The sequence below is a fragment of the Scyliorhinus torazame genome, chromosome 1 (assembly GCF_047496885.1).
Source record: "Scyliorhinus torazame isolate Kashiwa2021f chromosome 1, sScyTor2.1, whole genome shotgun sequence".
NCBI lineage: Eukaryota > Metazoa > Chordata > Chondrichthyes > Carcharhiniformes > Scyliorhinidae > Scyliorhinus > Scyliorhinus torazame.
The window spans coordinates 131,337,066-131,481,244 of record NC_092707.1 but is presented as its reverse complement, the minus strand read 5'-3'; the positions used below and the strand labels follow the sequence as shown (position 1 = coordinate 131,481,244).

Genomic DNA, 144,179 nt, shown 5'->3' with positions numbered 1-144,179 from the left:
ATTGGTGGGGAAACGGGTGTCGTTCGAGGCTAGGAATATAGTGGTTGATAACGGGGGTAGTTACGTGATGGTGAGTGGTAGATTGCAGGGAAAGGAGGTCCTGCTGGTAAATGTATATGCCCCGAACTGAGATGACGCGGGATTTATGAAGCGGATGCTGGGACGTATCCCGGACCTGGAGGTGGGAAGCCTGGTAATGGGGGGGGGGATTTCAATACTGTGCTGGATCCAGGGCTAGACCGGTCTAGATCCAGGACCGGAAGAAGGCCGGCAGCGGCCAAGGTGCTTAGGGGGTTCATGGAGCAAATGGGGGGAGTGGATCCGTGGGGATTTGCTAGGCCGTTGGCCAAAGAGTTCTCCTTTTTCTCTCATGTCCACAAGGTATACTCCCGAATAGATTTCTTTGTTTTGAGCAGGGCACTGATCTCGAAGGTGGCAGGAACGGAGTACTCGGCCATAGCCGTTTCAGACCATGCCCCGCACTGGGTGGATCTGGAATTAGGAGAGGAGAGGGAGCAGCGCCCACTCTGGCGACTGGATGTGGGACTATTGGCGGATGAGGGGGTCTGTGGAAGGGTGCGGGGATGTATTGAGAGGTACCTGGAGGCCAATGACGATGATGAGGTCCAGGTGGGGGGAGTATGGAAGCGCTGAAGGTGGTGGTTAGGGGAGAGTTGATCTCCATTAGAGCCTTCAAGGAGAAACAAGAGGGCAAAGAAAGAGAGAGATTAGTGGGGGAGATTTTGAGGGTGGATAAAAGATATGCGGAGGCCCCGGACGAAGGACTATATAGAGAGAGGCGAAGACTTCAGACGGAGTTTGACCTGCTGACCACAGGAAAGGCAGAGGCACAGTGGAGGAAGGCACAGGGGATGAGATACAAATATGGGAAAAAGGCGAGCCGGCTGCTGGCCCACCAACTTCGCAAGAGGATAGCGGCGAGGGAAATTGTGGGAGTTAGGGATGAAACGGGAACTATGGAACGTAGAGCAGGGAAGGTAAATGAGGTGTTTAAGACCTTTTATGAGAGGCTATATAAATCCCAACCCCCGGAGGGAAAAGAGGGAATGCAACAGTTTCTGGACCAACTAAGGTTCCCTAGGGTGGAGGAGCAGGAGGTGGCAGGTCTGGGAGCGCCAATTGAGGTGGATGAGGTGACTAAAGGGCTGGGGAACATGCAGGCAGCGAAGGCCCCGGGACCAGATGGGTTCCCGGTGGAATTTTACAGGAAATATGTGGACTTGTTGGCCCCGCTGCTGGCGAGAACCTTTAACGAGGCCAGAGAAGGGGGGACTCTACCCCCGACAATGTCAGAGGCGACGATATCACTAATCCTGAAGCGGGATAAAGATCCGCTGCAATGCGGGTCATATAGGCCTATCTCACTCCTGAATGTAGACGCCAAGCTGCTGGCAAAAGTGCTGGCGATGAGGATCGAGGATTGTGTCCCGGGGGTGGTGCATGAAGACCAGACAGGGTTTGTAAAGGGGGGACAACTGAATGTCAATGTGCGACGGCTGTTGGGGGTGATAATGATGCCCTCAGCGGAGGGGGAGGCAGAGATAGTGGTGGCGATGGATGCAGCGAAGGCATTCGATAGGGTAGAGTGGGAGTATCTATGGGAGGTGTTGAGGAGGTTTGTGTTCGGGGAGGGGTTTGTCAGTTGGGTCAGACTCTTATATGGGGCCCCAGTGGCAAGTGTAGTCACAAACCGGCAAAGATCGGAGTATTTTCGGTTACATAGGGGAACAAGGCAGGGGTACCCCCTGTCCCCATTACTGTTCGCGTTGGCAATTGAACCACTGGCCATAGCGTTGAGAGACTCTAAGAAATGGAGGGGGGTGGTTAGAGGGGGAGAGGAACACCGAGTGTCACTCTACGCAGATGACCTACTGCTATATGTGGCAGATCCTGTAGAGGGGATGACAGAGGTTATGCAGATATTGAGGGAGTTTGGAGATTTTTCGGGATACAGGCTAAATATGGGGAAGAATGAGCTTTTCGTAATACACCCTGGGGACCAGGGAAGAGGAATAGGCGCCCTGCCGTTAAGGAGAGTGGAAAGGAGCTTCCGATATTTGGGGATTCAGGTAGCCAGGAGCTGGGGAACTCTACACAAACTTAATCTGACGTGGCTGGTGGAGCAGATGGAGGAGGATTTCAAGAGGTGGGATATGCTGCCACTCTCACTGGCGGGCAGAGTGCAGGCGGTAAAAATTATGGTTCTCCCAAGGTTTATTTTCGTGTTTCAATATCTCCCCATTCTGATCACGAAGGCCTTTTTCAAGAAAATAGACAGGAACTTTGGTAGTTCACTATTTTATTTCAATAATGTTATTTATTGGTTATTGTGCTATTTTTATGTTGATTTGTAAAGTGGAAAAATTCTGTTTGAAAACTTTAATAAAATATATATATTTTTTAAAAGAGAGTGGTGGTGAGCAGCTGCCTTGAACCGCTGCAGTCCGTTTGGTGTAGGTGCACCCACAGTGTTGTTAAAGAGGGTGTTCCAAGATTTGGACACGCCAGTGATAAATTTTGACCTAATGAACATTTCAAGCTGATTCGTGTATGTAATAAATACAGGTTTGTAATCCCCCTTGACTCAAACACATCACAGGAGTTAACTAACTAGATAAAGGGGAGAACTGTAGCCATATTGTGTTCTCTCTCTCTCTTCCCGTTGCAATAATATTGAATGAAACTAAGCTTTCGTATTGAAGTTTAACATTTTCTTTGATTGGAGTTTGCAGTGTAAAATATCAGTGCTAACTGCTTGTTTTCTAACAAGCTGAGGTAGGGTATGACAAGTTATTTATCAACTTATTTAGAGCTATCGGGTGGAGTGGGGATGCTTATGGGAGTCCTGGGACGGTTTGGGGTTGGGCAGGGATTTATGGACTGGGTCCGGTTCCTTTTTATCAGGCACCGGTGGCAAATGTGCGCACGAATTGGGTGAGTTTGTAGTATTTTAGGCGGTACCCAGGGACGAGGCAGGGGATGCCCATTCACTCCACTGTTGTTTGCCCTGGCCATAGAGCCTTTGGCAGTGGTGCTGCGAGAATAGGTCTGGCAGGGGATAGTCCAAGGGGGGGTCGAGGCATAGGGTCTCGCTCTATGCGGACGATTTGCTCTTATATATATCAGACCCATTGGGGGGGGGTTGGAGGGACTATGAGGACACTAGAGGAATTCGGCCGGTTCTCGGAGTATAAATTGAATATGGGCAAAAGTGAGGTTTTTGCGGTCCAGGCAAAGGGACAGGAGTGGAGATTGGGGGAGATGCCATTCAAGGTGGTGGGAGGGAGCTTTCGGTACTTGGGCATCCAGGTGGCACTGGAATGGGGTCAGCTCCACAAATTGAATCTGGGTAGGGTAGTGCAGCAGATGAAGGGGAACTTCCGGAGGTGGGACACGCTCCCGCTGTCTCTGGTGGGACGGGTACAGACTGTGAAAATGACAGTCCTCCCGAGGTTGCTGTTTGTTTTTCAGTGTCTCCCAATTTTTATCGGCAAGGCGTTTTTTAGGAGGATGAATGCGGTAATTTGGGGCTTTATTTGTGCCGGTAAAACCCCGCGGGTGAAGAAAGTGGTGCTGGAGCGGGGGCGTGGGAAGGGGGGGCGTGGGAAGGGGGGGCTGGCTCTTCCGAACTTTATTAACTATTGCAGGGCGGTGAATATATCGACGGTCAGGAATTGGATAGTGGAGGAGGGGTCTGTGTGGGAGTGGGTGGAGGCGGCATCCTGTAAGGGCACGAGATCAAGGGCATTGTTAATGGCACCTCTGCCGTTCTCGCCGGCTCGGGACTCCACAAGCCCTGTAGTAGTGGCAGCCCTGAGGGTGTGGGGACAGTGGCGGCAGCACAGACGTTTGGAGGGGGCTTCAGTGTGGGCATCGATATGCGATAACCATCGATTTCCTCCGGGGGGGGCTGGACAGGGGCTTTCAGAGGTGGCGGGGATCGAGAGATTTGGGGATCTATAAATTGATGGTTGTTTTCTGAGTTTGGAGGAGCTGGAGGAGGAGTTTGAGTTGCCGGGGGGAACGGGTTCCGGTACCTGCAAGTGAGGGACTTTGTACGGAGGCAGGTCTCGAGCTTTCCACGCCTCCCGTAAAGGGGGTTGCAGGATAAGTTGATGTCGAGAACAGGAGTTGGGGAGGGGAAGGTCTCGGAGATCTATAAGGAGCTGATGGAGTGGGAGGGAGCCCCAATAGGGGAGGTGAAGAGAAAGTGGGATGAAGAGCTGGGTCGAGGGGAGGGGGTTGGGGGGGGGGGGGGGTGTTGGAGGCTGGCTTATGGGAGAAGGCCCTGCGGAGATGTATGCGTCCTCATCGTGTGCCAGGTTAGTGACATGGCGGGGCTTCTCAGGCTTGAGAAAATTAAATTTGCCTTGAGGGGTTCATTACAGGGGTTCGCTCAGAGATGGCAGCGTTGGGCTGGTTTAGCTCAGTGCGCTAGACAGCTGGTTTGTAATGCAGAGCAAGGCCAGCCTACCCGAACAGGCGCTGGAATGTGGTGACACGGGGCTTCTCCCAGTAACTTCATACTTGTGACAATAAAATGTTATTATTATTATTCATTGACTTCTTTGAGAAAAATTAGACTGTCAGCAGTGGGAGTGGGGTGGTGGGGAAGGGATGGGGGAGGGGGGGAAAGGGGAGCTTGGAAGTAACGAATAAGGGTAGGAAAACCAATCGCGGGAGGGCTGGGCAGGGCTGGCGGTGTGTTTTTATAAGCCATGTTGGTTGGGGTTTGTGTTTGGAGGGAATGATGGTTATTTCGTTGTCGGTTCTGTTGGATGCTATTGTTGAAAAGTGTTAAAATTATAAATGCCTCAATAAAATATTTTCTAAAAAAAAGAGCTGTGAATCTGTAGCAGATTAAACCAGTATATAATTCCACATACGTGAAATAGATTATGCAATCTCCCATGACGACCCCACTATTCGGGCAAATCTCTGCTCTCAGGTCAGCGTCCCTGCTCATCATTGCCCCAGTGCATCGCAACATTTCACAATAAACAAAGTTAAGTGCAAAATTTCACAATAAACACAGTTAAGTGCTGAATGCAAATGTTTGTAATCACATTTAACTTCTTAGGGACTAGTTTTATTATAGCTAACATTCAGGGGGTACCTGGAGACTGTGAGGTGGAGTTGACTGAATACTGTCCCCTTATTTAAGAAAAGATATACCGACATTGGAGGCAGTCCAGAGAAGGTTCACTCGGTAGATCCCGGGTATGGAGGGCTTTCCTTATGAGGAGAGGTTGAGTAGATTGGGCCTGTGCTCATTGGAGTTTCGAAGAATGAGAGGTGATCTTATTGAGCCATATAGGATTCTCAGGGTAGTTGCTTTCCCCCATATGGGTGAGTCTAGGATCAGAGGGCATAATCTCAGTCTTTTTAAGACAGAGATGAAGAGGGACTTCTTCTCTTAGACGGTCGTGAATTTGTGGAATTCTTTACCATAGACAGCAGGAGAGGCTGGGTCGTTAAGTATGTTTAAGGCTGAGATAGACAGGTTTTTTAAAAAATATATATTTTATTCAAGATTTTTGGCCAAACATAACAGTACGTAGTGTTTCTTTTACACAACAATAAAGCAATATAAATAACAGTGGCCAGTTTTAAACAAATAAATAAATAATATATAAACAAAAACAAAACTGAATGGCAACTGCCTTGTCCAAAATAAATACTCTCCAAAAATACAATCCAACAATCCAATATACAATTACCTATAGCAACTACCTATACATATTATACATATACAATAACATCTCTGAGAGTCCGTTCGATTCCCCCCCCCCCCCCCCCCCGGGTTGCTGCTGTTGTCTACTTCTTTTCCATTCCCTCTATCTTTCTGTGAGGTAATCGACGAACGGTTGCCACCGCCTGGTGAACCCCTGAGCCGAACCCCTTAACACAAACTTAATCCGTTCTAACTTTATAAACCCTGCCATGTCGTTTATCCAGGTCGCCACACCCGGGGGTTTGGCTTCCTTCCACATTAACAATATCCTGCGCCGGGCTACTAGGGACGCAAAGGCCAACACGTCAGCCTCTCTCGCCTCCTGCACTCCCGGCTCTTCTGCAACCCCAAATATAGCCAACCCCCAGCTTGGTTCGACCCGGACCCCCACCACCTTCGAAAGCACCCTTGCCACCCCTACCCAGAACCCCTGTAGTGCCGGGCATGACCAGAACATGTGGGTGTGATTCGCTGGGCCTCTCGAGCATCTCGCACACCTATCCTCTACCCCCAAAAATTTACTAAGCCGTGCTCCAGTCATATGCGCCCTGTGTAACACCTTAAATTGTATCAGGCTTAGCCTGGCACACGAGGACGATGAGTTTACCCTATGTAGGGCATCAGCCCACAGCCCCTCCTCAATCTCCTCCCCCAGTTCTTCTTCCTATTTCCCTTTCAGCTCATCTACCATGATCTCCCCCTCGTCCCTCATTTCCCTGTATATGTCCGACACCTTACCATCCCCCACCCATGTCTCTGAGATCACTCTATCCTGCACCTCCTGCGTCGGGAGCTGCGGGAATCCCCTCACCTGTTGCCTCGCAAAAGCCCTCAATTGCATGTACCGAAATGCATTCCCTTGGGGCAACCCATTTTTTTCCGTCAGCGCTCACAAACTCGCAAACGTCCCATCTACAAACAGATCTCTCAGTTGTACTACCCCAGCTCTTTGCCATGCTCCAAATCCCCCATCCATTCTCCCCGGAACGAACCTATGATTGTTTCTTATTGGGGACCGCACCAAAGCTCCCGTCCTTCCCCTATGCCGTCTCCACTGCCCCTAAATTTTCAATGTAGCCACCACCACCGGGCTTGTGGTGCATTTCTTTCGTGAGAACGGCAACAGTGCCGTCACCATTGCTTGTAGGCTAGTCCCCCTGCAGGACGCCCTCTCCAATCTCTTCCACGCCGCTCCCTCCCCTTCTCCCATCCACTTACACACCATTGAAACATTAGCGGCCCAGTAGTACTCACTTAGGTTCGGTAGTGCCAGCCCCCCCCTGTCCCTACTACGCTGCAAGAATCCCCTCCTCACTCTCGGGGTCTTCCCAGCCCACACAAAACTCATAATACTCTTCTCGATTCTTTTGAAAAAAGCCTTCGTGATCACCACCGGGAGGCACTGAAACACAAAAAGTAATCTCGGGAGGACCACCATTTTAACCGCCTGCACCCTACCTGCCAATGACAGGGACACCATGTCCCATCTCTTAAAGTCCTCCTCCATCTGTTCCACCAACCGCGTTAAATTAAGCCTGTGTAATGTACCCCAATTCTTGGCTATCTGGATCCCCAAGTACCGGAAGTCCCTTGTTACCTTCCTCAACGGTAAATCCTCTATCTCTCTGCTCTGCTCCCCTGGATGCACCACTATCAACTCACTTTTCCCCATGTTCAGTTTATACCCTGAAAAATCCCCAAACTCCCCAAGTATCCGCATTATCTCTGGCATCCCCTCCGCCGGGTCCGCCACATATAACAACAAATCATCCGCATACAGAGATACCCGGTGTTCTTCTCCCCCCCTGAGTACCCCCCTCCACTTCCTGGAACCTCTCAGTGCCATGGCCAGGGGTTCAATCGCCAGTGCAAACAATAACGGGGACAGAGGACATCCCTGCCTCGTCCCTCTATGGAGCCGAAAATAGTCAGACCTCCGTCCATTCGTGACCACGCTCGCCATCGGGGCCCTATACAGCAACTGTACCCACCTGATATACCCATCCCCAAAACCAAATCTCCTCAGCACCTCCCACAAATAATCCCACTCCGCTCTATCAAATGCTTTCTCGGCATCCATCGCCACCACTATCTCCGCTTCCCCCTCTGGTGGGGGCATCATCGTTACCCCTAGCAGCCTCCGTATATTTGTATTCAGCTGTCTCCCCTTCACAAACCCAGTTTGGTCCTCATGGACCACCCCCGGGACACAATCCTCTATCCTCATTGCCATTACCTTGGCCAGAATCTTAGCGTCCACATTCAGGAGGGAAATGGGCCTGTGGGACCCGCATTGCAGCGGGTCTTTTTCCTTCTTTAGGAGGAGCGATATCGTTGCCTCTGACATAGTCGGGGGCAGCTGCCCCCTTTCCCTCGCCTCATTAAAGGTTCTCATCAGTAGCGGGGCCAGCAAGTCCATATATTTCCTATAGAATTCAACTGGGAATCCGTCTGGTCCCGGGGCCTTCCCCGCCTGCATACTCCCAATCCCTTTCACCACTTCCTCCGTCTCAATCTGTGTTCCCAGTCCCACCCTCTCCTGCTCCTCCACCTTAGGAAATTCTAGCTGATCCAGAAAGCCCATCATTCTCTCCTTCCCAACCGGGGGCTGAGCTTCATATAATCTTTCGTAAAATGCCTTGAACACTCCATTCACTCTCTCCGCTCCCCGCTCCATCTCTCCCTCCTCATCTCTCACCCCCCCCTATCTCCCTCGCTGCTCCCCTTTTCCTCAGTTGGTGGGCCAGCAACCTGCTCGCCTTCTCCCCGTATTCGTACTGTACACCCTGTGCCTTCCTCCATTGTGCCTCTGCATTACCCGTAGTCAACAAGTCAGATTCTACATGTAGCCTTTGCCTTTCCCTGTGCAGTCCCTCCTCCGGTGCCTCCGCATATTGTCTGTCCACCCTCAGAAGTTCTTTCAACAACCGCTCCCTTTCCCTACCCTCCTGCTTTCCTTTATGTGCCCTAATAGATATCAGCTCCCCTCTAACCACTGCCTTCAGCGCCTCCCAGACCACTCCCACCTGTACCTCCCCATTATCATTGAGTTCCAAGTACCTTTCAATACACCCCCTCACCCTTAAACACACCCCCTCATCTGCCAATAATCCCATGTCCATTCTCCAGGGTGGACGCTGTTGTTTTTCTTCCCCTATCTCCAGGTCCACCCAATGTGGAGCATGATCCGAAATGGCTATAGCCGTGTACTCCGTCCCCGTCACCTTTGGGATCAGTGCCCTTCCCAAAACAAAAAAATCTATTCGTGAATAAACTTTGTGGACATAGGAGAAAAACGAAAACTCCTTACTCCTAGGTCTACTAAATCTCCAGGGGCCTACTCCTCCCATCTGCTCCATAAAGTCCTTAAGCACCCTAGCTGCAGCCGGCCTCCTTCCGGTCCTGGACCTCGATCTGTCCAGCCCTGGGTCCAGCACCATATTAAAATCTCCACCCATTACCAACTTCCCCACTTCTAGGTCCGGGATTCGTCCTAACATACGCCTCATAAAGTTGGCATCATCCCAGTTCGGGGCATACACGTTCACTAATACCACTGCCTCCCCTTGCAATTTGCCACTCACCATCACGTATCTGCCCCCACTATCCGCCACTATAGTTTTTGCCTCAAACATTACCCGCTTCCCCACTAGTATGGCCACCCCCCTGTTTTTTGCGTCTAGCCCCGAATGAAACACCTGCCCCACCCATCCTTTGCGTAGTCTGACCTGGTCTATCAGCTTCAGATGCGTCTCCTGAAGCATAACCACATCTGCCTTAAGTTTCTTTAGGTGTGCGAGTACCCGTGCCCTCTTAATCGGCCCGTTCAGCCCTCTCACATTCCACGTGATCAACCGGGTTGGGGGGCTCTTTACCCCCCCCCCCCCCCCCCCCTTGACGACTAGCCATCTCCTTTTTCAATCCAGCGCCTCACCCGGTTCCCACGTAGCCGTATCTCCCCAAGCGGCGCCCCCCCGGCCCGACCACCCCCCCCCCCCATACCAGCTCCCCCCTCTCCCCAGCAGCAGCAACCCAGTTACCCCCCCCCCCCCCGCTAGATCCCAAACTAGCGTAATTGCACCCCCCATGTTGCTCCCAGAAGTCAGCAAACTCTGGCCGACCTCGGCTTCCCCCCGTGACCTCGGCTCACACTGTGCGAGGCCCCCTCCTTCCTGCTTCCCTGTTCCCGCCGTGATTACCATAGCGCGGGAACAAAGCCCGCGCTTCCCCTTTGGCCCCGCCCCCAATGGCCGGCGCCCTCAGCTCCTCATCCTCCCTCCCCCACGACATGGGGAAGAGAGAAAAGTTACAGGGTCGCAGGATTAACAACTTGGGAAGTCATCTCTTCCCTCTTTTCCCCCCCTTCATCCCACATATTCACCCCCCCACTTTGTCCCAAACGTTCTTTTTATGGCCCGCTCACTCCAGTTTCTCCTCGACAATAAATGTCCACGCCTCATCTGCCGTTTCAAAGTAGTGGTGTTTCCCTTGATGTGTGACCCACAGTCTTGCCGGTTGCAGCATTCCAAATTTAATCTTCCGTTTGTGCAGCATCGCCTTGGCCCGATTAAAGCTTGCCCTCCTTCTCGCCACCTCCGCACTCCAATCTTGATATACGCGGATCACCGCGTTCTCCCACCTATTGCTCCGAGTTTTCTTTGCCCATCTGAGGACCATCTCTCTGTCCTTATATCGGAGAAATCTCACCACTATGGCTCGAGGAATTTCTCCAGCCCTCGGTCTTCGCGCCATAACTCGATAGGCTCCCTCCACCTCCAGCGGACCCGTCGGGGCCTCCGATCCCATTAACGAGCGCAGCATCGTGCTCACATATGCCCCGACGTCCGCCCCTTCTACACCTTCAGGAAGACCAAGAATCCTTAAATTCTTCCTCCTCGCATTATTCTCCAGCACCTCCAGCCTTTCCACACACCTTTTGTGTTGTGCCTCGTGCATCTCCGTTTTCACCACCAGGCCCTGTATGTCGTCCTCATTCTCAGCAGCCTTTGCCTTCACGACCCGAAGCTCCTGTTACTGGGTCTTTTGCTCCTCCTTGAGCCCCTCAATCGCTTGTAATATCGGGGCCAACAGCTCCTTCTTCATCTCCTTTTTGAGTTCTTCCACGCAATGCCGCAGGAACTCTTGTTGGTCAGGGCCCCATGTTAAACTGCCTCCTTCCGACGCCATCTTGCTTTGTGCCTGCCTTCCTGGCCGCTGCTCTAGAGGATCCACCGAATCCGGCCACTTTCGTCTCTTTTTTCCATCCGTGTCCAGGGGGGATTCCCTTCTGGTTTACCGCACAGTGTTTTTAGCCGTTAAAATTGCCGTTGGGCCTCCTTTCAAGAGCCCAAAAGTCCGTTCCACCGGGAGCTGCCGAAACGTGCGACCTAGCTGGTCATCGCCGCACCCGGAAGTGATAGACAGGTTTTTAATCAGTCAGGTAATCAAGGATTATGGGGATAAGGCAGGAAAGTGGAGTTTAAAAAAAAAAAAATCTTTATTGTCACAAGTAGGCTTACATTGACACTGCAATGAAGTTACTGTGAAAATTCCATAGTCGCCACATTCCGGCGGCTGTTTGGTACACAGAGAGAATTCAGAATGTTCAATTCACCGAACAGCACGTCTTTCGAGGCTTGTGGGAGGAAACCGGAGCACCCGGAAGAAACCCATGCAGACACGGGGAGAACGTGCAGACTCCGCACAGACATTGACCCAAGCTGGGAATCGAACCTGGGACCCTGGCGCTGTGAAGCAACAGTGCCAACCATTGTGCTACCGTGCTGAGGATTCTATCAGATCAGTCATGATCTCATTGAATGATGGAGCAGACATGATGGGGCGATGGCCTACTACAGCTCCGATGTCTTATGGTCTTAAGCCTGACCCCAGTCATTGCCTTGGATAAGGGAAAAGAGCACAACTTACAGATACCCAGATGCTAGTTGTAATGTGATATTAGACATGAACTAATGAGACAGCTTCTAACAAGAAAAGAAAAGATGGAAGTTTAATAGGTCTGCAAGCATCCGTTAAGACTACCGGCAAAGTCTTTAAACTTGGTTTTGCATAATGGAGTAATTATGCCTTAACATGGTTCCCCAGTCCGATTGCCAGCCTGACTCCCAAATTAGTCGGTGACTTCACATCAAGGCATATTCCAAACCATTTCAAAACACTCACCAGTTCAAGTGACTGTGAAAGGAACCTTCTGTATTAAATATGCAGCGTACATTCATTGGTTTGTGTGGCATTCACTAAAAATCTGTGTGAATGAAAACTCCCAGCATTTTCCTGGAATCGCTCAAGTGGTGACAGAAGGCGTGAAACAAATAGTGAGCGCTTGCTGATTCATGTTTATAAACAAGCTGACAATCATTTATCTCCTAAATGATCATCTGAAGCAGCCATAAAATCCTGTTTCACAAATCAGCTGATGGGGAGAGCAAATGTTTATTCACTTTGTTGTTGGAGGTTGTGTGCCAATTCAACAGTCACTCCACTTTAAACACATACTATTGGCTTTGGAACATCCTGTAGTTGTGAAAGGTGTTACATGAATGTGTTGATGATTCGGGAGGCAGAGGTGGTCATAGATAGTAGCTTCAGGGATGTAGTTACTCCGAAGAATCTAGATGGGTGAGAGGGGCTGGGAGGAAGCAGTCAGTGCAGGGATCCTCTGTGGTCGTTCCCCTTAGTAACAAGTATACCGCTTTGGATACTGTTGAGGGGGACGGCCTACCAGTGGTAAGCCACGGTGACCGGATCCCCAGCACCGAGACCGTCCCTGTGGCTCAGAAGGGAAGGGGGGAGAGCAGGGGAGCAATAGTTATTGGGGACTCGATAGTTAGAGGGACAGATAGACGGTTCTGTGGCAACAAAAGAGACTCACGGATGGTATGGTGCCTCCCGGGTGCCAGGGTCCGTGACATCTCGGACCGTGTTTTCAGAATCCTTAAGGCGGAGGGGGAACAGTCACAAGTCGTGGTACACATCGGTACCAACGACATAGGTAAGAGAAGGGACGGGGATTAAAAACAGGAATTTAGGGAGCTAGAGTGGAAGCTGAGAGCCAGGCCAAACCATGTTGTCATCTCTGGTTTGTTGCTGGTGCCACGTGCTAGCGAGTTGAAGAACAGGGAGAGAGTGCAGATAAACACGTGGCTGCAGGGATTGTGTAGGAGGGAGGGTTTCAGTTACGTGGGTAATTGGAGCACATTCTGCGGAACGTGGGACGTGTACAGACAGGACGGTTTGCACCTGAACCAGAGGGCCACCAATATCCTGGGAGGGAAATTTGCTACGACTCTTCGGAGGTGGGGGGAGGGCGGGGGGGGTTAAACTAATTTGTCAGGGGGATGGGAAAACGAGCTGTAGTCCAGAAGCCAGTGTTGAGAGTAGTGAGGTACTGAGGAGGGTATCAAGGTCACAGGAGTGTACCAGCAGACAGAAAGATGGGTTGAAGTGTGTCTACTTCAATGCAAGGAACATCCGGAATAAGGTAGGTGAACTTGGAGCGTGGATTGGTACTTGGGACTACGATGTTGTGGCCATTATGGAGACATGGTTAGAACAGGGACAGGAATGGTTGTTGGAAGTTCCGGGGTATAGATGTTTCAGTAAGAGTAGGGAAGGTGGTAAAAGAGGTGGAGGAGTAGCATTGTTAATCATGGATAGTTTAACGGCTGCAGGAAGGCAGTTCGAAGGGGATCTGCCTACTGAGGTAATATGGGCTGAAGTTAGAAATAGGAAAGGAGCGGCCACGTTGTTAGGAGTTTTCTATAGGTCCCAAAATAGTAATAGAGATGTGGAGGGAGAAATTGCAAAACAGATTATGGATAGGTGTGGAGGTCTCAGGGTCTGTCATCGGTGACTTTAACTTTCCAAATATTGATTGGAACCTCTGTAGGTCGAACAGTTCGGATGGGGCAGTTTTTGTACAGTGTGTGCAGGAGGGTTTCCTGACACAATATGTGGATAGGCCGACAAGTGTGGGGGCCACATTGGATTTGGTACTGGGTAATGAACCGGGCCAAATGTTAGATTTGTTTGCGGGAGAGCACTTTGGAGATAGTGACCACAATTCGGTGTCTTTCACTAATGCAATGGAGAGGGATAGGGCCATACGGCAGGGCAAAGTTTATAATGGGGGATGGGTAATTATGATGCGATTAGGCAAAAATTAGGGAGACAGAAACTGTCAGGGAAAGGCACAAATTAAAAGTGGAGCTTGTTCAAGGAACAAATATTGCGTGTCCTTGATAGGCATGTCCCTGTCAGGCAGGGAGGAAATGGCTGTGTGAGGGAACCATGGTTCACAAAAGAGGTTGAGTGTCTTGTCAAGAGGAAAAAGGAAGCGTATGTAAGGATGAGAAAACAAGGTTCAGTTGGGTCGCTTGAGGGTTACAAGGTAGCAAGGAATGAGCTTTAAAAAAAGGGCTTAGGAGAGCTAGGAGGGGGCATGAGAGGTCCTTGGCGGGTCGGATCAAGGAAAACCACAACGTTTTTTACTCTTATGTGAGAAATAAAAGAATGACCAGGGTGAGGTTAGGGTCGGTCAAGGACAGTAGTGGGAACTTGTGCATGGAGTCAGAAGAAATAGGAGGAGTTGAATGAATACTTTTCTTCAGTGTTCACCAAGGAGAGGGGCCATGTTTTTGAGGATGAGAGTGTGATACAGGCGGGTAGGCTGGAGGAGGTAGATGTTCTGAGGAAGAATGTATTAGCAATTTTGAAAAACCTTAGGGTCAACAAGTCCCCTGGGGCAGATGGGATATATCCAAGGATTCTTTGGAGGCAAGGGATGAGATTGCAGAGCCTTTGGCTTTAATCTTTGGGTCCTCACTGACCACGGGGATAGTGCCAGAGGACTGGAGAGTGGCGAATGTTGTTCCTCTGTTCAAGAAACGGAATAGGAATGACCCTGGTAATTATAGGCCGGTTAGTTTTACTTCGGTGGTCGGTAATTTAATGGCAAAGGTCCTGAAGGATAGGATTTATGATCATTTGGAAAGATGCAGCTTAATCCAGGACAGTCAACACGGATTTGTGAAGGGTAAGTCTTGCCTCACAAATTTGATTGAATTCTTTGAGGAGGTAACTAAGTGTGTAGATGAAGGTAGGGCAGTTGATGTCGTATACATGGATTTTAGTAAGGCGTTTGATAAGGTTCCCCATGGTCGGCTTATGAAGAAAGTAAGGAGGTATGGGATAGAGGGAAATTTGGCCAATTGGATAAGTAACTGGCTATCACATTGAAGACAGCGGGTGGTGGTGGATGGAAATTTTTCAGACTGGAGACCAGTTACCACAGGGATCAGTGCTGGGTCCTTTGCTATTTGTGACTTTTATCAATGATTTGGAGGAGGGGGCTAAAGAGTGGGTCAGTAAATTTGCTGATGACACCAAGATTGGTGGAGTAGTGGATGAGGTGGAGGGCTGTTGTAGGCTGCAAAGAGACATTGATAGGATGCAGAGCTGGGCTGAAAAATGGCAGATGGAGTTTAACCCTGATAAGTGCGAGGTGATCATTTTGGTAGAAAAAATTTGAATGCGGATTACAGGGTCAATGGCAGGGTTCTGAGGAATGTGGAGGAACAGAGAGATCTTGGGGTTCATGTCCACAGATCTCTGAACATTGCCACTCAAGTGGATAGAGCCGCGAAGAAGGCCTATAGTGTGTTAGTGTTTATTAACAGGGTTATGCTGCAACTGTACATGATCCTGGTGAGACCACATTTGGAGTATTGTGTGCAGTTCTGGTCACCTCACTATAGGAAAGATGTGGAAGCATTGGAAAGGGTGCAAAGGAGATTTACCAGGATGCTGCCTGGTTTGCAGGCTAGGTCTTATGAGAAAAGGTTGAGGGAGCTAGGGCTTTTCTCTGTGGAGCAGAGGAGGATGAGAGGCGACTTAATAGAGGTTTATAAGGTGATTAGGGGGATAGATAAAGTGGACTTTCAGAGACTATTTCCTCGGGTGGATGTAGCTGTTACAAGGGGGCATAACTATAAGGTTCAGGGTGGGAGATATAGGAGGGATGTCCGAGGTAGGTTCTTTACTTAGAGAGTGGTTGGAGTGTGGAATTGACTGCATGCTGTGATAGTGGAGTCGGACACTTTAGGAACTTTCAAGCGGTTATTGGATAGGCACATGGAGCACACCAGAATGACAGGGGGTGGGATAGCTTGATCTTGGTTTTGGACAATGCTCGGCACAACATCGAGGGCCGAAGGGCCTCTTCTGTGCTGTACTGTTCTATGTTCTATGAGTTAGGAAGGATGATCGGAGAGTCACGAGGAACATGAACACCCGACACAGACCAGTTGGTCCGATTAACCCATTTCTGAGCTGTAAATCTCATGCAAGTCCTTCCTTCCTTCCCCGTGGGAGGAGGACAGGAGCTCAGGGAGGGTAAGCAGCTGGCAGAAAGTGTACTACGAACATATAAACAAGGAGCAGGAGTAGGCCATTTGGCCCCTCGAGCCTGATCCGCCATTTAATAAGGTCATAGCTGATCTGATAGTAACCTCAAATCTGCATCCCAACTACCCCCTTGCTTACCAAGAATCTATCCACCTCTGTCTTAAAGATATTCAAAGACTCTGCTTCCCCCACCTTTTCAAGGAGAGTTACAGAGACTCACGGCCCTCTGTGTGAAAGATATTCATCTCATTGCCATTTCAAATGGCCCGCCCTTTATGTTCAAACAGTACTGGTGAGTGCATGGGGTTCAAGACGGGAGCTGTAGCCTTAGTATTAGAAGCGATTTGGTGGAGGACAGATTGGTTGTGAGGAAATACTCCATCAATTGCTCCTAATAGCAGCAAGTGCATTTTATTCATTGGTTTGTCTTCTGAAGGAAAGGTCTAATGAGCACTACAGCTCCACACGTGTTCAATTTTTAAAACTTCAGTAGTATATACACAAGGGGTTTACAAAGCACAGGTGTTACATTCATACTTCATCCCTATTTAGATCGCACCCCTGGTGGTTAGGAAGTTAACAATAAAACAGATGGACATATTTATTAAATCCAGCAGCTTCATTACTGATGCAAGGGCGCCATCTGCTGGTGATTCTGGTGTTTAACGAAAGAGGATCATCCTTAAAGAGGCAGGGGAGCGAGGTATTTGAATTTTTTAATTTTTCGAAATAATTGCTGATTTTCTTTTGCCAATTTATGCTCATTTCTGTTGGTGTCCAGCTGCAGCAGGATTGGGCTCATCAATCTAACAGCATTTCACTGTTGTGTATAATATCCTCTATGTATTAGTGTTGACACACTCTGCTTTCTTACTCAGCTGTTCCAACAGTAATAAATTCCCATAAGGCATCAAACCCTTGTGGTGTTGGGTACCGCAAGCACAGTGTACCTGTAGCTTAGTACAACTGCACACATTTAACAAAGGCTTTTCCATTTCATATATTGAGACAAAGAGTACAGCTGATTTGCAAACAACAAAGACTGACTGGGGTAGTACTGTCTATCTCATTGGGTAACAAACTAGTTTCATCATTCCTAATTAATTCCTTTAAAAAAAAATAATACTCAATGTCCTCAGAAATATGCTGCCTGGATGGGGTTCCCAATCCTCCAGGATTGGCCCAGAGTCTCCAGGAATTGAAGATCAATCTTCAGGACTCTGCTGTATGAAACCCTGGAGAAAAATCATAGGGGCATTAAAAAAGAAAGGATTTTCTTGTCATTTCACTTTACCAGAGACAAAAGTATTGACAAAAGGCTGTTTGGCTGACTGCCAAGCCTCACCCAATTGGGTAGTGAGTCTTTATGCTTTACGATTGGCGGAAGATGGGCCATGGGTCTCAAAGATGATGTGTTGGCTGAACAGCTGGAGTGTGTGAGCAAGTCATGTGATGAAACCTCCAGGCTTACATTTATTCACAGCCTGAAACACCCCCTTTGTGTCACACGCGTAATTGATAGGAGTCTGTTGCATGATTCTGATACAGGGGGCAACCTCGGTCTCAATTTTAAATAAGGACAAGGCAGGGCATGGCTTTGGAAAATTGAAAAGTAAATGGCAAAAGTAATTCCTGTAACAAAATTCAGAACTGGGCAGTGCAATATCAGGAGAGAAACGATAAACCAAGCATGAAGACTTTAGTAGCAGTGAAGTGTCTCTCTGACAAAGCATGCCAATACAATGGGTGATCAGCCAACTGCTACTTTCTAGTTGCTCTCATTTCTGTTTTATTAAATAACTCACATCATTGCTTGTAACATAACCTCTACGTCTGACAAAATAACCCAAGCTTCACCCAAAGTGGGCGGCACGGTAGCACAGTGGTTAGCATTGTTGCTTCACAGCTCCAGGGTCCCAGGTTCGATTCCCAGCTTGGATCACTGTTTGTGTGGAATCTGCACATTCTCCCCGTATCTGCGTAGGTTTCCTCCGGGTGCTCCGGTTTCCTTCCACAGTCCAAAGATGTGCAGGCTAGGTGGATTGGCTATGCTAAATTGCCCTTAGTGTCCACAAAAGGTGGGGTGGGGTTATGGGGAAAGGGTGGAGGCGTGGGCTTAAGTGGGGTGCTCTTTCCAAGGGCCGGTGCAGACTCGATGGGCTGAATGGCCTCCTTCTGCACTGTAACTTCTATGATTCTATGAAAGTAACAATCACACCATAAGAAACTTTAATAAGGTTTTTTTGTGACATCTCAGCTCAGAAAGTTCAGCTATGGGGAAAAATTGCATAGACTTGGTTTGCATTTCCATCAATACAGAGGATCGAGAGGTGATTTGATTGAGGTATTTAAAATGTTCAAAGGATTCGGTATTTCTAGGGAAACTATTTCCTCTGGTGGGGAATCAAGAACAAGGGGGCATAATCTTAAAATTAGTCAGGCCATTCAGGCACCTTTTTGTGCAATGTGCAGCAGAAACTTGGAACCGTGTCCCGCATGGATAGCCTGTGGATGCTGTCAGACAATTGGAGATTTTAAGACTGGAGGTCAATAGATTTCTGGTTCGGTAAGAGAATCAAAGGAAATGGAGCTATAGTGGGTAAATGGAGCTTTTATTTAAATTTAGAGTACCCAATTATTTTTTTCCAACTAAGGGGCAATTTAGCGTGGCCAATCCACCTAACCTGCACATCTTTGGGTTGTGGGGGTGAAACCCACGCAGACACGGGGAGAATGTGCAAAACTCCACACAGACAGCGACCCGGGGCTGGGATCGAACCTGGGTCCTCAGTGCCGTGAGACAGTGGGTAAACGGAGTTAAGATTTTTAAAATAAAACTAGACCACCCAATTTTTTATTTTCCAATTAAGGGGCAATTTAGCATGGCTAATCCACCTAGCTTGCACATCTTTGTGATGTGGGGGTGAGACCCATGCCAGCACGGGGAGAATGTGCAAGCTCCACACAGTGACCCAGAGCTGGGATAAAACCCGGGTCCACAGCGCCATGAGGCAGCAATGCTAACCACGGCACACTGTATTATCCCGTAAACGGAGTTAAGATGCATATCAGCCATGATGTAACTGAACTGCAGAACAGCCTCAAGGGGCTGAAAGGCTTCCTCCTGTTCCTATGTAATTCCATCCTGCTAAAGTGATAAAATGTACATAGAATTGGGTATATTTGCTGTACTTTTTAAAGCAAAAAATATATGCATCTGGCATCTTCCATAAGCGAGATACAGTAGGACATTGACATAATTTAAAAATCTGACAAAACAGCAACAATATCCTGACCTCACCTCTGACGCCAAGATGCATCAGTATTACTTGCATGTCTGATCACCTTGGAACAGCAAACTACGTTGTATAGCTATAATAATTATTAGGCTACTGGTGTGAGTGATAAACTTGCACTTGGCCAACACACTTGGGCCCGAATTACGAGCAATTATTTAACAGCATTTTAAAAAATTCTTAACATACTTGTGCTGTTCCTGTAATGTGCAGCCTATCTGTAACACCAGTCTAATGCATTAACAGCCACTTTAAAATCTACCCTGGGACCTATGTATAGTGGTGGGTATTCTTATTGTTCAATTAGACACGCATGCGCATTGCACATTCTCACCATTACCCTTTACCAAAATCATTCTCTTGTTCAAAAACATTCTGAACTATCGCTTGCCAAGCAGATATTTTTAAAAGCAACCTATTTACTAAAAAGACTAACTTAATTAAGATTCATTGCTACTAGATGTGGTATAATAGTTTTACAAAGGAAAATAGCTTCAAATTGCTGAATTTACTTTGCAACATTAATTCAGGTTACTTGGGTACAAGCGTATTATCTATAATTTAGAGCAATTTATTAATTAAATATAAAAATTTCTAAGCGGTTAGCTGGCTTGATGCTAATCATGAAGCAGATCTTTTCCCATTTTTTATTCTGTGCATCATACTTTATGATGAATCCCTGATGGCATCGTCTGCCCAATTAGTATGTTAACCTCATTTGTCGGTTCTTAGCTCAGTTTATCAGCTTTGACTCTGAACGTGTTTTACATTGTGATAGCTGGACTTTTTAGCTGCAGCTGTCCCAATGTTGGCTGGAAAAAGTTGCAAACCAAAAAACATCAGTGGGTTTTGGTACAGGGAGAGCTGTGCTGTCGTCGGAGCAGCAAGTGACAATTATGGGCAATTCTTTCCCAGACACAAGTACGATTCCCAATAGTGCAGGAGGAATGAAACAATGGATGCTATTTCACTCTTTCACAAGTCTGTGTATTTGGCTGAAACAGCACAAGGTTGCCAACGAATTCAGAGCAACTTGTAGTTATTCCCCATAGTCAAAGGCATTGCTTGACAAGAAAAAGGGGGGAATTAAGCCTGGGGCAATTAGTAGTTGTAGTATCCCATTTTGGCACTAGAGGGTGCACATGGAGCTGAGGGGCAGGATTCTCTATCCCGCCGCACCAGGGGCAGGATTCTCCGATTTTGAGATGAAGTGCTGACGCCGGCGTGGGAACTGTGGTCTTTTACCCCAGGAAAACTGGCATCATAATTACACCGATTCCCTGTTTTGCTGGGGGCTAGCAGAGAGTCATCGTAGAGCTCGTAGCTCTAGGTGCTGATATGTCCCCCAGCACCTCCGGGTCAGAGGCCGCGCAGGTGCACTGAGGCGGCCAGCAGCAGCTGCGCCATGCTCTCTGGCGGACTCAGCCCGCAGACCTGGACCGACAAAGTAATGTCCCACATCGGCCGCTCGGGCGCCCCGGACCGCCCACCCACATCGCCCCCAGCAGCGAGATCACACCTGGAGCACTGTGCGTAGTTAAGGTTTCCATAACTGGACTTCCGGTGACGGCGGCGGGAGGCGGCCGCACAATGGAGGGCTCCCGTTCGGCAACGACATTTTCAGGGCTTTACGCCCGGTCCCAGGGTCCGCGGAGGCGGCAGAAGCAGGGAGAAGGCACGGAGGAGGCACAGTGAAGACACAGGAGGAAAAAAAGAACAAAGAAAAATGTCGAGGGTGAGCAAGAAAACGGCGGGAAAAAAAACCAGCTGGAGGTCCGCGGGGAGTGGAAAGGTCACCGCGGGGTCACCAGCAAAAATGGAGGCTGGAGCACCAGGGAAGGCCGCACTGCTTACGGCTGAAGAAATAACTAAGGTGATGGCTGCGGAATTTGAAAAGCAGTTGGCGCAGATTGCGAAATGCATGGAGGCGGTGAGGAAGGAGATGAGGGAGGTTGAGTGTGCTGGTGGAGGAGGCGGTTTCCCCGGTGAGGACGGAGGTGGCGAGCGCAGTGGCGGAGGTGCGAGAGCAAGGGGAGGCGCTGAAGGAAGTGGAGGAGACGTTATTGCAGCACGGTGATCAACTTGCCTCGATGGGGAAAGAGATGTGGAAGGTGATGGATACTAACAAGGATCTGCAAGGAAAAAGGGAAGATCTGGAAAACAGATCCAGGTGACAGAATTTGAGGATTGTGAGGCTGCCCGAAGGAGTTGAAGGACCAAAGTCGACTGAGTATTTTGCCGCGATGCTGGCAAAACTATTGGGGGAGGGGGAGGATCCCTCCCGATATGAACTGGATCGGGCTCATCGGTCGTGGAGGCCTGTACCAAAGGCGAATGAGCCGCCAAGGGCAGTGACTCTGTGCTTCCGTAGGTACAGGGTGAAGGAGAAGGTCCTGAGCTGGGCCAAGCAGAAGCGGGTGGTGCAGTGGGCTGGAGCTGGTATACGTGTATACCAGGACTTTACGGTGGAGCTGGCAAGGAGGCGGGCTGCCTTCAACCGGGTGAAGAGGGCACTGTACATTAGCAAGGTGTGGTGCGGCATTGTATATCCAGCGAAGCTGAGAGTGACTTAGAAGGTCAATTACTTTTATTTATTTGCGGAAGCATAGAACATAGAACGATACAGCGCAGTACAGGCCCTTCGGCCCACGATGTTGCACCGAAACAAATGCCATCTAACCTACACTATGCCATTATCATCCATATGCTTATCCAATAAACTTTTAAATGCCCTCAATGTTGGCGAGTTCACTACTGTTGCAGGTAGGGCATTCCACGGCCTCACCACTCTTTGCGTAAAGAACCTACCTCTGACCTCTGTCCTATATCTATTACCCCTCAGTTTAAAGCTATGTCCCCTCGTGCCAGCCATTTCCATCCGCGGGAGAAGGCTCTCACTATCCACCCTATCTAACCCCCTGATCATTTTGTATGCCTCTATTAAGTCTCCTCTTAACCTTCTTCTCTCCAACGAAAACAACCTCAAGTCCATCAGCCTTTCCTCATAAGATTTTCCCTCCATACCAGGCAACATCCTAGTAAATCTCCTCTGCACCCGCTCCAAAGCCTCCATGTCCTTCCTATAATGCGGTGACCAGAACTGTACGCAATACTCCAAATGCGGCCGGACCAGAGTTTTGTACAGCTGCAACATGACCTCCTGACTACGGAACTCAATCCCTCTAGCAATAAAGGCTAACACTCCATAGGCCTTCTTCACAACCCTATCAACCTGGGTGGCAACTTTCAGAGATCTATGTACATGGACACCTAGATCCCTCTGCTCATCCACACTTCCAAGAACTTTACCATTAGCCAAATATTCCGCATTCCTGTTATTCCTTCCAAAGTGAATCACCTCACACTTCTCTACATTAAACTCCATTTGCCACCTCTCAGCCCAGCTCTGCAGCTTATCTATGTCCCTCGTAACCTGCTACATCCTTCCACACTATCGACAACACCACCGACTTTAGTGTCGTCTGCAAATTTACTCACCCACCCTTCTGCGCCTTCCTCTAGGTCATTGATAAAAATGACAAACAGCAACGGCCCCAGAACAGATCTTTGTGGTACGCCACTTGTAACTGAACTCCATTCTGAACATTTCCCATCAACCACCACCCTCTGTCTTCTTTCAGCTAGCCAATTTCTGATCCACATCTCTAAATCACCCTCAATCCCCAGCCTCCGTATTTTCTGCAATAGCCTACCGTGGGGAACCTTATCAAACGCTTTACTGAAATCCATATACACCACATCAACTGCTCTACCCTCGCCTACCTGTTCAGTCACCTTCTCAAAGAACTCGATAAGGTTTGTGAGGCATGACCTACCCTTTACAAAGCTATGCTGACTATCCCTGATCATATTATTCCTATCTAGATGATTATAAATCTTGTCTCTTATAATCCCCTCCAAGACTTTACCCACTACAGACATGAGGCTCACCGGTCTATAGTTGCTGGGGTTGTCTCTGCTCCCCTTTTTGAACAAAGGGACCACATTTGCTATCCTCCAGTCCTCTGGCACTATTCCTGTAGCCAATGATGACATAAAAATCAAAGCCAAAGGTCCAGCAATCTCTTCCCTGGCCTCCCAGAGAATCCTAGGATAAATCCCATCAGGCCCCGGGGACTTATCTATTTTCAGCCTGTCCAGAATTGCCAACACTTCTTCCCTACGTACCTCAATGCCATCTATTCTAATAGCCTGGGTCTCAGCATTCTCCTCCACAACATTCTCTTTTTCCTGAGTGAATACTGACGAAAAATATTCATTTATTATCTCGCCTATCTCTTCAGACTCCACACACAACTTCCCATCCCGGTCCTTGACTGGTCCTACTCTTACCCTAGTCATTCGCTTATTCCTGACATACCTATAGAAAGCTTTTGGGTTTTCCTTGATCCTACCTGCCAAATACTTCTCATGTCCCCTCCTTGCTCGTCTTAGCTCTCTCTTTAGATACTTCCTCGCTACCTTGTAATTATCCATCGCCCCAACTGAAACTTCACACCTCATCTTCACATAGGCCTCCTTCTTCCTCTTAACAAGAGATTCCACTTCTTTGGTAAACCACGGTTCCCTCGCTCCATGCCTTCTTCCCTGCCTGACCGGTACGTACTTATCAAGAACACGCAGTAGCTGATCCTTGAACAAGCTCCACTTATCCAGTGTGCCCAACACTTGCAGCCTACTTCTCCAACCTATCCCCCCCCCAAGTCACGTCTAATGGCATCATAATTGCCCTTCCCCCAGCTATAACTCTTGCCCGCGGTGTATACTTATCCCTTTCCATCACTAACGTAAACGTCACCGAATTGTGGTCACTGTCCCCAAAGTGCTCTCCTACCTCCAAATCCAACACCTGGCCAGGTTCATTACCCAAAACCAAATCCAACATGGCCTCTCCTCTTGTTGGCCGGTCAACATATTGTGTCAGGAAACCCTCCTGCACACACTGTACAAAAAACGACCCATCTAATGTACTCGAACTATATCTTTTCCAGTCAATATTTGGAAAGTTAAAGTCTCCCATAATAACTACCCTGTTAATTTCGCTCTTATCCAGGATCACCCTCGCCATCCTTTCCTCTACATCCCAAGAACTATTTGGAGGCCTATAGAAAACTCCCAACAGGGTGACCTCTCCTTTCCTGTTTCTAACCTCAGCCCATACTACCTCGGAAGATGAGTCCCCATCTAGCATCCTCTCCGCCACCGTAATACTGCTCTTGACTAGCAGCGCCACACCTCCCCTCTTTTGCCTCCTTCTCTGAGCTTACTAAAACACCTAAACCCCGGAACCTGCAACATCCATTCCTGTCCCTGCTCTATCCATGTCTCCGAAATGGCCACAACATCGAAGTCCCAGGTACCAACCTATGCTGCCAGTTCCCCTACCTTATTTCGTATACTCCTGGCATTGACGTAGACACACTTCAAACCACCTACCTGAACACTGGCCCCCTCCTGCGACGTCAAATCTGTGCTCCTGACCTCTATACTCTCATTCTCCCGAACCCTAAAACTACAATCCAGGTTCCCATGCCCCTGCTGCATTAGTTTAAACCCCCCCCCAAAGAGCACTAACAAATCTCCCCCCCAGGATATTTGTGCCCCTCAGGTTCAGATGTAGACCATCCTGTCTGTAGAGGTCCCACCTTCCCCAGAAAGAGCCCCAGTTATCCAGAAATCTGAATCCCTCCCGCCTGCACCATCCCTGTAGCCACGTGTTTAATTGCTCTCTCTCCCTATTCCTCATCTCATTATCACGTGGCACGGGCAACAACCCAGAGATAACAACTGTTTGTTCTAGTTCTGAGCTTCCAACCTAGCTCCCTGAAAGCCTGCCTGACATCCTTGTCCCCTTTCCTACCTATGTCGTTAGTGCCAATGTGGGCCACGACTTGGGGCTGCTCCCCCTCCCCCTTAAGGACCCGGAAAACACGATCCGAGACATCACGTACCCTTGCACCTGGGAGGCAACATACCAAACGCGAGTCTCTCACGCTCCCACAAAATCTCCTATCTGTGCCCCTGACTATCGAGTCCCCAATTACTAATGCTCTGCTCCTCTCCCCCATTCCCTTCTGAGCAACAGGGACAGACTCCGTGCCAGAGGCCCGTACCCCATGGCTTACCCCTGGTAAGTCCCACCCCCCACAAGTATCCAAAGCGGTATACTTGTTTCTCAGGGGAATGACCGCAGGGGATCCCTGCACTGACTGCTTTTTCCCAGTCCCTCTCAGTTACCCATCTATCTCCAATCTTTGGTGTAACTAATTCCCTGAAGCTGCTATGATAGCATCTGCCTCCCGAATACACTTGCCTTTGGAGGCAGCATGGCGAAGAATCACAAGATTTGTTCTTGAGACGAGAGGCTGGTTCTGTGTAAATTGGGCCCTGCCTCTCTGGAGTTTGGAAGAATGAGATGATGGTCACTGCAACGTACATGATTCTGAAGGGCTTACAGGGTTACCCCCTTCGTCCCCTCGCAATAGGGGAATCTAGAACATGAGGGCACAGCCTTACAATAAGGAATTGATCATTTAGGATTGAGTTGCAGAGAAATGTCTTCACTCAAAGAGGATTGTGAACTTTTGGAATTCTCTACCCCAGATGTTACAAATGCTCTATTGATGAGGAAATTCAAGCAGATATCGATAAATCTTTGGGTTGCTTATGAAATCCAGTAGGCGGGATTCTCCACTCCCACGCCGAAGTGGCCGCGCCGTCGTGAACGCCGTTGAGGTTCACGACGGCGCGGAACGGCCCCGGTCCCGACCGATTCAGGCCCTGATGAATCGGGGCCGCGTCATCTACACGCACCAGGCCTTGTCGCCCGCGTAAAGGCGGTGCCGCATAGATGACGCGGCCGGTGCCGCATAACGGGCGTCATCCGCGCATGCGTGGTTGCCGTCCTAAGTCCGCCCCGCAAGAAGATGGGGGACGGATCTTGCGGGGCCGCGGAAGGAAGGAGGTCCTCCTTCAGAGAGGACGGCCCGACGATCGGTGGGCACCGATCGCGGGCCACCCCACATTCCAGGTGAAGCCTGGTGCAGGATCCCCCTCGCCCCCCCCCCCCCCAGCGTTCACGCACCACCCACGACTGCAGCGACCAGGTGTGGACGGCGCCGGGGGGAACCCGCTGTTTTGGCCTGGCCGCTTGGCCCATCCGGGCCTCAGAATAACGGGGGTGCCGGAGAATCGCCATTTTGGGTGTCTCCAGCGATTCTCCGGCCCGCGGAACTCGACCGGGCCGTTCCCGCCGCTTTGGAGAATCGCGGGAGGGCGCCGGACCGGCGTCCCCGGAAATTTTGGCGGCCCAGGCGATTCTCCCAACCAGCGTGGGAGTGGATAATCGCGCCCAGGGAATAAGGGGAGTGGGCTGGAAAGTGGAGCTGAGGTATCATCAGCCATGATTGCATGGCATGATGGTGCAGGCTTGAGGGGCGAGATCTTAGTGTTGCCCACATCGGCAGGATTTTCCAGCCCCGCCAATGACGTACACCTGCTGCGGGTTTCCCTGGAGCGTGGGGTGGATTCAATGGGGAATCCCATTGATAGATGCGGGACCAGAAGATCCCACTGCCAGCCAACGACGGGTCGATCCGAGAAACATGCTGCAGAGAGACCAGAGAATCTTGCTCAATGTGTTTAATTATCCACTCCTGCATCTATTTCTTATATTGTTAGGATGAAACAAATGTTAAAGACCCCATGATAGTACTCGGAGTGCCAAGGTCTACCATTTGTCTTGCAGCCAGGCCACCAAAGAAAAAAACTCAAGTATTTGTTCATTGGCTGTTTATAAATACACATTTAATAGTTTATAAATTGGTCATCATATCAAGCAAACAAAATTCAAAAATTAAACTCTTTATAAAGAGTAAGAGGATCAGCTGTTACAATAAATGCACCATATGGAATTCAATTCAATTCATAACTTTCAGAAGGAGATTGTATAGGCGAATATGGAAAACTGACAGGGCTGTCTTTAAAAAGAAAGCGTGTCAGTGATATGATATTGAAATGCTGGTCCTTTTCCTCCATTTAGTTTCTTGAAATGGAAAAAGGTTTCTCGCGAAAGTCAACCATACCCTTGGTCAAACAGACTCCAGTCTCCAAGTATATTCTTAGGTGAGGCAGCACTATTGGAATACTGACAAAATACATTGAACACCACACCTGAACTAAAAAGCTAGCTTTCAGGTATGAGAATTATATATCATTTCCGCATCAAAAAAAATTTGCAATTTCTTTGAAGCATGCCCTTAATGTTTTGCTTGCAAAACTAAAGAGCTGGTCATTGACTTCAGGAAGCAAAGTACTGTACACTCCCCTGTCTGCATCAATAGGGCCAAGGTGCACGGGGGAACCTTCGGCAGCGGTGGTTTGGGAAGCACTGAAGGCGGTGATAAGGGGGGGGGAAGCTGATCTCGATCCGGGCTCAGGGGGAGAAGGTTGGCAGGGCAGAAAGAGACTGGTAAAGGAGATACTACAGATTGATAGGTGGTCTGCGGAGACCCCAGAGGCAGGGCTATTAAGGGAGTGGCAGAGGTTGTAGGCAGAGTTTAGTTTGCTGACCACAGGGAGGGCGGTGGAGCAGCTGAGAAAGGCGTGGGGGGAGGGGGGGGGCGATTTATGAACATGGGGAGGAGGCCAGTAGAATGCTCGCACAGCAGCTTAGGAAGAGGGAGGCAGCTAGGGAGTTAGGGAAAGTAAAGGACGGTGAGGGGAACCTGGTTGGTGATTCGGTAGGGGTGAATAAGGCGTTTAGAGATTTTTACAGCAGGCTGTACAGGTCGGAACCCCCTGCGGGGATGAGGCGCTTCTTGGAGGGGCTGAATTTCCCAACGGTGGACGGAGAGCAAGTGGAAGGGCTGGGGGCCCCCAATTGGGCTGGAGGTGATAGTGGAGGGCTTGAAGGCCATGCAGGCGGGTAAGGCCCCTGGTCCAGACGGGTACCCAGTGGAGTTCTATAAAAAGTTCTCTGGGATATTGGGGCCAGTGTTGTTGAGAATGTTCAATGAGGCAAGGGAAAGAGGGGTGCTGCCCCTGACCATGACACAGGCAATGAATTCGCTGATTCTTAAGTGGGACAAGAACCCGGAGCTGTGTGGGTCCTACAGGCCGATCTCCCTGTTGAATGTGGATGCCAAGTTGCTGGCCAAAATCTTGTCCTCCAGGATTGAGGATTGTGTTCCGGACGTTTTTGGGGATAACCAGATGGGATTTGTTAAGGGCAGGGATTTGTTAAGGGCAGGCAGTTGGTGGCCAATGTAAGAAGGCTGTTAAATGTGATCATGATGCCCCCGGAAGATAGGGAGGTTGAGATTGCAATGGATGCAGAAAAGGCTTTTGATCGGGTAGAATGGGACTATCTGTGGGAGGTACTGGGACGGTTTGGATTTGTACCTTGTATGTAGTTACATTGTGTACCTTATGTTGCCCTATTATGTATTTTCATGTACTTAATGATCTGTTGAGCTGCTCGCAGAAAAATACTTTTCACTGTTCCTCAGTACACATGACAATAAACAAAATCCAAATCCAATCCGAAGAGCCAACTTTAATGAACTTACAGAACATTAAAAAATCTACACGGTTGGCAGTTGATATGAGGACAAAGAATTTGTTCATAAAACACAAATCATGGAAACAAATTGAGCTTACAGATTAATGGGTCACAATAGTTGAAAATCATTTCTGGGTGTAAAATCACTTCATCTTTGAGCAATCAATAAAATGAACGGAAATCAATTGTTTATTAGCCATTTTTCAAAAAGTTTAACTCTTGTCCGATAAAACAAACTTTTTAAACTCTTCTTTCTCACAAACTCCAGACTTGGTTTTATCCTATTGACTATTTCTGAATTACCCAACCTTATCTATATCCTTCACTTTAACTTTATTGGAAATTGAGCTGAAAGCAGTAAAGTCAGAAGTGACAGGGAAGCATGAACAGTTAATGCTTGAGGTAACAGAATGAGGAACGTTGGGTTTATTGCCTAGCTCTGGGCCATTTTACCAAATTCATAACTGCCCGTTTGTTTCAATTGATAAAGACTACAAAAGCCTAACCAAAGGGCAGGAGGCTTGCATAGTCTTAACCAACATTCTTTCCTCAAACATCAGGAAGTCTCTCGTTTTAGGTCACCCTGCCTAAACGGTTTAATATTAAAGTGGTTTATTCTTAGGGCCTGTTTTTCCAATTTGCAAGCGTCATCAGTGTTGGAGCATTCATTGCAGATCAATATACAGTCAGGGACCAGAAAGCCAGTTGACATGAATTTGTGACAATTCAGACAGAGAATACTGGAAAGCCATCTGAAGATTGGCAGCCCTGTGACACAGAATTAAATATTTTCAAAAGGTGAAGAATGCTTGGGAAGAAAAATCATTGGGGCAACTAAATGCAACGTGCAGTGTCGCATGACTAAAAAGTTAGAGATTTTTAAATGTATTTTGCTGTATGACAGAGCTGTAAAGGAGGTACTTTGGGGACAAGGTTTCTGAGGAAAATACTACAGAAATTTTCTGTGTAGTCTAGGGAAAGGGTCAGACCCCGGCGACTTGTGTCTAATCGGAGAACAATCAAATTATGCAACACAAGAAACCATTCAGCTTTTTGAAATACAATAGCTATCCCAACTGATCCCATAGCTCTGCAATGTTTTCCCTTCAATTTAGTGTTTTTTTATATTTAGCGACATTTCATTTTGCAGGTTACTTAAGCTGGGAATGTTGTACTGTGCAGAGACGGTACACTATTTGAATTCCTACAACTGAAACCGAACTCAAGTTTCAATAGGTTTTTATGGGGAACCCATAATTCACTTAGAAAGTGGGCAGCACGGTAGCCTTGTGGATAGCACAATTGCTTCACAGCTCTAAGGTCCCAGGTTCGATTCTGGCTTGGGTCACTGTCTGTGCGGAGTCTGCACATCCTCCCCGTGTGCGCGTGGGTTTTCTCCGGGTGCTCCGGTTTCCTCCCACAGTCCAAAGATGTGTGGGTTAGGTGGATTGGCCATGATAAATTGCCCTTAGTGTCCAAAATTGCCCTTGGTGTTGGGTGGGGTTACTGGGTTATGGGGATAGGGTGGCGGTGTTGACCTTGGATAGGGTGCTCTTTCCAAGAGGAGGTGCAGACTCGATGGGCTGAATGGCCTCCTTCTGCACTGTAAATTCTATGATTCTATGAAAGTCAATTTTCAAGAACACCAATTTTCAAGAACACAATTACAACTCGAGGATTTACTGTATATATTTTTAAAATTAACTGGATAGTGATCTCATGGCTCTTTGTAAAACAAGTCTGATGGAAAACGATGGCAAAATCTTCAGCTAAGTATGTATTGAGGCATTGAAAGAGTAGTTACATAAAATACCCATTTGTATCTCACAAGCTCAAAGTAAGGCAAATGGACAATAGAACTTTTCCCTCATGTCCAGTAGAATATGTTTTGCTTTCTACCTCCTTCAAAGGCCATCTGGAAAGTACCTCAATGACAGTGCTTAAACTGAGTTCTTAAACTTGTGCCATGGATTAGCAATGATGTGATGTCGAATTGAAGGGCAATCATTTGGCTAGACACAGGATGGAGTAATAAATAAATCGCCAATTCCTGAAGAGACATGTAAAAACAAACACACAAGCAGGTTTGAAAATTATCTTTAGAAATCTTTGATATTGGTCTCCAGAGTCCTAATCACATCTTCAACCATCTTGAGCAGATTGGTTAACACGGCATGGGGCAATATCTTAGTTTGGCGTGTCAACTCTGACAACATTCCCAAGTGGCTTATACTGGGCCAGCTGGCTAATTTTTTAAAACATGGGAAGGGGTGGCAGTGGTTAGCACTGCTGCCTCAGTGACTGTGTGGAGTTTATACATTCGCCCAGTGTCTGCATGGGTTTCCTCCAGATGCTCCAGTTTCCTCCCAGTCCAAAGATGTGCAGGTTGGATGGATTGGCTATGCTAAATTGTCCTTCGTGTCCAAAAAATTAGGTGGGATTATTGGATTGCAGGGATAGGGTGCTCTTTCCAAGGGCCGGTGCAGACTCTATGGGCCGAATGGACTCCTTCTGCACTGTAGATTCTATGATTCTCCCCATGTCTGCCTGGGTTTCCTCCAGGTGCACCAGTTTCCTCCCACAGTCCAAAGATGTACAGGCTAGGTGGATTTGCCATATTAAATTGTCCCTTGGTGTCCACAGGTAGATGGGGCTACAGGGGTAGGTCGGGCGACTAAGCTTGGGTACGCTGCAGACTCGATGGCCGAATGGTCTCCTTCTGCACTGTAGGGATTTTATGATTCTGATGAATTAGAGAATCTGCCAAGTATACACCACACTTTACATATCTGTGATATAACTTTACTCAGATTACCAAATACAAATATTTACACAATCAGGCTGAAGGGGACATTTATTCATAACAGAATACCGAAAACAATTAGCCAAATATTGGCTTTTTCATATGTGATACAAATGTATAGTACAGAGAATGGAATGGCTAAAAGTAGACATTAACTGAACATGGCCCCAAACAAAAATATTCACCACAGTGGAGTTATTGTATTGCATTCTGCAAAAACAATAGAGTGCATAGATATTCAACCTGTGAAAGCACATTGGGAAAAGCATTATAAAATTCAGAACAGATTATCTTGGTGCTATTTTTGCGTTGAGAAATGTGCATGATTAGACAAGCGGGGAAAAAAGCCTTTCCTATAATGACACCTAACTTTATAATGGACTTCTTCAAACTTGAGATGTTTATTCCTTTTCATCTGTCATCCTATAGATGAAGTTTAGCTTACAATTTCTACCCCTACCCCTATTTCCGACTAGAGGCTCTATTATCATCATGACCAGTTCCAGTGAAATGTCTTGCACTGTATTCAGCAGAGGTCCGGAGGGAGTCCCAGAAGCTCTACACTATTAGACTGATTTTCACCGGTCTATCATATCAAGTAATGACACCAACGTTAAATAATCAAACTCACCCCATCCTAACCAAAGATGACACTCCGTACATGCTCCCTCTGTTCCAACTGAACTACTTTGTGGACAGAAATTAGACCGACAAATTGGAGTGCTCTTTAAAAAGAAATCTGGTGTACTGCTCTGAGGCACATAGACGCTAATGGATTTGTAGAAAAAGGTGAAAGGAGGTTTTACAGGTGACAGAATTCATTTCTCACTCTCTGCTGCTGCACTAGAATTAAGCCATAACATTGGAAGAATCATGAATATATTCATATTTTAATGCAGAACTCGACTCAAGCCAAACACAATTGACAGTGCTGCAAAAGGCAACTTAAAACTTTTCATCACAAGCCCTTTTAGTTTGATCCTGGAATGCTACCATTGGAAAACTAAAATACAAAAATGATTGAAACAAAGGATTTTGAAAAACTGGAAGACTGAAATCCACATGAATTTTGCAAAGTACATGCCTGCATTATATTATACAAACAAGGAACAAACAAACAAAAAATGGTGATCAACTCAAATCTATTTGACAGCAACAGTCTAATGGCAATGTTTCAGCTTTCAAATCACTGGTCAGGAATCAGTGATCTAATGTTTGCCAATTAAAAGAATGCATCACTGCAAAATCCATCATGATCTAGTGGCATTGTGATAGATGCCAAAAAGATGGATAATCCATATTTTAACACTGTAAAGCATTAGGTAAATTTAGGACAATGTCGACAAGGAAATTACATAGTGGTACTGACCAGATGGAGGAGGAGAGCAGTGGTAGTAGCTTCTTGACTTGCAAAATTGATAAAAAGGATCATTGCCCATGTTAGACTCCCCCAAATGTAAAATCTAGCTGAGTGACATTCAAAGTCCAAGCCACTTGCACATCATTACAAAACACATCTGATATAGCTTTACAGGCTTTGTTGTTTTAAGCAAGTAGCATTTTTTTAAAATTCACAGTGCACAAATATATGGAAACAAGGGGTACATATTACATTATTGTGCACATAAAATAAATGTAACCGCTTTCTAGATATTGGTTCCCATTTCATGAAATTCACAACATATTCATAAGTTATACCCTCAATGAGCTGGCAGAGAAAATTGTCCATTGACTTGCGTTAAGTGTACAGTTCCAATTTTTCCCCTACGTAGAGAGGTTCAATGTTTTCAGTGGAAGCTCTTTATTTGGATGCCCACCAAATAATGAGGCCCAAAATGACACCAACCACTGCGAGAACTAAAATCAGGATGCACAATTTCTTGCGGGATTTTTTCTGAAAATGCAGAAATACAAAGAAGACCAAGTCAATTTTATTGTGTTCAACAGTTATTACCCATCCCATTGCCTGTGAACCGAGTGGTTTGCTTGGCATTTCAGAGGGCAGTTAATCACAGATTATCACAGAATTTACAGTGCAGAAGGAGGCCATTCAGCCCATCGAGTCTGCACCGGCTCTTGGAAAGAGCACCCTACCCAAGGTCAACACCGCCATCCTATCCCCATAACCCAGTAACCCCACCCAACACTAAGGGCAATTTTGGACACTAAGGGCAATTTATCATGGCCAATCCACCTAACCTGCACATCTTTGGACTGTGGGAGGAAACCGGAGCACCCGGAGGAAACCCACGCACACACGGGGAGGATTGCAGACTCCGCACAGACAGTGACCCAAGCCGGAATCGAACCTGGGACCCTGGAGCTGTGAAGCAATTGTGCTATCCACAAGGCTACCGTGCTGCCCCTTTAAAAGTCCACATTGCTGGAGTCACAGGTAGGCCAGACAGGATAGCAGATTTCCCCCCTCCTAAAATGGGGAATGATTGAATCAGATGAATATTTACAACAATCATCACATTAAGTCTTTTTGATTCCAGATTTTTATTGAATTCAATTTTCACCATCTGCCCTTGGTGGGATTCAAAGCCAGGTCCTCCGCCTCAGGATTACTAGTCCAGTGACAATACCACTGCACCATGGCACCCCCCACAAGGGGAGTTATTGTAGGAAAATTAAGATAATTACTTATGGGTAACTCTGCATCACGTGCCCAACCCTGAAAAACTTGTCTTTTCTTACATAGCAATAATGAGATTCCCCTGAAGAAACTGGTTAATTCAAGGAAAGCACTGTGGATCCGTATTTACTAGAAATGGACTAAGTAACTTATTTTAGAAGGCAAGACTTACTAAAACAACAGAACTGATGAAAGCAAACAAATGCCTAGTACATAAGAACCACACTGCATTAAAAAGTGACAACTGTTTGAACAAAGCAGTACATTTGCTATTTCTTATTGGGAGCAGTAATTCAGTGTGGCAAAAAAGGAAGTGATTAGCAGCATTTTATTAAGGATCAAGGTCAGTAACACAGAAGCTCTTCAATGTTGAATAGAAGATAGAAGGTGCAGGAAGAAAAATAAACAATACTGGTCAAGGCGAGGTTTAGGTTTTACACCATCTAGCTTTGAGATGCAAGTTAAAGCAAGAGAGAGTACAATGAAAAAAGTCTGAATGCAAGATTTCCGCAATATGACAATAACTGATGCAGGGCAGAACATTTGGAATTGAGAGAGTAATAAGATTGCATAAAATTATTAGGCCACATTTAGAGTGTAACTTTGGGGAACCTCATTGTAGAGAGAACATGAAAACCAAAAAGGGAGAATGCCTACAAGATTCATCAAAATGACACCATGGATGGGAAATTACAGTTAAGAGGAGAGACTGGACATAAGACGACTATTTTCAATAGAGCAAAAAAAACATTTATATAGTGTCTTTAATTTAATGAAACACTCAAGGCACCTCACAGGAGCAGTCAAAAAATGTACGACAGTCACACAAGGTGGAACAATCAAAATTTGGATTGCACAAAGGCCAAGATTAGAGGATTTGGGGGCTGGAGGAGATTACAGAGATGGGGGGGGGGGGGGGGGGGGCAAGGTGTGTGGGATTTGAAAATAAGGACAAGAATTTTAAAATTAAAGTGATGTTTGACTAGAAGCCGATGTAGCTTTGCAAGAACTGGGGCAATAGAAGAACCGGATTTGCCAGTGAAGACACAGACAGCAGTTTTTGATACCCTCAAGTTTATGGAGGATAGAATGCGGAGAATGTGGAAAACCAGACAGGAGTGTGTTGGAATTGTCGAGGTAACAAATGGTAAAGTGCCGAGGCAAACATAATAATGGAGGCTGACATAATAGTAGTTTTAAAAACGATTAAGTGTCTTGACAGGTTGAACAAGGCAAGACTATTGCCTTGGTTCGTTGAGTCAATGATGAGGCATCAATTGAAATGTTGACCAAGTTAGGGGACATTTCTCTTTTATTAGAGCAGTACAATATTTTGCCACAAAAGTGGTTGAAGCAGAGAACATGGAATATATTTGAAACAGAGGAACATTGAGAACAAGTGGGGTAATGTGATTAGTATTGAACTATTCTAGTAGAGTTGGCTTTGACATGATGGGCCAAATGGCCTCTTGCTGCACAACAATTTTTTAAAATTCAGATGAGCAAAAAATTAAATGATTTACGAGGATGTAATTGGTGGAAAAATTGCAATTTAAATACCGGAGTGTGTAATCCTACCTGATAATAAGCTGCTCTCTGCAACTGATGAGTTCCTTGTTCAACATGTACTTCTGCACTTTCCACATTTGCTTCTATGCTATCTGTCAGAAAAGGCAGAGAAAGTTTCAACGTATGCAAAACTCTAGACATAAATACCACCGAGCACAAGTATTCGGCATGAATTAGGAAACAGGTTTTCTTTGAGCAATCTTTAACAATGGCGATGTGGATGATCTACTGGAAGACCGGGATAAGGGAGGCTCGAGAGTCAACAACTGATGGTGGATGTGATAGCCAATTAGATGTATTAAGTACAAACCACCAGACTTTCATTAATCTCTTTACAGTAAAATGACAGGGATGAGGTGGTGTACATTAAGGGTTGAGGGTCACAGAAGCACAGAAATTACAGCTCATAAATAAGCCATTTAACTCAATGTACTTGCTCCAATTGAAGCTATTAAGACGAAGCCAATTTCCAGCTCTTTTCTGAGACCTCGTTAGAAAGGCTGTTCCCGTAACAGCCTCCCCAAACAGGCGCCGGAATGTGGCGACTAGGGGCTTTTCACTAACTTCATTTGAAGCCTACTTGCGACAATAAGCGATTTATTTCATTTCATTTTCATTTCACAGTTCTTTTCAAAAGCTTCCATCTCAATAGCCATTTACTTCCTCTTTCTGGGACAACACTACTGCTATCATTACACGTGTACGGATCGGACAAGTACGGATAGGACAAGGAGCCTTCAGCCATTCAGAATGTCACTGAAAAGTAACTGGAATTTCATATGGGCAAAAAGTTCATCCCCTGCAGTTTTGTCATCAGGCTTGTAACCACTTCATGCCATGTGATGATGGCTCCACAGTACAATCACATTAATGATGAACTTGGCTGCAAGTAACCATGTCAGAGGTCATGATAGGGCCTTTTATGAATTTTTATGTTTCTTTAAAAAATAGGCACCAATTGGTATTAACATTCAAAGCAGCTGTAGGATGGCTGGTGCGGGGGGAAAAAAAATGTTACACTTGTGCAGTGAGTAATTCTCAGGGTTGGGCCAACCACACTGGTTCTGCAGAGCAATAGAATCTTTACTCTGTATCCAAGAATGCTGTTAACTTGGCCTGGGAGTCCATGATGCTGACAGGGGGGAATTTATGGCATCAATAACTCTCAACTTGATGAATGCAAAAAGTTGAACAAAAAAAAAAAAAAAAAGGGAATCAAGAGAATTAATTTACCAATCATATCTCCTTGATCATGGATCATCATTGCCAAGTCTTTAAAAATCTGGTTGACATCCAAGATGTTAGCCTGGATAAGAGGATAAAACTTGTTTGAACACATTGCTTACACTATCAAGGTGAAAATTCACAACGGAGGTCAACAATTTGTAATAATGCTTTAGTTCACTCGACAGAGACCTATGTCCAGTATTGATGAATTTGCCCATGCATAAAATACCATCCATGTCTGGTACATGTAATAGGTGCGTGGATGAAAAGACATTAGATCAATTAAAACCTGGTGATATTATCTAAAGCAATGCACAGCTTCCTCCCTCCCAGAAGCTATGCAGAAGTTCACTTTTGACATGGAAGTGTAGATTCAAATACAAGAAATCGAAAAGATCTGTGCTAGATAAACGGATATTAGTAGAAATTAACAGAACTGTCAGCTTGTGTTACACTTTCATCTCACAAAACCTAAAGACACAATATTTATACATATACAGATGAAAGAATGAAAAACAAACCTCAAGTTGCCGGATTGCTGTCTCTCGTTCCTTGATAAGTTCCAAGTCTTCTTCAGTTACTGCTACCTCCTGGGAGTGAGCTTGCGTCTGACTCCAGTCTTCATTACTCAGAAAATAAAAACATCATCCTTCACAACTTTGAACAACGTTCTTCTTTGATGAATGAGCGTGTATCAAGGTACGGTATGTTAATGCTTATGGAGTGCTCCACTATGTGGTGCAAGGACATTTGCTCGATTCATTCTTAAAAGGAACCATATAGCAGCAAGAATCTTTTCCAACCATCAGGCCATCTTTTTTTTTTTTTTTTTTTAATGTATTTTATTACAAACATGTATCAAAGCAGGTTACAGCAAATCAACACCCCGGGAAACGTACTTCGCAACAATCAACTATACAGTATGTATAGATTTTTCCCCTTTTTCCACCCATACCTCTCACGTTCACCTGCTACCCCCTGAAAGGACCTGCTCATTCTTGCCAGAGTCATATGCACCCTGTGCACTACCTTAAACTGCATCAGGCTCATCCTTGCACAAGAGGTCCCGTTTACCCTACAGTGCCTCACTCCATACTCCCCAATCCCTTCCAACTCAGCTTCCCATTTATCCTTGATCTTCACCACCCGCTCACCTCTCTGCTCCCCCAGCCACTTTTATGCATCTCCAATTCTTCCCTCCCCTGCCCGATCCAGAAGCAGCAGTCGCTCCAGCAGGGTGTATCGCGGCAACCTAGGGAACCACCTCCAGAAATTTCACGCAAAGTCCCTAACCTGCAGATACCAGAATTCACTACCCCTCGGCAGCTCTACCCTCTCCCTTAGCTCCTCCAGACTGGCGAACCCTTCCTCCAAATACAAATCCCTCACCTTGACCAGCCCCACTTCCCTCCACCTCCTGTATACACTATCCATCCACTCCGGCTCAAACCCATGATTCTCACACAGCGGCATTAACACCGACACCCCTTCCATCCTAAAATGCCTCCTCAGCTGATTCCATTTCTTCACCGTGGACTGCACCACTGGGCTCCTTGAATGCTTACTCGGAGCCATTGGCAACACTGCCGTCACCATAGCCCTCAAACTAGACCCCTTACAAGATTGTCACAGCACCTATCTGATTAAAATTTTTTATCAAGCCACTAGGAACTAGGTTGAGACAACCTGAAATACATTAATGCCCTATACCCCCAGAGGCAGAGGGAAGCAATGTTGTCCAATTAGTCAGAGGTGGATTTGTAAATGGATCCCAGAAGTGAAAGTGTCCTTTCCTTATTCAGAATGCTACACCACAATATTTCAAAAGTAAAATGTTTTAATGATGAAGTGCACATCCATACCTTTCAAATGACACAAGTGGTTCCTCCTTGTGCTCATCGTCACTGAAGCCACTCTAAAAACAGATCAATTTTGGAACAAAAGGCTTCAGTATTATTTAAATGTGAGCATTTGGGGAAAGCCACAGCAAAGAGGATAAGAGAAGTACATCCAAAACTTGACAGCAATGTAGGGTCGCATTTCTGCCCAATAAGCAGAGGAGCAGAAAATTGCACTAGGGAACCACCTCCAGACCTTTCACGCAAAGTCCCTAACCTGCAGATACCGGAATTCACTACCCCTCATCAGCTCTACTCTCTCCCTTAGCTCCTCCAGACTGCGTCAGCTCTACTCTCTCCCTTAGCTCCTCCAGACTGGCAAACCCTTCCTCCAAATACAAATCCCTCACCTTGACCAGCCCCACTTCGCTCCATCTCCTGTATACACGATCCATCTCCTCCGGCTCAAACCCATGATTCTCGCACAGCGGTGTTAACACAGAAAACAACATAGACAATCCCAATTAAGTGTGTACCTGGCAAATAAAGTGCTGCATCCTTTTGCCCATATTACACACATTCAGGTTTATAATCCAGATTACTGCCACTTGCTCAAATACCCAAGGTCCTGCAACAACCAGCAAAATGATAAATAATACTAACGTATTTCTGGCCAGTTGCTCAAATACCAAAGGTCCTTCAATAACCAGCAAAATAAAAATACTAGCGAAGATACAATTTTCCATTAAAAACAAAAGAATTGTGCGACATAATTACCAACACTGATTGGATATTTTTCACTGCTGTTCTTCCTCCTACAGATACAAAATGTCCAGAAAAGCAAACTGGGGCATCAAATGCTTCTTTTTTTAAAAAAAAAAACAATCCTTATTGTCACACTTAGTGACAGCGATGGTTTAAAAGCTGCATTTTCAACCACTGCCTCACCCCAAACTTCATTAAATGGCTCCATTGTGCGGTATACTACAGGTCTTTGGGTGTGCAAAAGGGATGGGCAGGGAGAGGAACCAGAAAAAGAGAAATAAGATGAGCTACTGTTAGTCACCCTAATAGTTCATGAGTTCAACAGTGACCAAGGCCCAACTAGGGAATGAATTCAGTAACCATAGATTAGGGAATAAATTCAGTAACCATAGATTGTTGAAATGGTTCTGCAGATAAAAATCAAAGCATTTAAACAGTGGAGAAACATGGACCACCTACAAACTGCAGTGCAGCAACTCAACATGGTTCCTTCAACTGCACCTTCCAAACCTGTGTCCTCTACCACCTAGAAGGTCAAGGGCAGCAGATGCAAGGGAACACCATCACCTGCACATTTCCCTGCACTTTCCCGTCCAAACCATTCATCGTCTCGACTTGGAACTATATCACCATTCCTTCACTGTTAATGAATCTAACTCCTGGAACACCCTCCCTAACAACACTGTGGATGTTCCCACATTAGATGGACTGCAGCAGATCAAGCCATTGCAAACTTGCCAAGGGAATTTAGGGATGGGCAACACATGCTGGGCTGGTCAGCAATGCTCACATCCCATGAAAGAATAAAATTCCGTTCTCACCTCCACCCACTAAGATTCACTTCTATTAATTAGAATTGTAATTAATACTCTATACCTTTGGATATACTCGATTTTGCACAAATTATTTGTCACATTTGAGCTCTTCAGTTAGAGCAGTGCAAAATGTAACAGCACTATTCTGGATCTTGAAAACAATAATATTGGTTTAAACTGAGGCATGCCCTGTATGCATCCTGCACATCCCTGAATGTCATTCCACCATTGCAAGCTGTGCCTTCAGCTCCAACCCTCCGAATTCACTCCTAAACTTCTCTTGCCTCCTTTAAGACACTTCTTAAAACTCACCTCTTTGATCAAGCTTTTGATCACTTGTCCCAATATCTCCATCTGTGACTCTGCAAAACTGGTTAAAAAGCCCAAGGAACTTGGGAGTGGTGTACACATTGAACTTATCCTTATACAAGGCAGAAAATTAGATTGCCAGTCTACTATATCAAGTTAGATTTCAAGGATGTTTTTCACTTACGGAGAGGCGTGACGCTGCTCTTGCTCTCGCTACAGATTCTCTCTCTTTTTCTGCTGCTTTCCGCTGTGCTGCTTGGAAGTTGTTCAGTGCTGCAGAAAATTCATTCATGAGACGTTCCTTCTGCATTCGCTGCTGACGCTAAATTGCAAAAGGAAAATTACTCTTTAGAATTTTCAAAAGTGTATGATTTATTTTACATACCAACCCTTGTGGATAATCTAAAACAAAGTACTGGCTTTAAGATTTGAAATGTTTCATTTCACATCACAGAATCTTAGCATTATTACAGCACAGAAGGAAGCCATTTACCCATAGTGTCTGCACCGGCTCTTCAACTCTCCAAATGAGCAACTCACCTAGCACCATACCCCCACCTCCTCATGACCCTGCACATTCTTCCTTTTCAGATAACAGTCCAATTCCCTTTCAAATGTTTTAATTGAACCTGCCTCCACTACACTCTCAAGACAGTCCATCTCAAACCTTAACCAATCCTGTGTAATATCGCTTTTGTTTCTTTTACGAATGACTTCAGAGTGGGAACAGCTTCTCCCTATCTACGGCCCAGACCCACTTAAGATTTTGAATACCTCTATTAAATCTCCCCTCAACCTATTGATTCTTTCTACAATTATTGTGAAATAATTCTAGATGGAAAGTAGGAAGCTTTCAACTTCCCAAACTACTGAACTAATTTTCCATTTACTCTACATTTTCTATTTAAAACATAGCCGAAGACATATGCGCTGCCAACATGCAATGAAGTTTCAAGTTGGTTGGATAACTTCCTACGAGTACCTATTTGATAAGTTTAGCAGAGATCCTCCTGGCCAAACCTCCAGGTAGCACTTACAGGTTTGGATAGAATACCAGAGTGACCAATTATGTACAACCTCTATACAAACCTTGTATGTAGAGATTAGAGGCATTGGGAAAGATTTGGGAGTTTATTTTCTTGAAGAAAAGTACTCAAAATGCAAACGGAGAAGTCTTTAAAACTATGAAAGGTTTGAACGGGGAATATTTCCACTTATGGGAGAATCCAAAATTCCAAGATGGTACTACAAAATCAATTTGGGAAATGGACAAATTTCTCATCTCTCTCTAATTAAGAATGTGGAACTTGCTACCACAGAAAGCTGTGAGGGAAATAGTTTTTGGTTTCAAAGGGAAACTAGACGAGTGCATGAGAGAAGGGGAACGGAAAGCTATGTTGGATGGTGGAGGCAAGATAGAGAATGGGAGGAGACAGGAATACAAATACTGGCAAACTGGTTGGGTAAATTGGCACGTTTCTGCACATCGGGGGTCGGTGGGGTGGAAGGCCATTAACCTGAGCCATCGGTGGAACTCACATTGATAGATGTGCTTACGCTCTTACAGCTTTGATATTTTAGAGAAATTTTGTTCCCCCTCTCAATAATGCAGAAAATCCGAGTTATCAATCATTACATACAAGACAATGCTTTGGGTGTAACCAAAGAATTACAGAATTGTTTAAAAATATTAATGGGACATGGATGGGGCTGCCTGGGCTAGCATTTATTGCCATCGCTGACTGCCCTCAAAAGTGGTGGTCCATGCGGCGTAGGTACACCCAGTGCTATTAGGGAGGGAGTTCCAGGATATTGATCCAGCAACAGTGAAGGAACTGTGCTACATTTCTAAGTGAGGATGGGAGTAGCTTTGGAGTGGAGCTGCCAGGTTGTGTTCCATGTATCTGCTGCCCTTGTCCTTCTATATGGGGCAGTCATGGGTTTGAAAGGTGCTGCAGAAGGAGCTTTGGCGAGTTCCTGCAGTGCATCTTGTAGATGGTACACATTGCTGTCACTGTGCACTGGCAGTGGAGAGAATGAATGTTTGTGGATGGGGGTACCAATCAAGTGGGTTGCTTTGTCCTGGATGGTGTCAAGCTTCTGGAGTGTTCTTGGAGCTGCATTCATATCCAGGCAAGTGGGAAGTATTCCATCACACTCCTGACTTGCAACTTGCAGATGGACAGGCTTTGGGGAGTCAGGTGGCGAGGTTACTTGCCGCAGAATTCCAAGCCTGACCTGCTCTTGTAGCCACAGTATTTATATGGCTAGTCCAGTTCAGATTCTGGTCAACGACACCCCAGGATGTTGATAGTGGGGGATTCTGTGATAGTAATGTCAAGGGAAGATGGTTTGATACTCATGCTGGCGATGGTCATTTTGTGTCACAGAAGTGCCAGACATATTACTTGCTGCTCATCAGCCAAAGCCGGAATGTTGTTCAGGTCTCGTTGCATATCACATGGACTGTGTCAAATAGTTGCGAATGATCCCGATCATCGTTCAGGATGATTGCACATCTCCTACTTCTGATTTACGATGGATGGAATGTCATTGATGAAGCAGCTGAAGATGGTTGGACCTAGAGGAACTCACAGCAATGCACTGGAATGGAGATAATCAACCTCCAAAAGCTACAACCATCTTCCTTTGTGCTAGGTTTGACTCCAAACAGTGAAGGGTTTTCCCCGATTCCCATGGATTCCAGTTTTGCTACAACTCCTTGATGCCACACTGTCAAATACTGCGTTTATGTCAAGGGCAGTCTCTCACACCTCACTTCTGGAATTTAGATCTTTTGTCCATGTTAAACTAAGGTTATAATGAGGTCTAGAATTGAGTGACCCGGGTGGAACCCAAAATGAGCATCAGTGAGTAGGTTATTGCTAAGTTAAGTACTGCTTAACAGCACTGTTGATAATCCCTGCCTTCACTTTACTGATGAGGCAGTAATGGGTCAGGTTGGATTTGCCCTGCTTAGTGTGCAGGACATATCTGAGCAATTTTCCACATTGTTGGGTAGATGGTAGTGTTGTAGCAAAACTCTTCAGGCCTATTGCCAGGGCCCATAGCTTTTGCAGTATCCAGTGCTTTCAGCTATTTCTTAATATCAGGTGGGGTGAATCGATTTGACTGAAGACTGGCATCAGTGATGCAGGGAACCTATGGAGGCAGAGATGGATCATCCACTCAGCTAAAGATGGCTGCAAATGTTTCAGCCTCATCTTTTGCACTGATGTGCTGGGCTCCCCCATCGTGGAGGATGGGAATATTTGTGGAGCCTCCTCCTCCAGAGAGTTGTTTAAGTGTCCACAGTCGTTCATGACTGAATGTGGCAGGACTGCAGAGCTTAGATTGGATCAGTTGGTTATAGTAGTATTGTGTTGTAGCTTCACCAGGTCAACACCACATTCTTTTGTATGCCTAGTGCTGCTCCTGGTGCATTCTTCATTGAGCCAGGGTTAATCCCCAGGCTTGATGGCAATGGCAGAGTGGTGGATATGCCAGGCTACGAGGTTACAGATTGCGGTAGAGTACTATGCTGATGCTGCTGATAATCTACAGCATCTCATGGTTGCCCAGTCTCGAGTTGCTAGATCTGTTCAAAATCTATCCATTTAGTAAGATGGTAGTGCCACACAACATGGAGTGCATCTGCAATGCGAAGATGGAACTTGGATCTTCATTTGACTTTATAATTCCAGATTTTTTTAAAAATTCAAATATAGCTTTAGTTATGGTGCATAACATATGCAGACAGGTTTGAGAGCCAGGAGCATTCTAATATTTCTAACTGCATAGGATTGTCAGCCATTGACAAAAAAGTGTTTAAAGACCTATATAATATTTCAAGCAACTTTTAGGCAGATGTATCAAAACACTTAAATATATAAAAACAAGGGCAGCACGGTGGCGCAGTGGTTACCACTGTCGCTTCACGCTGCCGAGGTCCCAAGTTTGATCCCGGCTCTGGGTCACTGTCCGTGTGGAGTTTGAACACTCTCCCAGTGTTTGTGTGGGTTTTGCCCCCACAACCCAAAGATTTGCGGGGTAGGTGAATTGGCCACGCTAAATTTCCCCTTAATTGGAAAAAATGAATTGGGTACACTATGTTTTGTGCGGAAATGAATCGGTTTCGGTGAATGGCACATCCGATTTCATTAACACAAATTGGCTTCAACCGCCTAATAGGACTCCTCAGTTCATCATGATACATTTTAATCCCTCGCCCTCTACAGTTTTGGGCTAAGAACAACATTTAAATTCATGCCAGTTACTGGCTGGTCTGCATCAACTGCGAGGTGGTGACTCACTTCCACTTTAAATTGCCACGGTTAGAGGAGTGAGGATTACCATTTCTTTGTCTGGATTGGATTCCAATTCAGGTCCCCAACCTGACAGGTCATCTTCTGTGCAACCAAGCTCACCTGTTCATTGTATGCTAAAGACAGAGATCCAAGTTCTTTCAGGTGTTTATTAGTTTCCTTGGCGACTTGGTTTGTGTAGTGCTGCAACTGTTGCCTATATATTAAAAAAAGGATAAAAACATTTAGCCAAATAGAAATGAAACAAATTCACATTAGCTGATTAATGGCAATTAGATATTTTCTAAAACATGGGCAATATAATCAGAAATACTGGCAATACATAATACATAGAACATAGAACAAACATACAGTGCAGAAGGCGGCGATGCGGCCCATTGAGTCTGCACTGACCCACTTAAGCCCTCACTTCCACCCTATCCCCGTAACCCAATAACCCCTCCTAACCTTTTTGGTCACTAAGGGCAATTTATCATGGCCAATCCACCTAACCTGCACGTCTTTGGACTGTGGAAGGAAACCGGAGCACCCGGAGGAAACCCACGCAGACACGGGGAGAACGTGCAGACTCCGCACAGATAGTGACCCTGCAGGGAATTAAACCTGGGACCCTGGCACTGAGGCCACAGTGCTATCCACTTGTGCTACCGTGCAGACCAAGCTAATAGGAATAGTTTATAGTGTAATTGGTCCAAATGAACACAAGTTAAAAAATCAACTACTTAATCAGCATATTACATGCAGACTTCTTTCCTCTCCCAACATCATCTCTTAAACTCTTTGTCCTGCCTCCTCTCCCAACACCATCTCTTAAACGCTTTGTCCTGCCCCCTTTAACAAGTGACTTTTGCTTAAAATATGGAGATATCTATTCAGTGGTCCCGTTTCTTCACCAGCTCCCTTGCCCACCAAACCAAAGATAATCGCCTAAGCTACGACTTTAAACCAATATATCTTTAGATTTCCTCCCATTTCCTCTCACATCCTCATTAAGCTGGTCTTGAACATTTCTTCCTTCCTTTACTCTATTCCCACTAAACTGCTGACTAATCAAATTTCTATTCCTGGCCTCATTGCTAGATTACAGAATTGTTACAGCCCTGGAGAATCCGCTCTGTCTCAATAAGGTCGCTATTATTCTTCTAAACAATAAGTACAGGCCCAATCTACTCAACCTCTCTCGCTCCGCTCCATCAACCTAATGGACATTCGCTGGACTGCCTTCAATGCCAGTATTTCTTTCCTTGGATCGGGGTCCAAAACCGTTCAAAGTATCCCAAGTGTAGTTTAACTAGTTTTAGAAAGACTTCCCTATTTTTATATTCCATTCCCTTGGAAATAAAGGCCACCATTCCATTTGCTTTTGGTATTATCTCTGACCACCCTCCTCATGATTTTGAGCATCTCTATCAAACCTCCTCTTGGCCTTCTCGCTAAGAACAGTCCCAACCTCTCCATCCAATCTATCTTCATAACTGAAGTTCCCGATCCCTGGAACCATTCTTTTAAACCTCTTCTGCACTTTCTCCAATGCATTCACATCCTTCTGATAGTGTGGCGCACAGATATCATGAGACTTATAAAGTACCAGCAACCCAAGGAATCCAAACATGCTGAACACATGACAAACAAACTCAACTTGAAACTTGGCAAAAAGTTTCAATGTTACACATTTTATTGGAAGACCACCAGAGAATTTCATTTATCAATGCCCAGACCTCTAGATGCCAGGCCAAGTGGAAGACACCAAAGAAATTAACTAAAGGAATGAACTATCTGCGACAAGCTCTCCGGGACAATAAATCAGCGGTGCTATTTTCAAAGAAGTTCTGCTTTTACCAAATTCACTGAGTAGCCTAGATTTTTCATCTATTGTCCATTAATAAGGCAATTAGAGACTGCACCATAAGACCTAATTATGCTTTGCAAAAGATCAAATCTGTAAAACACTTGAGGCAACTGAAATATAAGGTCTCAATGTAGAATACAGCATCCAAGAATCCAAAATTGTTCCTCAATACACCATTAGAATATACCCACTGCAAGAACTGGCATTATTGTAACAAAAATAACATTAATCAAGTGAACTAACTATACATATCTATTGCCAAACAAGGAAGGATAACAAAGTTGCATACTCACCCCAGAGGAATGTGCATGCAAGTTATTAATCCTCCTGAATTTAAACCCAGACCCTGTGGCTCAATAAAATGAATATTTTAAGTGATTTTAAATTATGCATTGTTCCACTTAGGCTGGTTACTACTCTTCTAGAACGGATGCTCTAACTTAAAGAAATAAATGCTGGTGCAATATCTACTCTGCAAATGACCCTTCGGCTAAACCAATTAAATTGATAAGATTTGTAATTTAACTACTCATGGGTGTACTGTAAACAGGCATTAGAAATACATGATCCTAGCATCACCCTCAGTCACACAATCTGGCTGTAGGTCTCAAATATTTTGATAAGTTCGAACACAATCATATACCATACAAATAGTGCATAAATATATATACACTTACAGCCTGTCCTGAAGTTCACTTGTATCTTGTTGTGTTCCTAGTTGTTGCACTAATGTATTTATCTGTGCAGCTGTAGGCAGTAACAGATTTAAACACAATTACAGACAATTTCTGATACATTAAAATCTCATTTAGACAACTGTTGTTCAGCATAATCAATGCTGAATTTATATAGCAACCGAACAATTAGATTTTATCCATTTAACTGTAACTACGGACCAAAAGAAAAGGGGCATATTGCCCAGGGCTTTAACATCATCCCAGATCAGGCTGTTAAATCCTGGTAGGTACAGCATTTGCAAAAGCATCAAACTAATTCAACATATAATCTAGGTTTTGAAATATAAAGTAAACACCACTAGAACAGTACATCAAGCTTAAATGCTTGAGGTTTGGCATCACAAAGGATCGGGGGGAGGGGGTTCAGGAAGGCACAACTCGTTCCACAGCTTCTCCTACAAGATTCTAGAATTACTTTGTTACAGCTGAGTTTACATGGAGAATTTCCAATTGAAAAATGTTGAACTAAATTGCAACAGGGAATTGTACAATAACTATGTACAGAAGATAACGAGTGAAGTGCGAATCATGCTCTATTTATAATATATATCCGGTAGTCTGATTAAGTGAAGGGAGCAGTGCTTAGTTTTAAGTTTCTTCAACTTGAACATTATTTTAAAAAGAAGATGGTGCTGAACCCATCTTGTGCCACCAACTCACTTTAATATGTTGTACAGCATTAACAATTTGTTAAACTTTATAACTAGACTGGCAGATTTCCCTGACAATTGGCAAGTTAAAGAAAAAGTTTTAGAAGAAGAAGTATGACAGTGTAATGTATTATTCAGGTAGGGTGTATTGGAGTGTCTCAAAATGTAAATGAGGGGGTCAATTATTGTAAGTCTGGAGTCCATTAGAGTTCAGACGGACTTCCTTTAAAACATATTTAATGTGCAATTCTGGAAGACTCTCTTTAAGCATTTATATTGATGGTAATGTTTTACTGCACGTTACAAATCATGTTGATGATTCTGTGACATAAATTGCACACATGACTCTACAGGAGAGTTTGATGCACCTTGAAACTTGGTGGCAATTAGGGAGTGCCATGTTTGGGTGTTCTTCATTTCCTCCTCTCCCCGAAATGAAGGCAGACAGCAGTCTTAATTGCAGGACAGATGGGGACATGTCAATATTAGCCCAACTTACTACTGTTCCTCTTTTCCAAGATAAGAAACTTTAAGGTGGACAATCTATCAATGCAAATTATACAGTTATTATGGCTTGATGGACTCATTTTGATCTTGGGTCCGGAAATACAGCACAATCTTTAATTAGAGAAATTTGCTTTTATTCTTATTGAAAGCAGTCAGTTGGGCGGCATGGTGGCACAGTGGTTAGCACTGCTGCCTACGGCACAGAGGACCCGGGTTTGATCCCGGCCCAGTGTGGAGTTTGCACATTCTCCCCGTGTCTGTATGGGTTTCGCCCCCACAACCCAAAGATGTGGTCAGGTGGATTGGCCACATTAAATTGCCCCTTGGAAAAAGAAAATTGGGTACTCTATTTTTAAAAAGTGAAAGCAGTCAGTCAGCTACATGGTGCCAGTCTGTTACATAGGTGCTATCGGATCATGGGTTCATTAACTCCAGTCTGTATGAAGCCGATTTCCACATATATTCAACTGACAGTTCAAAACAATTATATTGCTACACTTCAATTAAAAAATTAAACTGGAGGCTTCTTCACACAAGGATTTAACAGTGCATTTTGTTCTTATTTTAATGCATGCCACATTCCAACGACATATGTTAGAATCTATTTTCCCACCCCCCTTTGGCTTCCACTTTCTTTGGGAAGCAAAAAAAAAAAATCAAACATGTACAGCTGAATGTGTCAGAGTCCAACTTGGGTTGCGTGGAATGATAATGAATTATTTACAGTGGAAAACATTACAATTTTGTGAGATCATAGAATCCCTTACAGCGCAGAGGGAGGCCATTTGGCCCATTGAGTCAACACCGATCCTCTGTGCACCCAACCCCTGCAACCCCACGTAATCGTTTGGACACTAAGGGGCAATTCAGCATTACCAATCCACCTAATCTGCACATCTTGGGACTGTGGGAGGAAACCCACACAAACATGTGGAGAATGTACAAACGTCACATAGACAGTCACCCAAGGCTGGAATTCTCTGGAAAGGCCAGACAATATCGATACCAGCAACCATCAGCATAACAAAACAACAGCCATCTGCATACTAATGAGCAATCCCCGGGAACAATAAGCAACATTTAGACACACAAAGCAAAACCAGACTCTTCGGCGCCAGCAAGAGCCTACACAAAAGGAGGTGAACGAGCACCTCAAGACCGCCCATCGATCAGGGAACCGCTCCAGCATTGGAGAAAATCGAACCAAGCGATTGGGACCAAGTCCAATCATTTGGGACCAGGTACAGGGTCCGCCCCGAAAGGCGGGAAGCCCCTGTGGACTATAAGAATTGAGCCCCAAGTTCAAATCGCTCTCTTCTCTTCCTCTCCACCTCTTCGAGCTCTTCGTCCTGCCCGGGTCACCCAGCAACAACAAACCAACATTGACCGTGACCGGAGCAGTGAAGATCGAATCGTAAGTTTAATTCAACGCTCGCTACGAGATAGGCGCTCCTAGCTACCAATCTGTACCAACTTTGAATCCCGCAGGCTCAGAACCCGAATGAAAGGCCATTTGTTTCCCTGACCTGGTGGGCCAGTTCCAAGTTAAGTATAGGCCTGTTAGTTATAGAAGTAGCTTAGACGTAGAATTTGTGCATGAGTAGCGATTACGGTGTACAATAAATGTGCTTTGATTTAAATCTTACTAATCGGTGTATTGGACTATTGATCATTACTCGGACTTGAACCTCGTGGCGGTATCATAAAGATACCTGGCGACTCGAGAGCAAAGGTAACAAAACAGAGCAATTGAACTCAGGCAAAGTTAGTAACAAGGTGGACAGGGCAGAGACGAACCGACTGGTAAAGGCGTTACTACAGATTGATAGGAGGTATGTGGAGACCCCAGAGGTAGGGCTTTTAAGGGAACTGCGGAGGTTACAGGCGGAGTTTAGCTTGCTGACCACAGGGAGGGCAATGGAGCAGCTGAGAAAGGCGAGGGGGGCGATCTATGAACATGGAGAACATGGGGTTTCGGGGTAGAAGCTTAATATGGGAAAGAGTGCGATGTTTGTGGTGCAGGAGAGGGGACAGGAGGGGCGACTGGGAGGGCTGCCGTTTCAGTTAGTAAAGGAAAGCTTTAGGTACCTATGCATCCAAGGGATGCGGGAATGGAACCGGCTGCATAAATTGAATCTGGCCCGGCTGGTGGACCAAATGAAGGACGATTTTCGGAAATGGGACACGCCTCCGTTGTCTCTGGCTGGGAGGGTGCAAACGGTGAAGATGACGGTCCTCCAGAGATTCCTATTTGTATTTCAGTGTCTTCCCATCTTTATTCCGCAGTCCTTTTTTAAGCGGGTCAACAGAGTGACCACGGGCTTTGTCTGGGTGGGCAAGACCCCACGATTAAGGAAGGTAATGCTTGAGCGGAGTCGGGGAGAGGGCGGGCTGGCGCTGCCAAATTTTAGCAACTATTACTGGGCGGCTAATATAGCCATGATCAGGAAGTGGGTGGTGGGGTAGGAGTCAGCATGGGTGCGTATGGAGGCGGTTTCATGTAAGGGCACCAGTTTGGGGGCGTTGGTAACTGTGCCTCTGCCGTTCCCGCCGGCACGGTACACCACCAGTCCAGTGGCGGCTGTATGGAAAGATGTGTCATTTGAAACATGGAAGTCTGGCAATATCTGGTCGGAGAGAAACATGAGAGAATACAGGGAAAGATCCCACAAAGGGTTAACAGCAGCTGCCAGGGAAGGATTGTAAAATGCAGATATCCTTGGTCAAGCAGGCTTAGCAAACAGGATTTTGAATGAAGCCAAAAACAATGGCTCACACCTTCATTGAAAGTAACTATCTTAGTTAGCAGCTGGAAGAAAGGGTGAGGTTCAGTTGAATTTGGTGACAATTCAAAGTGTGAAAATTTGCTAATACCAGGTAAATTAAAGAAAACTGGAGACTATCAGTCTACAAGAAACATAATTCAAAGGCAAAATCAAAGTCACAATTATGAGCTGAGGACACAATTGGAAAATAAAACTATAGAAATGACAGGAAGTAAAAGTTACACCTCTTGAAACCAAAGCATTTTGAACATTAGAAAGGAACCAATGTAATCAGATCTAAGAGATGAAGTCATGTCAAAATGAATACTTAGTTGGATTAAAAGGTTTAGATCAAAGATACTTTTTACAATCAAAAGAAAATAAGAGTTACTTTACAATAACGTCATAAAAACGTAACTGTTAGAAAGAGAATATAAACCCAAAGAAAGGGGATAGCAGGCAGAACCAGAACTCAGAGAGAGAGAGAGAGAGAGAGAGAGAGAGAGAGAGAGAGAGAGAGAGAGAGAGAGAGAGAGAGAGAGAGAGAGAGAGAGAGAGAGAGAGAGAGAGAGAGAGGAGAGGGAGAGGGAGAGGGAGAGGGAGAGGGAGAGAGAGAGAGGAGGGGAGAAGCAGAATCAGATTACAGTCAGCTCGGGCATGGGAAAGAGACATGTCAAAGCAGCCGAACTAAAATAGCTAAATACATCCAAGGAAGACTAGAATTAAAGAAGAGCCAGAGTCAGCTCAGAGATAGCCAGCAGAATCAGCTCTCATAGCTCGGTACATGGGAAAGATAGGACATAGCAACTGAGCTAACTAGTGAATACATCTAAAGAAGACCAGATTTTAAAAAGATTGATTGTCAATTGGGCCTGAAGGTCCCTTCAACCAACCAGAAGGATCCAGAAGCAAGATCTTTTTACCTTTCTGTAGAGAAAGTATTTGCAGCTTTTGAAAGAAAAAATATAATAAAATAATTTAATTTAACCTGAAATAGTGGTTATTCCAAAGTCTACTTTACTTACTCAGCAATGCGGGACCCAGGATCGATGCTATTAAGTGGCAAGTAGATGAAATCTTCGGTGAAGGTATGGGTTATACCGGGGGATAACTTGAAAATATAGTTTGACCCAAATAGCACCCACTGAAGCTTGCATCGGAGTCGGGGAGTGAGAATCCCTCATCACCATTTAGAACATCAGTCCTTTTTGGTATAGGGGGACTTCTAAGAATAATGGTGAGTTTTCAAAAACAAGGCAGCACGTGGGAGCATCGGTTTGGGCCCCAATCTTTGATAATCACCAGTTTGCCCCTTGGAGTATGGACGGGGGGGGGGGGTTCCGGTTATGGCAGAGAGCGGGGATTGAGAGGATTGCGGATATGTTCATAGAGGGGAGCTTTCAGAGAATGAGGGCATTGGAGGAAAAATTTGGGTTGGCAAGGGGAAACGAATTCTGGTATCTGCAGGTGCGGGACTTCTTTCGTAAACAGGTGTCAACCTTCCCGCTCCTACCGCTAAGGAGGATTCAGGACAGGGTAGTTTCTAGAGGGTGGGTAGAAGAAGGGAGCACCTCAGACATTTATAAGGAGCTTATGGGGTCAGAGGAGACGCAGACCGAGGAGCTGAAGCGCAAGTGGGAGGAGGAGCTGGGAGGTGAGATAGAGGATGGTCTATGAGTAGAGTCAACACGTCTGCAACATGTGCCACGCTCAGCCGGATACAATTTAAGGTTGTTCACCAGGCTCACATGACAGTGGCCCGGATGAGCAGATTCTTTGGGGTGGAGGACAGGTGCGCAAAATGTGTGGGAGGACCGACGAACCATGTCCACATGTTTTGGACATGTCCAAAGCTTAGGGTTTTTTGGCAGGTGTTTGCAGATGTCATGGCCACGGTGTTAAAAACAAGGGTGGCGTTGAGTCCAGAGGTGCCGATTTTCGGGATGTCAGGAGATCCGGGAATCCAGGAGGAGAAAGAGTCAGAAGTTCTGGCCTTTGCTTTCCTGGTAGCCCGGAGACAGATACTGTTAGCATGGAGGGACTCAAAGCCCCTGAAGTCAGAGACCTGGCTATCGGACATAGCTAGCTTTCTCTGTTTGGAGAAAACCAAGTTTGCCTTGAGAGGGTCACTGTTAGGGTTCACCCGGAGGTGGCAACCATTCGTCGACTTCTTTGCAGGAAATTAATCGTCAGCAGACCAGGTTGGGGGGGGGGGGGGGGGGGGGGGGTGTAGTTTAGATTAGAGAAGGGGTCAATAAGGGTGGGACCTGTACAAGAGGAAATTTGCATTATGTTTATGGTTTCATGTATATTGTTTATTTTGTTCTTGTCAAAATACCTCAATAAAATATTTTTTTTTTTTTAAATAAGCATTGGTATTAGATCATTAATCTTTTCTGGTGGTTTTCATATTGCTTATATATACACAATTCATATTTTTAAACTTCCATGGAACTATGTGGCTGTAGCTCACATAATAACAGGCAATAATAAAATCTAAACTAAAATGATTTTGTTTGCATCAGGTTGCAATTGTTAGTTCATAATGTTGGTGTTGGAAGCAGATTCAAGGGAATTGGGTATATATCTGAAATAGAATGTTTATGGAGCAGATTGCAGGGGGGTTGTGCCCACGGAGATTTGGGCAGCCGAGAGTGAAGGAGTTCTCCTTCTACTCACACGTGCATAAAGTGCACTCCCGGATTGATCTTTTAAATTTGGATAGGGCTCTATTGATGGGGGGAGTGGACACTGCGTATTCGGCGATCACAATCTCAGATCATGCCCTGCACTGGGTTGACCTACAGGTTAGCAGGGAGTAGCCAGCGCCCGCACTGCAGGCTGGACGTGGGACTTTTAGCTGACGAAGAGGTATGCGGGCGGCTCAGGAAATGTATTCAGAACCACCTGGAAGTCAACGACATGGGTGAGGTTTCGGCAGCGGTGGTATGGGAGGCATTGAAGGTGGTGGTTAGAGGGGAGCTGATCGCGATACGAGCCCATAGGGAGAAGGCAGACAGAGCAGAGACGGACCGACTGATAAAGGAGATATTGCAGGTCGACAGGAGGTATGCGGATACCCCAGAGGCAGGGCTTTTAAGGGAACGACGGAGGATACAGGCGTAGTTTGGCTTGTTAACTACAGGGAGGGCGGTAGAGCAGCTGAGGAAGGTGAGGGGGGCGATCTATGAGCATGGGCAGAAGGCCAGCAGAATGCTCGTGCAGCAACTTAGAAAGAGGGAGGCAGCCAGGGAGATTGAGAAAACAAGGGACAGGGACGGGAACCTGGTTGGAGACTCAGCAGGGGTGAATAAGGCGTTCAAGGAGTTTTACAGTAGCTGTATGGGTCGGAATCCCCAGCTGGGATTGAGGACCCAGTATGAGGAACCTTTTCGGGGAGCTGAATTTCCCGAAGGTGGACAGGGGGTTGGTAGAAGGGTTGGGCCCCCGATCGGGTTGGAAGAGGGTCTGAAGGCCATGCAGTCGGGTAAAGCTTCGGGGCCAGACAGGTACCCAGTGGAGTTTTATAAAACGTTCTCTGGGATATTGGGGCCACAGTTGACGTGGACATTCAATGAGGCAAGGGAGCGTTGGGTGCTTACCCCAACGATGTCACAGGCCACAATCTCATTGATCCTGAAGCGGGACAAGGACCCGGAGCCATGTGGGTCCTACAGGCCAATACCCCTATTGAATGTGGATGCCAAACTGTGGCCAAAATCCTGTCCTCTAGGGTTGAAGACTGTGTTCCGGACGTGATTGGGGAGGACCAGACGAGGTTCGTTCAGAGTAGGCAGTTGGCGGCCAATGTAAGAAGGTTGTTAAATGTGATCATGATGCCTCCAGAAGGTAGGGATTGGAGGTAGTGGTCGCAATGGATGCAGAGAAGGCTTTTGATCAGGTGGAATGGGACTATCTGTGGGAGGTACTGGGACAGTTCGAATTAGGGCGAGGCTTTCTTGACTGGGTCAGGTTGTTGTATCAGGCTCCTGTCGCAAGCGTATGGACGAATAGGACAACATCGGACTATTTTAGGCTGCAGCGGGGGACGAGACAGGGATGCCCCCTCTCCCCACTGTTGGTTGAGTTAGCCATAGAGCCGCTGGCAAATGCGCCGAGAGCCTAAAGGGGCTGATCCGGGGGAGGGGGGGGTTCAATTTGGCCCGATTAGTAGACCAACTGAAGGACGATTTTCGGAGGTGGGACACGCTCCCGTTGTCACTAGCTGGGAGGGTGCAGACATTGAAAATGAAGGTCCTCCCGAGATTCCCGTTTTGTGTTTCAGTGTCTCCCCATCTTTAATCCACGGTCGTTCTTTAAACAGGTCAATAAGGTAATTATTGGCTTTAAATGGGCAGGTAAGACGCTGCAAGCAATAAAGGGGATGCTTGAGCGGAGCCCCGGGGGGGGCGAACTGTAGTAATTATTATTGGGTGGCGAATATAGCAATGATCAGGAAGTGGGTGGTGGGGGGAGGGTAGGTATGGGAGCGTGTTGAGGCGGCTTCATGCAAGGGCACCTGTTTGGGGGCGTTGGTAACGGCGCCTCTGCCGTTCCAGCCGGCACGGTACTCCACCAGCCCCCTGGTGGTGGCGGCCCTGAGGGTCTTGGGGCAATGGATGAGGCATGTGGGGTGGCGGGAGCATCGATGTGGTCTCCAATCTGTAATAATCACCGGTTCGCCCCGGGAAGGATGGATGCAGGGTTTCGGAGATGGCAGGGAGCAGGGATTGAGGGGATGGGGGGATAGGTTTATCGAGGGGAGCTTTTCTATCCTGAGGAAGCTGGTGTCATGCGAGAGTACCTTTAAGAAATGGGTGTTTATCAGTGTACCTTTAAGAAATGGGTGTTTATCAGTGATGTCAGAGTGTGGGTGGAGCTGGGCTGTCAGCTTTTTACTTTTGCTTTAGGCTGTTTGCTGCAGGGTGTGTTTTAGTTTCATTTTTAGTGTTGGAGCTGAAGCCAGACAGAGCAGCTGTACTGTTGATCTCTCTGCCTTGAAAATACTATCTCTTGATCATTTGGTGAATTCAGAATTATAAATGTTTTCAGTCGTGAATGTAAACCTAATGTGCTCCAGTTGAAAGGTGTTTCTTCTGTCTTCTCGATGTTGTTTGGGAAGTTATTAAGAATTACTTAGTGTTGTATTCTTTGGGGTTGTATTTGAATTGATGGTTGCTAAGATGTTCACTGTATGTTTTAAAAAGGTTAACTTGGGTTCATAGAATAAACATTGTTTTGCTTTAAAAAATACTTTTCCATTTCTGCTGTATCACAGGTGTAGAGTGGGCCGTGTGCTCCTCATGCCACAATCTATTAAATGTTGTGGGTCAGGTGACCTCCATGATACACTTTGGGGTTCTCTAAACCCTGGTCCATAACAAATTGGGAGCTCGTCCGGGATAAAAGTCTATCTAATGGATTGGCTTAGTGAACTTAAAAGAGAGTGGGGGGTGAGCATATTGTGGGTGCTTTTCAGGTGTGGTATTTTAGTTTAAGTAGGGAGTGTATTGTGGACAATGGCTCTTTCAGAGGCTCTGAAGTTTTGGGGGGGTGGAGACGGTCACACAGTGCCTTACGGACAGAGACTAAAAGCAGACCGTTAGATTTGACAAAAACATTGCAGTTAACATTACCTGACAAAATGCGAAAATGTGAGCTAATTATGGCGGTGGCTAAGCATTTAAAGTTGCCGAGATACAGTCGGTCTCAATAGAAATGGCAGATTAAGCAACTTGAACATGAGAAAGAATTAAAGCAGCTTGAATACGAGAGAGGAAAAAGAGAGAGAGCGGAAAGAGAAAGAGATGGGGAGAGAAGAAAGGAGAAAAGAATAGCCCGAGCAGAACAAAAAGAAAGAGAAAGAGAGATACAGATCAGGGAAAAAGATAAAGAGAGAGAATTTGAACTTCGGAAACGGGTCATGAAACATGACAGTCAGTTAAAATTGGCAGACGTAAAGGGAAACGTACAGTTGGATGATAGTGATGAGGATAGTGAGAAAGAGCGTCATAGTCGAAGGCTTGGTGGGGATCTATTTAAATATGTCCAAGCATTCCAAGGTTTGACGAGAAGGAAGTGGAATCCTTTTTCATTTCATTTGAGAAGGTAGCTAAACAAATTAAATGGCCACAGGACATGTGGGTATTACTGATTCAAACAAAGCTGGTAGGAAGAGCTAGTGAAGTGTTTGCATCACTACCGGAGGTGGTATCTGGGACGTACGAGGAGGCAAAAAAATCCATCTTAGGTGCATATGAACTAGTGCCTGAAGCAGACAGACAAAGGTTTAGAAATTTAAGGAACAAATTTGGTCAAACATACATGGAATTTGAAAGGATCAAACAGAGTAATTTTAATAGGTGGATAAGGGCTTTGAAAATAGATAAAACGTATGAAGCTCTCGGAGAAATTATACTTTTGGAGGAGTTAAAAATTCAATTCCTGATGTAGTGAGAACTCATGTGGAAGAGCAGAGGGTTAAAACTGCGAGATTAGCAACAGAAATGGCAGATGATTATGAATTAGTTCATAAATCAAAGCTTGGTTTCCGACATCAATTTCAGCCTGTGAGGGATAGAAACTGGGGACATGAGAAATACTCAAGTGGCAAAAGCAAAGGTGATCTGATGGGGAGATAATAAGGAGAGTGTACGATTAAAAAAGAAATCCAGGAGGGTGGAAAAGATTCAAATGTTTTCACTGTAATAAACTAGGCCATGTAAAGTCACAGTGTTGGTGGTTGAAGAAAAGCACTGGGAAGGCTGATGTGGCAAAACAGGAAAGACAGTGGGGTTAGTGAAAGTGGGAAAGGAAAACCCAAGTGAAGCGAAGGCGGTGCAAAAGATTGTACAGCCTGATCAAGAGGTGATTGATAAGGTGCCAGATCTCTTTAAAGAATTTACTTGTGTGGGTTAAGCTTACACATGTGTATTAGGAGGAGCAGGTAAAGAAGTCACAATTTTGAGAGATACGGGAGCTAGTCAATCGTTAAATGGTAAGAGATGAGGAGTTATGTAGTTTGGGAAGAATGTTGCCAGCAAAAGTGGTAATATGTGGAATTCAGGGTGAGAGGAGTAGTGTTCAATTATTTAAGGTACGGTTGGAAAGTCCAGTGAAGAGTGGTGAAGTGGTAGTAGGAGTGGTAGAGAAACTATCTTGTCCAGTTTATCTTGGGTAATGATATAGCTTGATCGCAGGTGGGAGTGATGCCTACTGTGGTTGATAAGCCAGTGGAAAAGAAGACAACTGGAGTGTTGAAGGACGAATATCCTGGGATTTTTCCGGATTGTGTTGTAACAAGGTCGCAAAGTCACAGGTTAAGACAAGAGGAGAAATCAAAGAGTGAAGATGAAGTTGAAGTGCAATTATCAGAAACTATTTTTGATCAGATGGTTGAAAAAGAACCAGAACCGGTAGAGGATGATGCGGGTATTTTTAGTTCAGGAAACTTGGCAGACTTACAACAGAAAAATGTAGAAATAAAACGGATGTATTAGAAAGCACACGCAGAAGAGGAATCAGTGTATACCAGAGTGTTATTACCGTAAAAGTAATCTCTTGATGAGAAAATGGAGACCTTTACATATGCAGGCAGATGAAAAATGGGCAGAAGTTCATCAAGTAGTATTGCCGGTAGGGTATAGAAAGGAGATGTAACGAGTTACACACGAGGTACCAGTGGGAGTTCATTTGGGAATAAGGAAAACTCACGCTAAAATACAAAAACATTTTTATTGGCCTGGACTACATAAAGATGTAGTTAAATTTTGTCAATCATGTCACACATGTCAAGTGATAGGGAAACCTCAAGCCGTGATAAAACCAGCGCCCTTAATAACCATTCCAGCATTTGAGGAACCTTCTGCAAGGATCCTAATGGATTGCGTAGGACTGCTTCCTAAAACAAAAAAAGTGGGAATCAATATCTTTTGACGTTAATGGGGGTGTCTACTCGGGTTTCCAGAGGCCATTCCAGTACGTAATATTACATCTAAAAAGATTGTGGAGGAGTTACTTAAATTCTTTACTAGATATGGACTACCCACAGAAATACAAGCGGATCAAGGATCGAACTTTACCTCAAGGTTATTCAAAGAAGTTATGGATAGCTTAGGAATAAAACAATTTAAATCAACTGTATACCATCCAGAATCGCAGGGAGCGTTAGAAAGGTGACATCAGAGATTAAAGACAATGTTGAGGGCTTGTCAAGATTATCCAGAGGATTGGGATAAAGGAATTCCATTCGTACTGTTTGCAATTAGGGATGCACCTAATGAGTCAACTAAATTCAGTCCTTTTGAACTAATTTTTGGTCATGAGGTAAGAGGACCAATTAAATTGATTGAGGAAAAATTGGTGAGTGAGAAATCGGAAATTACATTATAGGATTACGTGTCAAATTGTAGGAAACTATTAAATAGAGCAGGTGAATTGGCTAGACAATATTTAAAAGTTGCACAAAATGTGATGAAGCGGGTCGCGGACAAGAAATCCAAAGTTCGTAGTTTTGTCACGGGAGATAAAGTTTTAGTGTTGTTACCAGTGATAGGCGAGCCTTTAAAGCTAGGTTTTGTGGACCTTATCAGATTGAAAGGAAATTAAGTGAGGTTAATTACGTGGTAAATACACCAGATAGAAGGAAGACTTACAGAGTGTGTCATGTGAATACGCTTAAAAGGTACTTTGAAAGGGAAGGAGCGATAAAGGAGGAGGTTTTAATGATTCTAACTCAAAGTGACGAACCAAATCCAGATGACTCTGAATTTGACATATCTCAAATTAAATTGAAAAATGAGGATGTTCTTAAAAATTGGGATAAATAGTTGAGTATCCTTCCAGAGGAAAATCGGACTGACCTGAAAGTTATTGATATCACATGGGCAAGTTTGTGGAGATAAATTGGGAAGTACTAAAATGGCTATACATGAAGTAGATGTGGGAAATGCTGTTCCAATCAAACAACATTCATACAGACTTAACCCTTTAAAATTGGCACAGGTTAACAAAGAGATTGAGAGTATGCTTAAAAATGGCATAATTGTAAGGCCAGGGTGGACAAAATGGAGAGGTTGGAGCGGCAGAGGGTAATAGATGAGATGTTGGAGGAAGATCGGAGTTATGCAGAAGATGGAGACCCAGCGAAGCTGGAAAAGAGGAACTACAGGCGAGCTTTGACCGACTATCCACCAGGAAGGCGGTGCGCCAACTGAGGCAGGCAACGGGTACAGTTTACGAACATTGAGATAAGGGCGTATGTTAGCAGGTCTGCGTCGGAGGGAAGCAGCAGCAGCAAGGGAAATTGTTCAGGCGAGGGCTAGGGCAGGGAAGTTGGTGGTGCCTCCGTATCTGATTAACAAGGTTTTTGAGGAATTTTATGAGAGGTTTTACAGGTCAGAGCCACCTGGGGGAGACCGTGAGATGCAGGAATTTCTAGATGGGTTGGAGTACCCGAGGTCAGGGGAGGGGGACAGGGCTACATTAGAAGGAGCGATAGTGGAGCAGGAGATAAAAGGATGAAATTGGGAGGATGCAGTTAGGGAAGGTGGCAGGGCCGGATGGGTTTCCGGTGTAATATTATAAAAAAGTCAAGGATAAGCTGGCACCCCTGATGGTGGGGACGTTTGAAGAGGGGATTGGGAAGGGGGTGTTGCCACAAACTTAGGGGCAGGCATCGATTTCCCGGTTGCTAAAAAAAGATAAGAATCTGACAGAGTGTGGGTGGTATCGGCCCATATCGCTTCTGAATGTGGACGCAAAAGTATTGGCAAAGGTACTGGCGGGTAGGCTGGAGGAGTGCCTCCCAAAGGAGATAGGTGAAGATCAGACAGGTTCGTGAGAGGGAGGCAGCTCTTTCCAAACGTTAGACGGGTATTGAATGTCGTTATGGCACCAGTAGAGGGGAAGGAAACAGAGGTGGTTGTGGCACTGGATGCTGAGGAGGCGTTTCACCGGGTAGAATGGGTGTACTTGATGGCAGTTCTGGAGCGGTTTGGCAGTTCTGGAGCGGTTTGGGATTGGACCAAGATTTGTGAACTGGGTAAAGCTACTGTACAAGGAGCCGAGGGAGAGTGTCCGCACAAACAACATCAGCCAGAGATACTTTTCTCTCCAACGTGGGACTAGGCAGGGATGTCCTATGTCCCCCCTGCTGTTTGCACTTGCGATTGTGCCGTTGGCCATCGCATTACAAAGTTAAAGGGTTTGGAAAGGAATACTGTGGGGGGGGGGGGGGGGGGGGGGGGGAAATAGAGCATAGGGTGTCCTTATATGCCGATGAATTGCTGTTATACGTATCGGAACTGAGTGTGTCGATAGGGGGAATATTGGAGCTGCTTCGAGTGTTTGGGTCTTTCTCGGGGTACAAACTAAATCTAGGCAAGAGCGAGTATTCTGTGGTGTCTCGGCCGGAGGTGGGGGCAGGGGTGGAGGGGCTGCCATTCCGTAGGGCAGGGACTCACTTTAGGTACCTGGGGGTGCAGGATGCCCAGGAGTGTGGTGGTGGTGGGGCAGGGGGGGGGGGGGGGGGGGGGGGGGGTGCTCTGCAGGTACAAAATTAGTTTGGTGGAGAGAGTGAAAGCTGATCTGGCAAGGTGGGATGGTCTCCCTCTGTCACTGGCGGGTCAGATACAGGCGAGAAATTGAATGTACTGCCACGATTTCTGTTTATTTTTCAATGCCTGCCGGTTTTCCTACCAAAGGCTTTATTCAGAGAGATTGAGGGAAGGATTACTTTGTTCATGTGGGGAGAGAAGGTAGCCAGAGTTAGAAAGGTGCTGCTACAGAGGGGAAGGCAGGCAAGGTGTTTGGGTCTTCCGAACTGGATGTATTACTACTGGGCGGCGAATGTGGAGAAGGTGCGGAGCTGGGTCAAAGGGGCTGATTCCCAGTGGGTCAGAATGGAGGAGAGTTTGTGCAGGGGGTTAGGGTTAGCAACAGCGCCGCTCTCGATAGCCCCGGGGAAGTACTCGGGGAGTCCGGTAATAATAGCTTCATTGAGAATTTGGAGGCAGTTTCGCCAACACTTCGGGTCGGGGGCAGGGTCAAGGGAAATGCTGATTGGGGGGAACCACAGATGAGCCAGGGAGGTGGGATGGAAATTTTCAGAAATGGGAGGAGAAGGGGATTAAGACACTAAAAGATTTGTTTCTTAGGGGTCGGTTTGCAGGATTGAAGGAGCTGGAAGCGAAGTATGGGCTGGAGCAGGGGGAAATGTTCAGATACATGCAGGTTTGAGATTTTGACAGAAAGGAGATAAGAGCTTCCCGGTGGAGCCGGCCACATTGCTGGAGGAGGTGCTGACGACAGGGGGACTGGAGAAGGGGGTAGTGTCAGCGGTTTACGGAGCTATTTTGGAGGGGGGGGGGGGGGGGCGCTAATCACATTCATATGTTTTGGTGCTGTCCAAAGCTAGAGGATTACTGGAAGGAGGTTTTTAGGGTGATTTCTAAAGTGGTGCACGTGAAGCTGGACCCGGACCCCCGGGTGGCCATATTCGGGGTGTCGGACCAGCCGGGATTGGAAACGGGTGCAGATGCAGATGTTGTAGCCTTCGCCTCGTTGATCGCCCAAAGGCGGAGCCTGATGGGATGGAGAGCAACCTCTCCACCCTGTGCCCTGGCGTGGCGGGGGGACTTGTTGGAATTCTTGACTCTTGAGAAGGTTAAGTTTGAACTGAGGGGAAGGTTGGAGGGGTTCGACAAACCATGGGCATTATTCATCATGCATTTTCAAGAACTGGATAACACCGAACATTAGTTGGGGGCGGTGTGTGTTGATGGTGACTATGGGTGATTCCGGATTCCTTTTTGTCATCTGTTTATGTGAACATGTGGGCTAATGTTTGGGGTTTGGTGGCATAATTGAAGTGAGTTGCAGCCAATGGAGCTCACTCATAGTGATGGTACCTAAACCAGACAGTACCCAACAATTGTGTGTGGACTATAGAAAGGTTAATGCAGTTACAAGAACGGATTCTTATCCTATCCCACATTTGGAGGATTGCATTGAGAAAGTGGGACAATCAGCTTTTATTTCCAAATTGGATTTACTTAAAGGTTACTGGCAGGTACCTTTATGCGAAAGGTCGAAGGAGAGTTCAGCTTTTGTGACTCCAGATGGTATAAACCAATTCGAAGTTTTGCCATTTGGCATGAAAAACGCCCCAGCCACATTTCAACGGTTAACTAATAAAGTCGTTTCAGGATTACCCAATTGTGCAGGAGACGTTGACGATCTGGTAATTTTCATCCAGACATGGACAGAACATTTAAAACATCTGATGGGAGTTATTCGATCGACTTCAGGAGGCGGGTTTGGTGATAAACCTAACCAAATGTGAATTTGGAAAAGCCCAAGTCACTTTTCTTGGGCATACAATCAGACAGGGTCGAATGGTCACACAGGATGTGAAACCAACAGTTATTGAGGAGTTTCAAATACCTCAAGACGAAGGGAAATAATGCGATTTCTTGGCATGAGTGGATTTGATCGAACATTTGTACAAACGTTTTGTAGCATGATTGCTCCACTGATGGACTTGCTAAAGACACGAAGATTTCAGTGGACAGCGGACGTTCGATAGGCATTTGACTGCCTGAAAACTGTGATAACCAATGCTCATGTGATGGAGAATTACAAGGGACTCTGTGATCAGATTGAACTGAAGTATCTGACTTTAAAGAGAAATGCCGAGGCATAGAGAAATGGATGGATCGTGCTAGGACCTTCTTGTTCAAAGAGACTGTCAATCGAGAAGGATTCCAGTTGGAGGAAGAAGAACAAAAATGGACTATATCATTGGACCTGTTTGCGTGTGTGGTTTTTTATTTTTTTAAAAGTATATTTTCTGTGTGCATTTCTTAAAGGATAGTGAAAGGGTGAAATAGGAAACCATCTTTAAGTTGATGGTTTATTTTATCTTTTCTGGGGGGGGGGGGGGGGGGGGGAGGAGGAGGTGTTATGTGAGAGTACCTTTAAAAAATGGGTGTTTAAGAAATGTACCTTTAAGAAATGGGTGTTTATCAGTGATGTCAGAGTGTGGGTGGAGCTGGGCTGTCAGCTTTTTACTTTTGCTTTAGGCTGTTTGCTGCAGGGTGTGTTTTAGTTTCGTTTTCAGTGTTGGAGCTGAAGCCAGACAGAGCAGCTGTACTGTTGATCTCTCTGCCATGAAAAGACTATCTCTTGATCATTTGGTGAATTCAGAATTATAAATGTTTTCAGTACTGAATGTAAACCAAAACGTGCTTCTGTTGAAAGTTGTTTCTTCTGGATGTTGTTTGGGAAGTTAAGGATTGTATTCTTTGGGGGTTGTATTTGAATTGATGGTTGCGGAGATGTTCACTGTATGTTTTAAAAAGGTTAACTTCAGTTCATAGAATAAACATTGTTTTGCTTTAAAAAATACTTTCCATTTCTGCTGGACCACACGTGTAGAGTGGGCCGTGTGCTCCCCATACCACAATCTATTAAAAGTTGTGGGTCAGGTGACCTCCATGATACACTTTGGGGTTCTCTAAACCCTGGAAGAGAAATTTGGATTGGCGAGGGGAAATGAATTTAGGTACCTGCAGGTGCGGGACTCAACCTTCCGACGCAGGCAGGTCTCAACCTTCCCGCTCCTACCACCAAGATGGATACAGGACAGGGTAGTTTCTAGAGTGTGGGTGGGAGAAGGGAGGGTTTCTGACATTTACAAGGAACTCATGGGGTCAGAGGAGGCACAGACCGAGGAGTTGAAACGCAAGTGGGAAGAGGAGTTAGGAAGAGAGATAGAGAATGGTCTTTGGGCGGACGCGTTGAGCAGAGTCAACGCGTCCACAACATGTGCCAGGCTCAGCCTGATACAATTTAAGGTCGTTCACTGGGCCCACATGACAGTGGCCCGGATGAGGAGGTTCTTTGGGGTAAAAGATAGGTGCACAAGGTGTGCGGGAAGGTCAGCGAGGTTCTTTGGGGTAAAAGATAGGTGCGCAAGGTGTGCGGGAGGGTCAGCGAACCACGTCCAGATGTTCTGGGCATGCCCAAAGCTTAGGGGATTTTGGCATGGGTTTGCAGAAATCATGTCCAAGGTGTTAAAAACAAGGGTGGCAACGAGTCCAGAGGTGGCAATTTTCAGAGTGTCGGAACACCAGGGAATCCAGGAGGAGAAAGAGGCAGACGTTCTATCCTTTGCTTCCCTGGTAACCCGGAGACGGATATTATTAGCTTGGAGGGACTCAAACTCAAAGCCCGCGAAGTCGGAGACCTGGCTATCTGACATGGCGAGCTTTTTCTGTTTGGAGAAAATCAAATTTGCCTTGAGAGGGTCAATGTTAGGGTTCGCCCGGAGTTGGCAGCCGTTCGTCGACTTCTTTGCGGAAAATTAACCCATCGGCAGAAGGGGGGGACTGGGGGTTAGATTAGTTTAGAGTAGGGGGTTAGTAAAGGTGGGACCTGTAAGGGAGGAAGACGGCTTTTGCACTATGTTTATAAATTCAGGTACATTGTTTATTTTGTTGTTGTTGTAAAACCATAAATACCTCAATAAAATGTTTGCCAAAAAAAAGAAATAGAGTGATTTTCAGGGTAATTGGGGTCGGGAGAAAAAAAAAAAAAGTGCAGCGGAATGGAACTAAATGGATGGCTCGGTCAAAGAGCCAGCAGATATGATGGGCTGAATGGCCTCCTGTGCTGTACAATTCTATAATAAGCTGACAGGTCACAGGAACACTTAGAAAAGGATGCACAAATTTCCATAGACATTTTCTCTCCCCAAACGGCAGGCTAATCGATTCAGACCAAGGAAACAGACCACCGCGAATAACTAAAATTACAAGGCAGCATATTATGCTGGGTTTTGGCATTTTAACTAAGGTGCAACTGGGTTTTGGCATTTTAACCATGGTGCAACTGTTATTTATGCTTTCAAACATTGTTGAAAGAGCTTGTGAATGGGATCCGTCGTACAATGAACTTGCCTAGAGAACAGTATAAATGGAAGTTTTACTGAGTCTCCATGCAAAATAATACAAGAAAGGTATTAGTCCTTAAGCAAGTGTTGTACTCCAATTGATAGTTGGTGCTAATCAATTAGGCAAGTTCAAAATACACACATTTTCATTTTATTGGGAAATTCAAAACTAAAACCCTTTTGGCAAGGGAAAATAAGTTTTTAAAAAAAGAGGGAACCTAACGCTCATATTTCATAGCTATTAACAGTCCAGCCTCAGTAAATTGAGGAAGTAATCAATACTTATGATGCATTGTTCATTATCACTTCTATGCGCACGCACACATCGCTCCCTCTGCATTTTCCAGTATGGCACAGCACACTGGTTTTCCTGAAGGGATGTTGCAATACCTTACATAATATATAATGCTAGTCCTGGCTAGATTGCAGAGCCACTTTGTAAGTAAAGTTTATTGTAGTTTTAAAGCTACATGCACCAGGAAGCAAATTCACACAATCTTCTCTCCTTACAAATTAGCTTAATTGAATAGCGAAATAACCATAATCAAAGCAGGCATTTTTTAGCAGAAAGAACCCACGCCAAACATCCCCACCCCCAAGCAAGGTTCCTGAAGCTGAACCGACTTCAACTTACTATTCCGTGAGATCTTCTGGATGTTGGCACTGCATGTTTGAGTGAGTGTGTTGAAGTCCTGGGATTGAGAGTGGTAGCTCAAACGACTATCTTCAATTCGTCCATAAGACATAGCTGCATAGGAGGTCAGCGCTGACCCAAAATGAGCAGCAGTGAAGAGTTAGAAACGTCAGCACTTCCTGCAAACCTAAGAGGATAAAATTTGGGAAAATATTCAAAACTTTATACATAAAAAGCCAAATCTGGAAAGACAAAATTGATAAATGCAAAGCACAGCTTTTTTACTATAAGAACACCAGAACATAAACGAGAGTTAGAAATTTCTCTCCATCACAGTCCTAAATGCCAACCCATTATTCTGAGACTATAAACCCTTAATTCTGGACTCCAATCTGGAAAATCCTCAAGAGGCAAACTCCTGAAATATTTCAAGGAGATCACCCATGTTCTTCTAAACTCCCAGAAAATAAAGGCTTAGACCACTCAACCTCCCCTCCTAAAATAAATCTATCATTCCCAGAAATCAGTAAATCCAACTTTCACTGCACATCTTCTTAAAAGATTATTCTTCCTTAACTGAAGCTCAGCAGATAGGCAGCATCTGTGAAGAGAAACCAATGATGTTTGAAGTCCAATATGACTCCTGCGGAATGGGAGAGAAGCAGAAACATAAACATGATGGGTTGTTAGTGGGATTTCCCACTGAATCTATTCCATGCCACCAGGAAACCCACAGTGAGGGTACACCACTGGCAGGACCCACCAGCATGAACAGCCAGAAGATCTCCTCCCCAATAGCAAGATATATCCCTCACTCTTGTCACCTTCAAGCAAGATCCTATTACCTGTAACAACATCTGGCAAATCAAAATCTTGTTAGAAGAGTCACATCACACCAGATGCATCACACCAGACAAGTTGTGAAATTTAGCAGCACAAGAGTGACCTTTCAGCACATTGCACTTGAAACTGTGGACATCCTTACTGAAGTCCTATCAAGTTCTGAACAAGAAGAATCTCTAGTGTTTTTATTCAGGTCAGTTGGAACAAAACAGAAGTGTCAATCCCCAGGATATCATTCTTGCTGCCTTCCTACCAGGTGATCATCCACCCAGACAGTGAAATTCAATGAGTCACTCACTTATTTAGCAAGATTTTTACCAATTGAGACAGTTTTTCAGATTGCCATTGATGCAGTGAGCTCCCATCTTCCAGAATGAACACAAAATATATATGGAGGTTGAAAATAAGTCACAGTCTCAAAGTATGACTCTTCAACATATTAGTAATATCCAAATGGCTCAGAAACATGCGACACAAAGTAACAAATGGATAAATCGTGCATTTGGTTCTAGATGGCTTTCCATATCAAAGATCAAGATTCAGGACAAAATTTTGAAGGAAATCTAATAAATCAATGGCCTCTTCCCTGGCTAGTTGACCAGTACCAACACCTCCTCTGGTGTGGACATTGCTCTGACAACATCAGATTCTAGGCAATGCTCATTATCACTAACATGTAAGAGACCATAGATAGACCCGGAACAAGATGGGATGGTAACACAAGACCCATTCTGATGAGGAGCATTTACTACCAATAAGGTATGCGAAGGCACTATACCGTAAGAGTACAAAGCAACTGCAGTAGATAATCCCATAGATGACAACTTGAGCCAGATCCCAGTAAGAACTGGGAAACAGAAATAAATAACAATTAGATAGCATTCTATATCATGTGTCCTTGGGTATACTGCACAAGCCAAAAGCTCAAATTAGACTGGAATTGATTTCACTAGCCTACATTCTTGTTTTCAACTTGGCTTTGTATCAGGGAGAGTCAAGACAACAGACTCCATTTTCAGTCTAAATAATTTGGTCAATGTGTCAACTTGGTTCAGTTAGTATCAGTTCTTCAATAATGCTTTCATCTGCTTGTTAAAAGACTGCGGGTTCAAAGTCTACTTCAGGACTGGAACAAATTTTCTAGGCTGATAATGGTGTTAAAAGGCTGTGGGGTTTAAAGTCTACTTCAGGACTGGGGCAAATGTTCTAGGCTGATAACCCAAGTGTAATATTGATGGAGCACTTTGTTAGCAGCTAATGCCTGATGCCATTCGAAAGTATATTATAGAAAGGATATTATTAAACTAGAAAGAGTGCAGAAAAGATTTACTAGGATGTTGCCGGGACTTGATGGTTTGAGTTATAAGGAGAGGTTGGATAGACTGGGACTTTTTTCCCTGGAGCGTAGGAGGCTTAGGGGTGATCTTATAGAGGTCTATAAAATAATGAGGGGCATAGATAAGGTAGATAGTCAACATCTTTTCCCAAAGGTAGGGGAGTCTAAAACTAGAGGGCATAGGTTCAAGGTGAGAGATTCAGAAGGGCCCAGAGGGGCAATTTCTTCACTCAGAGGGTAGAGAGTGTCTGGAATGGGCTGCCAGAGGTAGTAGTAGAGGCGGGTACAATTGTGTCTTTTAAAAAGCATTTAGATAGTTACATGGGTAAGATGGGTATAGAGGGTTATGGGCCAAGTGCGGGCAACTGGGACTAGCTTAATGGTAAAAACTGGGCGGCATGGACTGGTTGGGCCGAAGGGCCTGTTTCCATGCTGTAAACTTCTATGATTCTATGATTCTAAGTAAGGATTCCCATGACACTACCTGAAGAGCAGAGAGCTTCCCCTCATGACCTGGTCAACATTTTATCCATAACCCTGTGAAAAATTTCTCATTTCACTGCTGCCATGAGATTTTAGATGCAAGGCGGCTTCCAAATTAGACATTATTTAAAAGCAAATTCACAAACCCACCATCAGGCCATGTTGCTGTACTGCTGGCTGTAATTGTAAAGAATCCCAGGATGTATTCAGGGCAAATACAGTACTTTAGGCCCAGATTTTACAGTGGTGACAATGGTGAAACTGACAGCAACTTTGGCGTCCACACATGTCTGGAATAATGCCAAAAGTCAGAATTCACTGCCACATCTCCAGAGAGTGTGGCACCCCGGACTGCAATCAATGGGAAAGCAATTGAATTATGAGAACTTCCACTTTTAGGCTTTGGCCTCACTGCAAACACTCCCACCGGCTCAATTTCTAAATTACAGAATTTGTGGAATGTTAAATTTTCCCATAATTGATCAAAAATTCCTACGTTTCTGAAACAGTTTATTTTTTGGTTTAAATCTTAATCCATTCATTTCTTTCTGAAAATTTAAACTGATAAGAGTTATTTTAATCGCCTGGTTTGCTCTCCAAGAATACTTCAATGTGACTGGCTGCTTACCTGTTGACTGATTTCACTATTGCGGTACCCAAAGATATACTTGGCACCGGACTTAAAAACTGGGAAAGAGGAAAACAGGTCTTTGCAGGAAGCTTTCTTCAAGATCAACAGCATATGCCCCAACATCACTGCTGATTGCAAAATCCAGATTATTCTTGCAGTGCGAGATAGCTATTCAGACGCATACAAGTACAAATACTGTTTGATCACAAGTATACAAGTACTGTTTGATCACAAGTTTACCCATCAATTGTTTATTTCAGATTTACTGCAATTGAGGATTTACACTTTTCATTCCTATTATTTACTCAGAATTTTTTTAAATTGTAAAGACGACAAACAATTCAATTAGAGAATCATAGAATGATTACAGCATAAAATGTCAGTTGAGCTATGTGGTCACTGACAGAATCACAGATTGATACAGTGAAGAGCAGAAGGTGCCCTTCGGCCCATCGAGTCTGCAACGACGCATGAAAAATATCTGACTTTTCTATCTGATCCCATTTGCCAGCACTTGGCTCATATAGCCTCGAATGTTGCCAAGTACTCATCCAGGTACTTTTTAAAGAATATGAGGCAACCCACCTCTACCACCCTCCCGTCACCACCCTCTGGGTAAAAAGGTTTTTCCTCACATACCCCCCCCCCCCCCAAAACCTCCGGCCCCTCACCTTGAACTTGTGTCCCTTCATAACTGACCCTTCAGATAAGGGGAACAGCCCCTCAATCTTGTACACCTCAGTCAGGTCACCCCTCAGTCTTCTCTGCTCCTTAAATAAATGAATCATGTACTCTAAATTTAGAAAAAATACCCTAAACATGACCTCCCTGCTTTTGTAATTTATGCCTCAATTAATAATAGGACAGCATGGTAGCACAGTGGGTAGCACTGCTGCTTCTCAGCAGCAGGGTTCCATGTTCGATTCCCGGCTTGGATCAATGTCTGCGCAGAGTCTGCACATTTTGACTGTGACTACGTGGGTTTCTCCGGGTGCTCCGGTTCATTCCCACAAGTCCCGAAATACATGCTGGTTAGGTTAATTGGACATTCCAAATTCTCCCTCTGTGTACCCGAACAGGCGCCGGAACGTGACGACTAGAGGCTTTTCACAGTAACTGCATTGCAGTGTTAATGTAAGCCTACTTGTGACACTGATAAAGATAATTATTAACGGCAAGTGTCCCATTTGCTCTTTTCACCACCCTTCTGCTGATCTAGGGACAAACTGTGAAGAAGGCCTATGGTGTGTTAGCGTTCATTAACAGAGGGATTGAATTTAAGAGCCGTGAGGTGATGATGCAGCTGTACAAAACTTTGGTAAGGCCACATTTGGAGTACTGTGTACAGTTCTGGTCGCCTCATTTTAGGAAGGATGCGGAAACTTTGGATAAAGGTGCAAAGGAGATTTACCAGGATGTTGCCTGGAATGGAGAGTAGGTCTTACAAGGAAAGGTTGAGGGTGCTAGGCCTTTTCTCATTAGAACGGAGAAGGATGAGGGGCGACTTGATAGAGGTTTATAAGATGATCAGGGGAATAGATAGAGTAGACAGTCAGAGACTTTTTCCCCGGGTGGAACAAACCATTACAAGGGAACATAAATTTAAGGTGAAAGGTGGAAGATATAGGAGGGATATCAGAGGTAGGTTCTTTACCCAGAGTAGTGGGGGCATGGAATGCACTGCCTGTGGAAGTAGTTGAGTCGGAAAATTAGGGACCTTCAAGCAGCTATTGGATAAGTACATGGATTACTGTAGAATGATATAGTGTAGATTAATTTGTTCTTAAGGGCAGCACGGTAGCATTGTGGATAGCACAATTGCTTCACAGCTCCAGGGTCCCAGGTTCGATTCCGGCTTGGGTCACTGTCGGTGCGGAGTCTGCACATCCTCTCAGTGTCTGCGTGGGTTTCCTCCGGGTGCTCCGGTTTCCTCCCACAGTCCAAAGATGAGCAGGTTAGGTGGATTGGCCATGATAAATCGCCCTTAGTGTCCAAAACTGCCCTTAGTGTTGGGTGGAGGTGTTGACTTTGGGTAGGGTGCTCCTTCCAAGAGCCGGTGCAGACTCAATGGGCCGAATGGCCTCCTTCTGCACTGTAAATTCAATGATAATCTCTGATTAATCTAGGACAAAGGTTCGGCACAACATCGTGGGCCAAAGGGCCTGTTCTGTGCCGTATTTTTCTATGTTCTATGTTCTAAACAGGCCAAGGTCCCTTTGCTCCTCGGAACTTCCCAGTGTTAGTCCATTCATTCAATACTTCATCAAATTACTCCTTCCAAAGTGCATCACCCCACACTTTTCAGGGTTAAATTCCATCTGCCATCTTTCTGCCCATTTGACCATCCCGTCTATGCCTTCTGTAACCCAAGACACTCAACCTCAGTTAACCACCCAGCCATTCTTTGCGTCATCTGCAAATTTACTGATTCCCCCCCCCCCCCAACATAGTCATCGGTGTATTTTATATTAATGACAAACAATAGAGGACCAGCACAGATCCCTGTAGTACACCAGTGGACACTGGCTTCTATTCACTAAAACAGTTATCTGTCTCCTACAGTTAAGTCAATTTTGAATCAACCTTATCAAATTGCCCTGTATCCGTTGTGCATTAGCCTTCTTAAAGAAGTCTACTACGTGGGACCTTGTCAAAGGCTTTTCTGAAATCCATGTAAACTACATCAACTGCACTACCCTCATCTACACACCTGGCCACATGCTCAAAAAATCTAATCAATCAAATTTGTTAAGCATGACCTTCCTCTGACAAAGTTATGCTGACTATTCCTGAGCCTTGCCTCTCCAATTGGAGATGCATTTTCTCCAATAGTTTCCCTATCACCAACGTGAGATTCACTGGTCTGCAGTTCCCTGGCTTATCTCTACAATCTTTCTTAAATGGTGGGACCACATTAGCTGTTCTCCAGTCCTCTTGACACCTCCCCAAAGGCCAGAGAGAAATAAAAAAAATAAAAAAATATATCGACCTCAGCTCCTGGGTGAAGACATATGAAATATTCGTTCAACACCCTACAAATGTCCTCTAGCTCCACCCACAGATTTCTTTCCTTGGTTATCCTCTTCCCATTGATTTACTTATAAAATATCTTGGGATTGTCCCTACTTTTACCAACCAGAGCTAATTCACAGCACCATATCCTTTTTTTAAATTAAAAGTGTCCAATTATTTTTTTTTCCAAATAAGGGGCAATTAAACATGGCCAATACACCTATCCTGCACATCTTTCAGATGTGGGGGTGAGACCCACACAGACACGGGGGAGAATGCGCAAACGCCACACAGACAGTGACCTGGGATCGGGATACAGCACCATATTCTGTTGCAACTGCATTTTGCTTTTAAATTATGGGCCTTCCAGATGCATGAAATAAACCTCCCACATGCATTAGATAAATTCAGCGGGCTACTGCTTACGGCATTCCATCCAATGTGTGATCAAGAGTTCATCTGTGAATAAAAGGTGATCGTTCAATCTGAATTGTGGTTAGGCCTCAATTTCAATCAGTGTCATTTCATTTGGCAAGTGATAGCTCAGTAAATTGCTGAAGGAGAACATGTCAGATTTATGTTTAGTCTGCTAGCTTTTTTGTTATATGTTGTAATTTGAAATAAAATTATTTTCAAAGGTTAAATTTTCAACCTGTGCTAAATTAGCTGATTGGAACAGAGAATTCAACAGGGGTGCATAAAGAAGATAATCTGTCAGCAATCTCATTCCAAATTGTTGACTAATTCCACTTGCCATTGAGCATATATATCAAAGACCTCAGGATTGGGGTCAGATGTAAAACAGGATCCCAACAACAGTGAACAAATTCAGGAAGGGGAAGACAAGAGACTTTTATTTTAATCATTTGTGGTGAATTAAGGAAACAGGAATTTGCAATTTACCAAATGAATTCAGAAACCAGGAACGTGATAATTAGCAACTGAGAAAATAAAATGTAAATGCAGCTATACTTTGACCCAACAGTTTCTAGCATGACAAATTCTGAAAATATTTTTAGAAGCAAAACACAGGAACATTCGAGTGTGACGTTCTTGCAGATGCATCTTTACCCACTCATTAAAGAGCTTGAATTGATGCAATGTCCCAAAATCCAACTGCAAACAATTGCTTTTGTCTTGCAGCACATTTTCAAACCCGACCACTCATTTTCCCCCACATGGACCTCAAGTGATCTTTATCCCATTAGGTCATCAGGTCAACAAAATACAGCAACCCGATTAACAATATGGCAGAGGAGGCTTAGGAGACTAAAAGGCCAACTCTGGTGGATGTCTAGTCCCACCCTGACAGCATCCTTACTCAACTTAACCCCTACTTCAGGATTTAAGCACAAAATCGAAGTTGACACTCCAGCACAGGGCTGATGGTGCAAATGTAAATGTCCCCACAGTCCCATAAGCTGCTTTCCCCTTTGAAAGCTGACTGATGGCGATTTAACCTGAGGGGCACCACACCTCAGGCGAGGGACAAAGTTGAGAAGGCAGCCTCATGAATAACCTCAGCCGGTATGAGAATTGAACAACATCACCAGAGGCATTATTGGTTGCATGGGGCGTTAGTCACCACCTGCCTGCTCAGCTGAATGTCAAAGATCCCATGATATTAGAGCAACAGAGCTCTGCCAGAGTCCTGGTCAACATTCCTCCTTCAATAACTTCTCCAAAATCGATCCCTGGCCAGTCCTTCAGTTGCTGGTTGTGGGACCTTGCTTTGTGCAGACTGGTGACATATTAGCCTCCCTCCATATCACTGACTACATTTTCTGTGAAGTACTGGAGCATCCTGGAAGAAATGAATGACACCAAAAAAAAATTCCTGTTCCAATTACAACAGTACTCAAAAATACACCAACCTAACCCCACTGGTAGCAGTGGCAAACACATCAGGTAAGTGGAAAATAAGCTAATAAACTCTGTTCAGGGGAAAGAAAACAGCCTTTTTTTGTTCTTGACAAATAATCTTTAAAAAGATGAGACTCTTTGCTAAAAGATCATTGCCAATTACAAAATGTCTAATTTGGTTAATTAATTAATTCTAATTTGCAGAAAATCAAAAAGGCTAATGAAATGCTAGCCTTTATACCATAGAATTATGCTGCAGCAATACAAAATCCTGGTTAGACCTCAGGCTGTGAGCAGTTCTGGGCACCACACCTTCGGAAGGATATTTTTGCCTTGGGAGTGCCCCCAACTTAGGTTTACAAAAATGATACCTGGATTACAGGGGTTGAGTTAGGAGGAGAAATGACCCGGTTTTCACTAGAATTTAGAGGGTTAAGGGGTGATCTGAAGTATTCAAGATACTAACAGGGAAAGACAGGGTAGTTAAGGTAAAATTAGTTGGGAGATTCTAAAACTAGGGAGCATAGTCAGATCATTCAAGAGAGATGTTAGGATGCTTCACTCCAGGTTGTAGAGGTTTGGAACTTTCTCCCACAAACAGCAGTTGAAGCTAGATCAGTTGTTAAATCAGATAAATAATATATTTGCTTAACAAAAACCCAAGGGATATGAGCCAAATATGGAGTTAAGTCACAGAGCAGCCATGATCTAATTGAATGGCAGGACAGGCTCAAGGGGTTGAACTGCTTTTATTCAACATATTATTATAGTTTATCAATTGCTTATAAACCTTGTATATTTCCAGTATGTTACCTCATTCAAGAATGATACTGCCACACCCCAACCTTTTTTGAGGTGGGGCAAAAAGATCTTGCTGACTGTTTTATGGCTGAAATGTTTTATGGCTGAAATGCTTTCTTGGAAATAGACCTAGAATGATTTCACCTACTTTTTCCACTTCATAGAATCTGTACAGTACAGGAGGCCACCCAGGCCATCGAGTCTGCACCAACCCTCCAAAAGAGCACCCTACCCAGGCTCAATCCCCCAGCATATCCCCGCAAACCCATGGACACTTAGGGGCAATTTACCAAGGCCAATCCACCTAACCCACACATTGTTGACTGTGGGAAGAAAACAGAGCAGCCAGAGGAAACCCACATAGACACAGGGGGAATGCACAAACTCCACACAATCACCCAAGGTCAGAATCAAACCCAGGTCTTGGCACTGTGAGGCAGCAGTGCGGACTACTGTGCCACCCCACTTATAATATTTACTTACAATATTTGGACACTATGATCACAGGCTGCCATTCAGAGACACCATATTATGGAAAGCTTCACACCCCATATTCTTACTGCCAAGACAACCTACTTCTGCATCCTATTCTCCCATCACTGAAACCTATATCCATGCATGCATCATCTCAGCCTCAACTTCTTTAATTGCCTCTGCACCACGATTCTGATCAATGCCCACATAAAGTCCAAATTCTATTCCACATAAAGCCTTACTTAGCCATTATATCTCTGCCCTTGAACTCTATTACATCCTCACCCCAAATTCAAAATCCTCAGCTTAGGTACAAGACGCTTTACAGCCTCACCCCATCTTGCCTCTGCAGCATCCTCCATCGTAGTTCATGTTTCAAATCCTTTAAAATCCCCCCTCCCTATTCCCCATCAATCAATCCTTAAATCTGCCCTTGCCCCTCATAGCCCTCCTCTCTCTCATGGGCTCAAAACGACTGTTCTATCTCGCCTCAGTGAAGCAGCCAGGGGAGACTACATTATAAACAGTGCTGTATAACTGCAAGTCACCTTTAGTCTAGGGCACTGGCAGCTGGCCAACCCTGGCGACTGCAAAATAATGCGCCCGCTACCCAACTGCTCTTAATAACTCACTATTTAGCAGCTGTCAAGGGTGTTCACCACCGCCGTCAGCGGTCAGCGGGTGAAACGGTGACTATCGGCCCAGCGACAAGAATGGGACGAACTGTCCACAATAATCGCCACACTCTCTGCCCAAAGCAGGCGCGACCGACTCGAGTTTCCTACCGGTGGGCGCGTGTTTTCTTTTCCCCTCTCCGGCTGTTACCGACCAAGGCCCTGCTGCCGTCACGTGATAAGCGCGCGCGTCCTGACCGTAGCCCCGCCCCGAACAGTGCGTGATTACACCATCACGACCGGGCTGCTTTGTGGGGTGATGAGCCAAGGAGGACATTCAGCCCATCCAGCTTCTTGGAAAGGGCTGCACCGATTGGAGATCTGGGCCAGAATTCTCCGGCCATTGGGATTCTCTTTTTCCGGTGGCAGCGTATCCCTCGCCCGCGGGCTTCCTGGCTGCATGGGCTGGCTTCAGTGGGAAATCCCAGTGAACAGCACCGCACCGCAGCTGGGGGACCAGAGAGTCCAGCCCCTGCTGCTGTCATGGACTGTCTTGCGCCATCTCACATATCCACTGTAGCTCCTCTGCAACCATTTTCCAAGGGCCGCTTTAGCACAGTGGTCTAAATAGCTGGCTTGTAATACAGGACAATGCCAGCAGCGCGGGTTCAATTCCTGTACATGCTGCGCCGGAGATGTGGCGACTAGGGGCTTTTCACAGTAACTTCATTGAAGCCTACTTGTGACAATAAGCGATTATTCTATTCTATTCCATCATCCAACTATGTCTCAGTCGACCCCTATTTCTGCTGCCCTCCACTTTGCTCTCTAGAATATATGAGCATATGGATCAGGAATAGCAGTCGGTCATTCTGGATTGGATTTGTTTATTGTCACGTGTACCGAGGCACAGTGAAAAGTATTTTTCTGCGAGCAGCTCAACAGATCATTAAGTACATGGGAAGAAAAGGGAATAAAAGAAAATACATAATAGGGCAATACAATGTAACTCTAACAGCGGTCACTCTAACTTGAAGGTGTACCTGTGCAAGAGACCCTAGCTGTTCAAGTGAAGACACACATCCAGCAGAGGGCAGTAGAGCGGAGCTGCTGATTGGCTGTTGCGGGGACAATTTGCATACGTCCGGTGCGGTCACTCTAACTTGAAGGTGGTTTGTGGAGGAGATGTTGTTAAGTGACACTTAAACCCGAAACACTTCTTCAGTGTTTCCCTCCCTACCCCCTCCTCTAACCAAAAAAAACCCAACTGCTGTAAAGGTCAAGAGGAAGGCTCGAGGGCAGGTAGAAGTAGAAAGAAGTTGAACTGTGACGTTGCAGCCTGCAGGTAAGGGATTGGCTGGTGACTGGTAAGTAGTTTTTATTTTATTTTCCCTCGGGTGTTATCGTGCGGGGCGCAGAGGTTGCTGTGTGAGTGCTTGCTGAGAAGCGGAGTGAATAACAGGTAAGCTCTTTCTTTCTTTTTGTTTTTTTATCTAGAGGGGATGGCAGGGAAGGTAGTGCAATGTTCCTCCTGCAGAATGTTTGAGGTGAGGGACGCCGTCAGTGTCCCTGCTGATTTCATCTGTGGGAAGTGCACCCATCTCCAGCTCCTCAGAAACCGAATTAGGGAACTGGAGCTGGAGCTGGATGAACCTCGGATCATTCGGGAGGCAGCGTTGTCATAGATAGAAGCTTCAGGGATGTAGTTACTCCGAAGAGTAAAGATAGATGGGTGACGGTGAGAGGGGCTGGGAGGAAGCAGTCAGTACAGGGATCCCCTGTGGACGTTCCTATACCGCTTTGGATACTGTTGGGGGGGGGGGGGGGACTTACCAGGCGTAAGCCATGGGGTACAGGTCTCTGGCACAGAGTCTGTCCCTGTTGCTCAGAAGGGCAGGGGGGAGAGGAGCAGAGCATTAGTCATTGGAGACTCCATAGTTAGGGGGATAGATAGGAGATTCTGTGCGAACGAGAAAGACTCGCGGTTGGTGTGTTGCCTCCCAGGTGCCAGGGTCCGTGATGTCTCGGATCGTGTTTTCGGGATCCTTAAGGGGGAGGGGGAGCAGCCCCAAGTCGTGGTCCACATAGGTACCAATGACATAGGTAGGAAAAGGGATAGGGATGTAAGGCAGGAATTCAGGGAGCTAGGGTGGAAACTTAGATCTAGGACAGAGTTATTATCTCTGGGATATTACCCGTGCCACGTGCTAGCGAGACGAGGAATAGGGAGAGAGAGGAGTTGAACACGTGGCTACAGGGATGGTGCAGGAGGGAGGGTTTCAGATTTCTGGATAATTGGGGCCCATTCTGGGGTCGGTGGGACCTCTACAAACGGGATGGTCTACACCTGGACCAGAGGGGTACCAATATCCTGGGGGGGGGTGGGGGGGGAATTTGCTAATGCTTTTCGGGAGGGTTTAAACTAGTTCAGCAGGGGCCTGGGAACCTGAATTGCACCTCCAGTATACAGGAGGTTGAGAGTAGTGAGGTCATGAGTAAGGTTTCAAAGTTGCAGGAGTGTACCGGCAGGCAGGAAGGTGGTTTAAAGTGTGTCTTCTTCAATGCCAGGAGCAGCCGGAATAAGATGGGTGAACTTGCGGCCTGGGTTGGTACCTGGGACTTCGATGTTGTGGCCAGTTCGGAGACATGGATAGAGCAGGGACAGGAATGGTTGTTGCAGGTGCCGGGGTTTAGATATCATGTAATTTACAGTGCAGAAGGATGCCATTCGGCCCATCTAGTCTGCACCGGCTCTTGGAAAGAGCACCCCATCCAAGGTCAACACCTCCACCCTAGCCCCATAACCCAGCAACCCCACCCAACACTAAGGGCAATTTTTGGACACTAAGGGCAATTTATCATGGCCAATCCATGGGGAGGATATGCAGACTCCCCACAGACGTGACCCAAGCCAGAATCGAACCTGGGACCCTGGAGCTGTGAAGCAATTGTGCTATCCACAATGCTACCGTGCTGCCCAGATATTTCAGTAAGCTCAGGGAAGGTGGTAAAACAGGGGGAGGGGTGGCATTGTTAGTCAAGGAAGTATTACGGTGGCAGAAAGGATGTTTGATGAGGACTCGTCTACTGAGGTAGTATGGGCTGAGGTTAGAAACAGGAAAGGAGAGGTCACCCTGTTAGGGGTTTTCTATAGGCCTCTGAAAAGTGCCAGAGATGTGGAGGAAAGGATTGCAAAGATGCTTCTGGATAGGAGCGAAAGCAACAGGGTAGTTGTTATGGGGGACTTTAATTTTCCAAATATTGACTCGAAAAGCTATAGTTCGAGTACTTTAGATGGGTCCGTTTTTGTCCAATGTGTGCAGGAGGGTTTCCTGACACAGTTTGTAGATAGGCCAACGAGAGGCGAGGCCATTTTGGATTTGGTACTGGGTAATGAACCAGGACAGCTGTTAGATTTGGAGGTAGGTGAGCACTTTGGTGATAGTGACCACAATTCAATTACATTTACTTTAGTGATGGAAAGGGATAGGTATATACCGCAGGGCAAGAGTTATATCTGAGGGAAAGGCAATTATGATGCGATGAGGCAAGACTTAGGATGCATCGGATGGTGAGGAAAACTGCAGGGGATGGGCACAATGGAAATGTGGAGCTTGTTCAAGGAACAGCTACTGCGTGTCCTTGATAAGTATGTACCTGTCAGGCAGGGAGTAAGTGGTCGAGCAAGGGAACCGTGATTTACTAAAGCAGTCGAAACACTTGTCAAGAGGAAGAAGGAGGCTTATGTAAAGATAAGACATGAAGGTTCAGTTAGGGTGCTCGAGAGTTACAAGTTAGTTAGTAAGGACCTAAAGAGAGAGCTAAGAGCCAGGAGGGGACATGAGAAGTCTTTGGCAGGTAGGATCAAGGATAACTCTAAAGCTTTCTGTAGATATGTCAGGAATAAAAGAATGACTAGGGTAAGAGTAGGGCCAGTCAAGGACAGTAGCAGGAAGTTGTGCATGGAGTCCGAGGAGATAGGAGAGGTGCTAAATGAATATTTTTCACCAGTATTCACACAGGAAAAAGACAGTGTTGTCGAGGAGAATACTGAGATTCAGGCTACTAGACTAGAAGGGTTTGAGGTTCATAAGGAGGAGGTGTTAGCAATTCTGGAAAGTGTGAAAATAGATAAGTCCCCTGGGCCGGATGGGATTTATCCTAGGATTCTCTGGGAAGCTAGGGAGGAGATTGCCGAGCCTTTGGCTTTGATCTTTAAGTCATCTTTGTCTACAGGAATAGTGCCAGAAGACTGGAGGATAGCAAATGTTGTCCCCTTGTTCAAGAAGGGAAGTAGAGACAACCCCGGTAACTATAGACCAGTGAGCCTTACTTCTGTTGTGGGCAAAATCTTGGAAAGGTTTATAAGAGATAGGATGTATAATCATCTGGAAAGGAATAATTTGATTAGAGATAGTCAACACGGTTTTGTGAAGGGTAGGTCGTGCCTCACAACCCTTATTGTGTTCTTTGAGAAGGTGACCAAACAGGTGGATGAGGGTAAAGCAGTTGATGTGGTGTATATGGATTTCAGTAATCGTTTGATAAGGTTCCCCACCGTAGGCTACTGCAGAAAATACGGAGGCATGGGATTCAGGGTGATTTAGCAGTTTGGATCAGAAATTGGCTAGCTGGAAGAAGACAAAGGGTGGTGGTTGATGGGAAATGTTCAGACTGGAGTCCAGTTACTAGTGGTGTACCACAAGGATCTGTTTTGGGGCCCCTGCTGTTTGTCATTTTTATAAATGACCTGGAGGAGGGCGGAGAAGGATGGGTGAGTAAATTTGCAGATGACACTAAAGTCGGTGGAGTTGTGGACAGTGTGGAAGGATGTTACAAGTTACAGAGGGACATAGATAAGATGCAGTGTTGGGCTGAGAGGTGGCAAATGGAGTTTAATGCAGAAAAGTGTGAGGTGATTCATTTTGGAAGGAATAACGGGAAGACGGAGTACTGGGCTAATGGTAAGATTCTTGGCAGTGTGGATGAGCAGAGAGATCTCGGTGTCCACGAACATAGATCCCTGAAAGTTGCCACCCAGGTTGAGAGGGTTGTTAGGAAGGCGTATGGTGTGTTAGCTTTTATTGGTAGAGGGATTGAGTTTCGGAGCCATGAGGTCATGTTGCAGCTGTACAAAACTCTGATGCGGCCGCATTTGGAGTATTGCGTGCAATTCTGGTCGCCGCATTATAGGAAGGATGTGGAAGCATTGGAAAGGGTGCAGAGGAGATTTACCAGAATGTTGCCTGGTATGGAGGGAAGATCTTATGAGGAAAGGCTGAGGGACTTGAGGCTGTTTTCGTTAGAGAGAAGAAGGTTAAGAGGTGACTTAATTGAGGCATACAAGATGATCAGAGGATTGGATAGGGTGAACAGTGAGAGCCTTTTTCCTCGGATGGTGATGTCTTGCACGAGGGGACATAACTTTAAATTGACGGGAGATAGATATAGGACAGATGTCAGAGGTAGGTTCTTTACTCAGAGAGTAGTAAGGGCGTGGAATGCCCTGTCTGCAACAGTAGTGGACTCGCCAACACTAAGGGCATTCAAATGGTCATCGGCTAGACATATGGATGATAAGGGAATAGTGTACATGGGCTTTAGAGTGGTTTCACAGGTCGGCGCAACATCGAGGGCTGAAGGGCCTGTACTGCGCTATAATGTTCTATGTTCTAAAACGATATAAGCACCGGCATCGGATGAAGTGAGTAAGCCGGGTGGGAGGGTCTTTGATTATGCTGCCCGCTTTCCCCAGGCAGCGGGAGGTGTAGATGGAGTCAATGGATGGGAGGCAGGTTTGTGTGATGGACTGGGCGGTGTTCACGACTCTCTGAAGTTTCTTACAGTCTTGGGCCGAGCAGTTGCCATACCAGGCTGTGATGCAGCCAGATAGCTTGCTTTCTATGGTGCATCTGTAAAAGTTGGTAAGGGTTAATGTGGACATGCCGAATTTCCTTAGTTTCCTGAGGAAGTATAGGCGCTGTTGTGCTTTCTTGGTGGTAGCGCCGACGTGGGTGGACCAGGACAGATTTTTGGAGATGTGCACCCCTAGGAATTTGAAACTGCTAACCATCTCCACCTCGGCCCCGTTGATGCTGACAGGGGTGTGTACAGTACTTTGCTTCCTTAAGTCAATGTCCAGCTCTTTAGTTTTGCTGGCATTGAGGGAGAGATTGTTGTCGCTGCACCACTCCACTAGGTTCTCTATCTCCCTCCTGTATTCTGACTCGTCATTATTCGAGATCCGGCCCACTATGGTCATATCGTCAGCAAACTTGTATATGGAGTTGGAACCAAATTTTGCCACGCAGTCGTGTGTGTACAGGGAGTAGAGTAGGGGGCTAAGTACGCAGCCTTGCCCATTGATCCTTTCCTGCCATTTGATAAGATCATGGCTGATCTGATTTTGGCCATAACTCTATCTTCCTGCCTAGTCCCTATAACCTTTTTCCCCTTGTCAATCAATAAACTAACACCCTTAAAAATATTCAATGACTTTAATCCCTGGGGAATAGAATTTCACAAACTAACAACCCTCTGCGAAAAAATAATTCTCATCTCCATCTTAAATAGGAGACCCTTTATATTTAATCTGCGTCCACTAGTCTTTGTCTCGCCTTGATGTACCATCAATGACAACAGACGAGAGTCGGAAGAGTAAACTGTAGCTTTAATCAGCTAAAAGACACCTGCCGGCAGCCAGCCCCAGAATGAGGGCAACGCTGGAGGTTAGCCACCTTTATACTTGAGCCCGAGGGGCGGAGCCACAGGCGGAGCCATCAGGGACAAACCTAGACATGTAACAAACAGTAAGAACACTAAGTACAATAAGTAAGAACAGTAAATATAATACAGTGGTTTACCACATTCACCCCCTGTTAAAAAAAAAGAGTCCGGCGGGGGTGAAGTGGACGGGATGAATTAGAGATCGAGTCTATCGGGGGCTTTGACCTTCCGCTGTGATCGACTCAGTCCCGGCTGTGGTGAGGACACTGGTGTCGGATGAAGTGTTGAGGCCGGCATATCCAGGAGCGTGTCGTCTTCGGATAAGTAGCAACGGAGGGGGACAGTGTAGAGTCGTGAGTAGCAACGGAAAGAGACAGTGTAGAGTCGGGGGTAGTGGTGATGGTCGCTGGGGAACCTGCGGGTGCCAAGTCCCAAAGGGAGACTAGGTCCTCCCGCCCGTTATGGTGTGCCACGTAGAATATTGGGGGTTAGCATGGAGGAGAAGGACCCGTTTGACCAGGAGATCCGACTTGTGACTGCTCGCATGCTTCCGGAGGAGGATGGGCCCTGGAACCGTCAGCCAGGACGGGAGCGAGACCCCTGAGGTGGACTTCCTGGGGAAGACAAACATTCTCTCGTGAGGTGTCGCATTGGTGGCGATACACAGGAGCGACCGGATGGAGTGGAGCGCATCGGGAAGGATCGTTGGTCAGTGAGGAGAGTGAATCGCCTGCCGGCCAGGTAATGCGTCCAATGTCGCACAGCTTCCTTAATGGCCTGGGCTTCCTTTTCGACGGAGGAGTGTCGAATTTCGGAGCCCTGGAGGGTAAGGGACAAGAACGCCGCGGGCCTGCCCGCCTGATTGAGGGTAGCGGCCAGAGCAAAGTCAGACGCATCGCTCTCCACCTGGATCGGGATGCACTCGTCTACTGCGTGCATCGTGGCTTTGGCAATATCTGTTTTGATGCGGTTGAAGGCCAGGCGGACCTCAGCCGTCAGGGGAAAAATGGTGGATTTAATGAGTGGGTGGGCCTTGTCCGCATAATTGGGGACCCACTAGGCATAATAGGAAAAGAACCCCAGGCATCTCTTCACGGCCTTGGGGCAGTGGGGGAGTGGAAGTTCCAGGAGGGGACGCATGCGGTCGGGGTCGGGCCCTAGGTCTCCATTTTCCACAATGTAGCCAAGGATGGCTGGGCGGGTTGTGTGGAAAATGGATTTCTCCTTATTGTATGTGAGGTTAAGGAGCTTGGCGGTGTGGAGGAAATGTTGGAGGTTAGCGTCATGGTCCTGCTGGCCATGGCTGCAGATGGTGACATTATCCAGATACGCGAACGTAGCCCGCAGCCCGTACTGGACAACCATTCGGTCCATCTCCCATTGGAAGACCGAGACCCCATTGATGACGCCGATGGGGACTCTGAGGAAGTGGTAGAGGCAGCCATCTGCCTCGAAGGCAGTGTATTGGCGGTCCTCCGGGGCGGATAGGGAGCTGGTGATACACGGACTTCAAGTCAATAATGGAGAAGACTCGGTACTGCGCAATCTGATTGACCATGTCAGATATGCGGGGGAGAGGGTACGCATCGAGCTGAGTGTACTGGTTGATGGTCTGACTGTAGTCGGTGACCATCCGGTGCTTCTCCCCAGATCTGAGGACCACCACTTGGGCTCTCTAGGGGCTAGTACGGGCCTCTATGATCCCTTCCCGCAGAAGTCGCTGGACCTCCGACCTGATAAAGGCCTTGTCCCGAGCACTGTATCGTCTGCTCCTAATGGCGACTGGCTTACAGTCCGGGATGAGGTTAGCAAAGAGCGGGGATGGGGCGACCTTAAGGTTCGAGAGGCTACAGACGGTGAGAGGGGGCAGGGGTCTATCAAACTCCAAGGTAAGACTTTTGAGGTGGCATTGGAAATCTAGACCTAGTAGTAGGGCAGCGCAGAGTTGGGGGAGGACGGAGAGCTTGAAATTTTTGTACTCGACGCCCCGTACTGTAAGGGTTGCGACACAGTACACATGGACTTCCACGGAATGTGATTCGGAAGCCAGGGAGATTCTCTGGGTCGCGGGTAAAATTGGGAGGGAGCAACGCCGTACCGTATCTAGGTGAATGAAACTCTCCGTGCTCCCGGTGCCGAAGAGACAGGTCGTCTCGTGGCAGGTGACATTGATCTGGACAGCCATAATGGTTTTAGTGAGGTGATGAGGTCGAGACTGGTCGAGGGTGATAGAGGCGAGCTTCGGAAGGTGGGTGGGCTGATCGAGGTTGTGGAGGCCAGCGTACGATCTGGTGAGCAGGGGTTCCGGGAGGCGGCGGGGTGATTCCAAGATGGCGGCCCCCACGGGTCGCACGTGGCGGGTGGCGTCAAAGATGGCGGCCCCCACGGGTCGCACGTGGTGGGTGGCATCAAAGATGGCGGCCCCTACGGGTCACACATGGCTGATGGCGTCAAAGATGGCGCCCCCCACGGGCCGCACGTGGCAGATGACGTGGAAGATGGGGACGGTCCCCACGGGCTACACGCAGCGCTGCTGGGTTTAGAATCAGGTCGGGCCCGGCAGACTTTAGAGAAGTGGCCCTTCTTTCCTCATCCATTGCTGATCGCGCTCCTCGCTGGGCAGCGTTGTCTGGGGTGCTTACCCTGGCCACAGAAGTAACATTTCAGGCCTCCGGAGTTGGCGGGTCGCTGCATGGCACAGGCCTGCGGCGCCCCTGGGTCGGGGGATGACGGCGCCCATGACGTCTACGATGGTGCCGTGTGGTCGGGGGTGTAGGCATCCATGTTATGGAAGGCCACTTCCAACGAGTCCAAGAGCTGTACTGTGTCTTGGAGGTCGAATGTACCCCCTTCTAGTAGACATTGGCGGATGTAATTAGATTTTATGCCTGCGACATAGGCGTTCCGGATCAGCAATTCGGTGTGCTTGACAGCCGATACCGCCTTACAACTGCAGTTACAGCCGAGTACCCGCAAGGCGCGCAGAAGTTCAGCTTGCGATTCTCCGGGGCGCTGTCCCCTCGTGGCAAGGAGATGCCTAGTGTACACCTCGTTGAGTTCCTTAACATACTGCCCCTTCAACAGCGTTATCGCATCCTCGTACGAAGTAGTGTCCCCGATAAGAAGGAAAACTTGCGGGCTCACCCGGGAGTTGAGGACTCGCAACTTGTGGGTCTCAGCGACGGTGGCGGCAGAGGAATCAATGTAAGATTCAAAGCAGCTTAGCCAGTATTCAAACGTGGCAGTGGCGCCGGCTGCTTGGGGGTCCAGCTCCAGGCGATCAGGCTTGAGCGATGGATCCATCTTAAAATTTTAGCTGATTAAATTGATGTACCATCAATTACAACAGACGAGAGTCAGAAGAGTAAACTGTGGCTTTAATCAGCTAAAAGACACCTGATGGCCGCCGGTCCCAGAATGAGGGCAGGGCTGGAGGTTAGCCACCTTTATACTTGAGCCCGAGGGGCGGAGCCACAGGTGGAGCCAGCAGGGACAAACCCAGACATGTAACAAACAGTAAGAACAGTAAGTACAATAAGTAAGAACAGTAAGTACAATATAATACAGTGGTTTACCACACGCCTATAAGGGGAATCATCCGCCCAGCAGCCACCCTTTCAAGAGTGTACAAGGGGTACACTAGGAAAGTAGACGCCCCAATCAGACAAGCCATGATCTTACCAAATTGAGGTGAACAAAATTATGAGGGGCCTAGATAGGGTAGACAGGAAAGAATTGTTTCTCCTAGCTGAGGGATCGGTTATCTGGGGGCATAGATTTAAGGTGATTGGTAGAAGAATTAGGGGAGACTGGAGGAAAACCCATTACACCCAGAGGCTGGTAGGCATCTGGAATTCACTGCCTAAGTTTGTGGGGGAAGCTGAAACGCTCAGTAATGGACCAGGTGCTGAAAAGTGGGATCAAACTGAGCGTGAGTTTATTTTTTCTCTTTCTTGGCCAGTCCAGACACAATAGGTTGAATGGCCTCTTTCTGCACTGTAACTTTTCTATGGTTCTAAATGGCAGATCGTACGCAAGGGGAAGGATTGCCTATTTCTGCTTCTAATTCCTATGTTTGTATGTTCCCCGCAGGAAGAGATTGCTGAAGCTTTTCACTTCTGATCAAATGGCCAAAATACTGACATTTGCTTTTCCAGATATCACTTTTTAATTATTTTTGCTATTGAAATTTCAAGCATCTCTTTGTTTGTCTTATAGTTTGAATATGGAATTTTAAGCATACGTCTTAGAATCCAGATTCCAAAGGCCTCAATTTTCTTCCACATATCTTCACAAAGAACCATAGAATTCCAACAGTGCAGAAGGCTACCATTCGGTCCATCAAGTCTGCACCCACTGAAAGAGCACCCTATGTAGGCCCACTCCCCCACCTTATTCACATGACCCCACCTAACTGCATCTCTGAACATTATTGGGCAATTTTAACATGGGCAATCCACCTAACTTGCATATCTTTGGACTGTGGGAGCAAACCAGAGCATTCCTCTGCATTCTACCCCCTCTTCAAGCATTTATCCAATTGCTTTTGCAGGTAAACTGTTGGGACTGCAAACCCAGTCATCTTCTCATTCCCAGGCTTGCCAAACCCCCTCCAAGACTTTCTTGGAGTCTTTAGAAATTAAAGATTAATCTCCTACGCACTGCTTCAGGCAATTATGAAGAGAAACTATTGGCATTCTAAAAGGAAAAGTTAAGACTGGGACTGCTGGACTATAACATAATGAACCAGATGGCTCTCTTTAGTTGGATCCTCAACACTTCCTTCACAATAGTGCCCTGATATTTGCATTGGATGGTACTTGAATGAACTTTGAAAGATCTCCCTCAGAAGAGTTACAATTTTCTCAGCCAACACCACCAGCAGAGCTTCATCTTAAGCTTTCAAAACTATTAATATACCTTTCCCTGTGCTACTAAGGATTTCCACTCTCCCTTAAATACCCTCTCAACTTATATTTTTTAGTGATGCCTCAAATAATGATTAATTCCACTCTGTCTCTACTAACGAACAGTCCAATGTCCCTCCAGAATTGTCTCTTGCTCCTGATATTTAAATAGCTTGATATTATCCTTAATATTTTCCATTATATTTCTTTCATGTTCCTTCTTTGCGCTCACAATATAGACTTTCCCTGACAAACAGTGCCTTCTCATAGCCTTTCTTTCCTTCTTGAAGCACAGGTAACCCCGTCGGTTTGATTTTATCCATCCGGGTAAAAGTTACACATTTATTGTAAATGAGAAAATATTCTTTACAGTAGTGTATATATGTTGCAGGTTACAAAAATATACAAAAACCTTCAGAAGTACAACTAATGTGTCTGGAAAATCCTAGATTCAATTCCTTCTCTGTATGGAGTTAACTGATCTCAGCGAATTGGAGTGCTACGATTCACGATCACACTTCAATGCTAAGGGGAGGGGAGAAAGCAGCCAGAATTGCTACTTCTGACTTCTTCAGTGATTTCTACAAGAGAGTATACATATTTGGAAGATATTGAGGATAAATCCCCTCACATTCCTGAACCTGGTGTGTGAGGCCAGCACTCTGCTAACTTTGCAACTGTTTTGGCCCCAATTCAAATTTCTTGACAATAATTTCTAAGCCCTCAGCAATTTCCTTCCTCAGGTTCTTTCTTTTATATAAATTTAGAGTACCCAATTCATTTTTTCCAATTAAGGGGCAATTTAGAATGGCCAATCCACCTATCCTGCACATCTTTGGGTTGTGGGGGCGAAACCCACGCAAACACGGGGAGAATGTGCAAACTCCACACGGACAGTGACCCAGAACCGGGATCGAACCTGGGACCTCGGTGCCGTGAGGCAGCAATGTTAACCACTGTACCACCATGCTGCCTACCTTCCTCAGGTTCTTAAGGTCCAGGCAATTTGCCTCTCTTTAGCTGAAATCGCCATCTGCAAATTCCCTTCCAAGGCACACATCATCTTGGAACTAACTTGACTGCTGTACCTTCTCCGTCACTGGGTAAAAGTCCTAGTGTTCTTACTAACAGCACTAAAGGTGCACCTATACCACATGGGCTGCAGTGATTCAAGAAGGCTGCTCAACACCACCTTCTCAAGGGCAACTAGGGATGGCCTTCCAGTAGCACCCACATCCTAAGATCAAATAAATCAAACTTAGCTTACCTAAAATTTTCATTTTATCCATCATAACATTGTTCATCTCAATTTCAAATTCACCTCAACTGATAATTCTTTTCAGCAAAGGACAATGGGCTCCTGTCTGGCAAATGCCCTTTAATATAGATACATGTAGTGTTATGGAGGGCTACTATCAAGGGCTGCAAACGTACAGCTGTTGAACAGAATGGCCTAGGTGCTATCATACATGAATCTCAAAACAACAGCAGGCATGTCTTTACCACACTGTGATAACTGGTAAAGATAGTGCCATGAGGCTATAGCAAAAGCAAATAATCATAATTCATTTCCAGGATAATCAAATGCAAAATCAAAATACTCTACTGTTGTATAAATCTTGGTTATGTCTCAACTAGAATAATTGGTCCAGTTTTAGTCTCATTAGAAATGGGAGCAGGAATAGATCATGCAGACCTACTCCTCCACTCAGTATCACAGCTGAACATTCCATCAACTTCACCTGCCCTATCACCATATCTCTGGATTTCCTTAGTTTCCTCACAGGATAGAAGAGGCCCTGGCCATGAGACTGATGCCTTATTTACCATGATAGGCTTCGAGAGCTGGAGCGATTTGAAGTGTAAATCCAGAGCAGCTTTGGGCACCTTCAGGACCTGGATTTCCTTCCCCACATCCCCAAATTGATCTAGCAGTTTATCCTTCTCCCAAGAGATTGTGTCTAGTGGGGGTTTAGGGAAGGGAGAAAAACATGGGGCTGGATTTTCCATCCCGCCACACCAGATTTCTGGTTCAGCACACCGGGGGATGTTCTGTCTCACTGGCTGGACAATGGGGTTTCCCATTGTGGGGCAGCCCCATGCCGTTGGGAAATCTCCAGGCTGCTGGATAAACGGAGCATCTCGATGGCGGAGAATCCAGCCCCTGGTGTTTAAGTTGCATCATCATAGTAAGGGACAGATTGAATGAACTAGCTGGTCCTTTTGTTTCCAATCCACATGTTTGTATTTGCCAAAGTCTTGCATTGCAGCTCTGGGCAAAGTATAGCCACAGCAATGAATTTTACTGGTTGCTCTGTCTTCATAATCTGCTTCCTTCAACCTATTCAAAGAATAGGAGATGGGATGTTGCACTGTCACATCACTACTCTCAATTGCTGAAACCAGCACAAGCTGATTGGAGGAACAACTTTAATTTGCTGAGTGAAGAGAAATAAATCTTGACATAATCTATACCCTTATTTGTCTTTGCTGCAGTCACTTCACAAACATGAGGGAGAAGAGATTAGTTATGTGAGGACCAGGTTGGAAAGAGATTATAGTCCGAAGATCATGTGGAGAATAAACACCAACACAGACCTGTTGGGCTAGATGGCCGGTTTGAATAGCTGACGCTATGTAACCTCATGCTGCTTGTAACCTCATTATGACCAATCAACTACTTGGCCCAAGCCGCTTTCCTGACACCCACAACCTCTGGGATCCCCAGCCGCACATTTAGGGGGAATCGCTATGTTGCGCTCGGAATCCCTCTTGGAAGTTCCCATGTTAAGGGTTTACTCTGCAATTGTCCAGAAGTGTTAACTTCCTCTGGACAATAGTGCTGAGCGGGGAACCATCTGACAGAAGTGATTTAAATGCTAACTTCGGATGGTTCTGCCAGCTTTACCTTGAGAGTTACTCTGAGAGCTCAAAGCAAAAAAAACCCCTTCTAAATCAGAGTATAGGCACGATTCTCCCAAAAGGGAACAAAATACCAAAGCGACGCATTTAGGCGCGTGTTTTCTAGCACTCAGTGCCGAGAAACACATGGCTATTCAATGTGACTTGCGTTGTATAAGGGGGCCTGAATGGGGAACACATGGCCAAGGCCACACATAGGCCTGTTTTGTACAGCGGAGAGTTCCGCTTGCCGGAACTCCCCAGTGTAGCAAGAGATTGGGATATCATTGGCACCCTGGCAGTGCTAGGCTGGCACCCAGGTGGCAGTGCCAGGGCACCACTCTGCCCAAAGGCCGTGTAGCTGGGGTCCTCCGATCCCCTGGGAGACCTCCAAGAGCCACATTCCGTCTGGTCCCATTTTGTGGAGACCAGTGCTGACCCTAGCCTGTATAGCATGCAAAAAACAATACTTTTCACTGTATACTAATACATGTGACAATAATAAATCAAATCAAAACCCAAGGTCTCTGAGGCAAAGGGAATGAATCCCAAAACTCAGGTACCTTGGGAATCTGCACATTAGAGTGATGCTAGTTGTCTCGTTCTAATATGCAAATTTGAAAAAAAGTGCTCCCACCCACAATGGGCAGGATTTACATCGCATCATCTCGTGAGGTCCCATTGGATCTCTCAAGGCGTTGCAAACCAGGTAGATCCCGGGAGCATTGTCTCCTAGCTTTTATCGGCCACACTGCGACGAGCTGCTTTTCTGGCGTAGCGTGGCCATTGGATCGGAGATCAGTCCCAACCTTGCCCAGGACACCCCGCACAACCCCCCATCCCCCCCCCCCCAGGGGGTCCACCACACCACCCCCACCTCACGCTTGATCTGACTTGACCCCCTCTCCCCTCCCACGGACTGAACCCTCTCCCAGACTGCCCCTCCAACCAAGGCAGACTCCAACCTCCCCTCCCCAACCGGGCCTGATCCAGTCTCCCAACTGTATAACTTATCTGCTCCCTGTATATTGTCCCTTTAATCCTCCCCTTTACAGCAGCTATCGCCATAAAAAGGGAGAGTGACTTACCTCTCTACACCCATTACTCCACGGCGATGCTGCCGGGGTGTGCTTTGCTGCTCCTGTCTCACCCAGCCTGAGTGAGGGGCTTTGGAATTCTAGCGTGGTAAGTCTGGCAAGAGTGGCAATCCAGATTGCCTCTTGGAGGAAGTTCCAGGTTATTACCTTGAACACCTGTTCCCTCTATGGTGCAGTACTACGGCCACTGAACAAGTAATACACTGACCTAGAACTCGAGGTTCCAGGCTCTTATCCCACCATGGTAGATGGTCAAATTTGAATTCAATAAATTAGTCCTATGTAGGCATCGGGGAGTTGAAAAATGTACATCTTTTATGGTAGGTATTTCCTAACCTTTTTTTTTTGAAAAATATTTTATTGAGGCATTTATATTCCAAATTTTAACACAATGAACAACCACACACCAAGAACACAAAACTCAGCCAACATGGCTTACATAAACATAAATAACACCACAACATGTTCCCCACCAATCTACCCCCTACCTTCCCCCAACTTCCCATTTTTAACCCCCCCCCCCAGCATAGTCCTTTCCAAAGAAGTTGATAAACAGTTGCCACCTCCGGGCAAACCCTAGTATAGAGCCCCTCAGGGCGAACTCGAGGGGTTTCCTAATCTGAATGTATGACAATATTTCTGTCCGCGTGCATCAGTCACTGAAAGTAAGCGCGCAGGTACAGAAGGCAGTAAAGAAGGCAAAAGTTGGCCTTCATAGAGAGAGAATTGGAGTATAGGAATAGAGATGTTTTACTGCAATTGTATAGGGCAATGGTGAGGCGACACTTGGAGTATTGTGGCAGTTTTAGTATCCTTATCAGAGGAAGGAGATTCTTGCTATGGAGGGAGTGCAGCGAAGGTTTACAAGGCTGATTTTCGGGATGGCGAGACTGTCATATGAGGAGAGACTAAGTCAGTTAGGATTATATTCTTGAGAGTTTATACGAGTGTGGGGTTCTCATAGAAACTTACAAACTTCTAACAGAATTAGACAGGGTAGATTCAGAAAGAATGCTCCCAATGGTGGGGGGAGTCCAGAACTAGGGGTCATAGTTTGAGGATAAGGGCTAACCTTTTGGGACTGAGGTGAGGAGAAATTTGTTCACCCGGAGAGTGGTGAATCTGTGGAATTTGCTACCACAGAAAGTAGTTGAGGCCAAACGTTGTGTAATTTCAAGGAATGAAATATAGCTCTTGGGGCTAAAGGAATCAAAGGATATGGGGGGGGGGGGGGGGGCTGGATCGGGGTATTGAACTTGGTGATCAGCCATGATCATAATGAATGGCGGAGCAGGCTCAAAGGGCCGAGTGGCCTCCCTCCTGCTTCTATTTTCTATGTTTCTATCAGTTGACATTGGCTATGCATGGGTTAATTCACCAAACTTATCTAAAGCAACCTGCAATAGTAATCTGTTCTGAATTACTAAACCCCAGTACATTTACTTGTGGCATTAACAAATTTAAAGGCACTGCAAGTAAAGCTCCCTGTATCAATATTGAAAACGATGAACGTTAATGGACCCAATACACAGCTCTGCCCACAATTGGGTATCATTTATTTTTGACACTGTAGTTAGAGATATACTGTATTGTCTAACATTCAAGTGCAAATAAAGCTCAGAATGTACTAATTTAGATACATTAAAAACAGAAATGATAAAAGAAAATCACCTTTATTTTATTTTACAAAATAAATTTGTTTTTACAGGCTCATGAGTATGATAAAATCAGAATTTCAATAAAAGTACAACTGGAAAAATTAAAACATCAACATTTGCAAGCAGAACTTAGTGACCTTAAATAAGCACCTGCGACTTTACTTCAAACAAATTATTTCCCAATATATTGTACCCCCTTCATTAATTTACAGAACTGGAGTCCGTTTGCCTGCTTTGTAACTCAGTAGTACTTTTAAATGGGAGTGCAACTAGAGCATCAAAACTACCCTGGAAAAAGGGATACCTGGAAATAATAGTGAAGGATACATCAGCAGAATTAGTGGCATCTTTAAAAAATAAATCTTACACACACTCTCACTGTAATTTTAAAACTTTAGCTAGGGTACACTGTACCTTATTTTCCAACAAAGATGCAGTCTGCTGTGTGATCTGCTGAAAGTCAGAAGCGAACCCATTCCCTGTGGCTTATTCAAGTTTGTAAGCTCGGGTTGGAGGTGGATGAGGAGAAACTACACCAATATCCTAACACTCTCTATTGTCCCGACTTCCACTTTTTCCTTTATTTTGATAATCTTAAAACTACAACAAAAAAGGGTCAGTAATGACTGTTTTAGCTGGGCTAGGGTTAGATTTGGACAAAAAAAAGATTACAGGTACTCAGCAATATCAAAATGTCTTGGCTTATATGTACATATACACAGGCAAAATGTAGTGAATAAACCAGTACTGTATCAGACTGTAAAAACAGTAGTCATAAAATCGACAAACTTGCTTCAAAAATGTCACTTTATGAAAAAATTAATCCAGATCCTCGTGTCGGGACCTTTATATTTGTGATAGTGGGTATTTGAACTTTTTATCCCTAAAACTCAAAATTGCAAAAAAGTAACAACGGATGCAAAGAAATGAGTTATAAGGCACTTTCCAGTGTTGAGGTTCACACAATGTTTATGAACTTGTTGGGGTCTAAGGTGTCATCAGAACCCCTTGGTTGTGAGACTATCATGTAGCTTTCCTCTCTGGCTATCCTACTCCCATATACAAGTATATTTTAATCCTGAACTGTGAATGAGTTATTTGGACAGCCCTAACTCTGAAATTTTGGGATAAATTCCATTTTTTTTAAAATAAGGAAGAACATTTCTTCTGAAATCACTGTTTTGCTTCAAACTTTGCATAAAACAAGAACAAGAGGATGCAGCATTTATTAAATCTGTCACAGTAAGAACCATATTAAACAAGAATTATGCAGGAACCAGAAAATCTTGAGAACCAAGGGATTAAAAAAAAAAATCCCATGATGTTGCTGATCATCTGGATCTAGCTTTACGGTAGCAATATTAATCTGCTAGGCTATGGCTGAAGCAGGGATGTCAGATGCAACACTGTCCAATGGCTGCCAATGGCAATTCATCAGGGCATCATAGAACTCTTCACTCTGTTCCATGAACTGTGCATTTGCTTCTTCAATATCCAAGTGAGGAACTGGATCTGGAAAATAACAAAGTGCGACAGTGGCACTTCAATACATACTGTACACAATGGAGAATATGCTTTACTTTACAAGTCACAGAAACCCAATAACTTAATAGTAAAAACTTAAATACTGTGAAACCGTGAGGCCAGTGTGGTCAAAACATTATATCAAAATCACAAATCACATTCATCTCATCACTCTTTTCCCCTTCTCACATTTGTTTGTAAGTATATCCTCTGCTTTTCTGAATTCCCACGATTGTCAGTTGAGAATCTGAATCTTTTTGTCATTTATTTCTTGCTATCTCTCGGTTTAATTTATTTTCATTTGCATTGTGCTTCTTGCTTTTGCTAACCTTTTAACCATATCTCTTTTAGTTAGGAATGTAAAAATACGAGTATGCCTTCTGGCTCATTCAGCCGAAGGTCTACTGTGTTAGCCACAGCATCGCCACCTTTTTAATCCTACCTGCCAGTTCTCTTAGCTTTACTTGCTATATTTTCTGAGATTCCCAGAAACTGATTCAGAAGGACTGTGATGTGGAGATGCCGGCGTTGGACTGGGGTGAGCACAGTAAGAAATCTTACAACACCAGGTTAAAGTCCAACAGGTTTGTTTCGAACACTAGCTTTCGGAGCACTGCTCCTGAGGTAGTGTTTGAAACAAACCAGAAGGACTGTGGCAGTGGTGGGAGAGGTGACGGCTGGGGTGAGGAGAAAGTGTCTGTGGAGGAGGATCCAATGGATATGACAAAATATAAACTGGAGAATTTGACTCCAAAGTTTCCTTTCTCCATAATTATTCCCAGAATATGCTCCCCCCAAAAAGCCTTTCTGGCCCAATTGTCAATGAAAATTCTTATTTCCTATTCTCAGGAAACAAACAAACCTTATAGAGCTTTCTAAATATATTTTTAAACTAGGCATTCAACTACCCTTTTAATTCACAAAATATAATCAAGGGTTTAATTACAAATGGTGGTGCAATTATCTTCCTGGTAAAGTTGCTAGCACTGAGGGTCACTGAAAAAAAAAGAAACTGACTTCAGATTAAATACGGCAAAACAAGCTGCAAAGTGGACATGTAGTCTAATTAAGAACACAAGATCAGTTTTACACCTCATCATTTTGCTGCTGCAAGAACCAATGAAACAGTTGCAAATCTAACAGACCATAGCAATACCTCAATACTTCATTTAGTTACCACGGTAGTGTCACTGTTAATGTTACTGTAGCAAGATCTGTTGCATTATTGTACACCTACTCATAGTTAGGCCAAGTGATTTCATACAATGGAATTTCTACGCTTGTGAACTGCACCAGAGCAGCTTTTCCTCTGCCTTCGACTCCCCATCGCTCACCAAAGTAGGTATACTGAGGCCAACACTATTTGTATGTTTTAGGCTGCCTGCAGCTGTGGTGCATGCCTGGCTGCCTCTTGTACTACTAAAAATATAGCAACATTGGACGCTAATGACAAAAAATAATGCATAGTGATGCTACATTTTCAAGTGGACAATATGATTATGCTGGCCTTTATTTGTCAAATATATTCAAACATTCACATAAATCCTGGTGGAAAATTTCAAGACAGTGAGTGGTTGTCGGCAAAGGCTTATTGGAATGCCTCCTCCCATTTATTCCATTTACCTCCCAATGTTCCACTTGTCACATGAAATGTAAGCTATGGCTCACTGGGTAGCAGTCTTGGTTGTGTGTTCCAAGTCTCACTCCAGGGACTTAGTATAAAATTTAGACTGTCACTCCATTGCAGAACTGAGGGAGCATGGCACTGTCAGTGGTGCCGCCATTAAAAAGAACAGAACAATGTGTAGAGTTGTGGGGAAAGAGTGGGACTGAATAGCTGGCACTGGCCTGATGGACTGAATGGTCTCCTTCAGTGCTTTTAGGTTTATGAAATTAGGTGATGAAACAGAAGAACTGCTCTGTGGAATGAAGCAGAATATGTTGCTCATAATGTGGTAATTCTGTATAAAAATCAGGGAGGCAGTGAAGATATTGGTTTCTGAATGTTAAGTCACTTGTCTCCAAGTGCTTCCCCTCACACACTACCAGCGTTATGCCTCCTAACTTGAATTTGTCCTCAGCTTGAGTTTCACTCACAGCCAGACCATGGCCCTCTGCTTCATGCTCCAGTGTTGTGTGGATTCGTAAAAATTGGCTAAAGAAATAAACTAAGCAAACAACATATTTTACTTCACGTGTTTTTTTCGAGGTGCACAAGGAAACCCTGGAGGATTTTGCAAGGCACAAACAGATAGACACCTTGTTGGAGGGGGTAGATAAGGAGGAGGGAGGACGACCCTCCTGAGCAGGGGCCTAAATCTTATTAAGGAAGAGCAGGGTATCTCAGAGGACAGCTGCCCTGTGTTACAGTGTATTCTCTGAGTCACAGTGAACCAATAGCATTCTTTTAAGGTCGGAGACACAAACACCATTGCCTTTTGGCGCCTGACTGCTCTGCCATCACACTGTGCCAGAAGTTCAGAATTGCAGTTTCCTTCCATAACCAAATGAAAAATTCAAGACGCTGGGTAGGGAAAAAATTTAATGTTTGATTGGACGATTCTGTAATGCAGTCAAATTAAAAAATTTGCTGTCAATTTCTGGACCAAGTAACCATTTGCTGTGACAGCCAGTGGACAGCTGTAGACACTGAAACTGTACATGAAATCTTCCGTTCGCCATTAGTGTCCTCAACAAAGGTGTTGCTTTGTAAAAGTGAAGAGGGCCAGACATAATTGTTGTGCCATCATCAATCATTGATTGAATCCCATTCATTATGAACATGCGAACTGAGAATGCTTTCTAAGCAACTCTATTTAATGAAATAATCTGTTCAGATTTACTGAAACCCCAGGCATTGTCAATACAAGAAGAAAATGGGCCCATCATGATACTGTGTGGCTTTAACAACTTGCCTTACATCTAAAAGGTTACAACTTCAAAGTCACGGGGATCCTGGACATCCAGCCACTCATGATTCTCCCACAAAGCATTTAGTGGGGGGCACCGGAAGTAAAGTTTCTCATTGGAGACATAAACTTACATTGTCTCGCCAAGGCAAATGCGCCCCTTGTCAGCAGAACATGGAACAGCACTGGTGATTGTAGTCGTGGAGAAGTCCTTGGCTCTGTCCACCCCATCCTCCTGGCTGAAGGAATATACCCGGAAAGGAGAGGCCTTGAGCAGGAAGAGGCATATTCCCATGATGCACTGAGCCAAATAAGCATAATCAGTGCATTAATGAGGCAGTTCCAGTAAAGATCCCTTACAACGCACAGGAGCTCTATTTGGCCAGCATGGCGGATGCTATGCCCATTGTCTTATAATTACTTTTCAATTTCTTTTTATCCTTATAGAAATAGCTTTAAGTAACTGCCAAGAATTTCAGATTTGAGAACATTTTTCCATTGTTTTTATGCAAAAATTTCCCAATGATGATGTATTTTTACCCAAATAGTTTTACAGATTACACTTAACACTGTTAAAATACAGCAGCACTGAGCTATACAGGTCCAAGATTCAATCTCAGTCTGTGGTGAGTTAGTTAATCTGAGCCAGGGTTACAGTTAGGGTGCCAAAACCAGCGTCCCTAGTTAGAGAGGGGAAAAATCAGCCAAGGTTTTCCACTCCTAATAATTACCCAGTGCCTCTTGCTGAAAGGTGTGTGTGCGTGTGTGGACAAAAGGATTGTGCTTAATAGTGACATCCCCATGACTGAACAGCCTGTCCAGGTTCACATATTATGAAAACGTATTTGGATAAGGTACCATTGGGTGGCTGGTGCCCAAGGGACTGCAGTGCAGTCAGTGACTTCGGGAGAAATGGAAGAAAAAAGGGGAAAACAACAATTGCCAAAGGTGCTTTTGTGTACGAATGTTAATTCAGATTTCACAATGGAAGTTCCACCCTTCTTGTAACATTCAATTGTCGCAGTGTAGGTTATACAATAGTCCTGTAATAAACTTGTTCACTACTAGTGCGTACAAATATTCATGACGCAACAGTCGTGACAAAATTGATTTCAACAGAAATAGATATTTCAAACCCAATGCAAAATAATGGCCAACGACTGTGTGACATCAATTTTCTGTTAGTGGGTGCTTGGACATATTCCAGAATCAAACAGTGGCTCGGTTTTTCCTGCAATGGGGACATCAGAAACATACACTATAAAATCTCACTTTTAGTGTTTGGATCTCGCAGTTAGTACCTTCCTACATATTTTTCTGTTACTTTAATTATAACGTGCCACAGCAGATCTGAAGTGCTGCAGAAAATGGCCAATGTTTATCTTTTAACGCTTCCCAAGTAGTGACCAAACATTGGAAACTAATAGGACACCCGCCTGTATATTTGGAGCAATACTTCCTGCGATTCTGTGATCTTATTGTGACATTGGAATTGATCATTATTATCGTGTTATTATCATGTATCTTCTTATTTAAATCCATTGCTGATGTCATCAGTAAGTACTGCAACATCATTAGTTGTTGCTGTTGCCTGTATATATTCGTATTTAACTGCCGTTAGTTCTAATTCTATCCGGTTACTGTTATTTTGATGTTTAACTAGCTGTTCCTGTTTTTGAGTCCATAATGTATTCTAAATTTCATTATTTTTATATATTAAAGAAGATTAACTTTAAGATTAACGCATTTTGATTACCTTTTTGAGGTCAAGTTACCGCATGTCTTTCCCGATAAGAATTTAACAAATTTGAGTTTCAGCAAAGTTTTGATAAGTTTACCAACGGAAGACAAGTTAGCAGCACCATGGCTATGTTAGGGTCTATCAGTGAGTTTCTGGAAGAGAACGAGAATTGGATGAATATGTGGAAAGGTTGGAACTACTTTTCTTTTCAAATGGAATCGTAGACGAGGCTTGTTCAAAATCCCATGCTCTCAGTAATTGTACAACATTTCAAACTCCATAGTCGTTTTCGGAAGACGGGACAGTCTGTAGCTAACTTTGTTGGGCATTGCGCCAGCTCTTCTGAACATGGCAGCTTTGGGCCGTTTTGGAAGACATGCTTTGGGAGAGATTAGTTTGTGGCACTAACAAGGACAGCATTCAGCGACGTTTGCTGCGAGAAGCCATACTTATATTTCAGAAGGCTCCAGAAATTTCTCAGAGTGCATGGAAATGGCTGCCAACAATGCAAAAGATATTCAGAAGACCAATAGCGGCACTCAGGCAGGTGCACTGCATCAAGTAGAAAAATAAGCTGCAAGTAAAAAGGTGAAGACAGTGGATGTTTTAGGCGTGAAGGGTCATTTTATGCGAATCACTAAGTTTATGGACGCTGTCTGTCACCAGTGCAATAAGTAGGGGCATTTAACGAAGAAGTGCCGGGGTACTAAGAGAAAGTCAAAGGCTGAGCAAGGAACTTCAAACGCAAGGAAGCCTCAGTCGGTGGCACATCGCTTAGAAAACTCAGGCCAGACAGAGGGGCACTATTAGGATATATTTAATATGAGTGAGGGGCTCGTGGACAGAAAGACAGAAAATCAAGATGTAGGGTGGACATAGGAGTCTCTGCATCGGTAATCAATGAGATGACCTTCAGGAAGATTTGGGGCTCTATGCAGGCACCAGCCCTTATTCAGGCACAAATCAACCTTCGGACATACACCAGAGAGACTATACTATTGCTTGGCGCGTTAGAGGTGGACATTGAATGTAACAGCCAAGAAACGAGAGCACAGCTCTGGATGGTAAAGGGGCATGGGCCTAGACTACTAGGGCGTGACTAACTCAGGAAAATTCAGTTGAACTGGGGTGAGATAAAGTACACAAAAATAATCGAGGTTTTCAAAGACGAACTGGGTACATTGCAGGGCAGTGGAAGAGAAAGTTTGAACGATTAAGGAAGCTCTGTGACCCAGGTATGTGGTCGAGCTCAGATCATTTGTAGATTTGATAAAGCATTATTATAGTAAAGTTGTTTGTAAATCCTCAGGCTTGCTTTCTCAAACCGAAGATAGTGCCCTTTGCCACGAAAAGTAGAGCGTGCATTTTTCAGGCACGAACCGTGGAGTGTCTAGGCCACAGAATCACTGCACAAGGCTTATCTCATGTAGAAGAGAAAGTTTGAGTGATTAAGGAAGCGCTGGAGCCGAGGAATGTGGTCGAGGTCAGGTCATTTGTAGGTTTGATAAACTATTATGGAAATCTTTTACCAGACCTGTCTGCAATGTAGGCGCCACTGTATCTACTTCTGCACAAAGAAACAAAACGGAAGTGGAACAGTAGAAACCTTTCAGAGATGTGAAAGCTCTGCTGCAATCGAAAAATCTGATACTCCATTTTGATCCAGACTGGTAACTTACTTTGTCGTGTGATGCCTAACCCTACGGTGTAGGGGTGCCACTTTCTCATGTAATGGAAGACAGGTCCGAAAAACCCATTGGTTTTGCATCTGGAACGCTGACAAAGACTGAAAAAGCATATTCAGAGTTGGACAAGAAGGCCTAGCTATCGGTTTTGCAGCAAAAAGATTCTATCAGCACCTCTATGGTCAATCATTCACCATATCTACCAACCACAAGCCATTGATGAGCCTTTTCAGTGAGTCAAGGCTCACTGAAATAAATTCTAAGAGCACAAAGGAATTTATCATAGTCAACATTGAATGGACCCTTTAAAATAAATTAAGACTCTTTTTGTAAGCTACTGGGAGCTAGGCAAATGAGCTCAAGCCAACTGGGAAGCAAGAACAACCTATCTAGGAGCATAAAACACCTCACTGCTAGGTCAACCGAGCCATTGCTTTTAAGCCAATGAAGCAGCAGCATGGGAAATTACACTAATCTGGGAAAACTGTGATTGTTATTGAATTTAATGGGGGTGTAGTATAGTAATTAACTGTTTTTAACAAGGTTAACAATGAAGCGACGCAAGGTACCAGGAAAATATAATGTGGCAGAAATCACTTACTCCATAATTTTCTCCTAATTTTGAATCTTTCATGACTACATCATAAAGGTGAAGTGCCCAGGAAAATCTGGGCCAGTGTCTTTAGGGATTTTCTTTTACAGTATTAGGAAAACAAAGGTAGTTTTAAGGGATTTATATTTGTACTGGTAAACATTAAAAATAAGGTATAGTTTAAAGTGGGGTTAGTTTAATGTTTCTGTGCCTGGAAGGATAAAACCTATAGTTAGACTCCTGCTGCACAAAAGTGTTCAGATGAATGGGGTTAGTTTCATTTCCAACTGTGATTCTATTGTGCTTAGAGAGGGTTATGGTGTGAAGATTAGAACTTGCATGGGTTGCTCAGTAACTGGAGGCCCTTGCAAGGAGAAAAAAACCTCTTACGTTTTAGTTTTTGCTGAATTTGTGGATAGTTGGAGACAGGACCACAGGGAGTGAACTACTCTCAGCTGTGCCAGAAGAAAGACTGGACAGAACAGGAGCTGCAAAGAGGTGGACTTCCTAAAGTATAAGTTACAATCCCAATTACCAGGGAATTGGGACAGCGAGAATGTTTAAGACGACTGGAGTGAAGTGAACGGAGACCAAAGTATTGTTCAGAATAATTCAAGGAAGAATAAATGGTGTTGAGTAAAAGAGACAATTACAGTAATCAGATTTAAAGTGGGACAGCAGTCTTCAAAAGGTAAATCAAACATCTGGTTCCATAAGAGCTTGGGAATTCAGTGTTAAAATAATTGTGAACCGTTTGGACAGCAATCAAGATAAAGAAATCCTAAAGCCGTTGTTGTAAAATCCTGGACTGGATTCACTTTGGAGCGGAAACTTTGTTTAAAAAAGTGTCATTTGGAAAATGTGGTCTGGATTGCAGAATGCAAACCGCTACGGGAAATCATAATTTAAAAGAAGACTTAAAAGTGTGACTTTGAAAGCAGAATTTGAAATCACTCATGTGGAAGCTGGAGTTCAATGAGCCAAGTACTTTTTCTCTCATGGTATAACAGTCACCTGGGGGTGGGGGAGAATTTGAGCAGAAATCCAGGCATTCACTTGGGTTCAGAGAGGAGTGTGTCTTGCCAGTCATCTTGTGTGCTTAAAATGGACTTTGTGTTAATGTGAACATTGTAGATTAAGGTACACTTTCTATTTTGTATTTATCCTAAAACCTGTGTGTAACTGTATCACAATCCAATTTTCTCATGTTTAATAAATGACTTTCCTTGCTGTTAAAATTAATTAGCAGTTCTGTGACTGTTTCTCCACGTTTTATAATAAAAGTTAAAGTCTTCTGAGCCAGGATTCCTTCCTGGGACTTTCTTGACCAGTTATAACATCGACTGGGATTGTAACAATTGTTTAAAGAGGGAGCAATATCCAATCAACACCTTGTCAGAGGTCATGCTGGTATATAGTGAAGGTTTGCAGCAATCAATAGCTTAGATTGGGAACAGGTTCAGGCAATTCTACTTGCCTAGGTGAAATCATTCAAGAGTATCCAATCGATCTCTATTCACACAAAAGATATGAAATTCTCTCCACTTCTGAAGAGATTACAATTAATTACAAAATTTAAGAGGTTAAGAGGGAATTAAGACAAACACAGTAAATAGAAAAATATTAAAGGGTGAAAGAATGAAATTAGAGTAGGCAGCTCTGATGTGGAACTAGTGCCAGCAAATATAATGGAAAAAACAGCCTTTGTCTGTACTGAAACATGAGAAGACTTTTTTTTTAAAAAAACATACATTAAGTTTGCACATTGAAAGTGAGAATGGAGAAAAAAAAATTATGGGAATCACAGATTAAAACAAAAGTACGAAGGGCGCGGGCCTTCGTATGGACTGCTGTATATTAAATACCTTCTGAACTACTACTCAAACTATACTAACCTTAAATTTTAACCTTAATTTAAGAAAACATACAGATCAAGCAAAGTGCAGATTCACAGAAACCGGCTCTGTAAGGTTTCATATAACTGTGTCCGAATACTGAAGAGAAATTTTGAATTTTTGTACTTACCTTCCAATGCATCATCTCCGACTTCTTCGTAATTCTGCAAACAAAATGAGTCATCATAAATTAGTGCCTTTGTTTTAAAATCTGCAAATGATACTATCCTGCAGCTTACTTTTTCCCTCTGCCACCTTTCCACAAAAAATATGTTTGGAATGATACTACTAATGATCATTTAGAATGAAGAGGCCAGTGAAGCTATTAACATTAACTTAAAAGCAATATAACAATTCTATCAATAGGCAGGAGAGGCTAGAACTGTACAGGACCAAAGCTTTTCATTAAGGCCAAAGTACGACTCTAAGTGACCAAAATTTGTAGCTGCTACAAAATATCTAGAGAGGGTCAAGGAAGTAATGAAAATAACAAAATGAAAATAAGTAGATTAGATGAGCAGGAAAATGTGGCTTAATGAGGCACACAGCTGGAACCCAATTCACTGCATTTTTAATCACCAAAGCATTCAATCAACTTTACATTAACAAGTGCAGTGAATGCATTTTGTTGGAACTTGGGTCTTCTGAACCAAAACATACAAAGAAAACGTACAATAAGAACTGTTATGTAAAATACCACACCTACAAGAAGAAAGATTTCAAGGTTCTCTCCACTTTTAACAACAGACACCACTAAATAAAGATATGATAAAATAAAACATGTCTCTTTATCTAATGCCATAATTGCTGCATTAAACAAAATACTTGTTGGCAAGCTGTTTAAATATGGAACTTAAAAATAGGGCCTACACAACTCACTTATACTTGCTGTACTCATGACTCACTTGCCTTCCCAATTGTGGAATAACTTCCATACTGAACAATCTGTCAAAAATAGCTTCAATTTATACTTTGTGCTTCCATAATTTCAAATAGCCTCAATATAGATTATTTTCCTCCAACCCCCGAAATTAATATGCACACTATGTGCTTCCATAATTTCAAATTGCCTCAATATAGATTATTTTCCTCCAACCCCCGAAATGAATATGCAGCCTATGAGTAGATGGGGAAAACTTGCATGAGGTAGGCCGCAAGGACAAGATCAACCTTCAGCAACAGAGTCTTCAACTTGAGTAAAAATTAAGTAGAGGGCTTACCTAGATGATACAAAATATTCTTTATGGAACAACTTTGACCATGAGACATTGTTGATTGGTTTTCATGAAACTTGTCAAACATAGCGCAACATATATACAAACTATGGCGCGACAGAGCTGATGACTTTGGACTCCAGATTTTCAATAACTTTACCTGCATGGTACTTTGAGTATAGCCATATTGTTGATAGCTGTAGCTATAGCTACCAGTGTATTGATCATATCCCCATTGAGTGTAGTAGTTCTGGTATGGCTGGTAATACTGGTTATAGTTGTAGGTATATGTTTGGCTATAGTCTGGTGGCTTCACTACACGATTTCTGGAAGTTAAAAGTAAATTCATTTGTTACAACAAGGCAAAGGAATACAGTATTATATACAGTAAATAGCCAAGATCTCTTTCAAATATAGTAACTGATGACTGCATGTTCTAGTTACCAAAAAGCAAGCAAGCAAATGCATTTTAACAGTTGCAACTAAGAAAGCCTAAAAAACAGGTCTTTTAGTTCAGTCTAGATTATAATTTTACCCTTTTGGAACTGATTTAATTTTAATACCCTACATGCTTAATATTAAATATATGTAGCGAAGCCAACTGAAGTACACATTGTTAAATGCACACTTTTTCAGACCTTCAACCAACATCAAAAAGAAATCCGGTCATGTATCACACCACCATTACAATGGTGGTTACAATACAAAAGTACTACATGGGATGCTCCAATGTGTTTTACAGTCAAAGATCTTGAAAGGTGCTATAAAAGTGCAGGTATTTTCCTTTCATAATAGCAAACAAAGGTTGTCCCAAACAAACTTAACTGACCACCTTTTATTAAAGACTTCTTTAACCTTTTCAAAGTCTCTTTAGGTGCTTCAACTTCTCTCCCAAGTAATCAATCTGCCTACCCTTACTCCTCTTGCCAGAATCATTGCCATACAGCACTTTGCTTGGTTCTTTGCCTGGTATTTTTTCATTTCAACCTTCTTGCAGCATTATTTTCTAGGTCTGTTTATATACACCATATACCAAAATAAATCCTAATTTCACATCACTCACACATCTACCAACTGGCACTCAGTTATTTAATTGACAGTTCAGCTAAATGTACTGGTTAGTTAAATATGTAATTTTGGTGGCAAGATTTATTAGCCTAAAAATAGGCTTCAATAAGTGCAAATAAAGACATTTCTCAGAGTTAGGAGATTGGTACAAAGATGGTAAAATCGGTTTTCAAAACATTTATTCATTAAATTGAACATAAACAGGGCCTCCTAAAGCTTTTCTGTGAATAGATTGTACACCAACATCATTGAGATGTTTAATGTGCTATTGTTAGTACTTTACTCCTTCGGTTGTGAAAAAGGGACATTTCAGTAAAATATGTTAGCCATTATGAAGCTGTGAAAACTGGAGTGGTCAGCATGCAGGAACCTGGGGGCGATGATGATGGTGGAGGAGGGAAATTAGTCTGCATGATTTTAATGGCTCACTAAAACACAGGGACAAAATAAAATACGCTAAACTTCAAAGTGATTCCTCAATGTGTAATTTCTTGGTCTAGTGCTACTATGATACACAAAGTGAATTTTGCAGACGTGGTACATATAAAGTCCAAGAGTAGCAAAGGGATAAAGCTTCAGAAAGAAAGGATAGAGTTAAAAAGTGCAACACCCATCTTTGGTGCCTTTCTCCAATGCTGCTTACGTTTTTGGTATTGCCACACTCAGCCTTAAAGCTTTGCCTCCGACACCAATTGCACCTTGGCATTCAGCAAGCGCTCGCTTCTGTTCAGCTTCATCTGAAAACTTCACAAAACCATAACCTCTGCAAAAGAAAGAAATTTTATTATATTTCAAATCACTACTTTATCTATAAATTGGTTACTTTCAGGTGAGTAGCTTGGGAAGGGCTGGGGGAGGACAGGCTGAGAAAAAGGATGGACGACACAAGAGTTTCGAGTCAAGGATTACATCAGAGAATGATAGCAAGTTGCAAGGCTCTGATGAGTTCATGAACTAAAAAAGTTACAGCTTTAAGTAGTTGATTTTGATCAATCACATTAAATATTCTTTGTCACAGCCTTTATCTTCCCTTGTGTCTAAATGCTGTAGGAATATACAAAATTCAGACTTATCTTAATTTGAAGATATCGCACGTACTGTACTGAAGCACCAAGGGGAGTAACAAGTTAATCGATGAGATACTGGAACTAGCACATGAGCAAGCACAGATTAAAGTAATAGGCAAACATGTGACTCTTTGTTGGTGCAACAAGGAATGGGGGCAATAAATGCTACCTTGCCAGGCTCACACACAACAAATAAAGATTTGAGGAATATGATATTTGAGGAACATGAGGTGCCTGATGCGCCTAATTGTAGGCGTCAACTTTCATCCTTCCACTCCTTGGCACAGTGTGCATGGTACTGATGCATTATGCTGCTCCATCCATACCAATCATTTAAAATATTTGGTTTTAAGACATTGCATGTGTGGAGATAGATTACAGTGACAGCTTCTAGTGTAAAGCAGTGACTGTAGCACAAAGAACATTTAAATTATTGCTAATGTAAATACATAACTGCCACATACTTGGAGTTTCCAAGATTGTCCAATACCACTTTTCCTCCTCGACACGTGGGGTACTTTTCAACAAAAAACTCATAAAGCATTCCATCATCCACTTCTGGTGTTAAGTCTCCAACGAACAATGAATATTCAGGACTAGGGAAAATGTGTGACAGAACATTAATGCATAACATTAAATGCTATTAAAAAAATAAGTAAAAAGATTTGACATAAAAGTATTTACTAAAATGATCCTAAATGCTTTAGAGACAAATTCTGATTTACTTTGCGCAGCCATGATATTCTGCAAAAACATACAGCTATACTGCCAATAAAGTCTAATCCACCTTGTTCTCTAAGCCAACCAATTTAAATATTATAGCCACCTAAAATGGCTGATTCACGATTTGTTTGGCCAAAACCCGATATAAAATGGCTAACCGAAAAGGCTGATGGGAAAAGCAGCCAACAGGGCACAAACGGACAGCTGCAGACAGAATAGCGTATTCGGCTCTGGGGAAGCCGGCCCAGATCGATACCTGCGACCATTAGCAGCACATCAACACAGACATCTGCAGTTTAATCGGCTATCCCTGGGAACAATTGCAACACATTAGCAATTGAATGCCGGGCCAGACCTCTTGGCGCCAGCAGTGGCCGAAACAAAGACAGGTGAACGACCACCCCCCGATCGAGGAATCGCCCCATTATTGGAGCGTATCGAACCCAGTGATTGGGAACAAGTCCAATCACTTGGGACTCAGGGTCAAGGTCCGCCCCGAGAGGCGGGAAGCCCCTGGGCCCTATAAATTGAGGGGCCAAGTTCAGATCTCTCTCTCTCTCCCTTCTTCTCCTGCTCGCAACCTTCGCAAGAACCATCGATCAGAAACCGTAAGTTTGACTCCAGCGATCGCTACCCGATAGAGACTCCTAGCCATCGACCCGTATCAGCCGTTTGAATCCCGCAGGCCAGACCCAATTCGATAAGCCATTCGTTTCCCTGACCTGGTGGGCCATCCCCAAAAGTTAAGTATTGGCCAGTAGTGGTAGGTAGTGATATAGAAAGTAGGATTATTGTGTAAGTATTTATTGCTGTACAAAATAAATGACCATTGATTTCAATCTTACTAAGTTATGTGCTGACTTATTAATTATAACTCAAGCTTGAACCACGTGGCGGTATCAGAAAGATACCTGGTGACTCGTGAGCAAAGGTGACATAATCAGAGCTAATAAAACTAAGGCTAATAAGAGCAACATAATTGGAGACTCCGCCGGGACCCGAAATAGAAGTGGAAAACCACTCCGGGAGAACCCCAGAAATTTGAAGAGAATCCAATTGGAAACAAAAACAAAAAAACCCCACAAGTGTTCAAGCGGTTCTGGTTAATAATTCACAATGAAAATCACTTATTGTCACGAGTAGGCTTCAATGAAGTTACTGTGAAAAGCCCCTAGTCGCCACATTCTGGCGCCTGTTCGGGGAGGCTGGTACGGGAATTGAACCGTGCTGCTGACCTGCCTTGGTCTGCTTTATAAGACAACGATTTAGCCCAGTGAGCTAAACCAGCCCCTAGTGAGCTAAACCGGCGTGTGTGTATGCATGCGTAACTAACAGGGTTATAAGGTAAAACTGATAGAATTTGTTGCGTTAAAACTGTCGGAAGTCGGTATTTTCGGAAATTAGTGCAAGCCGTACCCGCATCTACGACACCACCTTAGCCCACTGTTGCACATTCGAACAAAGCAAGAAGATAAGAGAGATGGCCATGCAGGCAATGCAATGCCTCATGAACCCCGAAGAATTTGCGGTTTGCGATCCATAAGAAGAGCTTAGCAAAGGCGCGCAAGCCGATGGCAATTGTATCCTGTATGGCACAATTGCGAGGCACAGAGGAGGTCATCAGGACGCTCCGGAAAGAAATAGAAAGCATACATCGTATGAGTAAAATCAAAGTATGCGAGATGGAGAAAGAGAACCTGGAATTGAAAAGGCAGTTAGAAGCCAAGGACGAAGAGGTGGCTGATGCCAAACGGGGTCACCAGTCTTGTCTGCCGCATTTAAGCAGTTTTCAATCCCAGTATGAGAAGGCTTATCAGGACACGCAGCGTGCAGTCCTGGTTAAGAAAGAGACAGAGAAGCAGGTGGAGACACTACAGAAGCAATGTAGTGATCTCAAGGCAGCCTTGAGAGCGCTCCACGCTGCAACCACGGAACAAAGGCAGAGTACCATAGACCATGCGAAGTGCCGAAAGCAAATTGCAGACCTGCAATCACTGCTTTCTGTCCAAAAGGGATTCCAAGAAACCTTTGGCGAAAGTTTAGAACAGGAAGACGGCCCTGATTGGGAAGAATTGCAGGAGACAGCGCAGAGATATGTTCAGGGAACATGTGTGCAGGGAAAGCCCCAAAGGAGGAAAGCACCCCTACCCCCCACACAGCAGGTAGTTCAGGCTCCCATGAACCCTGTAACAACCCACCGCACCGCCACAGCAGACGATGCGGAATTCCTATATTCCACCCCCCTCACAGTGACCCAATTACGGGATGCGTGTGCTAAAATCACACCGTTCCTCCCCGCTTCCGACCCACACCATTTCTTTGCCACCGTCAAACACGAGGCGACCTTGTACGGCCTGGATGAGAAAGAGCAGGTAAAGCTCATGGTCCTCAGCTTAGACCCATTGGTCGCAGCAGCCCTTCCCAACCCACAGAATGTAGGAGGAGGCACCCTTGCAGAAATGCATACCACGATCCTGGATGCGATCGGGTATAACCGGGGCGACCCCATAGATGGCCTAAATAAGTGCAGACAGAAAAAGTCTGAACACCCCACAGCGTTCGCAGGATGCTTGTGGATTCACTTTGAAGCCGTTTTCGGAAACGTAGACCGTGCCCATTTGTCCGCAGACAATATGGCCAAATGGACCCGCACCCTTATCTCCCATGCCACGGAAGCAGGACAGAATGCCTGTAGTAATTATGACCTCTCGGAGGAGGCTCATAATGAGAAGTAGGTGGTCAAAAGATTGTCCCACCTTTGGGAACAGTCTGCTCACAATAAACCCGCCACTAGAACCCCCCCGAGGAAAAACAAGCCGCCGCAGACGTGCAGGCAGTAAGAACCACTCTTCACAACCCCACCTGGGTAAACGAGGGAAAGAGCAGCCCCCCAGCAAAACCGCAAGAATGCTACAATTGCGGACAGTTGGGACATTTTGCCAAAGAATGCAATGCCCCTAAAAAACCACAGAGAGCCCAACAGCCAGGCACTCTCACTAAGAAAAAGGCAGAGCCCATACATAGCGTTAGCGCCCAGTCGGATCAGACAGACTTGACCGTAACGGACTGACGGTGTACAGGCTCCCCCAGTTGGGTCTGCGATACACTTTGGGATAGGTCAGGACGACCCGTAGTCGCAGCGAAAATTAGGGGACAGCCGATCGAGCTTCTCTGGGACACAGGAGGGTCCCGCACCACCTTAAATTCCTCCACCCTTGGTAAGGACACGTGGCCCACTACAGCCACTATCACTCTCAGCGGCTTCACAGGCCACTCACAGCAGGGACACATCACAACCCCTGTACCCATCCAAATCGTAACCATTAACACAAAACACCCCGTAGTTTTAGTCGACCTGCCCCCAACAGCAGAGCACATTTTGGGGATCGACTTCATGAATTCCCACCACCTCTATTTCGATCCAGTCAACCAGTGTGTCTGGAAGATGGCAAAATCCGCTAGAGCCCCCGCAACGCTCAACATTGGGGACTACATGAACAAGATTAGCACAGTAGGCGAGTTTTGGTTCAACCCCACCACACTCAGCACGGACTGGCAGGTTAGGGCAGTCCTGCAAAAGAACAGGGCAGCATTCGCGACCCACAAGCACGACTGTGGACGGATGACTGGCTCCGTACAAATAACAGGACCGGACCCTAGACCCCAAAAGCAGTACGGATTCCCCCTAGAAGCAGAGGGAGAAATCCTAAAGGTTATAGAAAGTTTATTAGAGCAGGGCATCCGAGGATCGGTAGCCTCAACTAATAATGCCCCGATTTGGCCAGTAAGGAAGCCCGACGGATCATGGCGCTTGACCATTGATTATCGGGAACTCAATAAAGTCACCCCCGTAGCAGCCCCACCGTTGCAACAAGTCCCGAGACCATGCTCAAACAGGGACTCCATGCCCGATATTTCACGGTTTTGGACCTCAGTAATGGGTTCTGGTCCATTCCATTGGCAAAGGCGTGCCAGTATAAATTTGCCTTCACTTTCAGAGCGCAGCAGTACACGTGGATGCGCCTGCCACAAGGCTTCCACAACTCCCCCTCCATTTTCCACCGACAGCTGGCAAATGGATTAGCGAAATTTTCTCGCCCCGAATGTCTGGTACAGTATGTAGACGATCTACTGCTGCAGACAGACACAAAGGAAGAGCACATTGAGCTTCTGTCCGAACTCCAGGAATTACTACATTCCATTGGCTGTAAAGTCAACCCCAAAAAGGCCCAGATATTGGAAGAAAAAGTGGTATATTTGGGTACTATTATCACACACGGCAAACGCGAGATCGAGCACAAAAGAATTGACTCGATCGCTAAATTGCCCCTTCCCAAAAACGTTTCAGCCCTCCGGTCGTTTTTAGGACTGGTTGGCTACTGCCGAAACCACATTGACGGTTCTGTCAGCAAGGCAGCGCCCCTCTCAGACCTCCTAAAGAAAGGAGCCCCCTGGGAATGGCTTCCACAGCATACGGATGCTGTGGAATCATTAAAACAGGCACTCATAGCCGCCCCCGCACTACAAGTTCCAGACCCGCTTTCCCCTTACGCCATAGAGGTAGCGACCACAGACCGTACCCTTTCAGCCGTGCTCCTGCAGGAACGGCATGACCAGCTAAGACCCTTGGCTTATGCCTCCCGAATTTTAGATGCTGTGGAGCAGGGATTCTCAGCCTGTGAGAGGCACCTGCTCGCAGTTTTCTGGGCAGTCCAGTACTTGTCATACATTACCGGACTGAACCCCATCACCATTTTGACCGAGCACACCCCCACCCAACTTTTACTAGACGGACGACTTAAAGACGCTACCATTAGCCAAATCCGCGCTGCTAGGTGGACCCTTCTCTTACGGGGACGGGACATCACAGTCAAACGGACAACGACCCACACATACTTAGCTGACAATTTACAGTACCCCAGAACCCCCCATGAGTGTGAGATCATCTCGCCCCACCATAATACAGGCCCCTTCATAGCTAAAACACCCCCCAGAAAACTAGCCACTCCATCTCAGAGCCCCCCTCACCCGGACCCATTGGGATCCCATTAGGATCTATGTGGATGAATCTTCCACAGTCCTGGATGGGCAACGCATAACAGGTTGTGGGATTTATGTGGAGGACGCGCAGGGACGCGCCCTCGAGAAAATCACATTAAAATTACCCGGACACTTAGGCGCGCAGGCAGCAGAGCTTGCGGCCATCGCTAACATTATAGCGCACCCAGATTCCTTCCCCAGCCCAGCAGACATATATTCAGACAGTCTATACGTTTGCAACAACCTCACCGAATTTCTGCCCCTCTGGGAAACAAGAGGATTTGTTTCCGCGGATGGGAATCCCCTCCCCTCTGCCCCATTACTCCGCCATATTTTGCAAAAAGCCAAGGACAGGACTTTTGGCATTATAAAAGTCCGCAGCCACCATCGTTCCTCCCCCCCTGGAAATGTAAAAGCCGATGCACTGGCTAAGGCAGGATCCAGGCATGGGTATTTTTGAAAGCCCCCCGAAAGCGCCCCAGTGAGTGCGCCAGTGAGTGCAGTTCAGGTCATGCAGACTAGGATCGAAGATCTAGTAGAGGCCCAGAAGCAGGATAGCGCTCTCACTGAGATCGTGAAAGGGAAGTTTCCAGCCTCATACGAGAGGTACAGAAATACGATAACCACACATGACGGTGTGGTGTTAAAAGACACCCTTTATGTAGTTCCGAAGCAGGATAGGAACCAATTAATCCGTTTATTCCATGATGGTCATGGACACCAGGGAATCGATCCCACCACAGCCCACCTCAAACAGCATTGTTGGTGGCCAAATCTCAAAGAGGATGTATCCCATTACATTGAGAATTGCCTCATCTGCGCACAGAACAACCCAGATAGATATGCCAAAAAGGCACAATTAACGGCCCCTGGACTAACCTGCAGATCGATTTTATAGGTCCATTGCCCCCTTGCAGGAATGGCTATAAATATGTTCTGGTGGTCATAGACACTTTTACAAAGTGGGTGGAAGCATTTCCAGCCCGCACCAACACCGCGAAAACCACAGCCAAAATCCTAACCCACCACACCTTTACAAGATGGGGACTCCCCCGCAGTATTGAATCGGACCAAGGTTCTCACTTTACGGGACGGGTCATGCAGAACGTCGTCACGATATTTGGCATAACCCAAAAATTTCACATTACGTACCACCCACAGTCGAGTGGTATAGTGGAGCGCATGAATCGGACCTTAAAAACCACCCTCCGAAAAATGGTCCAGCAGAACAACTCCACTTGGAACTCAGTCCTCCCCTTTGCGCTGGTGTTTTTGCGTAACACTGTTTCCACCTCCACAGGTTACACCCCACACACCCTCATGACCGGACGCCCCATGAAAGGGACAGAGTACTTGTTAGGTTTAGACCGGACCAGCCCTGAATTTACGGCCCTCACCCACAAGAAAGCCGTTGAGCAATTAGTTGCGAATGTAAAAACGGCTCAGTTAGCAGCCGCTGTTAAACTGGGCACTAAAAGGAAACAGAGCAAGGCCTGTTTTGATAAGGCAGTACATGCAACGGAGTATGATATAGGACAACAAGTGATGTTGTCTGTGTATAACCCCAGCACATTTCTGTCTCCGAAATACTCGGGTCCGTACTCCATTACGGATAAAGTAAGCCCATCGGTATATAAAATCAAATACCCAAATGGTAAGACTGCGTGGGTTCACATAAACCAGTTAAAGGCTTATGGAGCACAGTCAAACCACGCCCACCACATCATGCTTGACGCAGCAGCCCACACCCCGCCCACAGCCAACGTAACCACACCAACCCCCGCCACGTCCAGCCCAGACACGGACTCGCCCCCGACTCCAGCCCCAAAATCTACACTCCGCCCCGGAACGCCCAGACTGCAGCAGCAGAGACAGCGACTGTGACTCTGACGATAGCCACAGCACGCCTCCCTACTATCCTCATACGACAGCACCCACACCCAGCAACTCCGAGTTCGACTCCAGTGATCCCTTCCTGATCACTTTCCTAAACAAACCACACCACCGACCACCGAACCATACGGACGACCCCGACTTTGTCCCCACACAACTCGACGAAACCCATTGGCACTGCGACAACTCCTACAGACTCGTCCGCAACGACGAAAGCAACCCCAACTCACACCACGCAGCCCTCTCAACATTAATTCACTCCAGAGTTTGGCACCCGGGAGAAGGGGACGACCTCGAGTCGGACCCCCAATCCGCCAACCCCTTTGCGACCCTGTTCGCAACAGAGAACTGAGGTGTCCACATGATGATTTAAAGGAGACACTTGGAGAAAAGTGTTGTCCTTCCTGATGGAACCTGCAGGATGTTTTATGTTGTTTGTATGTTTTGTTTAAGTGTTGTTCGTCCGACAGGAGAATGTTTCTCACCGTCACACACCCATTCACCTGAAACCTTTTAGCTCTTTCCAACGGACACCCACCGCGGCCAGATGCTTGTTCAGCGGTACCAACTTGTCCACAGATACCTGGTCAACAGACCACACGCTCGTTCACAGGAACTAGCTTTTCAGCTGGTACTGGTTCGAGTACCAGACGCCCGTTCTGATTTGAGGGTAGAATCACAGCAGCAACCCCACCATGACGACTACATTTTTGCCCGTTCTTGTCGGTTGCTCAGGCAGTGGAGAAACGGCGTGAGACCCGCCCTGCCTGGGGGGACCCCCCCCCGGCTGGTCAAAAACGCTCGGGTAGGGGACATACGGTATTGGTAGCCGTCCTACCCGGGGGCTCCATCCAAATCTTACCCGTCGCGGCCCATACGCACCTCATTCGACCTTTTCCTTTCAAAACAGTTTTATTTATTTAGGCGACCTTTGGGTTGCTGCCTCATGCTATTTACATCCAGGAACATTTGGATGATAAACTTAGCACTGGTCCACCATTGGGAAGTGTGCCGTGTCCTAACATTTGTTTTGAAAAAAAAAAAAATGGGGGAGTCACATATAGTGACCAATTATAAGGGTTTAATTGGCCCCAAGAAGGACAGACACACTAACATACCGGATATTATACCAAGGTAGTTACAGATACTATGCTTGCTTTACAGAACTCCAGAAGCTCCAGGACCGGAGAAAACAGAGAACACAAAGAAAGACAAAGAAAGAGGACAGCCATGAGGACTTCGTTCATCGTGCTCAATATTTTTTTCACGAACATTTGGTTGCGCGGGAACCCCATTACTCCAAACCCCCCTGCCGTTAATGTTTCACTGCCTCGCAGTACCCAAAGCCCAGTCACCAGCGACACTGCATCTTCCTGGTGTGCCAGGTTCATAACCTGGTACTCCCTGTCTTACGTAATTGAAGCACTGTTAGCGTTGGCAATACTCTGCTGTGCAGTGCAGACTATGCGCCTCCGCAAATGGAGAAGGAGAGCGTACCGCGCTCGAACCCCGGTATATCGGATCCGATCCCCTATATTCGGGTATGACCAGACCCCCGATCCCGCGACCTATAAAACAATAATAAAAAAAACATGCACTTGCGTTTTTCTGTAAATAAAAAAAATGTACAAAACCCCAGTAACAGAAAATGTATGATCCTGAGCTTGACTGCCAAGCCAGGAAAGAGTATATTGAATATTATGATTGTTGTTGTATGTTTTAGAGAGATAGGATGATGCAATGCTTGATGAGTGTACTTAGGTAAAATTAGAGTTTCCAAGTTTTTATTTTGTAGATGCATGCCCCTGCCTGACATAGCGCCCTCAAGAATTGTTTAGGTAAATTTTTGTGCATAGCTAGGGTCAGAGTAGTGGCCATGTAGGAGGTGTCCCCCCCCCCCGGTCAGGGAACGGAAAGGACAAAATTTAGGTGATCCTTCACGCTTCGCGTTAGGATCACAAGTAGGGAATGTAGCCACCTAAAATGGCTGATTCCCGATTTGTTTGGCCAAAACCCGATATAAAATAGCTAACCGAAAAGGCTGATGGGAAAAGCAGCCAACAGGGCACAAACGGACAGCTGCAGACAGAATAGCGTATTCGGCTCTGGGGAAGCCGGCCCAGATCGATACCTGCGACCATTAGCAGCACATCAACACAGACATCTGCAGTTTAATCGGCTACCCCTGGGAACAATTGCAACATATTAGCAATTGAATGCCGGGCCAGACCTCTCGGCGCCAGCAGCGGCCGAAACAAAGACAGGTGAACAACCACCTCCCGATCGAGGAATCGCCCCATTATTGGAGCGTATTGAACCCAGTGATTGGGAACAAGTCCAATCACTTGGGACTCAGGGTCAAGGTCCGCCCCGAGAGGCAGGAAGCCCCTGGGCCGTATAAATTGAGGGGCCAAGTTCAGATCTCTCTCTCTCTCCCTTCTTCCCCTGCTTGCAACCTTCGCAAGAACCATCGATCAGAAACCGTAAGTTTGACTCCAGCGATCGATACCCGATAGAGACTCCTAGCCATCGACCCGTATCAGCCTTTTGAATCCCGCAGGCCAGACCCAATTCGATAAGCCATTCGTTTCCCTGACCTGGTGGGCCATCCCCAAAAGTTAAGTATTGGCCAGTAGTGGTAGGTAGTGATATAGAAAGTAGGATTATTGTGTAAGTATTTATTGCTGTACATAATAAATGACCGTTGATTTCAATCTTACTAAGTGGTGTGCTGACTTATTAATCATAACTCGAGCTTGAACCACGTGGCGGTATCAGAAAGATACCTGGCGACTCGTGAGCAAAGGTGACATAATCAGAGCTAATAAAACTAAGGCTAATAAGAGCAACAATATTTAACTGTTTTTTAGCATGTTAAGTCATTATGTGATGTTTAAGTTTTATACGGTGAACTTAGTTCTTCATCAGCTTATGGCTCTTAATTAAGTTTGGTAAAACACAGACTAGGGGCGGAATTCTCCCCCCCCCCCCCCCCCCCCCCACGCCGGGTGGGAGAATCGCCCGGGCTCCGCGCAAGTCCCGCCACGCCGTCCCGATGCCCGCAGGCGATTCTCCCACCCACTCCAAACCAGCGTGGCGAGAATCACGGCTGGCCGCTGGGAGAATCGCCGCTTGCCGTTGGTAACGGGCGAGCGGCGATTCTCCGGCTCGGATGGGCTGAGCGGCCTGCCCAACACGACAGGTTCCCACCGGCACCATTCATGGGAACGCTGGGAGGGCGGCCTGTGGGGGGGTGGGGAGGGGGGTTTCTGCACCGGGGGCGGCCTCAAAAAGGGTCTGACCCACGATCGGTGTCCACCGATCGGCGGGCCGGCCTCTCTGAAGGAGCACCTCCTTTCCTCCACCGCCCCGCAAGATCCATCTGACATCTTCTTGCGAGGCGGCCGTGGGGAGGCCCGCAACCGCGCATGCGCAGGTGATGTCATTTACGTGACACCGGTCGCGTAAATGCCGCGGCGCCGCTCCTAGCCCCCCAGGGGCGGGAGAATAGGGGGCTGGGAGCGGCCTCCGACGCCGGAGTGAAACATTCCGGGTTTCACTCCGGTGTCAGGACTTAGTCTCCCCATGGGAGAATTGCGCCCTAGGTTTCTGAAATTTTTCATTGTTGGGTAAAATCAGCATGGCTATTACACGGCATCACTGGCATGAACAGCACCTCAATGTTTCTGGTTATACAACAACTATTTGCATATATATAGCATATTTATCGCAGGAAAACATCCCAAGTTGCTTCACAGGACCATAATAAGACAAATGCTAATCATAAAGAAAGATTATTAAAGGCTTGATGAAAGAAGTACGTTTGAAGCTGACTGAGCCAGGGTTACTCTATGCTCCGTGGGAAGCCAGCTATTGAGGACTAGCACAACCGCAGAAAGAAGCCTTGCAACTAGGACTGAGCAGGCAGGCAGAGAGAGTCACCGCAGGCCAGGTAAAGGGCCCAGTTGTGCTTTCTTAATAGGTAAGGCTGCAATTTTGTACTCATACATTTTTCCAGGATAATTCGGATCAACCCGCTCGAGTAGGCAGCTACTTGTCGAGAGAACAGCACACCCCCGTGCCCTCCGACTCCTCTGCCATGTGTTTTTACCTGTGAACGGGGGTGAGAGAAACCCCTCTCCCACCCCCAACTTCTATCAACATCCTGAGGGTTACCAGAAACTGAACTAACCATATAAATTCAGTGGCTACAAGAGCAGGTCACAGGCTAGGAATCCAATGGCTAATAACTCGCCTCATGACTCCCTAAAGCCTGCCCAGCATCTACAAGGCACAAGTCAGGAGCGTGATGGTATCATCCCACTTGCCTAGATGGGTGCAGCTTCAACAACACTCAAGAAGCTGGACACCATCCAGGCTAAAGCAGCCCGCTTGATTGGCAGCCCATCCACAAATATTCAATCCCTCTACCCCCGACGAACAATTGCGGCAGTGTGTACTATCTACAAAATGCACTGCAGGAACTCACCAAAGTTCCGTACACCTTCCAAACCAACGACCGCTACCATCTAGAAGGACATGGGTAACAGATGCCTGGGTACACCACAATCTGGAATTTCACCTCCAAGTCACTCACCATCCTGACTTGGAAATATATCGCCGTTCTTTCACTGTCGCTGCATCGAAATCCTGGAACTCCCTCCCTAACAGCACTGTGGGTATACCCAAAGCTCAGAGACTGCAGCTGTTCAAGAAGGCAGCTCAGCACCACCTTCTAAAGGCAAAGTAGGAATGGACAATAAATGATGGCCTGCCATCAATGCCCATATCCTGTAAAAAAATTAGTTAAATACAAAATGCTGGATGAATCAAAGGTATTGATGAGAGTTTCAGCAGAAGATGGGATGACATCTAGGGAGAGGAATGGGTGAGCAATGACAAAGCAGTGGAAGCAGACAGCCTTGGTAAGATGTTATGGCATGACTGATGGTAAATGCTGAGCTGCTGCCCCAAATCACAGAAGGGATATTTGAAACAGCTAACAAAATGTTTTGTTCTTGCATTTTATGTAGTGCGAGGAAAGGTTCTGAAATCTATGATATCCCTAACTACTTGTGGTGATTTTATAATAAAGTAAATAGTATTACACTTAAAACACAAAAATGACTTTACATAGTAAACAGTACTTTAAAACAGTTCCAAAATAACTTAACTACCCTCATAGCAAATCTTCCCCATTCCTGTTCAGCAAGTTTACAGATTTTAAAATCTATAGGATCCCTGGAAAAAATAATTAAATCACACAGTGCCTTTGCTTTCTCTTGGTGTCTTCGGAGGTTGAAAACAGATGGTTCTTCGGTCTGGCTTTGTTCATACTGGTTTCTGAGAGTTCCGATCAGCTATTCCTGCTGTCTGCTGGGAGATCTAAACAGCTACCCCTTCACATAGGTTTTGGTGATTCTTAAATGTGATGATTTCTCATTGATATCTCCATTGTCCTACCCAATCTCCTTTGTAATGCTCCCTCCCAGAATTGATTAATTTCTTTACTTAGCTCCTAGGATTTAAAAGAAAATTAAACTCACCCTATCTTGACTTTGCTTTCTTACACCTTTTTTTACAACCGGTATATATTCTCCTTTGAACCGAAACAACCAATTCAAATCTACTCCTGTTATTGTCTTATACAAATATTTGTTTGAAGTCCTTCTAGGTTCATTGCCATATCAACTACTTCTTATTGTTAGTTTAGATTTTTAGTCACCGTCCCTTACTCCAATTATCATACTCACAAAACCCCAACAGTTTGAGAAATATGACAGATATTACAAACAGAAAAACGTTACAATTTATTTGTTTTCTTGACGAAGGATATGGGGGTCGGAGGCTCAGCTGAGAATCAAATAGAACGTCAAAATTGCGAACAGTCGGGTTCAGCATAAGGCAGTAGCCAGGGAGGATGACATATTTGGTGGTGAGGAAATAGAGCTTGCGGTCGGGCTGAAGGCAATGACCTTGGTCTTAATGTTTAACCGGAGGAATTTACGCTTTATCCAGGACTGAATGCTGAACAGGCAGTCTGACAACACAGAGGCAGCAGGGGTGGTGATGAGGTATAGCTATGAGCCATTCATGTACATGTGGGACATGATGCCATATTTTTGAATGCTGTCACCAAAGGGCAACATGTCAATCGGAAATAAAAGGCAGCCAAGGTTAGTTTCTTGGCGGATTCCTGAGATGATGAAGGGTATGAAGAGAAACCATTTCTGGAAATTCTCTGGCTACGAATATAAGAGTGGAATCAGGCAAGGGCAGTCCTACTCAACTGGACAACAGGGCTGTTGCAGAAAGATGGTGTGGTCAACTGTCTCAAAGGTTGCAAGAGTTTGAGAAGGAGGAGAGACAGTATACCTTGGCCACAGTCAATAAGTATGTTATTTGTAACTTTGATTCAGGTATTTCAGTACAATGGCAGGAAACCTGATTTAGACAAGGAATTCCAAGAAAGTTGGCCACAGATTTGGGAGGAAAAATGTTCAAGGGTCTTGGAGAGAAAAGGAAGAAGGTGTGGAGGTTTGAAAGGACAATGGGCGGGGTTTTTGAGGGCAGGGCAATGGCAGAGGATTTGAAAGCAGTTCAGTACCTAAAGAAACAGTTTACAATACCAATGAGTATGGAAGAGAACTTTAGCGATCAGCAACTTAATGGGAATATAGTTGAGAGGGGAAGAGATGGATCTTTGGGAAAATGATGTTAAAAAAATGGCGGGAAAGATGTGTGTTCAAGATGGTCAAAGGGAAGCAAGTAAGAAAGCTGAAACAAGGACATCAAAGACAGAAGTTAGGGAATAAATGAACAGAACAACAGCTGCAAAAAATATTGAAATAAATTACCTGTTATCTGGCTGCTTTCCGTAAGTGGCATAGTTGAGCTTAAATCTTCTGGGCTGCTAGCAGAAATGAAACAACTTGTTATAGTACTGTAGTTTGATACATTTCAATGAATGAGTGATTGTATATCCAAACATTAGGAGTAGTTACTATTAATAGTAAAGCCTCAGGAAATTAATGTTTTGATTTTACTCTAGAATCAATTTAAAAGATTCTTAACCTCACCATTAAATACCTCCTCAGCAGTGACCATCTCTACCTCAGTAGCCCTTTATCTGTTCAGCTCTGGCAGATACTCTTTCAGTCTCTGAGCTCTAGAACTCCCAACTCAAATCTCTCGCTCACTCCCCCTTTTAAACACATGCTAAGGAATATTACTTTAATCTAGTCTTTTAGCTCATCCCTCATTTCTATTCTACTTATATTTTTGCTCTTTGCACTGTATATATTTTCATCTCTGATTCATAAGGAGCTCGGAAATGGATTTCTAACACAAGGGCTGCTATGCAAACACATGACAGTTGTTTAAATTGAACCTAGAATCCTCAGTTATTCTCTCCAATTAACAAAACTTGACTTTGAAGGCAAGGTATTATGTGGTCCTGAAAAATTGTCAAATCTCCACTTCCCATTGCAAAGTAGGTCTCCAAGCATCTCAGTCTTATAATAAAATATCACAATATACAGTAAAATACAAAATGTACTGTTGCAATACTGAAGTGGGAAATGGTTCAAAAGGGCACTTGGCACAGAAGATGGCTGCCTGTCACATAAGATGGAGACACAGAGAATAACGCAGACATAACTGATGCCTGAAGTCCAGCGGGGTGCCAGTAGGACAGATAGGAACAGATCCAGGACAAAGGAAGCCAGACAGGAAGATTAAGAAATACATAAATGCGGGACACCACTTGAATAAAGCGGACTTCAGCCAAGGTGTACACAATGATATGCTAATACGAATGTCTTGGGCCATTTCCTAAAACAAAGGGACAATCGATACTACCTTACTGCTGCTGCCTGTAACCTGTTAACCCTCTTTGACTGTGGCCATGTGTAAATGGCAAAATGCTTACAAATAGCGATGTACAATCTATAAAATGTTTAACGATAACAAGGTGATAATTGTTTTGTATCTGGGCTCATTGTGAACCCGAAGTGGGGATCGGGCGTTCATCCAAGCTTTTAAAGATGGACTCTCTAGTGCCCACCAGGCTATCCTAAAAATGGGAGTGATTATGTCCCAGGATTACGACGAGTTGGTAGAGTGGGCTAGCGGTGTACAGGTAGAGGAGACGTCCCAGGTCAGAGCAAGACCAGAAAGAGTAGCAACCCCCGGTAATGGGAACTGGGCCAAGCCGAAACTGACCTGCCATAATTGTGGCCGGCAAGGGCACTATGCGAGGGATTGCAGGGCCCCACAGGAAGGAGACAGAGCAGGAGAGAGTGGGAAGCATTGCAGCCACTGTAATAAGTATGGACACTCAGAGGCAGTGTGTTGGGAGAAGCATGGGAGACCCCCGACCCGATCCAGGACCACCACAGAACCGGAGGAATCACGGAACCTCCGAGGTCAGCAGGGCTGACTGTCTGCAGCCCCCACTCACAAGGGTAAAAAGGAGGGCCAAGTGGGAAGCTGTCCTCCTACGCCCAAGCAAGTCATTAGTAATAGTAAGAGATATAGGGGAGAATCCAGCAGAAGGGATTTTAGATACAGGAGAGACACACACCTGTGGAGATGTAGACAGAGATGAAGGAGAAGGTAGAATAAAAGACACATAATTAACAACAGCTCAGGAGACCCTCTTTGTAGATGGGTCACGAAAATATGTGGAAGGATCACCCCAGACAGGGTGGGCAGTAGTGAATGATAAGTTCGAAACCATAAGGTCAGGAAGGATTGACAGAGGTCAATCCGCGCAAGTAGCTGAACTAGTGGCGCTCACACAGGCACTAGAGTTATCTGAGGGAAAAACCGTGAACATATACACGGATAGCCGATATGCATTTGGAATTATACATGATTACATGACAACATGGGGAAGGAGAGGGTTCATAACCACTGGCGGAACCCCTATCAAACATCAGCAAAGAATTAAGGCGCTATTAAAAGCCAGTGTGAAACCCTGAGAGGCCGCAGTAATCAAAATTAAAGCGCACCAGAAGGAGCCAGGAAGAGACAACCTGGATTGGTTGAATTTCAAAGGAAACCAAGCAGCTGATGCAGCAGTACAACTGGCTCTAGAACAAAAAACGATTAACGAGCTACCAATAGCAGCTACAGAACCAGAAGAAGATGATATAGATATTAGGGAATTACAGGAGAACACCCCAAGTGAGGAGAGAGAGAGATGGGAAGCGCAGGGTGCAGCCAAAGGGGCTGATAATGTTTGGAGACGAGAGGATAAGGTGATAACACCGGAATGCATACAGAACACCCTATTGAAATTACACCATGGGCTCTCGCATGTGGGTAGAGAGGCCATGATAACCAGCTTAGGAAGAGAATGGTGGTGGAAAGGGATGGGAAGAGACGTAGCCCGACACTGCCACCGATGCGTGATATGTGCACAACACAATGCATTTCACAGGGCCACTGCCACAATCCCATGGAAAAACTTATTGTCTGGTCATCATAGACCAATTCACCCGGTGGGTAGAAGGATTCCCTACCAGAAATTGTACTGCTACCACAGTAGCCAGAATATTGGCAGAGGAAGTAATCCCTAGATGGGGAGTGCCCCTACAAAATTGATTCGGACCAGGGGACACACTTCAATGGGAAAGTGATGAAAACAGTATGTAAATTGATGGGGATAAAACAAAAATTCCATATCCCCTATCATCCACAGAGTTCTGGGATGGTGGAACGTATGAATAGAACACGTAAGAATACATTAGCTAAAGCCATGCAAACATCGGGGAAAAATGTGGACGGAGGTGTTGCCCACTATACTAATGAGGTTAAGAGCTACTACAAACCGGACAACCGGATTAACCCCTTATGAGCTAATGACAGGACGGGCGATGCAATTACCAGAAAGCATAACAGGTGGGACCAATGTAGGTCCGCTAAAAGACAGAATCAGGAGATATGTTTCGGAACTGAGCACCCAGCTAAAAGGGATGCGCAAATTCGTAAAAGACAATCAGGAACAAAAAGACACACAAAGGGAGCTTGAAATATTCCCTGATGTCCCAGCAGCGGGAAGTCGCGTCCTAATAAAAACACTACCTGTTAAGCCAGGATTTGCCCCAAAATGGAATGGGCCATATGAAGTCATAATTAGTGGAGACACCTGTGCCTGTATTGACATAAGAGGGAAGGGAACATGGAAACACGACCCAGCTAAAATTGTATCAACCTGAACATGAATGAACTAATCCGATTGCTTTCCCCCAAACACAGGAGGAGACCGCGAGCGAAGGATCAGTGTACTCGGAAAGTGTAGAACAGTTCTGCAACCAAGCATACAGACAGATTATAAACTATAGCGTTAGAATTGATACTTGCTCGTTGTAAAAAATGTGTGTAACCACGAGTGTGATTATGATACTTTGCGTTGTCGCGACTGTAAATTTGACTGGGCTAGAGGATAATCTATTTTACAAAGCCCACATAAACTTACACGGGAATCGAACTGTATGCTACCCATTAGCACAGTCGGTAGAAGCCCTATTTGTAGCCACCCCTGGGTGGATCCCGAGCAATTTATATACAGTTGATACATCAGGTGCACCCTGTAAGGGAGAAATCGGAAAGTATAAAAAGGGGATACAGGGGAGATGTGTGAAACTTGTAAATCCCACCGACTCTGGGGGCGGGGAGCTCCAGGAGGGAGGGAAAGCTGGTCAAGATACAGCAAGCTAGCCGCTTTGTTTCACAGGGCAGGGATAGGGATGTGCCTATGCCCTGGTCCCCACAAATAATTCCTGCATACAGATGCAGTGCATCCGCCAGCATTGTCGGGTTAATAAAGGGCAGTTTACTTGCACCTGCAATTAACTAAAATGCCTGAACACAACCGCAGGAAGACAGCTCATGTGTGGGCAGTGCAATGGGAGTCACGTAAGCTCAGCCACATGGACATACCCATTTGATACTTACCAGGTGGTGGAAACCAACGGGGAGTCAGGGGAACCGAAAAATTGGGAATACAGGCAGACTCATAATCAGGACACTACATGCTACCGGGCAAAGGAGGGATACGTCTTCCTCTTCAATGGAACGTACGCGACAGAAACACTACATCTCCCAGGCCTTTTTGCAGTGGGAACCATAGGACCACTCACCGTACCATGCCCTCAGAAGGGACATATTTGGAGAATAGTGACCCGGGCTATCAGCAAGGAATTCTGTGCTGATTGGGAAACCCCGGGCACATTAGGATCATCCCTGGGGTACGGGTTCCTCGGGACTCTATCTATGGGGGGAGCATCAGGAGTGATTAGTGCTAAGAACAGAAATGTAATTGCTTGTGCATTAACAATCTTGGGAAACAGTACCTCAAAAGCGCTAGAGGCGGTCAACCAAGAAATGGCTGAACTCAGATTATATGCACAACAGACACGGTATGCAGTAGACTACCAGTTAGCCCAACAAGGGGGAGTGTGTACAATCATAGGAGATAAATGTATAACCCATGTCACAGACGAATCCTATAATATTACAGAGGCCATTCACAATATCAGGGAATAACTGGATAACTTCAGACAGGGACCCACAAAAGGAAGTAGCTGGCTAGAATGGCTAGTGGGAAATATCTGGGGACCCTATTTAATACACGGACTGGTCATGTTCATATCGGTCACACTGGTGTGCTGCCTTAGCTTTGGGTGTCTAAAAATCTGCTGTAGTACCGTAACAAAGGTCGTGCCAGGAGCCAGTGTCACCCTTAACAAAACCACGATATTCCCCGAAGACTCCAGGAGATGCAGAGAAAGACGGGAAGTTGTGGACCTATACCTATGAGAGGTATCGTGATGTTGGTCTACGGGGCTGTTGGGGCGACAACAGCCCGGACTAAAAGGAGGGGTTAAAGTGGGAAATGGTTCAAAAGGGCACTTGGCACAGAAGATGGCTGCTTGTCACACAAGATGGAGACACAGAGAATAACGCAGACATAACTGATGCCTGAAGTCCAGCGGGGTGCCAGTAGGACAGATAGGAACAGATCCAGGACAAAGGAAGCCAGACAGGAAGATTAAGAAATACATAAATGCGGGACACCACTTGAATAAAGCTGACTTCAGCCAAGGTGTACACAATGATATGCTAATACGAATGTCTTGGGCCATTTCCTAAAACAAAGGGACAATCGATACTACCTTACTGCTGCTGCCTGTAACCTGTTAACCCTCTTTGACTGTGGCCATGTGTAAATGGCAAAATGCTTACAAATAGCGATGTACAATCTATAAAATATTTAAAGATAACAAGGTGATAATTGTTTTGTATCTGGGCTCATTGTGAACCCGAAGTGGCTGTTTAAAGATAACAAGGTGATAACTGTTTTGTATCTGGGCTCATTGTGATAGCGATGTACAATCTATAAAATGTTTAAAGATAACAAGGTGATAATTTTTTGTATCTGGGCTCATTGTGAACCCAAAGTATAAAATGAATGACTGCCATTCAAACCGGGAAGAAGGCTGGCTGCTGTACCGCGGGGTACGTTCGCTTTCTCCCGAAGCTTCGTGTAACAATAAAATTGCATTTATCTGATCACAGCAAGTCTGACTCTTGAAGTGGTTGATTTTTCCCACAATATTGTTAGCCACTATTTGTGCAATAGGCAAAGTTCAGAATATCCCTTTACAAACATTTCTATTCGTTATCAAAACTTTTCAAATTAAACAGATCAGGGTCTTTAGGTATTGAAATTGCACAATGAGCAATCAGAAGGTCCGAATAGAAATTGACATTTCCTTTACAAATCAATATAACACAGCTACATCACAAACAGTCAGATTACTAGATTCATTCGCCAATTTTTCCACAATAGTTAGATGTTTCTTTCCCAAACATGTTCAGCAAAACACTTACAGGTGAAGCACCTGGAAGTTTTTTTCCATTGATCTTAAGTAGACATCGCTCTGCGGCAGCCTGGTCTGTGAACTCAACAAAGCAGTAACCTGCTGGCGTCCTGAATTTAAAAAAAAAGTTTAAATGAGAGGAACACCAAGAAATTGCAACATCTGTCTCAATAATGTATGTTACACACAGTTTTCTGGCTGATTAACACGAGGAGCACTGTAACATGAGTACCACCATGGAACTATGGCGTAAACAGTTATGAGGATCTGAAAGTTATACGTTTGTCAATTTACACCTTGTGCCACTTTTTAAGAATTGTCACTCAGAAAGAACTTGCATTTATATATTGTTTTTCATAACTTCAGGGTATGCCAAAACATTTTACAGCCAATAAAATGCAACTAAGTGTAGTTACTGTTGTACTATAGAAAAAAAACAATTTAGGGCGGCATGGTGACGCAGTGGTTAGCTCTGCTGCTTCAGAGCACCGAGACCCAGATTCAATCCGTGCCCTGGGTCACTGTCCGTGTGGAGTTTCCACATTCTCCCTGCGTCTGCATGGGTCTCATCCCCACGACCCAACGATGTGCAGGATAGGTGGATTGGCCACAATAAATTGCCCCATAATTGGAAGAGATTTTAAAAATCATTGAGCAAACAGTGACATACACACAGAAATTAAAAATAAAGTTCCTCAATTGAATGGAAACATGGCAATTTGCTCATAGTAAAGTCGCACAAATAAAAATTGCATAAACAACCAAATATTATCTATTAGCGATGATAGTTGAGGAATAAATATTGGTCAACGTACAGAAAAATCTTTGTGTAGTTCTACAGGATCTTTTATGTCTATCTGAGTGGGAGGCAGGCCTCCTCAGTTTAACATTTTATCTAAAAGATGACACATCTTAGAGCCCACAACCTTCTGACTCAGAGGTGACAGTGGCATCACTGAGCTAAGGCTGTACAGGCTTAGGAAATAATAATGTAGACAACAAAGTTCCAACAGTCGAAGCATTAAAATTGTGAAGACAGAAAGGATAATTGTTTGTACAGACAACAATGTTGCCAAAACCTGTGATTTCATTACTTATTTACTGGTTTATCTATTGTTCTAATGTGTACCCACCAAGAGGATGCAATAGAGAATGAAAAAATCTCTTTCCTCGTACCCAGAAACTGTTTGATTAATACAATAGTGCCCATTATTGAAAGTTTGCATGATTAATTATCAGTCAACACTCAATGCTAGCACTCTCACCTGAGTCAGGAGTTGTGTGTTCAAGCCCCATTTAGCGTCTGGAGCACATAATCTAGTTCAACACTTCAGCTGCAAATCTGGAGTTACCATGTTTCAGATGATATGCTCAATCTCGTCCCCATCTGCCCTACCCAATAGATTCACAAGATCCCAAGACTTTATTTTAAAGAAAAGCAGGGAGTTCGCTCAGTGTCCTAACTAGCAGTTAGCAGATGTCATAAAAATGAACCATTCTGATGAATTATCGCTTTGCTGTGCGAGACACCATGCTGTGTGAATTGGCTACCACATTTCCCGACTTTATGAATGTGACTATATTTCAAAAAGTGCACCACTGGACGTGCTTACCTACGATATAAATGATGCAAGTTATTTCTTTACTTAATTTCTTTACATAATTCCGTTAAAAAGAGAATATATTTTACATAGTCAACTGTACTTAACTAAATGGAAATTGTAAATCCTAAATTATTGTTATTTTCTAAGATAGGCTATACCTGAACTTGCCTTTTTACTTTACAGCTGCACCTTCAGGAAATCGATTTATTTCAATAATGTGCAGACTTTTTAATGGTACTCTTTTTAAGTCATTTCTTTTGTGAACTGCAAAAAGCATGTGCACCTTCACTGGACTTTTCCATTGAGAAAAAAATTGAGGCAAATCAAAAAACTAAATCAATACAATTCTGCTAATTTCATGACATTGATATATAATGACAAATAATTGCTCATTTGTAAACGTAACAACTGTTCTTACCCTGTCACTCGATTACGAATAATCTTTACACTTATTACAGTTTCACCCATTGTGGCAAATGCTCTTGAGATAAAATTTTCATCCATGTAGTTTTCCAACTGCAGAATAAAGTACAGAATGTGTCCAAAAGTTAATTCAGAAGGTTAGTAGAATGTACATTTAATTCAAAGTAAAAATTTTCAATTTTAGGTATTAGGAAGCAATTCTTTGCTCAAGTCTGGCAAGTTATTCCAAACAATTAGCGATTCTTAGGATGCAGTTGGATCTTGGCTGGGAGAACTAGAGGACTGGCAGGACAAGCTTGCCTTTTCTCATCCAGACCTAATGTTTTAATATTATTAAAGTGAAAATTTATATTCATTGTCCCAGAACAAAACTGCCACTTCAAAAGGAAGTGACTAAACTACACTGTATTATGATGGCCATTCTCCCATGACAACACCCACCCAATTTCTCCACTAGCTGTTCCCTTGGATCACATATCCAAATAGAGGTGGACATTCTCAGCACACAGTCAATCTGTTCTTAGCCTGATACCAGGCGGCACATAACAAACCACTAGCTTTCACTCATTGCTCTCAGGATCACATGTCACCTCCTCTCCGAGTTCTTACATTTAGGGTTATGGGAAATGAGGGAAACTGAATCAGTGCCTATAATACATTGGCGCTACATGCCAATGCTCTATAGCACAGATCAGGCATATTCCAAAATAGTTTGATCATTTAAAAGCCTGTCCTCCTAACCGTAATCCACACACCCAGACAACCATCAGATAGACCATTTAGAACGTGGCAGTATTTTATTAGGGAAGAGGATGAAGATGATTAGTTACCTATTATAGATTGGTTACCTATCGTCCTCTTAGCCAAGGATGGTGAGAAAAGTACCATAAACTACTTTTTCTTTAAGTGTGGACATGGTACTGTAATGATATATTATCGGAATGTGAGTTCAAATCTCACGATGATGGTTTTGAGAATTTAAAATCAGTTTTAATAAAACTTGATACCAGTAAAAATGACCACGAAGCCATACAATTGTCGTTAAAATTCCAACAGGTTCATCCATTTCCTTCTCTAACTCCAGTACCACTAACCCAACTGTCCTCTGAAGTGGTCCAGCAAGCCACTCGGTTGAGGACAATTAAGGGTGGCAATAGATGCCGGCCTTGCCAAAAAAAAAGGTACTCTCCGGGTGAATCAGCATAACATCTCTTACAACATCCATCCTGCAACATAAAACCACATGAGTAGCCAAATGATCCCTTGAGCCTGCTCCATCATGCAATAAGATCACGGTCAATCTTTGACCTCAACCACACTTTCCCACCCAATCCCATGTCCCTCGATTCCCCTAGAGTCCAAAATTTTATCCCAACCTTGAATATACACAATGACTGAACATACTTGGCCTGCCACGTTAATGAATTCCAAAGATTCATAATCACCTGAACGAGACTGGCAATTTTATATCAGTAGCAAACTGTCCTGGGCAGCAGCAGCCTAGCCAGTTGATGAACTTCAGATCTTTTGCAATAAACGTCAGGTCATTCACATTTACCTGATGGAGGTGACCGGTGCTCCAGTCAAACTGGCAATTACACCATCACAGTTGATGCAGCGAAAAATGTTGGCAACAAAATGTGATCGTAAATATATAATTGGAAGCAAAGGGCAGGAAATGGGAACCCTATGCAGGATGTTTAACAAGACAAGTACAATATATATTATACATTATTTACCTACAGGTTTTCTCACCATTGATCTGGAGGAATTTAAATTCAATTAATTAATAAATCTGAAATAAAATGCTCATCTCATTAATAATGATCCTGAAACTATCAGACGTGTAAAAAACAATCTAGTTCACTAATGTCCTTCAGGGGACGATGCCTGCCGTCATTTACCCGGTCTTAAAAGATAAAATTGCTATAGTCCCAGATGACCATAGGTTGCTTTCCCCTTTGAGGGAGAACGCTGACTGGTGGTGATTTAACCTGAGGATCACCACACCTCCAGCGAGGAGCAAGGTTGCGAAGGCGAGACCTTCATAGATAACCTCAGCCAGTACAGGAATTGAACCCGTGCTGTTGCCCTTGTCCTAAATCACAAACCAGCTTACTGGCCAAATGTGCTAGACCCAATCTGGCCAGCAATGTGGCGGACTCTAAACTGCCCTCTGAAATGGCCGTAAACAAGCCGCTCAATCGTTGGCGCCTAACCTCCAGGGGCAATTAGGGATGGGTGCTGGCTTTTCCAGCTGTGCTCAAATTACAAGGACAAACAAAAGGAAACTTCCAAATAAATATTTAGAATTGCATGACACTACATTGCTGGAAGGATAGACGTGTCAAAGCTTTTCGTCTTGCACTCAGCAGCCAAGAATGGCAAAATTTTAAATGTTAACAACAATTTCTACCACAGGGGCAAAGGGAGCTGATTGATTAGATATATAGAATTCACAGTGACTGTTCTTTGCACACAGTTATTGACTATTGATTCTGTATCTGGCCAGTCAGTGGGCCCAGATTGCAGCATCGAGCTGCCCCAGCCCAGCACTCTCTTGTCCTGGTCAGCCGGGCAGGCCCCTGACTCAGGGCAATAACCCTGGCAACGCGGCGCCTTCTTGGCTGCCCTCCTCACACTTACATCGCCCATCCACAGACTCCGCGACATCTTCCCCTCTCTCTAATTTTTCTCCGAGTGTCGCTCCCGTGCTGCCGAGGAGGGGGAGGGGGTGAAAGTAAAACCGATCCAATAACACAGGACGCGGGTGGACGGAAAGAACGCGCACACATCCAGCAGACTCCGTCCGTCCGCCGGCCCCCTCACCGCACTCGCCTTCCGCCTGCCTAACTCCAACTCCTCCTCCACGCCGCAGCGCCACCCGCAGCAGTGGAGGATTCACTGCCGCGCCTAATTATGTGACTGCCGACCGAAATAAATGAAGCGTAGGTGTGAGCTGCACTGGTAATAAATTGATTTCTTTTTGTTTTAGAGTAGGAGGGGGGTTGGCGAGAATTAGAATGTCTGATCAGGCACAGACAGTATCCACTCTTTACACTACAACAGTGATTAGAATCATAGAGCACATGTAGCACAGAAGGCGGCCTTTTCTTTACTCTTTCATAAGATCTGGGTGGCACTGACAATTAAGGGCACCATTTGTTGCCCACACCCAATTGCTCTTCAACGGCTTGCGCCGCCATCTCGGCGGGAAGTTTAAGCGTCAACCACATTGCTGTGGGTCTGTAGACCAGACAAGGTAAAGAAAATAATTTCCTTCCCTAAAGGGCATTAAATGAACCAGCTGTTTTTTTTTTACAACCATCGCTGATACATGGTCACCATCATTTATTAACTAAATTCAAATTTTACCAGTTGGCATGGAGGGATTTGAACCCATGTCCGACATGTCCCCAGGGTAGCCTTGGCCTCTGGATTACTAGTCCAGTAATATTGCAAAAAATCTAGCCCAGCACTGCTGCTGCTTTGACAACATTCTTTCTGAGTTCCTCAAACACCTTGGCCCATGTGCCGACTGCTGATTGGCTCAATTCATCACAAAGATTATCTGCCAAGGAAGGTTGCCTAAACCCAGGCACATGTCCAAAGTAATCAGCGTCCCAAAACCAGGCAAAGACCCAAACTTACCTTCAAAGTATAGACGAATAGGGCAGCATGGTGGTGCAGTGGTTAGCACTGCTGCCTCATGGCATTGAGGTCCCAGGTTTGATCCCAGCTCTGGGTCACTGTCCGTGTGGAGCTTGCACATTCTCCCTGTATTTGCGTGGATTTCACCCCCACGACCCCAAGATGTGCAAGGTAGTTGGATTGGCCATGCTAAATTGCCCCTTAATTGTAAAAAATGAATTGGGTACACTAAATTTATTGAAAAAAAAGTATAGACGAATATCACTGCTCTGCTCTGCAAAGTCTTAGAGTATCTCATCTTACAGCAGATAGAGCCAGAGGCAGAGAAATTCTTGAAAGTTGAACAAGCAAACTTTCGGCAAAGGCGAAGCACACGTGACCAGGTCCTAACCACCTGTAATGACTGAGCCCAGGCCTTTGAGATTGGCCGATTAGAATATGAGTTCCCTGATTAGTGGCCCAATCAGGGAACCCCTTTCTGTGTATATAACAGGGAGTGTCAGATCCTCTGCACTCCTGGTGTAGACAACAGACTTCACCTGGTTGGTCAGCTGTTGGGTTTGTAAATGAAAAGAATTCTGGTGATGGGACTTCTGCCTCTGTGGACTTATTACAATGGTGATGCGGAAAATGGAATGACCCAAAGACATCTGCTTGTCAGCAGCTGCTGCATATTGAGGGTAAGCCACTGACAGGCAAAATGCCTTTATTTGGAAAGTTGACCCTGCAGTGGAAGACTGGGCCCAATATGTAGAGAGGATGAAGTACTTCTTTAGAGCAAATGATATAATTCCAGATGAAAAGCAACGGGTCATTCTGCTGACTGTGTGTGGGCCAGCAGCCTTTGCCATTATGTGCAGTCTCACTTTTCCGGAGGCACCGGACATGAAAACCTTCCAGGAATTGATGGACTTAGTAAAGGAGTCGATGACCCTAAGCCACCTCTGATCCTGTGAAGGTACCGATTTTATTCAGCATTCCGAGACACTGGGGAGTCAGTTACAAACTTAACAAGATTAAGGTGGTTAGCAGAGGCTTGTGAATTTGGCCTGATGGTAAATAAGATGCTCTGAGACTGTTTGGTATGTGGAATAAATAATTTAGCAATACAGAAACGTCTGTTTGCAGAGACCAAGCTGGATTGCAAACTAGCATTGCAGCTGGCTTTGGCCTTGGAAAAAGCAGAGCACATGGATTACAGGGTACTCTGATGGAGGTAGACACCCATACCAGTGAAACTGAGTTTGAGGGACTACTGCTGGGGGATAGGCAACTGCATAGCCACTGGAACGACTTGGATACTAAGTTAGCCAGGCCCACTTGCAGAAGTCCTCCCAAGCAAGGGAAAATGAGGTCCAGACAGATGGCAACCTTTCGCCCGGCAAAATATTGTACTTGTATGGTAATACCAGGTATTGCGATACCTGAGAGGTGGATGACCATTGGCTAGACCCAGGAGTCTACCATTGGCTGATGTACATTGCTCTGCCCTGAGAGGCGGAGTATAAGAACCAATGCTGTCCCAGCAGCCTTCACTTTCTGTATCTAAGCTGCTGGGGAATCGTTCTAGCAGATTAAAGCCTATTAGTTATGACTCACCTTGTCTTCAGAGTAATTGATTGCGCATCAACTTGTTGCCAGAGATCGGAGCCAGAAAGGAGAAATAGAAGCCCAAAACAATTATCTTGGAAAAGGTCATGTAGGCCGGGGTACAGGAGAATGCATACCCTAGAAGCCCCACCTACCACTGTCGAGGAACAACTAAATTGTGTAACTATGGTGAAATCAAAACCCATTAAATTATCCATAAGGTTGAATGGACGACCCACACTGATGGAAGTCGACGCTGGAGCAGCTGTATCAGTGATGGGGGAAACAGTATTCAATAAAATTCGCTCTGGACTCCAACCCTTATCCTGAACCAGGACCTAGGCAAAACTGAGGCCGTACACCGGGAAACCACAGTGTTGGGCACAACGCATGTAACTGTGGTTTATGGAGAGCAACTGGTTAGGCTATCGATAATGGTAGTGAAAGGTGTGGGGCTAAGCTTATTTGGATGAAACTGGCTAAAAGAGATCCAGCTGGATTGGGTAAACATTTTCCAGCTGGAAAATGGTTTATGGAGAGCAACTGGTTAGGCTATCGATAATGGTAGTGAAAGGTGTGGGGCCAAGCTTATTTGGATGAAACTGGCCAAAAGAGATCCAGCTGGATTGGGTAAACATTTTCCAGCTGGAAAATGGCCACCTGAGCGAACTCTTGTGCAAATACCCAGAGGCTTTCCAAGAAGGGCTCGGAACAATAAAGGGAGCAAAGGCGACATTGCATGGAGATCCAGAGGCAATCCCAAAATTCTACAAGGCCTGACCAGTACCTTTTGCATTAAGGCAGAAAGTCGATATGGAAATAAAATTATTAGAGCAGGAGGGAATAATAAAACCGGCCAGTTTGCAGAGTGGGGGCACCCGTGGTGCCTATCCTTAAGCCGGACGGCTCGGTCTGCCTTTGTGGAGATTTCAAACAAACGATTAATCGCTACTCACAGCTGGACAAGTACCCAATTCCCCGATTGAGGATTTGTATACAAAGCTGGCGGGAGGACTCTTATTCTCAAAGCTGGATATGAGCCAGGCATATCTACAGCTGAAGCTGGACAGAGTCCCAAAAATTCTCAACGATAAACACCCCGAAGTACACCAGATTACTCTTCGGGGTATCGTCAGCTTGTGCGATATTCCAGAGGACAATGGAGAATATATTGCAAGGGCTACCAGAAGTCGCCATTTACCTGGACAATGTCCTCATTACAGGAAAAACAATGCAGAACACCTGCAAAACCTGGAGGAAGTCCTTAGGAGGTTTTCAGCAGCAGGTGTGCGCCTAAAGAGCAATGTATTTTCCTAGCACCTCAAGTAACCTATCTGGGGTACAAGGTTGACAAATCAGGGCTACATGGAGGCTCGGGTGAGGGCGATATAAAGATGCCCCGGCCCCCACCACAATCCAGGAGTTAAGGTCTTTTTTAGGACTGGTGACATATTATGGAAAGTTCATACAGAACAGGCCTTCCATCTTGGACCCCCTACACCGATTACTAAAAAAGGGGCAAGCCTGGGAGTGGTCCGCCTGCCAAGACTGGGCTTTCAAGAAGATAAAAGAACAGCTTTCTTCAGAACGTCTTGGCACACTACGACCTCAGGAAAGAGTTGGTGCTCACGTGTGACTCATCTCCATATGGCATTGGTGCAATTGTGGCACAAGAGGGCAAAACGGACAGGAACGACCTGTAGCGTTTGCTTCCAGGACGCTGGCAGCAGCAGAACGAAAGTACGGCCAAATCAAAAAGGAAGGACTGGCTGTGATCTTCGCGGTGAAGAAATTCCACCAGTACTTGTATGGGCGGAAATTCACTAATTATAGACCATAAGCCATTGCTGGGTTTGTTGAAAGAAGACCAAGCAATATCTTCAGCCGGGATCCAACGCTGGGCCCTACTACTGGCAGCGTCCCAGTATCAACTGGAGCATCGGCCAGGAACCTAGGTGGCAAATGCCGATGCATTAAGCAGGCTGCCATAACCTGGACGCCCCTCCATTAGTACCCAAAATCGAGGAAACGGTAATGACTTTGTATTTCGTGGACACCCTTCCAGTGGCCGCACAAAACATTCGTCTATGGACCCAAAGGGACCCGGTTTTATCAAAAATAAAACACCTGATGCTAATTGGGGAGATGGAAAGACTGGTCCAGGCGGAATTCCACCCTTACTGGAGCAGATGACCGTGGAAGACGGGATCCTACTATGGGGGACTTGAGTAATAGTTCCAAGTCGAGGACATCGAGCCATGCTGGCTGAACTACATCATGGGCACCCTGGAGTCTCTAAAATGAAGATGCAATGTCTGGTGCAGACTCTGAACGCAGTGACCCAAGCCAGGAATAGAACCTGGGACATTGGCTGTGAAGCAACAGTGCTAACCACTGTGCTACCCAGCCTCCCTTCTTCCTGCCATAATCTACCCGACTACAGAGTACTGCACACCATGGTACAATTCATCCCACACCAGTCTTTTAGATACCTAGCTCAACACTGGCAGCATGATGGCACTGTGGTTAGCGCTGCTGTCTCACAGCGCCAGGGACCCTGGTTCAATTTTGGCCTTGGGTCACTGTCTATGCGGAGTTTGCATGTTCTCCCCATGTCTACATGGGTTTCCACCGGGTGCTCCGGTTCTCTTTTTCCCCCCCCCCCCCCCCCCAAACAGCCCAAAGAATTGCGAGTTGGGTCGATTGGCCATGCTAAATTGCCCATTAGTGTCCAGGGATGTGTAGATTATGGGGTTATGTGGATAGCATAGGGTGGACGGGGGTGTGGACATGGATAGAGTGCTAAGGGTCGGTGCAGATTTGATGGGCCGAATGGCCTCCTTCTGCACAGTAGGGATTCTATGATTCTCACACAACGTGTATCTCTCAGGTACTCTCTGATCAACTCTATTGCCCTGGCTCCTAGTCTGAGCAACATCTTGCATTCCTCACCATAAAGAGGGAGATTGCAACAAGAAACCTCCAGAAGAAGGTTTACATTAACTCAAGCCTGCTGCTACACAAAGATGTTACCAATCCACCTGCTCGCCTCCCCTCATGTCAGCCTATATGGCTAAGACCAGCGTGCCAAGGGTTAACAGCAGAGACCTTGTGGCAACAGGAATGGAATCAACATGCTGCCACTAAAGACCACTTCCTCATCACAGACCACCCACCTGGCTTCAACTGCCATGCCAACAATGGGCACTCTTCAATCATTTCCACACTGGCCAAGGCCTCTGTGCAGCAAATTGGCACAAGTGGGGTCTTGCAGAGAACCCAGACTACAACTGTAGGGAACTCCAATCAACAACTCTCATCATTAAAGACTGTCCCTGACAAAATTCAGCAGAGGGCTCAAGAGACCTTCATTCAGCCACTGCGGAACCCATTGCCCGGCTTGGTGATTAAAGCACACACTAAAAATAAACAATTTCACCATCGTCTGGCTGAGAGGCAGGGATACTGCCCGTGCACCACTGTTATGGGTCAGGGTTTAGAGAACCCCAAAGTGTATCATGGAGTTCACCTGACTCACAACTTTTAATAGATTGTGGTATGGGGAGCACACGGCTCACTCTACAGGTCTGGTATAGCAGAAAGTGGACCAGTGTTTTTTTTTTTAAAAACCAAACAATGTTTATTCTATGAACTCAAGTTAACCTTTTTAAAACAAACAGTGAATATCTGAGCAACCAGTAAATCAAATACACCCCCCCCCCCCCAAAGAATACAACATTAAGTAATCTGTATGTTGTCCTTTTAACATCAAAAGGCTTAACAAACCTTCAAACAGGAGCACATTAGATTTATATTCAATACTGAGACCTTTTTACAATTCTGAGTTCACCTAAATGATCCATAGTCTTTTGATGGCAGAGATCAACAGCAGTGCAGCTCACTTTTAACTTCAGATTCAGCTCACTGAAAAACACAGACACACCCAAGCTTTCTCAAACTGAAACTAAAAAGCCGAAGTGGAGCTCAGCTCCACCCATACTCTGACATCAGTCCAGTAACATCAGCAGCTCCATTTCTTAAAGGGTACTCTCACATGACAACCACAAGCCTACCCCCTCTCTGTTACTTCATTGAGTCCCTGCAGTGCAGAAGGAGGCCATTTGGCCCATTGAGTTTGCAGCAACCCTCTTAAAGAACACCCTATCCTGGCCCACTCCCCCACCCTATCCCTATAACCCCACCTGATTTAGCACAGTGGGCTAAACAGCTGGCTTGTAATGCAGAACAATGCCAGCAGCGCGGGCTCAATTCCCGCACTGGCCTCCCCAAACAGGTGCCGGAATGTGGCGACTAGGGGCTTTTCACAGTAACTTCATTGAAGTCTACTTGTGATAATAAGCGATTATTACTATTACCATCTAACCTTTGGACACCAAGGGGCAATTTAGCATAGCCAATCCACCTAACCTGCACATCTTTAGACTGTGCATTTGTACACCTTTTACAGTATATATTTTACTGAGTATAGGAAGGAATGACGGGCATCTCATTGGTGCAAAATTTCAGATGTCCTCCACAACCCCTCTGGTGCTTAAAATCCCTCCTGTATTTTGTACCATTCAAAATCCTCCTAAAAGTCAAACATACCCTGGATCCCCATCTTGCCAACAAAGGTCCTTCTTGCCTTGAATCTCTATACCAAAATTCCTCCCCTCATGTTTGCAACATCCTCAAACCCTGCAATTCCTTTCTACACCCTTTTTTTTTTTTTTTTCTTTCCTCCAACATTATTCTATATAGTTTCCCCGCACTTTGTTTTACCAAGAATGGCAAAGCCTGTCCTCATATCCTTAAACTCTGCAACAACCCATTTATTCACCTTGCTTGCTGCATCTCTCTACACCTTCAAGATTCTTTCATAAACACTTCTACTACAGCATATTTGTCCAAGTCCCCTACTCTCCTTCCAACTTAGTTCTAATGCTAAACTTCACAAAGTCAATGCAATCAATGAGAAATGCTAATATTTTCTTCATTTAAACCTATTTCCAGATGGATAAACAGCAGTTTCTCATCTTTAATACAGAGCCAATATAACACTAACAAATGTACATAGATGAGACAGTAATTTGCTTTCAATCTGAGAATCGAGAACTTTTCATTATAGAATCTAAAAGAAAGAATGATTAAAAATTTTTACAAAAGGCTGGAATATTCTCAGGAATAGTCCTGTGCTTGGCTATTCAGCCCCTCTAGCCTGTCCCACCATTCTGAGATCATGGCTGATCTGTGACCTAACTCCATCTACCTGCGTTTAGCCCATATCCCTTTATAAAAACCTATCTCTCTCTGATTTAAAATGGACAACTGATCTAGCTTCAACTGCTATTTGTGGGAGAGGTCCAAACCTCTACTACCCTTTTGAGTGAACAAGTTCTTCCTAATGTAATGATATGTATAGTACAAGTGTAGTAAAGGGTTAACAACAGAAACTGTGTAACTCAACACTAGATGGCATTACTAAGTTATTGTATATAAGGCAGCATCTCTAGGAATTCTGCGAGAAGATGATGAGAAGCTGAGCAGAGTGAATGCGACCATCAATTCACTCAAGGACTCGTGTCGGAGTGAAACAGTGATTTTAATTAACTATCAACTTTGCCTGCCTGCGACTGGTACATACTGAGGACAGTCCCACAGGCCAGCTACTCTTCTACTCCTTCAAAGGGACGGAGCCATGGACTGAGCCTGTACATGCTTCAACATCTCCCCCTGTGGGTGAAGCCAGACAATGGCCCACAGATAAAACCCACAGGGTTAATAACATAGAACATAACTGGTGAATTAACTGTATTTCTATTCACCACACAGAGAATTGAATGTAGAGATCTAGCACGATGTCAAGTTATAGTGTAGTTTAATAGTTAGAAAGAATATTGATTACCCGTGCCACGTGATAGTGAGATGAGGAATAAGGAGAGAGAGCATTTAAACACGTGGCTACAGGGATGGTGCAGGCGGGAGGGATTCAGATTTTTGGATAACTGGGGCTCTTTCTGGGGAAGGTGGGACCTCTACAGACAGGATGGTCTACACCTGAACCTGAGGGGCACAAATATCCTGGGGGGGGAGATTTGTTAGTGCTCTTTGGGGGGGTTTAAACTAATGCAGCAGGGGCATGGGAACCTGGATTGTAGTTTTAGGGTAAGGGAGAATGAGAGTATGAGGTCAGGAGCACAGATTTGACATCGCAGGAGGGGGCCAGTGTTCAGGTAGGTGGTTTGAAGTGTGTCTACTTCAATGCCAGGAGTATACGAAATAAGGTAGGGGAACTGGCAGCGTGGGTTGGTACCTGGGACTTCGATGTTGTGGCCATTTCGGAGACATGGATAGAGCAGGGACAGGAATGGATGTTGCAGGTTCCGGGGTTTAGGTGTTTTAGTAAGCTCAGAGAAGGAGGCAAAAGAGGGGGAGGTGTGGCGCTGCTAGTCAAGAGCAGTATTACGGTGGCGGAGAGGATGCTAGATGGGGACTCTTCTGCCGAGGTAGTATGGGCTGAAGTTAGAAACAGGAAAGGAGAGGTCACCCTGTTGGGAGTTTTTTATAGGCCTCCTAATAGTTCTAGGGATGTAGAGGAAAGGATGGCGAAGATGATTCTGGATATGAGCGAAAGTAACAGGGTAGTTATTATGGGAGATTTTAACTTTCCAAATATTGACTGGAAAAGATATAGTTCGAGTACAATAGATGGGTCGTTTTTTGTACAGTGTGTGCAGGAGGGTTTCCTGAAACAATATGTTGACAGGCCAACAAGAGGCGAGGCCACGTTGGATTTGGTTTTGGGTAATGAACCAGGCCAGGTGTTGGATTTGGAGGTAGGAGAGCACTTTGGGGACAGTGACCACAATTCGGTGACGTTTACGTTAATGATGGAAAGGGATAAGTATACACCGCAGGGCAAGAGTTATAGCTGGGGGAAGGGCAATTATGATGCCATTAGACGTGACTTGGGGGGGATAAGGTGGAGAAATAGGCTGCAAGTGTTGGGCACACTGGATAAGTGGGGCTTGTTCAAGGATCAGCTACTGCGTGTTCTTGATAAGTATGTACCGGTCAGACAGGGAGGAAGGCGTCGAGCGAGGGAACCGTGGTTTACCAAGGAAGTGGAATCTCTTGTTAAGAGGAAGAAGGAGGCCTATGTGAAGATGAAGTGTGAAGTTTCGGTTGGGGCGATGGATAGTTACAAGGTAGCGAGGAAGGATCTAAAGAGAGCTAAGACGAGCAAGGAGGGGACATGAGAAGTATTTGGCAGGAAGGATCAAGGAAAACCCAAAAGCTTTCTATAGGTATGTCAGGAATAAGCGAATGACTAGGGAAAGAGTAGGACCAGTCAAGGACAGGGATGGGAAATTGTGTGTGGAGTCTGAAGAGATAGGCGAGATACTAAATGAATATTTTTCGTCAGTATTCACTCAGGAAAAAGATAATGTTGTGGAGGAGAATGCTGAGCCCCAGGCTAATAGAATAGATGGCATTGAGGTACGTAGGGAAGAGGTGTTGGCAATTCTGGACAGGCTGAAAATAGATAAGTCCCCGGGACCTGATGGGATTTATCCTAGGATTCTATGGGAGGCCAGGGAAGAGATTGCTGGACCTTTGGCTTTGATTTTTATGTCATCATTGGCTACAGGAATAGTGCCAGAGGACTGGAGGACAGCAAATGTGGTCCCTTTGTTCAAAAAGGGGAGCAGAGACAACCCCGGCAACTATAGGCCGGTGAGCCTCACGTCTGTAGTGGGTAAAGTCTTGGAGGGGATTATAAGAGACAAGATTTATAATCATCTAGATAGGAATAATATGATCAGGGATAGTCAGCATGGCTTTGTGAAGGGTAGGTCATGCCTCACAAACCTTATTGAG

The 144,179-nt window shown here is 45.3% G+C and overlaps 2 protein-coding genes across 8 annotated transcripts; both read right to left on the bottom strand.

The window, feature by feature from the left end:
- Window positions 1-29,033: 29,033 nt before the first annotated feature.
- LOC140412597 (syntaxin-12-like) lies at window positions 29,034-77,785 on the bottom strand. 3 transcript variants are annotated; one of them, XM_072500837.1, is made up of 11 exons: window positions 77,672-77,735; window positions 75,341-75,552; window positions 67,444-67,630; window positions 47,875-47,944; window positions 45,451-45,544; window positions 41,208-41,345; window positions 39,159-39,211; window positions 37,818-37,923; window positions 37,303-37,375; window positions 36,079-36,161; window positions 29,034-33,756 (listed from the first exon to the last, which is right to left on the bottom strand). In XM_072500837.1, exons 3-11 carry the CDS (start codon window positions 67,553-67,555, stop codon window positions 33,664-33,666), a joined length of 822 nt encoding a protein of 273 aa, XP_072356938.1. In that variant the 5' UTR covers window positions 67,556-67,630; window positions 75,341-75,552; window positions 77,672-77,735; the 3' UTR covers window positions 29,034-33,663. The 3 variants fall into 3 exon arrangements, with proteins under 3 accessions (XP_072356938.1, XP_072356937.1, XP_072356939.1); XM_072500836.1 differs by lacking the exon at window positions 75,341-75,552 and having other exon boundaries at window positions 77,672-77,785; XM_072500838.1 differs by lacking the exons at window positions 75,341-75,552; window positions 77,672-77,735 and adding an exon at window positions 77,519-77,645.
- A 17,003-nt stretch (window positions 77,786-94,788) lies between these two features.
- Window positions 94,789-133,910, bottom strand: LOC140412546 (tRNA selenocysteine 1-associated protein 1-like). 5 transcript variants are annotated; one of them, XR_011941772.1, is made up of 11 exons: window positions 133,704-133,909; window positions 131,053-131,150; window positions 129,041-129,140; window positions 122,998-123,053; window positions 108,949-109,080; window positions 108,061-108,180; window positions 106,510-106,675; window positions 105,266-105,299; window positions 99,357-99,523; window positions 97,260-97,309; window positions 96,211-96,301 (listed from the first exon to the last, which is right to left on the bottom strand). XR_011941772.1 is itself a non-coding variant. In XM_072500835.1 (10 exons), the coding sequence occupies exons 1-10, from the start codon at window positions 133,728-133,730 to the stop codon at window positions 96,224-96,226; spliced, it is 861 nt and encodes a 286-aa protein (XP_072356936.1). In that variant the 5' UTR covers window positions 133,731-133,910; the 3' UTR covers window positions 94,789-96,223. The 5 variants fall into 5 exon arrangements, 4 of the variants coding, with proteins under 4 accessions (XP_072356936.1, XP_072356935.1, XP_072356933.1 ...); XM_072500835.1 differs by lacking the exon at window positions 99,357-99,523 and having other exon boundaries at window positions 94,789-96,301; window positions 133,704-133,910; XM_072500834.1 differs by lacking the exon at window positions 97,260-97,309 and having other exon boundaries at window positions 94,789-96,301; window positions 133,704-133,908.
- Window positions 133,911-144,179: the final 10,269 nt, after the last annotated feature.

Coding starts and splice junctions, on each gene's coding strand:
- LOC140412597 (XM_072500836.1), bottom strand. CDS start 67,555: ATGTCTTATGGACGAATTGAAGATAGTCGTTTGAGCTACCACTCTCAA. Junction 45,545..47,874: donor AGTGAACTTCAGGACAGGCT/GTAAGTGTATAT, acceptor TTTAATATATAG/GCAACAGTTGCAGCACTACA. Junction 33,757..36,078: donor AGAGAGCAGCTTATTATCAG/GTAGGATTACAC, acceptor CTGCATTTTCAG/AAAAAATCCCGCAAGAAATT.
- LOC140412546 (XM_072500832.1), bottom strand. CDS start 133,730: ATGTCGCGGAGTCTGTGGATGGGCGAT. Junction 109,081..122,997: donor GGAAAGCAGCCAGATAACAG/GTAATTTATTTC, acceptor CATTTTCCCTAG/TCCTGAATATTCATTGTTCG. Junction 105,300..106,509: donor ATACTCAAAGTACCATGCAG/GTAAAGTTATTG, acceptor TTTTGTTTGCAG/AATTACGAAGAAGTCGGAGA.